This window comes from Camarhynchus parvulus, chromosome 4 (genome assembly GCF_901933205.1).
Source record: "Camarhynchus parvulus chromosome 4, STF_HiC, whole genome shotgun sequence".
NCBI classification, from domain to species: Eukaryota; Metazoa; Chordata; class Aves; order Passeriformes; family Thraupidae; genus Camarhynchus; species Camarhynchus parvulus.
Window position 1 is genome coordinate 466,384 of NC_044574.1, and position 140,653 is coordinate 607,036.

The window sequence follows — 140,653 nt, forward strand, 5'->3', positions numbered from 1 at the left end:
GCAGAGGGTCCGTGGCCATCCCCGGCCATCCGCTGCCATCTGCTGCCATCTGCTGCCATCTAGTGCCACCGGGCACCCAAACCCTCCCGGACCCAAACCCGAGCCCTGCCGGGGCCTCGGACGCGTCCCACAGTGGGTGTGGCGGGATGGACACACCCAGCTGCACACCTGGGCACACCTGGGCACACCTGGGCACAGCTGGGAACACCTGGGCACACCTGGGCACAGCTGGGCACACCTGGGCACAGCTGGGAACACCTGGGCACACCTGGGCACAGCTGGGCACACCTGGGCACAACTGGGAACACCTGGGCACACCTGGGCACAGCTGGGCACACCTGGGCACAGCTGGGCACACCTGGGCACAGCTGGGAACACCTGGGCACAGCTGGGAACAGCTGGGCACAGCTGGGAACACCTGGGCACAGCTGGGCCGGCAGGGAGCATCGAGCTGCAGCCCTGAACAGATTCCACAGCCCTGCCTGGGATGGGATAATGGGATGGGATAATGGGATAGGGTGGGATGGGGTGGGATGGGGTGGGATGGGGTGGGATGGGATGGGATAATGGGATGGGGTGGGATGGGATGCCATGGGATGCCATGGGATGGGATAATGGGATGGGATGGGATGCCATGGGATGGGATAATGGGATGGGGTGGGATAATGGGATGGGATAATGGGATGGGGTGGGATGGGATGGGCCCTGGGGGGCAGCAGCCCTGAGGCACAAGGGGGCTCTGCCAACCCCTCCCCAGCCTGAAGAGCTCAGCCTGAGGCCCCAGACCCTGTGTGACAGTGTGACCCAGTGTGACCCAGTGTGACCCAGTGTGACAGAGTGTGACCCTGTGTGACAGTGTGACAGAGTGTGACCCCGTGTGACCCAGTGTGACAGAGTGTGACCCTGTGTGACAGTGTGACAGAGTGTGACCGAGTGTGACCCCATGTGACAGTGTGACCCCGTGTGACCCAGTGTGACAGAGTGTGACCCCATGTGACAGTGTGACCCAGTGTGACCCAGTGTGACCCTGTGTGACAGTGTGACAGAGTGTGACCCAGTGTGACCCCATGTGACAGTGTGACCCCGTGTGACCCTGTGTGACAGTGTGACCCAGTGTGACCCCGTGTGACCCAGTGTGACAGAGTGTGACCCCATGTGACAGTGTGACCCAGTGTGACCCTGTGTGACAGTGTGACAGAGTGTGACCCAGTGTGACCCCATGTGACAGTGTGACCCCGTGTGACCCAGTGTGACAGAGTGTGACCCCATGTGACAGTGTGACCCTGTGTGACAGTGTGACAGTGTGACCCAGTGTGACCCCATGTGACAGTGTGACCCTGTGTGACAGTGTGACAGTGTGACCCAGTGTGACCCCATGTGACAGTGTGACCCAGTCCTGCCCTGCTGGGGCAGCGTGGAGGGGCACTGAGCAGGGCCAGAGGAAGGGCCCGTGGTGGCAGGAAGGTGCCACTGGTGGGCCAGAGTCCAAGCCCAGGGCCACTGATCTCGAGATCAGCCCCAACCAACCCCCCTCCCTTCCAATCTCAATGACACTGGTTTTCTGATTTTGTTACCAGACTAAGAGGAGATGTTGGATCCTTGATTCCAGCCACATATCCATGAACCATGAAACATATGGAGGTACCAGGGATCACAGAACCCTGTGAACACAGGATCACTGAGGCTGGAAAATCCCTCCAAGGTCACTGAGTCTGAGCTGTGCTTGATCCCCACCTTGTCCCCAGCCCAGAGCTCTGAGTGCCATGTCCAGGCCTTTCTTGGGCACCTCCAGAGATGGGGGCTCCAAAGCTCCCTGGGCAGCCCCTGCCAATGCCTGACCAGCCTTTCCATGGAGAAATTCCTCCTGAGGATGCTTCAGGGAACACCCAGGTGTGAATCCAACAACTTCAGAACACAGCCTGAGGTAAGGACAGCTTGGGTTGAGGCAGCCTCCCCCACAAGCTGGGGACAATGGGGACCCTGGGGACAATGGAAGCCCAGAGCAGCTGCCTGAGGGCTCTCCCTGAACCTACATCATCCCAAAAGGACACATTTTCCCCAGGTCACAGACGGGATCTGAGAGGTCACACCCAGCTGGATCCCAGGTTTACGGGACCCTGGGATCTGCTGGCCATGGTGCCTGAAGGCTCAGGGGACAGGGAGCAAGAAAAGAGCCAGAGGAGCCAGGGGACTTTTCCAAGTCTTTGTTGTCATCTCAGACCCTGATCGAGCCGCAGGTCAAGTCACAGGAAAGTGGCACCAACTGTGCAGGTCAACAGCACCTTGGACGGAGGGGTGGGAGCCCCCAGGAACCCCTTTGTCACACCTCACAACAGCCCTGTGAGGTAGAAAACACCCCCAGAGGGGCACTGAGGCACAGAGAGATGCAGAGGCTTGGCCAGGGCAGGGACAAGCCGCTGGCACGGGCAGGAGTTTCCTGCTCTGGTTCCCGCCTGTGGCTCCTTCCCTCGGAGCGTGAGCAGCTCCCGGAGCCTGTGCTGGGCCTGGCAGGAACAGGCAGCGTTGTGGGGGCTCCCGAGCCCCTCAGGAGCCCCCTGGAAGCAGCTGCCACCGGCACTTGGGGTGTTCAGGCGTTCCCAGACAGTTTCTCCTTCCAGGTGAGCCCGGGATCGTCACCTGGACCTGCCTTTCCTTGTGCAGTGGGACACGAGGTCAGGGGAGCCTGAGAACTTGGATCCTTCATGGAAATGTCCCAGCACTGCGTGGCCCAGCCCCAGCTGGGCACCAGGATTCTGTCATGGCAAACGTGCCCCGAGAGGTGCCCGGCGTGGAGCTGCAGGCTGGGGGCTCCAGGCCTGGAGGAGGAGGAGGAGGAGGAGGAGGTAGCTGCAAGGACATCATGCTGTCACCAGCATCTTCCATTGGTGGGGAAGGTCACTGCCCCAGCCACCCCCTCCCAGCCTGTGTGCAATGTCCAGAGAAGTACAGCTGGGAGGGAGATTGGCCAGGAAGCAGCGCCAAGAGCCATGGTGGGATCTCCATCATAGACACCCCACCTCAACTAGCCCCCAGCCGTGGTGGGATCTCCATCATGGACACCCCACCCCAACCAGCCCTGGTCCAGCCGTGGTGGGATCTCCATCATGGACACCCCACCCCAACCAGCCCCGGTCCAGCCATGTACCAATGTCCCCTCTCACCCCACACTACAGTTTGTTGTGCTGAATGCAAATTCTGTCTTACAAAAATAGTCCTCTGGTATCAAAAGGGTTACTAAAACAAGAGCCCTGTGGCCACAGCAGTGCAAATCAGGAGAGCCAGCTCAGGAAGGGGGGTCAGGGATTGTCCCAGGTGTCCTGGGACTGTCACTTCTTTGAGGAGAAGGAGGTGGACTGGACTTTGATGGCTGGGACTGGCCTGGAGCAAGAGGAAAGAGAAAGGAGACAACAGGTTTGAGTGCAGGCACCAGACTCCCCCCAGCCCCAGCACCCCCTCCCCAGCTCAGGAATTCTCCAGGGACACAAGCCTGGCTGTCAGGAGTGGGTCCCCTGCCCCACACCCAGAGCAGTCAGCAGTGCAGGAGAGCTGGGAGCACCAGTGGCACTGTCAAGGACGTGGGCTTTACCCCCAACTCTAAACAAACCCCACATCCTCCTTCCCTGGGACACAGGTGCCCCGTTGGAGTACCCACAGGGACCATGGCCCATCCAGGAGCCCCTGGGAAGGTGGGTTGGTCCCCATTTCCCAGCCCAGCACAGGGGTCTGTAAATGTCCTCACTCACCTTTGAGGTGGCATCGGTCTGCAGGGGGAAAGATGAGAGAGCATCAGTGTCCATCCCTGCACCCCCTGATCCCCAGTGTCCATCCCTGCATTCCCTGATCCCCGGTGTTTATCCCTGCACTCCCTCACTCCTGCACTCCCTCATTCCTAGTGTCCATCCCTGCACCCCCTGATCCCCGGTGTCCATGCCTGCACTCTCCGATCCCCAGTGTCCATCCCTGCACTCCCTGATCCCTGCACTCCCTGATCCCTGGTGTCCATCCCTGCACTCCCTGATCCCCGCACTCCCTGATCCCCAGTGTCCATCCCTGCACTCCCTGATCCCTGCACTCCCTGATCCCCAGTGTCCATCCCTGCACTCCCTGATCCCCAGTGTCCATCCCTGCACTCCCTGATCTCCAGTGTCCATCCCTGCACTCCCTCATCCCTGCACTCCCTGATCCCCAGTGTCCATCCCTGCACTCCCTGATCCCCAGTGTCCATCCCTGCACTCCCTCATCCCTGCACTCCCTGATCCCCAGTGTCCATCCCTGCACTCCCTGATCCCCAGTGTCCATCCCTGCACTCCCTGATCCCCGGTGTCCATCCCTGCACTCCCTGATCTCCAGTGTCCATCCCTGCACTCCCTGATCCCCAGTGTCCATCCCTGCACTCCCTGATCCCCGGTGTCCATCCCTGCACTCCCTGATCCCTGGTGTCCATCCCTGCACTCCCTGATCCCTGCACTCCCTGATCCCTGGTGTCCATCCCTGCACTCCCTGATCTCCAGTGTCCATCCCTGCACTCCCTGATCCCCGGTGTCCATCCCTGCACTCCCTCCTCCCCGGTGTCCATCCCTGCACTCCCTGATCCCTGCACTCCCTCCTCCCTGCACTCCCCGATCCCCAGCAGTCCCAGAGCTCCCCCCAGGTCTGGGCACTCCTAGGGGTGGCACTCCCTCCCTCCCTGGCACCTCCCAGCCCCCCTGGTCACCCCTTGGCCGCCCCACGGAGCAGTGCAGCCCTTTGGGGTGTCCCTCCCTCAGGCCCCCCATGCCCACAGCCCGGCTCGGGGGGCGCCCCAGCTCCCCCCACTCACTTTGGCGGCCTCGTGGCGGGGCTGGAGGCTCTGGTGCCCGGCAGCCTGGGGCTGCTGGGGGGGACCATGACCAGCAGGGTCTGTCCGGGGCCAGGGGGCAGCGCCTTGGCCAGGAGGGGGCTGCCGGGCAGCGGCCGGCGCGGGGCTCCGTGCTTGGGGGGCACCTGGCATGGCAGAGGGCACAGACAGAGCCCTCAGGGGGCAGCCGGGGAGCCCCACAGACCTCCCTGCAGAGCCCCACAGACCTCCCTCCCCCTGCAGAGCCCCACAGACCTCCCTGCACAGCTTGGGGGGCACCTGGCATGGCAGAGGGCACAGACAGAGCCCTCAGGGCACAGCCAGGGAGCTCCACAGACCTCCCTCCCCCTGCAGAGCCCCACAGACCTCCCTCCCTGCAGAGCTGAGATCCTTCAAAGCACAGAGCACCACCCAAAAAACCCTAAAGCGCCCTCAGGTGTGATGGGCCTCCTGCAATGTCAGCCCAGGCGCAGCCTCAGGGGGCTGGGACAGATCCTGAACAGAGCCCAGCCCAACCCAGACAGGGCCAGGAGTTCACCCGGGTCTGGGGGGGACTGAGCTCACCTGTGGGGTCACCAAACAGAGTTCACGTGGGCCTGGGGGGACTGAGCTCACCTGTGGGGTCACCTGTGGGGTCCCCCAGCACAGCTCACCTGTGTCTCCCTGAGCAGGGCTCACCTGTGGGGTCACCTGTGTCCCTAGCAGAGCTCACCTGCGGGCTCCTGACGGGGCTGCAGGGCAGAGGTTTCCTGGGCGGCGGCAGCCTGGCCTGGGCGGCGCCGCGGGCCTTGGCGGGGCCCGGGGGGGATCTGCAGGCCGGGGGCGGGGGCCGGGCGGGGCGGGGGTCCCTGGGCCGGGGGGCGATGCACAGCGGGGCCGGGCGCAGCGGGTGCACCACGTTGATGGGCTGGGAGCCGGGCTGGGCAGCGCCGGGCCGGGGCACGAACGCGCTCCGAGGGCCCTGCGAGAGGGAGAGGAGGAGAAAGGGAGAGAAGCACAGCTGGGGGAGCGTCCTTGGGGTGCCTGCTCCCGGGGCTCAGCAGCAGCTGTGCCCCCGTGTCGGAACTCAGCGCATCCCTCCGGGTGTCCAGAGCTGCTGGGACCCCGCCGGGGGGCTCGGAGACCCTGGCACAGCCCAGAGCACCTGGGGGTTTGATTGTGACCCCTGGAGCAAGTGACCAGCTTTGTATGAGGGCCTGAAAGTCACACAGGTTTGAATGGTGTAATAACAAAATGATCACAGGGTGAAAATGCAGATTTTAGGATTTTTGGTATGGGGGTTTTGGGGACAAGATGGAGGAACTTGGGCGTGTCCAGCCTTTCTTCTTCTTCTTCTTGTTCTCTGTTTTCTGCTGTGATGTTGGCACTTTGGGATTGGTTTAGAGTAGAAGTGCACTGTCTAACACAGGTGATAGGTATTGGGAATTCAGTGTAAATATGTTATATGTAGTTTGTAGTATAAAAGGACAACCCCGCCTCGGGGGCGGTCACAGTGCCTGTGGCTGCCCTGCTGAGCACATCTCGGCTGGACAGAAAGGAAATTTTATAGATAAGAATTAATAAACAACCTCAAGAGCGAAAGGTGAAGAGTCCAGACTCGTTCTTCAGCTGCTCAGGCCAAAGCAGAGACACCCTGCACATCTCGGGGCAGCAATTATCAACAGCAACCCAAGAGCCCCGAGGCCTGGGCTCCAGGGAGCTGCAGGAGGAGCTCCAGCACTGGGACCAGCCCATGGCAGAGCACGTTCAGTACTGAACCTGGCAGCACTGATGGATGGCTGTGATGGGCTTGGAGATGGACATTGGAGGGCATTTCCAGCCTTCCTGAGCCTGTGATTCTGGGTTTGCTCCTCACCAACCCCACGGGGAACACACAGGCATGAGAAAGATGGAGACCCAGAGCGGGGTCAGCTCTGCTGAATCCAGGTTTCCAGCACATGCGAGACATCCAAAAAACCTGAATTCTTCCTAAATTCAGCCCTGGTGCCCAAAAAGCACCAATGCAGGTTCAAAGTTAAAAATTCACTGAAGTGTGGTACAGGATAAATAGAAGAACTTCTGGAACATGAGGGAATAACCAAATGATGGAATAACCAAACCTGCAGGAGCCAAGAGCAGTGACCCGAGAAGGAAGAACAGGACACCACAAATCAAACCACAAAGCCAAAGACCAACTTTGTGTGAATTTTGGGCTCATTAACATCAGAAAATACCCCCCTGCCCCCAACACAGGCTGTGATCATCCCTCACTCCCATCTATCCCTTTTCCATATGGGAAATTTCCCAGTGGAGGCTTCTGCTGATCACCAGGGAACTTTGAGCTCAACAAACTCAGTTTTAGGAGAGATGGGCTCAGCGCAGACATGGGGCAGGACCAGCACAGGGCACCAGGGCTTGCCCAGTTCCTGGGAGCAGATGTGATATCCACAGGCTTCACATCCCAGCAGGGAATCAAACCTGGCAGCTGAGTTATCCCTGACCTTACTGATTTATCATTCACTTTAGGGAGCTATCCCTGACCCCAGTGAGTTATCCCTGACCCAAGTGAGTTATCCCTGACCTTACTGATTTATCATTCACTTTAGGGAGCTATCCCTGACCCCAGTGAGTTATCCCTGACCCCAGTGAGTTATCCCTGACCCCAGTGAGTTATCCCTGCCTTTAGCGAGTTATCCCAGGCCCAAGTGAGTTATCACTGACCTTAGAGGGGTGGCTGGAGGCTGAAATGTTCCTCAGGGTGAAAGCAGCCTTGGCATTGGCACTGCTCGATTTCCGACCCACAGGCTTGTTCCTGCTGGGAATGGGGAAATGGCAAAATGACGTAACCAGGGGAGCACCACCTGCCCCAAAACACTGCCCATCTGCTCCTGGCTCAATTAACACCTCATTAACAGCCAGCCCTCACTGCTGGGGAACCGGGATGGCCAGTCTGTAATGGGCACAGGGATGGTCAGTGTGTGACAGGGATGGTCAGTGTGTGTGACAGGAATGGTCAGTGTGTGACAGGGATGGTCAGCCTGTGATGGGCACCCTGCAAGCAATGAGAATTCTCCTCGATTCCAGGCCACCTCCTCCCCTCCCTGGGGCTGTCCTGCCCAGAGGACCATCCGTGTCCTGGGCTCAGGGAATTGCTGAGAGCCCTGGGCTTCCCATCACAGTCTGTCCAGCCCCAGAGCAGGTCTCACACTGGAGCAGGGGCTCCGGGTCCCAGCACAGTCTGTCCAGCCCCAGAGCAGTCTCACACTGCAGCAGGAATTGCTGAGAGCGCTGGGTTTCCCAGGGGGGCTGTGCACCCCCAGCTCCCCCAGCCCCTGGCAGGCAGGGTGACACCAGCCCGGGCTGCCCTGGCTGCAGGGAGGGAAGGGGTGTTTGCCCACCCACCTGCAGGCGCCGTGGGCCCGCAGCCTGCTCTCCTGCATCCACCTGGCCAGCAGGGAGTTCTCCTGGCGGTACCAGTAGCAGATGCTGAGCGTCAGGGCGGGCAGCAGGAACAGCGAGATGACCACCAGGGCGATCAGGATGGACTCGTGGGCTGCCAGGGGAGCACAGGGGCCAGTCAGGGGCTGGGACAGCCAGCAGCCCCGGCCCTGCTCGGGGTGACCCCATTGCCCATTGCTGGGACATCCCTGCTGGTGCCACCCCGGGAAGGGAACTGCCCTGGGTGGCCTCTGGTGGCAGTGGGTGCCACCAACAGCCAGAGCTGGGCACACACTTGGGGCTGCCTGCATGTCACAGACATCTTTTATGAAAAATCCTTTCCTTGGGATTTTTCCTCCTGAGAAGCTGAGAGGCCTCAGGAACAAAATGTAAACAATGGTTATCTGCTGCTGTGGAATGCAACAGGTGCATCTGTGATTGGCCCATGTTGGATGTTTGTCATCAATGGCCAATCACAGTCAGCTGGCTCAGGCTCTCTCTCTGAGCCACAAACCTTTGTTATCATTCGTTGCTATTCAATCCTTAGCTTAGCCTTCTGATGAAATCCTTTTCTTCTATTTTTTAGTATAGTTTTAATATAATATATATAATATATTACATTATATATGTAATATATATAATGTAATATATGATATTACATTATATATATTATAATATATAATATTATAATATATATAATGTAATATCATACGGTGTGATTGACAGGGACAGTGTGACTGACCCTGGCTCAGGGCACGGGGACAATTGTGACTCACGTGACTCACCGTGGCTCTGCATGGGACAGTGTGACTGACCCTGGCTGTGCATGGGACAGTGTGACTGACCCTGGCTCAGGGCACGGGGACAGTGTGACTGACCCTGGCTGTGCACAGGGACAGTGTGACTGACCCTGGCTCAGGGCACAGGGACAGTGTGACTGACCCTGGCTGTGCACAGGGACAGTGTGACTGACCCTGGCTCAGGGCACAGGGACAGTGTGACTGACCCTGGCTGTGCACAGGGACAGTGTGACTGACCCTGGCTCAGGGCACAGGGACAGTGTGACTGACCCTGGCTGTGCATGGGACAGTGTGACTGACCCTGGCTCTGCACGGGGACAGTGTGACTGACCCTGGCTCAGGGCACAGGGACAGTGTGACTGACCCTGGCTGTGCACAGGGACAGTGTGACTGACCCTGGCTCAGGGCACAGGGACAGTGTGACTGACCCTGGCTGTGCATGGGACAGTGTGACTGACCCTGGCTCTGCACAGGGACAGTGTGACTGACCCTGGCTGTGCACAGGGACAGTGTGACTGACCCTGGCTGTGCACAGGGACAGTGTGACTGACCCTGGCTCTGCACGGGGACAGTGTGACTGACCCTGGCTGTGCATGGGACAGTGCGACTGACCCTGGCTCTGCACGGGGACAGTGTGACTGACCCTGGCTCAGGGCACAGGGACAGTGTGACTGACCCTGGCTGTGCATGGGACAGTGTGACTGACCCTGGCTCTGCACGGGACAGTGTGACTGACCCTGGCTCAGGGCACAGGGACAGTGTGACTGACCCTGGCTGTGCACGGGGACAGTGTGACTGACCCTGGCTGTGCATGGGACAGTGTGACTGACCCTGGCTGTGCACGGGGACAGTGTGACTGACCCTGGCTGTGCATGGGACAGTGTGACTGACCCTGACTCAGGGCACAGGGACAGTGTGACTGACCCTGGCTCAGGGCACAGGGACAGTGTGACTGACCCTGGCTCTGCACAGGGACAGTGTGACTGACCCTGGCTGTGCACGGGACAGTGTGACTGACCCTGGCTGTGCACAGGGACAGTGTGACTGACCCTGGCTGTGCATGGGACAGTGTGACTGACCCTGGCTGTGCACAGGGACAGTGTGACTGACCCTGGCTGTGCACGGGGACAGTGTGACTGACCCTGGCTCAGGCACAGGGACAGTGTGACTGACCCTGGCTGTGCACAGGGACAGTGTGACTGACCCTGGCTCAGGGCACGGGGACAGTGTGACTGACCCTGGCTCTGCACGGGGACAGTGTGACTGACCCTGGCTGTGCACGGGACAGTGTGACTGACCCTGGCTCAGGGCACGGGGACAGTGTGACTGACCCTGGCTCAGGGCACGGGGACAGTGTGACTGACCCTGGCTGTGCACGGGGACAGTGTGACTGACCCTGGCTCAGGGCACAGGGACAGTGTGACTGACCCTGGCTGTGCACGGGACAGTGTGACTGACCCTGGCTCAGGGCACAGGGACAGTGTGACTGACCCTGGCTGTGCACAGGGACAGTGTGACTGACCCTGGCTGTGCACGGGGACAGTGTGACTGACCCTGGCTCGGGGCACAGGGACAGTGTGACTGCCCTTTCGGGACAGTGTGACTGACCCTGGCTGTGCATGGGACAGTGTGACTGACCCTGGCTGTGCACAGGGACAGTGTGACTGACCCTGGCTGTGCATGGGACAGTGTGACTGACCCTGGCTGTGCACAGGGACAGTGTGACTGACCCTGGCTCTGCACAGGGACAGTGTGACTGACCCTGGCTGTGCATGGGACAGTGTGACTGACCCTGGCTCAGGGCACAGGGACAGTGTGACTGACCCTGGCTCTGCACAGGGACAGTGTGACTGACCCTGGCTCAGGGCACAGGGACAGTGTGACTGACCCTGGCTGTGCACAGGGACAGTGTGACTGACCCTGGCTGTGCATGGGACAGTGTGACTGACCCTGGCTGTGCATGGGACAGTGTGACTGACCCTGGCTGTGCACAGGGACAGTGTGACTGACCCTGGCTGTGCATGGGACAGTGTGACTGACCCTGGCTGTGCACAGGGACAGTGTGACTGACCCTGGCTGTGCATGGGACAGTGTGACTGACCCTGGCTCAGGGCACAGGGACAGTGTGACTGACCCTGGCTCTGCACAGGGACAATTGTGACTCACGTGACTCACCGTGGCTCTGCACGGGGCCGCTGTCCACGCTGCCCCCCAGCCCTGGTTTCTCGCAGAACGGGGGGCCCAGCCGGGCTCACAGTGACAGTTCTTGTTGCTGTTGCACACCTGGGGACAGAGCGCAGGGCTGGCATGTGTGCAGTGGGGGTCCACAGGGCAGGAATGACAGATGGTGACACAAGTCTGCGCTGAAGAGGCTTCACCCCTAACAATGCTCCCCCTTGGACATCGCAGAATCCTGGAATGGTCTGGGTGGGAAGGCACCTTAAAGCTCCTCCAGTGCCACCCTGCCATGGCAGGGACACCTCCCACTGTCCCAGCCCCAATGTCCAGCCTGGCCTGGGACACTGCCAGGGATCCAGGGGCAGCCCCAGCTGCTCTGGGAATTCCAGCCCAGCCCCTGCCCATCCTGCCAGGGAACAATTCCTGCCCCATATCCCATCTCCATCTCTTCTTTCAGCTTGAAGCCATTCCCCCTGCTCCTGTCACTGTCTGCCCATGTAAAAAGTCACCCTCCCTCTTCTTTATAAGCCCCTTTAGTGCTGGAAGGTGCCAGAAGGTGCCCCAGAACCTGCTCATGTCCAGGCTGACCAACTGCAGCTATGGAGCCTGAGCCATGCTGGGCAGAACAAAGGGCAGCTGTGGATGTTTTAGCTGTCACAAGAGGGTCAATCAGATGTTTTAGCTGTCACATCCAGAACCCAGCAGTGTCTGTGGCCTCACCTGACAAAGCCCTGCACTCACAGAGCTCAGACCTCTGTAACTTCCAGCTCTGCAGAGCAGTGTCTCCTCCCCTCCCAGAGCCACTGCCCTGCCTTTCTGCTGTCCCACCTCTCCTTCCAGCTCTTGTTCTGCTCTCCGGGGGACCCCGCACCTGCTCTGAGCTCCAAACACTCTCCAGCTCAAACCAGACCCTGAGCCAAGCTTTGCAGAGGGCCCAGACACCACAAACAATCCTCTTCCTCTCGCTGGGACACAGCTGGGCAAAGGTGCCAGCCCCACCTGGGACAGGTCTGAGGGCACAGATCCACTGGGTCCCAGGTCCCATTCCCATGGCAGACCCTGGGGCTGGCTCCCTGCCCTGTCCTGACACCAGGGGCTCCCAGCAGAGCTCACCCCGTGGCCGTGGCAGCGGGACACACACTTGTCCAGCTCAAACAGGGACGCGTTCTGGCACCGCCGGTCCTTGCACACCTGGGGGGACACACGAGGGGCTGGGGTCACACAGGGACCTGGACAGGGGACAGCTGGGGGGTCTCCAAAGGATTGGACTGCTGGAAAATGCAGGTGATGAAATCACATGGTTCCAGCCAAGGGATCCCATTCCCATTCCCTGTGCAGAGCCCAGCCAGCAGCAGCACCACCCCCTCCACACAGCCCCCTGCCAGCTCCTGGAGAAACCATTCCCCATTTGGCCCCAAAACCCAGGGAAACCATTTCCCATTTGGCCCCAAAACCAAGAGAAACCATTTCCCATTTGGCCCCAAAACCAAGAGAAACCATTTCCCATTTGGCCCCAAAACCAAGAGAAACCGTTTCCCATTTGGCCCCAAATCCCAGGCACTGGCCAAAATAAACAATGCTGCGTTTCAAAACTGGCCATATTTCCTCATGGAAATGTCACTGCTTTGGCCTTCCCAATGAAGATTTCACTGTTAAAATGCCAAGCAGGGGAGGCTGTGTCTCCACAGCCAGCTCTCTCTGGAACACGTCCCTCCTGCCCTGTCCTCCAGCAGCCTCTGCCCTCTCTCAGCTCAACTGGCCCCTCCAAAGCCCTTGGAGATGCAGAGAGCAATGCCCAGCTAGCACTGGATTTGTCAGGTTGGTTCCTGGCAGAGGTTTCCTGTTTCCTCTGGGAAACCACAGGAGGAATCCTCATCCCTGAAATCCTGGGGCAATTCCCGCTGGGGTTGCTCTGCTCTGAACCGATTTGGTGAAGAAGTTTGCAGAGCAGAGAGAACGACTTGGTGGCCTAAACATGACTGAGCATCTGGTGATGTCCACAAATGCCCCGGGTGAGAAGAACCTGGTGGCCCACAAACACCCGGTGGCAGCCAGAGGTGACACTGAGAGAACGTCTACAGGTGTGGAGGGAACCACTGCAGGGCCTGGCTGTGACACAGGGAAGGGCCATGGGCAGCCTGGGGCTGGGTCAGAGCCCAGGGCAGGTGCCTGGAGCTGGGTCAGAGCCCTGGGGCTGGGTCAGAGCCCAGAGCAGGTGTCTGGAGCTGGGTAAGAGCCCACAGGAGGTGCCTGGAGCTGGGTCAGAGCCCACAGGAGGTGCCTGGAGCCAGGTCAGAGCCCAGGGCAGGGGTCCCTGAGCAGAGCCCGGGGCAGGAGGGGCACTCACCATGCCATCCCCGCACTTGGTGCCCGTCAGCACCAGCCCTGGGTCGGACAGGTCCTCCTGGTCGTCCTTGGCGCTGTAGACGAAGGTGCCCCTGCACTTGACCTCGCGGCCCTTGAGGCGGATGGTGGTGTCGATGGACACCGTGTTGGTGCCCTGCGGCTTCTTGGCAGAGCTCTGGCACTGGATCTTCCCACACATGGCATCCCTGCAGCGGGCACGGCCGGGCAGAGCTGGCACAGGGGGCACCGGTGGCCCCCTCAGCCCCCCAGCCCCAGCATCCCACACCTGGGGTCATTGCCATGGGGTTATGGCCATGCTGGAGAGGGTCAGCAGTAAATCATGGACAGCACAGAAATGTGGAGGGAAACAGCCAGGGCAGGGGAGGGGAGGCTCTGACATCCCTGGAGTCACTGGGAACACAGAGAGCACAACTCCCTAAATGTGGGACTGGGACATCAGAGAGCACAACTCCCTAAATCTGGGACTGGGAACACAGAGACCACAACTCCCTAAATGTGGCACTGGGACACCAGAGAGCACAACTCCCTAAATGTGGCACTGGGACACCAGAGAGCACAACTCCCTAAATGTGGGACTGGGAACACAGAGAGCACAACTCCCTAAATGTGGGACTGGGACATCAGAGAGCACAACTCCCTAAATGTGGGACTGGGACACAGAGAGCACAACTCCCTAAATCTGACACTGGGACACCAGAGAGCACAACTCCCTAAATGTGGCACTGGGAACACAGAGAGCCCAACTCCCTAAATGTGGCACTGGGACACAGAGAGCACAACTCCCTAAATGTGGCACTGGGACACAGAGAGCACAACTCCCTAAATCTGACACTGGGACACCAGAGAGCACAACTCCCTAAATGTGGCACTGGGACACCAGAGAGCACAACTCCCTAAATGTGGCACTGGGAACACAGAGAGCACAACTCCCTAAATGTGGCACTGGGACACCAGAGAGCACAACTCCCTAAATGTGGCACTGGGAACACAGAGAGCACAACTCCCTAAATGTGGCACTGGGACATCAGAGAGCACAACTCCCTAAATCTGACACTGGGACACCAGAGAGCACAACTCCCTAAATCTGGGACTGGCGCAGATTTCCTAGCAGGCTGGGCTGGGAGCTGCTCGTGGTGGGGCAGCAGAATCACAGGATTGAGGCTGGAAAAGACCTCGAGATCTCCAGGTCCCAGCTCCCAGCAGCGATGGGGATAGAGCCCAGGAGGGGCTGGTGCCTTCCTGGGGTACAAAACAGGGCTGATTCCCGGGGGTAGGGCTGGGGCAGGGCTCTCCCAGTGGCGTGGCAGGGGTGGCAGGGGTGGCAGGGGCAGCTGTGGGTGCAGGAGGGACACAGAGCACCCAATGCCAGCGCTGTGCCCACCTCTTGTCGCACTTGACGTAGCGGCCCTGGCTGTCCTTGCCGCAGTTGCCGTAGGTGTTCCCTGCCATGTTCACGTCCTGGAAGCAGGCATCAGGGGCTGGCCATGCTCCTGCACACAGGGAGGGAGCTCTGGGAACCCGGGCACAGGCAGGGACCCGCAGCAGGAGCAGCACGCGGGGCTCAGGGAGAGCACACCAGGGAAAGCTCTCCCAGGGGCTGCTGTGGGTGCCAGGCCAGGGACAGGAGGGATGAACTTCCCCTTTCTCTGGAGCCTTGGGGAGGATTTTGGTCACAGAATGGGTTGGGTTGGAAGAGACCTTAAACCCACCCAGTTCCACCCAGGGCAGGGACAGCTCCCACTGTCCCAGGCTGCTCCCAGCCCCAGTGTCCAGCCTGGCCTGGGACATTCCAGGGATGCAGGGGCGGCCACAGCTGCTCTGGGCACCCTCCATCCCTGGCCTGGGACATTCCAGGGATGCAGGGGCGGCCACAGCTGCTCTGCCTGCCCCCCACCCCATTCCCAAGGATCTGGGGTTCAGAACTGTCCCCTGGCTGTTGGTGTGGCTGTGCCTGTGCCAGGGCCCCCGTGCAGCCCCCGCAGCCCCCGGGCACCCCCAGGCTGGTGGGTCATGGACACACCATTGCTGCAGTGAGGGACTGACCTGGCCCCCAGAGCTGCACGCACTGCTGCTGGTGGGTCATGCACATGAGGGGTGGCACTGACCTGGCCCCCAGAGCTGCACGCACTGCTGCTGGTGGGTCATGCACATGAGGGGTGGCACTGACCTGGCCCCCAGAGCTGCACGCACTGCTGCTGGTGGGTCATGCACATGCCGTTGCTGCAGTAGGCCTGGCCCTGGGCGCACGAGGAGCCGTCCAGCAGGTACACGTTGGGAGGGCAGTACGGGGACGCTCCCGTGCAGAACTCGGGCAGGTCACAGGAGCCAGCGGCCTCTCGGCACGGTGTCCCGGCCACCTTCAGCTGGGGACAAACGGGGCCATGGTGGGGACAGGGGGCAGTGACACGGGGACAGAGTGGGGACAGACTGGGGCAGACAGGGGGACAAGCAGAGTGTGACAGACTGGGACGGGGGCAGTGACCGACAGAGTGACAGGGGCAGTACACAGGGACAGAGGGGGACAGAGTGGGGACAGACTGGGGACAGGGGGACAGAGGGGGACAGAGTGGTGACAGACTGGGGACAGGTGGCACTGACATGGGGACACACACTGGGCACAGGTGCCACTGACAGTGCCTCCTGGCACAGCTGGCACAGCTGGCGGCTCTAACATCACACAGGTGCCCCGTGGGGCTCCTGGGGCTGTCAGGGCATGGGGACACTTCCTCAGCCCCAAAGCTGCCAGAGGGAATTCTGCTGGAGAGGGACTGGGACAAGGCCTGGAGAGACAGGGCACAGGGAATGGCTCCCACTGCCAGAGGGCAGGGATGGATGGGATATGGGGAATTAGGAATTGTTCCCTGGCAGGGTGGGAGGCCCTGGCACAGGGTGCCCAGAGCAGCTGTGGCTGCCCCTGGATCCCTGGCAGTGCCCAAGGCCAGGCTGGACACTGGGGCTGGGAGCACCCTGGGACAGTGGGAGGTGTCCCCTGCCATGGCAGGGGTGGCACTGGGTGGGCTCTGAGCTCCCTCCCAGCCCAGCCCATGCCATGATCCCCGTGCAGACACAAGGTGTCACATGAGACCCTGCCCATGGGGCACAGGGAGCGTGTCCCTATGGACAAACAGCACAGGAGTCCCCAGGGAACGGCAGGGCTGGGTCTGCACCTCACCCCACGGGCACAGGGTGGGCAGGGGGCGGCAGGGGGTGCACAGGCTGAGTCTCACCTTGCAGCTGTGGCAGCAGTCCCCGTGGGCACACTGGGCCCCCTCCTTGAGCGTGCAGTTGTGAGCGTTGCAGCAGGGGTTGGTGCATTCCTGTGGGGAGCACAGCTCCATGGGCTGGGGCTCCATCCCTTCCCCAGCACGGCCCCAGCCCCTGCCACACCCATCCCAGCAGCGCCCTGCTCATCCTGCAACGGGGGAAACTGAGGCACAGAGGGCAGGGGGGAGAACCGGGCACTCAGGGGAAAGTCAAGGGAAAGTCAGGACTGGGATAAGTGGGTTCAGGAAGGTGGGACTGGGAAAAGCCCTTGGGATGGAGTCCCTGTGGTGACAGCAAACCCTTCCCTTGGAAATGCCCTGTGCAGGAATTCCCTCAGCTGAGGAGGACTGCCACAGACATCTCTTATGGAAAATCCTTTCTTTAGGATGTTTCCTCCTGAGAAGCTGAGAGGCCTCAGGAACAAAATGTAAACAATGATTATCTGCTGCTGTGGAATGCAACAGGTGCATCTGTGATTGGTCTCACGTGGTTGTTTTTGATTAATGGCCAATCACAGTCAGCTGGCTTGGACTCTCTGAGAGACACAAGCCTTTGTTATCATTCTTTCCTTTTCTATTCTTAGCTTAGCTAGCCTTCTGATGAAATCCTTTCTTCTATTATTTTAGTATAGTTTTAATGTAATAGATATCATAAAATAATCAATCAGCCTTCTGAAACATGGAGTCAGATCCTCGTCTCTTCCCTCACCCTGAGACCCCTCTGAACACTGTCACAGAGGACCCCTCTGTCCTTCCACCTCCCACAAGGGTCACTCTGTCCCTCCACGTCCCAGCAGGTCCCCCTGTCCCCCCATGTCCCACGAGGACCCCCTGTCCCTCTGTCCCCCATGAGGACCCCCTGCCCCCCATGGAGGACCCCCTGTCCCTCTGTACCCCATGAGGAGCCCCTGCCCCCCATGGAGGACCCCCTGTACCTCCACCTCCCCGCAGTCGCAGTCCTCTCCCTCCTCGCGGAAGCCGTTGCCACATTTCCGTGCCACCACCAGGTCCTTGGTGTCGGGCAGGTTGAAGAGGCACATTCCCCCTCCCTTCTGGAAGTAGCTGTCCAGCTGCCTCCTGCTGCAGGAGCTGAACACCCGGGGGAAGGGGTGCCTGGGGGACACAGGGGAGCAGGGCCGGGACGAGGTGGGGAATGGCGAGAGACGGGAATTCAGGACATGGACAAATGCACAGACTGGCACAGACCCTCCCCACAGCAGACTCCCCATTGCCCAGTGACCCAGGTGACACAGAGCAGAAATTCTCCAGAGTAGAAATGCATTTGGATTTAGGTGAAATGTACATCTTTGAGTCTGTGCTTAGAAAACATAGCCATGTAGCCTGACTGCAAAGCCTGGGCTCAGCGAAACTGCTTCAGTGAAAGACAGAGAGAAGAAGAGAAGAGGCAGACAGTGATAAAAAAAGACAGAGAGATTGCTGTGAGAGCAGGTCAACCTGACCTAGGAATTCTTTCTGATAAAGAAGAACTAGCAGCAAATGTCACAGGAAATTCATAAAAATGAATATGTATGAACCTCTTGTGAAATTGTATGCATATGGATTTGAGAGGGGGATAAAAAGGGACCTGAAGTTCCCAGAGGTACCCATGTCATTTTAGGGGAACAATTCCCACATGCCTCCAGCACATACCGGCTTTACAATTTTCACAAAAGTTGTGGAGTTTTGATAATCTCCACAAAACAGTGTCACCTCTGCCCTGGGACACCAGAGACACCCTGAGCCACAGCAAAGCCCTTCCTGTGCTCACTGCTGCAGGTGTCACCTCTGTGCCCTGGGACACCAGAGATACCCTGAGCCACAGCAAAGCCTTCCTGTGCTCCCTGATGCCAGCCCAGGGCTGCTGCAGGTGTCACCTCTGCCCTGGGACACCAGAGACACCCTGAGCCACAGCAAACCCTGTGCTCACTGCTGCGGTGTCACCTCTGGCCCTGGACACAGACACACCGAGCAAGCAAAGCCCACCTGGGCCCCTGAGCAAACCCAGCAGCTGCAGGTACTCTGCCCTGGGACAGCTGACACACCCTGAGCACTTAAACTACCTTAAAGCAAACACCTACCTGGGAAAAAAATACAAGCTGAGATGGGTGAACATCACTTAAAATTAAAGACATACGGAAAAAATACCAAAAAGGACCCAGAGAGCAGCAAAAAACAAAACAGTCAGAGCCTGCAGTGTGTAAGGAACTGAGGAACAGGAGAAACACTCATTTTCTACAGAACCTCTGAGCAAGGTTCTTCTCTAATTTCACCGTTTGTGGGGGTTTCAGTGGTTTATGAAGAAGGAAGCACTTCCTTCTTAGAACCAGTTTCATTTCCCCTTAAAGCTGAAAAATATTTTCATACCAGGACATCTCGTTCTCAAAATGACTCAGAGGACATTTTTTAAAAAAGGTTTTGAAATCTCTTGGACTGGAGGGAAACCTGTAAGAGCCTGCAGGTTATGGAGGCTGAGCAAACCAGTGCACCCTACATGTATTTATATACATTCCTACACATGGCTGTACAAGCACAGCCAGAACTGTGCTTTTCCCCACCACAACCTGCCCAGGCAGAGGTTAAACCCTGTGGGATCAACACCAGGCTCTGGCAGCGCTGAAAGCACAACTGGGGTCCCACTGTTCCTTCCTGACTGGGAGGGCAGGCGGGTTCAAACACAGGGAATGAACAGAATAAAGCTGCCTTTGCTCAGGGCAGGGGCATCTGGGATGAGATATCCTCGGGAGGGGGAGAAGGGCTGCAAAGGAAACTGGCACCAACCACATGGACTGTGAAACCCACCCAGGGCCACCCTGCCATGGCAGGGACACCTCCCACTGTCCCAGGTGCTCCCAGTGTCCAACCTGGTCTGGGACACTGCCAGGGATCCAGGGATTCTCTGGGAATTCCAGCCCAGCCAGGAATTCCTTGCCAAGATGCCAGCCCAATCTCCCCTTTCCCAGTGGGAGCCATTCCCTGGGTCCTGTCCCTGCAGGCCTTGTCCCCAGTCCCTCTCCAGCTCTCCTGCAGCCCCTGCAGGCCCTGCCAGGGGCTCTGAGCTCTGCCTGGAGCCTTCCCTTCTCCAGGGGAGCATTCCCAGCTCTGCCAGCCTGGCTCCAGAGCAGAGGTGACAGCATTCCCTGCCCACACCCAGCACTGCAGCCTGCTGGGGCACTGAGGACACAGCCAGGGCTCTGGGGACACATCCCAGGTCTCTGGGGACACATCCCAGGACACATCCAGAGCACATGGGACACATCCAGGGCTCTGGGGACACCTCCCAGGGCACACCCAGGGCATTGGGGACACATCCCAGGACACACCCAGAGCACTGGGGACACATCCAAGGCACTGGGGACACGTCCCAGGGCTCTGGGACACATCCAGGGCTCTGGGGACACACCCAGGGCACTGGGGACATGTCCCAGGACACACCCAGGGCTATGGGGACACACCCAGGGCACTGGGCACATGTCCCAGGACACATCCAGGGCTCTGGGGACACGTCCCAGGGCTCTGGGGACACTCCCGGGGCTCTGGGGACATGTCCCAGGGCCAGCAGCACTTACCCGGTGGCCGCGGCCATGACGCAGCCGCCCTGCTCGGGGGTGGCCTCGGTGCAGCAGCCCGCGCTGTCGTGCACCATGCCGAGGTTGTGGCCGATCTCGTGCGCCATGGTGGCGGCAGCGCCGATGGGCTGCTCCGCGTGGTCCTGCCGGGAGGGCACGTGTCACCAGGGCCACCAGCACCAAGGGACAGGGCCACCCACAGCTGGGAGGGCACGTGTCACCAGGGCCACCAGCAGGGCCACCAGCGGACAGGGTCACCCACAGCGGGGAGCGGGGCTGGGCACGGGAGGGAACACACAACCCCACAGGAGGAGGGGCTGGAGGAAGGTTCCTGGCACAAGTGGGCTTTGGTCTCCTGATATTCCCCGGTGGGACTGGTGGGAAGCTCTTGGCTGGGCACACTGCTCAAAACCTGGGGCACATCCCCAAACCCAGAAACCTGGGTGCCCCCCACCACCCTGCCCAGGGACCATCACAGGTCACCAGGGCCACCGTGACCACCCCATCGTGCCCAGGGCCACCATCAGGAGGAGCACAAGTGATGTGGGCAGCAGAGATGGGGGCAGAAATCCAGAGAGCAGACGCAGGGACAGGCAGGGGCTCTCCAGCCCGAGGGACAGGAGCAGCACGGGAGATGCCAGTGCTGCTGCCAGCTGGGAGCTGGGGCACCTTCAGCAGCCCCTTCTCACCCCCTGTGCCCCTGGCCAGCACCTGAGGGGGTCAGGAGCTAAAACATCACCCCTCAACACCTTCAGGCTGCACCGCAGGTCAGGAGCTACAACATCATCCCTCACCTTCAGGGTGCACCCCAACCGCACACCCAGCCTCAGGGGCTGCTCCTGCAAGCCCAGGGAGATCCCCCCGGGCAGGGGTGGCTCAGGGACCCCCAGCCCCCCTTACCACGCTGACCCCTCCGGAGTTGTCGGCGCTGCACATCCCCTCCAGCGGGGCCATCCCGATGGTGGTGCCCCCGAAGGTCTTCCCTCTGCCGGGCAGGAGAAGGGGGCTCAGGGCTGGGGGTCAGGGGTGCCCAGCCCCAGCCCGGGCAGGAGAACAGGGCCGGCTCAGCGCTGGGGGTCAGGGGTGCCCAGCCCCAGCCCGGGCAGGAGAACAGGGCCGGCTCAGCACTGGGGGGTCAGGGGTGCCCAGCCCCAGCCCGGGCAGGAGAACAGGGCCGGCTCAGCACTGGGGGTCAGGGGTGCCCAGCCCCAGCCCGGGCAGGAGAACAGGGCCAGCTCAGCGCTGGGGGTCAGGGGTGCCCAGCCCCAGCCCGGGCAGGAGAAGGGGGCTCAGCGCTGAGGGTCAGGGGTGCCCAGCCCCAGCCCGGGCAGGAGAACAGGGCCAGCTCAGCGCTGGGGGTCAGGGGTGCCCAGCCCCAGCCCGGGCAGGAGAACAGGGCCAGCTCAGCGCTGGGGGTCAGGGGTGCCCAGCCCCAGCCCGGGCAGGAGAACAGGCCAGCTCAGCGCTGGGGGTCAGGGGTGCCCAGCCCCAGCCCGGGCAGGAGAAGGGGCTCAGCGCTGGGGGTCAGGGGTGCCCAGCCCCAGCCCGGGCAGGAGAACAGGGCCGGCTCAGCGCTGGGGGTCAGGGGTGCCCAGCCCCAGCCCGGGCAGGAGAAGGGGGCTCAGCGCTGGGGGTCAGGGGTGCCCAGCCCCAGCCCGGGCAGGAGAACAGGGCCGGCTCAGCGCTGGGGGTCAGGGGTGCCCAGCCCCAGCCCGGGCAGGAGAAGGGGGCTCAGGGCTGGGGGTCAGGGGTGCCCAGCCCCAGCCGGCAGGAGAACAGGGCCGCTCAGCGCTTGGGGGTCAGGGGTGCCCAGCCCCAGCCCGGGCAGGAGAACAGGGCCAGCTCAGCGCTGGGGGGCCAGGGGTGCCCAGCCCCAGCCGGGAGCCCACCCAGCGCCCCCAGGCAGGCACCCACGTCAGCAGCTGGGCGTTGTCGTGCCTCCGGCGCGCCCTCAGGGATTTCTTCCACTGCAGGAAGGCCCAGAGCGTGGCGTTGGCGTCGCTGCTCACCGCGCACTGGTCCCGCTCCGTCCACACCTCCAGCCCGATCAGGGCCACCTTGATGTTCAGCAGCCTGTAAAACTGCAGCAGGGCACAGGCAGAGGGGTGGTGTGGGAATTTACAAAATTAGAGGGAAAATCAGAGGGTCTTGGGAAAGCTGCAAAAGGCAGGCCTCAGACACAGCAGAACTGTGAGTAGAGCTAAAGCAACAGCCATGAGATTGGTCAGCAGAAAAATTATTTAAACTGTAGAAAAAGCAAGGGCAAATAGAACAATGGTCTGTGTATTAACACTTGTCTGAATAGCTGTCTAAGCTGCAGAAAGTTTATCTAGCGAGATATTAGGAAGGTTGAAGCTTAATAATGGAGCTCTGTGCGTTGTGTTTTAAGGCTCACAAGCAGGTATTGTATTCGAAATAAGCAAGCATTGTTTTAACCAAAGGTATGTGTGCTTATGGTGATTGGATAGAACGACTGTCAATGTGCTTTTGCTTTGTGTGATTGGTCAAGAAGCTTATAAACTATGTTGTAACATTAAGTTTTCTGGCTTGCTGCTTAGATTGTGAGCTGGTGGCATCTTCCCATTGTCATAATCATGTAATGAGGCTGATGCTGAAAAGTAAACAGCTCGAGGCGCGTACCACAGCAGCCCTGTCTCGTTCACGTCTGTAAATCGCCCCAGCTGGCGTCAGGGCTGGAATTCCCTGCACCCTCCCTCCCTGCTGTGGGGTCCCCGTGTTTCCCCGCGGCTGTGGGACCCCAGAACACACCTGTCCCACACCCACCTGCAAGCATGGGCTCCACAGGCACAGGTGTGGGCACAGGAGCCAGTCAGGGTGGCACGATGACATTCAGTGACAACACCTCAGTGTGTCCCTTCTTTGCCAGAAATGATCCCGGGCAGGGGGCAGTGAACACTTCCCTGCTGAGCTCAGCCCACAGGTGACAAAGCCCTTCCCACCATGAGCTCAGAGAGCTCCTGAACTCTTCCATGGGTGGGCAAGCCCTGGCACAGCTGCCCAGGAGAAGGGTGCAGTCCCCATCCCTGAAGGGATTTACAGTCATGTGCATGTGGCCCTTGGGGACATGGTCAGTGGTGGCCTTGGCAGTGCTGGGGAACGACTGGACTCAAAGGACTTAAAGACCCTTCCTGACCTTAACTGTTCCATAATTCTGTGATTCCTGGCCCTGGTGACACGAGGACAGTCCCTGAGGGCCACACAAGGGCCTGGCAGGTCCCTCACCTTGTCCACGTAGTTTGCGATCTCCACGATGCGCTGCTTGGTGTGGCCCAGGTTGAGGTTCTGGTTCCTGTACTGGAGACAGGTGAGGATGGGGAGGCCCACAGGGTCAATCCAGGGCAGAGACAGAGAGGGGCCCTGGTTTTCTGCCCCCCAGCACTCACCAGGGTGTGATCAGCAACGATGAAGAGTTCCATGTACTTCATGGTCCTCCAGGCATCCCTCCTGGCCTGCAGGCAGACACGGGGCTCAGCAAAGAGGGGCAGCCCTTGGCTCTGGGCACCCTCCAGACACCACAGAGCTGCTCAGGAGGGATAGCTGAGAGGGGAAACTGAGGCACAGGGTGACAGAGAACGTTTGGATGGCTCCAAATGACCTCATGTCATATCCCACATGGTAGGATGCAGCACCAAGACCCAATCCAAGCATCCTCTGGGGTCTCCTGCCTAAATTCAACCACACAAGCCACCCACACAGACCCTCTCACCCCACCTGCCTGCACAGCCTGCCCAGCTGCCAGGGACATGGGGGCTGTGAGCAGTGCCGAGAGCCCCTCCCAGCCCTCTGCCTGTCCCCAGACAGATCCTGAGTGGATTTACCCATGTGGATTTATCTGTGAGCATTTACCCAAGTGGATTTACCCAAGTGGATTTACCTGAGTGGATTTATCCATGAGGATTTACCCTTGAGGATTTACCTGCGAGGATTCACCTGAGTGAATTTACCCATGAGGATTCACCTGAGTGGATTTCCCAAGTGGATTTACCCATGAGGATTCATGGTAAATTCACCCATGAGGATTCACCCATGAGGATTTACCCAAGTGGATTTACCCATGAGGATTTACCTAAATGGATTTACCCAAGTGGATTTACCTGTGAGGATTCATGGTAAATTCACCCATGAGGATTTACCCAAGTGGATTTACCCATGAGGATTTACCTAAATGGATTTACCCAAGTGGATTTACCTGTGAGGATTCATGGTAAATTCACCCAAGTGGATTTACATGTGAGGATTCACCCAAGTGGATTTACTCATGAGGATTCACCCATGAGGATTTACCCGAGTGGATTCACCCATGAGGATTTACCCGTGAGGATTCATGGTAAATTCACCCATGAGGATTTACCCAAGTAGATTTACCCATGAGGATTCATGGTAAATTCACCCAAATGGATTTACATGTGAGGATTCACCCAAGTGGATTTACTCATGAGGATTCACCCAACTGGATTCACCAGTGAGGATTCACCCAGCTGGATTCACCCATGAGGATTTACCCGAGTGGATTTACCCATGAGGATTCATGGTAACTTCACCCAAGTGGATTTACTCATGAGGATTCACCCAACTGGATTTACCCGAGTGGATTTACCTATGAGGATTTACCTGTGAGGATTCACAGTAAATTCACCCATGAGGATTTACCCATGATGATTCACCCAACTGGATTCACCAGTGAGGGTTCACCCATGAGGATTCACCCAGCTGGACTCACCCATGAGGATTTACCCGAGTGGATTTATGCATGAGGATTCACCCATGAGGACTCACGGTAAATTCACCCTGAGGATTTACCCGAGTAGATTCACCCGTGAGGATTCACCCATAAGGACTCACAGTAAATTCACCCTGAGGATTTACCCGAGTGGATTTACCCATGAGGATTCACAGTAAATTCACCCATGAGGATTCACCCATGAGGATTCACCCAGCTGGACTCACCCATGAGGATTTACCCGAGTGGATTTACCCATGAGGATTCACACATAAGGACTCACAGTAAATTCACCCTGAGGATTTACCCGAGTGGATTTACCCATGAGGATTCACAGTAAATTCACCCATGAGGATTCACCCATGAGATTCACCCAGACTGACTCACCCATGAGGATTTACCTGAGTGGATTTACCCATGAGGATTCACACATAAGGACTCACAGTAAATTCACCCTGAGGATTTACCCGAGTAGATTCACCCGTGAGGATTCACCCAGCTGGATTCACCCAGGAGGATTTACCCGAGTAGATTCACCCGTGAGGATTTACCCGCGTGTGCCGTGGCCGGAAGAGCCGCGCCATGCCAGCCACGGTGCTCCCCAGGTGCTGGCCATGCCCGCAGGTGCCCCCTGGCACGGGCAGGTGCTCTGCTCGCTGGATCAGGTGGAGGCCGGGCTCGGGGGGCCCCAGGGGGCTCAGGTAGTAGCTGGTGTTGCTGCTCAGCACTATGAGGCCCCTGGAGATGGGAACAGCCCCAATGGCTCCTGTGGTGCTTCCCCCTGTGCTCCCCCAGCCCCTGAGGCCCCACAAACTCGTGGCACATCAGCCTGGTCTGTACCCAAGCTGGGAGCAGGGACAAGAATTGGGGATCTCTGCCCAAACAGCCCCAGGACAAATAAGCCCTGGGCACCAAAACCTCCCCCCTTCAGAGCACAGGGCAAAGCTCAGTCTGGGACAGCTGCTCTGGGGTGCAGGGACCTGTCCCTCCAGGGGTAAAATTCCTGGGAAAAAGCTCGTACTGCCAGAAATATGGTCCCTGCCCAGCCTGCCCAGTCCTGGGGCTGGGTGAAGGGTGGGAGAAGGAGGAAGGACAAGATGGGAGCCATGGGAAATCAGCCCATGAAGCATTTGGAGCTGGGCTTGCAGGAGCATTGGTGCTGCTTGGGTGGTCCCAGAGGGGATCCCTGCAGAGAGGGAGCAGTGGATCCATCCCACCTTTGTTAGCTCCAAAACCCACTGACCCTGCCTTCCTCCAATCCTGATTCCACCATACCCTACTCCTTCCTCCATTCCTTATTCCTTCCCCCATTCCCTGTTCCTTCCTCCATTCCCTATGCCCCCATTCCCCATTCCCCCATACTGTATTCTCTGTTCTCCATTCCCATTCCCATTCCCCATTCCCCCATACCATATTCCCCCATTCCCTGTTCATTCCCTATTCATTCCCCATTCCCCATTCCCCCATACCATATTCTCCATTCCCATTGCCATTCCCCATTCCCATTCCCCCATACCGTATTCTCCATTGCCCATTCCCATTCCCCATTCCCCACTCCTCCATTCCCCATTCCCATTCCCCATTCCCTGTTTCCCCATACTGTGTTCTCCATTCCCGTTCCCATTCCCCCATACCATATTCCCCCCATTCCCTGTTCATTCCCTATTCATTCCCCATTCCCCATTCCCCCATACCGTATTCTCCATTCTCCATTCCCATTCCCATTCCCCATACCATATTCTCCATTTCCATTCCCCTATACCGTATTCTTCATTGCCCATTCCCATTCCCCATTCCCCATTCCCCATTCCCATTCCCCATTCCCCATTCCCTGTTTCCCCATACCGTATTCTCCGTTCCCCATTCCCATTCCCCCATACCGTATTCCCGAGCAGGTGCTGAGCACGACCCATGAGCGGCGGTGGCCGCGGACGTGCCCGTGGTAGTGGCAGTGCTCCTGGGGAGAGACAGGGGGACCTTCCTCAGCGGGCTGCTCCCAGAAAAGCACCCCATCCATTTCCCCATTTCCATTTCCCCTATTCCATGTCCCCTTTTCCATTTTCCCCTTTCCATTTCCCCTATTCTATCTCCTCTATTCCATCTCCCCATTTCCATTTCCCTTCTCGTTTCCCAGCCAGGCGAGCTCTGTTCCCCGCCCCGGGAACGGGAACGGGGTCAGCCCGGCACGGAGCCGGCACGGAGCCCGGCACGGAGTCCGGGACAGAGCCCAGTGCCCGGTGCCCGGTGCCCGGCGCGGCGCTGGAAGGGTGACAGAGGCCGGTGGGGCCATGGGGAGGGAGGGCCCGGTGCTGCTGTGTTTTTCCCGAGGCGCTGTCCCGGGGCCCGGAGCCGAGCGCTGCCGCGTTCCCTCTGCTGTCGGGAATCTCGGCTCCGTCCGAACCCCGAAACCCAGAGGGGAGCGCCCCTGCACCCACCGTGTGGTTGGGGGTCACCGTCACGGGCTGGCCCTGCTCGCTGTAGTGCGTCTCCGTGTAGCCCGGAGCCAGCAGCCTGCGGGGACACAGCGGGGACACAGCGGGGACAGTGGCCGGCCCAGGGCCCCCGCGCTGCACGCCACTGAGCCCCTGAAGCCTCGGGTCGGCCATGCACACACCCCGAACCCCTGAACCCCCGAGCCATCCCCACATCCCCTGAGCCCCTGAACCCCCTGAGCCATGCACACATCCCCTGAGCCCCCTGAACCCCCTGAGCCATCCCCACATCCCCTGAGCCCCCCTGAGCCCCCTAAGCCATGCACACATCCCCTGAGCCCCCCTGAGCCCCCTGAGCCATCCCCACATCCCCTGGGCCCCCTGAACCCCCCGAGCCATCCCCACATCCCCTGGGCCTGGGCCCGCCCGAGCCATCCCCACATCCCCTGAGCCCCCTGAGCCCCCTGAGCCATCCCCACATGCCCTGAGCCTCCTGAACCCCCTGAGCCATGCACACATCCCCTGAGCCCCCCTGAGCCCCCTGAGCCATCCCCACATGCCCTGAGCCTCCTGAACCCCCTGAGCCATGCACACATCCCCTGAGCCCCCCTGAGCCCCCTGAGCCATCCCCACATGCCCTGAGCCTCCTGAACCCCCTGAGCCATGCACACATCCCTGAGCCCCTGAGCCCCTGAGCCATCCCCACATCCCTGAGCCCCCTGAGCCATGCACACATCCCCTGAGCCCCCTGAACCCCCGAGCCATCCACACATCCCCTGAGCCCCCCTGAACCCCCGAGCCATCCCCACATGCCCTGAGCCCCTGAGCCATGCACACATCCCCTGAGCCCCCTGAGCCCCTAGCCACCCCACATGCCCTGAGCCTCCTGAACCCCTGAGCCATGCACACATCCCCTGAGTCCCCCCTGAGCCCCCTGAGCCATCCCCACATCCCCTGAGCCCCCCTGAGCCCCCTGAGCCATCCCCACATGCCCTGAGCCTCCTGAACCCCCTGGGCCATCCACACATCCCCTGAGCCCCCTGAGCCATCCCCACATGCCCTGAACCATCCCCAAATCTCCTGAGCCATCCCCACATGCCCTGAGCCCCTGTCACTGCTGTGACCCCAAGCAGAGGCTGCCCATGGCCAGCAGGGACAGGGATGGCAGCAGGGACAGTCCAGGGTTCCCTCTTTGTGCCTCAGCAAGGACAGGGCTGCCCAAACCGGGGTGCCCAAACTGCCCCGATCCAGGCATGACGCCATGCCATGCCTTCCAGCTGCAGGGAAGAGCCAGAGCTGAGCTCACAGCTGGACAGCACGTGGGATGGGAGCTGGGGGGACAGGCTGGAGTGACCCACGGGTGACAGGAGAGAGAAGAGAAGGACATGAAGAAGAAGATGATGAAGACAATGGGGGTGGAAAAGATGAAAAAGACAAAAAAGTCTAAAAAGATGAAAAAGACAAAGACGAAGGTGACGAAGATGAAGAAGAAGAAGAAGAAGAAGAAGAAAAGAAGAAGAAAAGAAGAAGAAGAAGAAGAAAAGAAGAAGAAAAGAAGAAGAAAAGAAGAAGAAGAAAAGAAGAAGAAAAGAAGAAGAAGATGGCAGGTCCCAGAGGGGATGGCAGGTCCCAGGGGGGATGGCACATCCCTGTGGGGATGGCAGGGACCCGTGGGAGGGCAGCAGCCCTGCAGGGGCTCAGCCACCCAGAGAAGGACAAATGGGGCCAGGTTTTCCCTGCTCTCAGTTTAGACTCAGTTAGGGAGTTTGGCCCCGTCCCAAAGGTTAAATTCTGCACAGAAAGGAAAGCAGCGCTCCCAGAATAGCCCTCCCGCCTCTCCCTTTCTGCTTTCAGCCAGCCTGGCCCCAGAAATGTCACTATGGGCACGGCTGTGGCTCCCCACAGCCGGTCTGTGCGTGCTGGCACCAGGGACCGCAGCCACAGCCCAGAGAGCAGCCACAGCTCAGCCTGGCTCCTGGCCAGCCTGGGGACACGGGGACACGGGGACAGGGACTGGACAGCTGGGCTGAGGGCACAGGAATGGCAAATCCTCCGGCCACGGCCAGGGAAAGCACTGGCATGGCTGAGCCAGCCACACCCCGGGCTGCCCCACAGCAGGGATGAGGGCAGGGAGGGCAGGACGAGCCTGCTCCACCAAGCAGGGCGAGGGAAACACCCCAGGATGCTCCTGGGGACCGAGCAGAGCTCCCAGCGCCAGGAGGAAGATCTGAGGTCAAACCTCACTGGGCCAGGGGCTCACTCACAGGGCTGAGGCAGCAGTTTGGATGTCCCCACGCTGTGTCCCCACATTGCCCCCACAGCCACTCTGGGGTGCCTTGGGTGCTGTGGGCTGCTCTGGGTGCTCAGGTCCCCTTTGTGCCACTGTCCCCCAGCTCACCAGAGTGCTTTTCCCTCTCCTCCTGCCCCTTTCGTGCCCCAGCTGCCCACTGTCCCCCAGCTCCAGAGCCCCAGAGCCCTGTCCCCCTGCCCCTCCAGCCCCCCGCCCTGTCCCTCCCCTGCCCCTCTCCAGCTCGCTGCCCCTGTCCCTCCTGCCCCTCTCCAGAGCCCCAGCGCTGCCCCTGTCCCTCCTGCCCCTCTCCAGAGGGCAGAGTGGCACAGGGAGGGGCAGAGGGGACACCCCAAGGTGGCCAGGCCTGGAGCACCAGCCAGACACGGGGCCAAGTTCTGCCCATCCCCTTTCAACCCCCACCACCAACCCCAGTGCCCAGAGCCCTCAGATGGGCAGAGGGACCCCCAGTTCCCCTTCTTGCACACCAGGAGCTGTCACTGGGGGCCCTGGGGACACTGTGGGGCTGGGCTTGTACCCCACCAGCAGCAGGAGGGTGAGCTCTGCCCTGCTCACCACGGGACACAAACCCACCAAGGGACAGAGAACTGGGCTGTCCCAGCCCTGGCAGTGTCCCCAGCCCTGAACAGGGGCAGGTGTCCCTGCCATGGCAGGGGGGGCACTGCATCTCCAAGGTCCCTTCCAGCCCAAACCACTCTGGGCTTCTGGGGTTCTCTAAAATGCCACGAGGTCTCAGGCAGAGGGACAAGGAGGGCAGGGCAGATGGACACAAGTCCTGTCCGTGTCCCAGGGGACAGGAGCGTCCTTGTCCCAGGCTGGGTGAGTGGCACAGGGCACAGGGGACAGGAGCTGCTGCCACCTGCATCCAAACCGACCCAGAGAAGGAGCCCAGAGGAGGTGACCAAGGTGGCAGAAGGAGCATTCCAGCCCAAACAGAGCCACACTGACCCAAAGAGCCCAGAGGAGGTGACCAAGGAGGCAGAAGGAGCATTCCAGCCCAAACGGAGCCACACGGGGCTGTCCCCTCCCCTGCCGGCCACAACCCCGCCAGCCCAGGCGGGTCCCTGGCAGGGTGCCCCGTGTCCCCTCCCCAGCCCAGCCCGCACTCACTGGTTCCTCTCCAGCACCAGCACCAGCTCTCTGCCCTCAGCTGTCACAGCCACCTCTGCCCGGGCAGGGGCCACCGCCTGCAGGGAAAGGAGGGATGGGCTCAGCCAAGGTCCCCGTGCCCAGAACCTTCCTCTGCTCCCAGCTCCAGGGGCACCCCGGCCTCTCCACCCTGCCATGGGAAGGTGACCTCCCTGAACTCCCAGCCAGCAGGATAATGGGGAGTCACAGGACGGTAACAGGGGAGTCACAGCAGGATAATGGGGAGTCACAGCAGGGATAACAGGGGAGTCACAGCAGGATAATGGGGGAATCACAGCAGGATAATGGGGAGTCACAGCAGGATAATGGGGGAGTCACAGCAGGGATAACAGGGGAGTCACAGGGGGATAATGGGGAATCACAGCAGGATAATGGGGAGTCACAGCAGGATAATGGGGGATTCACAGCAGGGATAACAGGGGAGTCACAGGAGGGTGACAGGGGAGTCACAGCAGGGATAACGGGGAGTCACAGGAGGATAATGGGGAGTCACAGGAGGGTGACAGGGGAGTCACAGGGGGATAACGGGGAGTCACAGGAGGGTGACAGGGGAGTCACAGCAGGGAATAACAGGGGAGTCACAGCAGGATAATGGGGGAATCACAGCAGGATAATGGGGAGTCACAGCAGGATAATGGGGGAGTCACAGGGGATAACGGGGGAGTCACAGCAGGATAATGGGGGATTCACAGGACGGTAACAGGGGAGTCACAGGAGGGTGACAGGGGATTCACAGCAGGGATAACAGGGGAGTCACAGGAGGGTGACAGGGGATTCACAGCAGGGATAAAAGGGGAGTCATTTGATGGTAACAGGGGAGTCACAGGAGGGATAACGGGATTCCCAGGAGATTCAGGGGTGAGGCAGCAGACCCCAGCTCTGCTGGCAGCTCCCCCAGGCAAAGGCAGAACAGGATGGCCCCAGGATGAGGAGCAGCACCAGGAGCACCCTGAGCAGGGTCTCTGTGCTCCATCCCAGCTCGGCTCTGCCCCACGGCAGAGGCTGATCCAGGGAAGGGCCCTCAGCCCTGGCAGGGATATTGGCACCCTGGGGGGATGGAAATCACCACCAAGGGCCCCCCGGGCATTGGATGAGGCCCGGTAAAAATACATCAGGCCAGCAGGCACAGAAAGGAAACAGTGACTCAGCTTCCCCAGGATGCCGGTGCCTTTACTCATTCTTTACTCATTCCCTCTCTTCGGAGGGTGTTGAATGGGAACCTGGCTCTGGAGCCAGCCCAGCTGTGTGTGACAGGATGGGCCAGAGCCCCAGTACTGCCCTTCCCTGTGTCCCCACACTGTCCCCAGCGCTGGGGACACTGAAAGCATGGCCCTGCCTGCTGTCCATGGGCTCTGAGGTCCCCCTCAGTCTGTCCCTGAGCTCTGAGGTCCCCCTCAGTCTGTCACCATGCATGGAGCACACAGGACTGCCACCCATGGAGGCACAGAGCTGCCAGCCCCCAGAACCCCATCACTGCCATGGCCGCGGGCCGGGCCAGCTCTTCCCTGCTCTGCCGGGAAAGGGGACAGAGGAAGGGGCTGTTCCAGCTCTGGAAGGAAAGGGCACAGAGGAAGGGGCTGTCCCTGGCTCTGCAGGGAATGGGGACAGAGGAAGGGGACTGTCCCTGGTTCTGCAGGGAAAGGGCACAGAGGAAGGGGCTGTTCCAGCTCTGGAAGGAAAGGGCACAGAGGAAGGGGCTGTCCCTGGCTCTGCAGGGAATGGGGACAGAGGAAGGGGCTGTCCCCACAAGGTCCCAGCTCTGGCTGCCCTTGGCATCCCATCCCTGCAGCTGGAGCACAAGGACTGCAGCAGGGAGGGGCAGAGCTGGGTGATTCACGGCCGGGATGAGCAGAGGTTAAACCCTGCTTCCCCAATTCCTGTGGAGCTGCCTGTGCCGCTGCTCCTGCAGCCCAGCGCCCCTGCCCTGGCTGTGGGGAACACCAGGGGAGCTCGGGACAGAGGGACAGAGGGACAGAGGGACAAAACATTTGGGGTGCAGAGCAGCGGGGGCCGCCACTGCTGCCCCCGGGCTGGGGGTCTGTAATGCCGGGGGGGCTGTTCCTGCACCCCCACCCCAAGGACAGCCCAGACTGCCCCGGCAGTACAGACCCTCCCCGGCAGTACAGACCCTCCCCGGCAGCCCATCCTGCTCAGGCTGCCCGCGGGGTGGCTGCGGCTCCGAGGAGACCCCGGGGCGGGCTCCGGGTCCAGAGGGCAGCGAGGGGCTGCTCCTGCCGGGCGGGATGCGGGGATGGAGCTGGGAACGGGGATGGAGCCGGGAACGGGGCTGGAGCCGGGAGCGGGGATGGAGCCGGGAATGGGGATGGAGCGGGATGGGGATGGAGCCGGGAGCGGAAATGGAGCGGGGATGGAGCCAGGATGCAGGGCTGGAGCCGGGATGGGGCGATGGAGCCAGGAACGGGGCTGGAGCCGGGAGCGGGGCTGGAGCTGCAGCCGGGCTGGCTGAGCCCCCCTCCGCCTCCGCCTCCGGCTCCGTGTGCCCAGCTCCAAAAAAGGCGAGCAGCCCCGGCGCTGTCAGAACGCAAGGCCACAGCACAGGGAGGCGAGGCCCGGCCCGGCACCTCCCGGCGGCTCCCCCGGCCCGGCCCGGCCCCGGTGCCGAACCGAGCGGGCCCCGGTGCCGAACCGAGCGGGCCCCGGTGCCGAACCGAGCGGGCCGGGCCGGGCAGCGGCTCCATCCCCGCTCGGCGGCGCTGGGAACGGGCGGTATTTTTGGAACACGATCTTGTACAAACATCGCTCTCTGGCCAAACATGGTCTGTACATTTTTCTCGCCGTTTGCCTCCTTTCCCCCGCCTCTTGCCCTCCCTTTTTCTCTCCCCGTCTCTGATGTCCCCAGCGCCAGCTCCCTGCAGCCCTCTCCTCCTCCTCCTCCCCCCCAGGTCCCGGCCGGCTCATTCCCGGTTTAGAATTCCCCAGCAATTACTCCCTGCCTCGCCTCCAGAGCCGTTACTGGCAGAACGTTCTTTCCCAGCTGCCGCCTTAAAGGGAACGTCCAGGGTTATCCCGGCCCCGGCAGCTCCCATCCCATCCCATCCCATCCCACCCCATCCCATCCCATCCCATCCCATCCCATCCCATCCCATCCCATCCCATCCCATCCCACCCCACCCCATCCCATCCCATCCCACCCCACCCCACCCCACCCCATCCTGCCAGGGGCTGGAGAACGAACAGCTGCTGTGGGACGTGTGTCCCCTCCCCGGCAGGCATGCACCACAAGCTTTCCTCCTCCCGTGCCTCAGTTTCCTCTGGGAGCTCCTGGAGGGGCAGTGGGGAGCAGGGATGGATCCTGGTTGCAGCTGGGATGGGCCCAGCTCCGCTCCCGGAGGGATCAGCACAGTGAAACCAGGCAATGTGGGCAGGTGGTGCCCGGCAGGAGCCCAGCAGCAGCTCCGGGGGCAGGCAGGGTGACTGCACTGATTGAGCACTGCTCCTTGTGCCTGGGGCTGCCCCAGGCTCCTGCCAGGATCTGCACACTGCGAATGGTCCAGGAGCAGCTTCCTCCTGGCTCCAGCTTCCTCCTGGCTCCAGCTTCCTCCTGGCTCCAGCCTCCTCCTGGCTCCAGCATCTTCCAGGTTCCGGTATCATCCTGGATTCCAGCATCATTCCAAGGCCCAGCATCATCCTGGATTCCAGAACATTCCCAACACCATCCCAGGTTCCAGTATCATCCTGGCTCCAGCATCATTCCAAGGCCCAGCATCCTCCAGGGCTCCAGCATCATGCCAGGTTCCAATATCAGCCTGGGTTGCAACAATTTATCAGGCTTCAGCATCATCCCAAGGTCCAGCATCACCCTGGATTCCAGAACATTCCAGCATCATCCCAGGATCCAATACCATCCCAGGCTCCAGCATCACCCCAAACTCCAGCATAATCCTGTGCTCCAGCACATTCCAAGCTCCAGCAACATCCCAAACTTCAGTATCATCCCAGGGTCCATTATCCTGGGCTCCAGCATCATCCCAGGCTCCAATATAATCCCATGTTTCAGCATTGCCCCCAGGCTCCAGCACATTCCAAGCTCCAGCATCATTTGAGGCTCCAGCATCTCCCCAGGCTCCAGCACTGCCCTGGGCTCCAGCACATTCCAAGCTCCAGCACCATCATCCTGGGCTCCAGCGCTGTCTGGGCTCCAGCACATTCCAAGTTCCAGTATCATCCTGGGCTCCAGCACATCCTCAGTTCCAGTATCATCCTGGGCTCCAGCACATCCTCCTGGATCCCAGCATCCTCACAGGCTCCAGCATCCTCCTGGATCCCAGCATCCTCACAGGCTCCAGCACCATCCTCCTGGATCCCAGCATCCTCACAGGCTCCAGCACCATCCCAGGCTCCAGCACCATCCCAGGCTCCAGCATCCTCACAGGCTCCAGCATCCTCCTGGGTCCCAGCACCCTCACAGGCTCCAGCACCATCCCAGGCTCCTCCTGCTCCCTGATCTCCTTTCTCCAGCCCCCATGAAGTGCCCAGTCCCCGCCAGGGCTGCAGGAAGCGCCTCCTCTCAGCCCTGGCTGCCGGTGCAGGTGCTGGGCCCTCTCCAGGCCATCCCAGCACAGCCAGTCCCCCAGGGGCTGGAATGATGGAATTGCAGCTGGGATGACTCTGCCTGGCCAGGCCCCAGCCCGTGACCAGCCCAGGGACCCTGCAGGCCCAGCTGGAGGCTGGTTTCACTGCACTGATGAGAGAAACGCCAGTGCTCTTTGCAGAGGGCCAGGGCTTGAGCTGCTCTTTGCAGAGGGCCAGGGCTTGAGCTGCTCTTCCCCATTTCCCCACAGCTCCCATCCCGACCATCCTCCCCAAGCAGGCTGCCTTCATCCCTGCTGGGAAGCTCGTGCTCCAGGAGCAGGCTCAGGGAGCACCGAGTTCCCTGGAAATCTCCCAGGCCAGGTCCCAGAGCTCAGCTCCCAGCCCAGCCATCTGCTCAGGCTGCTCCCCCAGGCCCTGAGCTCCCAGGGAAGCTCCAGAGCCCGGATGTGACGGGGAGCACAGGGATGGAGGCTACCAGGGGTGCTCCGGGAGGATTTGCTGATGGGATCTGCAGCTGCTGGAGCAGCTGGGCTGCACCAGGGCCTCCCCAGGCAGCCAGGGCCAGCTCTGAGGCTTGAGGAGCACAGCTCGGGATTGCATCACTTGGCCAACACCAGCAGGACCCAGGGACCAGCCTCTCACACCCACTGCTCTCTGGAAAAGCATCCCTGGGAGCCAGGAAGCATCCCTGGGAGTCATGAGCATCCCTGGGAGCCAGGAACACCCCTGGGAGCCAGAACACCCTGGGAGCCAGAACACCCCTGGGAGCCAAGAAGCAGGGCAGTCAGGCCCAGGGGGCAGGGCAGGGTTTGGGCTGGTTCAGAACAGAACTCGCCGGGTTTGCTCAGTGCAGCCACATCTGGCACAGGGAGAAGGGGGAAAGAAGGGGGAAAGAAGGGGAAAAGGCTTCCCTGCAGGGAGCAGGGCAGGGAGCTCAGCACCTGCAGCACATCCCAACCACCTCAGGCAGCCTGATCCTCCCCTCCTGCTCCACACCTGGGGGAAAGCAATTCCAAAGGGAAAGGAAAGAGGCAGGGGGAGCCCCAGGGCTGAGCAGGCTCCAGGGTGGGACAGGGCATGTCCAGCCCTTCCCCAGGGCTGGATACCGGTGGGATGCCCAGGGCAGAGTGCTGGATACAGCCCCATTCCCATCTCTGGATATGACCCCATTCCCATCTCTGGGTACAGCCCCATTCCTCTCTGGGTATGACCCCATTCCCATCTCTGGGTATGATGCCATTCCCATCTCTGGGTACAGCCCCATTTCCATCTCTGGGTACAGCCCCATTTCCATCTCTGGGTACAGCCCCATTCCCATCTCTGGGTATGACCCCATTCCCATCTCTGGGTCCAATCCCCATTCCCATCTCTGGGTATGACCCCATTCCCATCTCTGGGTCCAATCCCCATTCCCATCTCTGGGTCCAATCCCCATTCCCATCTCTGGGTATGATCCCATTCCCATCTCTGGGTCCAATCCCCATTTCCATCTCTGGGTACAGCCCCATTCCCATCTCTGGGTCCAATCCCCATTCCCATCTCTGGGTACAGCCCCATTCCCATCTCTGGGTCCAATCCCCATTCCCATCTCTGGGTACAGCCCCATTCCCATCTCTGGGTCCAATCCCCATTCCCATCTCTGGGTACAGCCCCATTCCCATCTCTGGGTCCAATCCCCATTCCCATCTCTGGGTACAGCCCCATTCCCATCTCTGGGTCCAATCCCCATTCCCATCTCTGGGTCCAGCCCCATTTCCATCTCTGGGTCCAATCCCCATTCCCATCTCTGGGTCCAATCCCCATTTCCATCTCTGGGTCCAGCCCCATTCCCATCTCTGGGGGGCTGGAAACGCCCCTGGCAGCCCGGGCAGCCCTTGCCCCATCCCGGGCAGGGTTGGAGGATTCCGGGGGTGCCGGGCTGGAAGCCACCGCCCCGCGGGCTGGGCTGCTGCCTCCTGGCACAGCTGCCTCCCCTCAGACGCGGTTATTTCCAGGATCTCTGCTGGAGGGCAGCAGGAGACGGGGCGGGGACAGAACGGACTAAATTGATCCTAAAAATGAGCGGCAGCAGTACGGGGGCTGTGTCTGTCCCTGCCTGGCTGTCCGATCCCTCCCCCGAAGCCTGCCCGCCCCAGTTCCCCCCGGCCCTGCTCCCTCCCTCCCTTCCTGCCCGCGAACAGGAGCTCCTTGGCTCCTTGTTCAGCTCCTTGTTCAGCCCGGCGGGGCTGCGCTGCAGAGGATGGCAGGAAACACGGGGACCCGACAGGCACCCCAGCCCTGAGCCCCGGAACCCCTGAACCCCCCCAAAACCCCCGAAACCCCGCGGGTGCCGTTTGCACCCCCGGCACCACCGGGGCACCCAGAAATAAAGGAGCAGAAATAATCCTGCCCAATAATCCTGCCCTGCCCCGCCTGGAGCGGCTTCAGCTTCAATAGAGATGGAGCCGGGGCTGCCCGCGGGAAGGGAAGGGGACATTTCTGCAGGCTGGGGACATCTCTCCAGGGAGGGGACATCTCTGCAGCCCGAGCACAGCCCCCACACGGGCTGTTGCAGCTCCGGCAGGAGCAGCCAGCCCAGGTTCCCCTGGGAGAGCCAGGGCAGCCCAAACCCCGCTCCCGAGCCCGGCCGGCTCCGCCTTTGGCAAGGAGCGCTCGCTGGGACCATCTCAGGTGAGATGTCCCCGGAGGCCGCTCCCGGCAGCGCTCCCAGCCCTGCCCCAGCCCCGCTCCAGCCCCGCTCTCAGCCCCTCGGAGCCATCAGAACCAGAGCTGGGAGGGGCTGCACCTGCCCAAGGAGCCCCCGGCCCCTCCGGGCCGCTGCAGCCCAGGGCAAGGGGCCAAGCCCCGGCCAGGGTGGCCACAGGCGCCTCATCCAGGGACGCGGGGACAGCAGGGGCGGCTGGCAGGGGGTGACAGCCCTGGCAGGGGATGTCCCCTGCTCCCTGCAGGGCACTGCTCCCAAACCTGCAGCGCTTTCCCTTGGCTGCTCCTCCCATCCCAAACCAGGACAGATCACCTGAGCTCCTCCCATCCCAAACCAGGACAGATCACCTGAGCTCCTCCCATCCCAAACCAGGACAGATCACCTGAGCTCCTCCTATCCCAAACCAGGACAGATCATCTGAGCTTCTCCTAAACCAAACCAGGACAGATCACCTGAGCTCCTCCTAAACCAAACCAGGACAGATCACCTGACCTCCTCCCATCCCAGCCAAACCAGGACAGATCACCTGAGCTTCTCCTAAACCAAACCAGGACAGATCACCTGAGCTCCTCCCATCCCAAACCAGGACAGATCACCTGAGCTCCTCCCTCCGAGCTCTCCAGCTCCCTTCCACTCACCCTGTGGCTCCTGGCCATCCTCCTGCCCAGCACTCATTAACATCATGTTTAATTAACTCACTGCTGCATTCTCTGCTTTTCCTGTTCATCACCTGAGGGTGGTGATGGATCCTGACACTCCCCAACCTGCCCATGGATCCAGAAATCCACACCCTGCCCATGGATCTGAAATCCACACCCTGCCCATGAATCCTGAATTCCACACCCTGCCCATGGATCCTGCAATCCACACCCTGCCCATGAATCCTGAATTCCACACCCTGCCCATGGATCCTGCAATCCACAACCTGCCCATGAATCCTGAATTCCACACCCTGCCCATGGATCTGAATTCCACACCCTGCCCATGGATCCTGCAATCCACACCCTGCCCATGGATCCTGCAGCCCAAGGGCTCCACGGTGTCCCACCAGGAAGGCTCCAGGCAAAGGAGGGAAGGAGGAAGGAGGAGGAGGAAGGTGGAAGCAGGAGGAAGGAGGGGTTTGGGAGCGCCCTTACCTGCTCCTGCAGGCTGACGGCTCTGCGGGCACGGCCCCCCAGCAGCCATTGTGGGGTGACCCTCTCTCCGTGGGACAGTGGCCCTGGGGACAGGACAGCAGAGAGCAGAGAGCTGCTGGACAGAGCCCGCGGGAGCTGCAGCTCCTGCACAGCCCCAGCACAGGGACAGAGCTGAGCACCAACACCCAGAGCCTCCTCACGGGTGTTTCAGGGGATGGAGCCAGCCCCGAGCAGTGCCACCCCCTGAACAGCGCAGCCCCGGGCAGTGCCACCCCCAGTGCCACCCCCTCCCCAGCCCAGCCCCAGGCCAGTGCCACCCCCAGTGCCACCCCCTGAGCAGCGCAGCCCCAGGCCAGTGCCACCCCCAGTGCCACCCCCAGTGCCACCCCCTCCCCAGCCCAGCCCCAGGCCAGTGCCACCCCCAGTGCCACCCCCAGTGCCACCCCCTCCCCAGCCCAGCCCCAGGCCAGTGCCACCCCCAGTGCCACCCCCAGTGCCACCCCCTGAGCAGCGCAGCCCCAGGCCAGTGCCACCCCCAGTGCCACCCCCAGTGCCACCCCCTGAGCAGCGCAGCCCCAGGCCAGTGCCACCCCCAGTGCCACCCCCCAGTGCCACCCTCCCAGCCCAGCCCCAGGCCAGTGCCACCCCCAGTGTCACCCCCAGTGCCACCCCCTCCGCAGCGCAGCCCCAGGCCAGTGTCACCCCCAGTGTCACCCCCAGTGCCACCCCCAGTGCCACCCCCTCCGCAGCCCAGCCCCTCACTGCTGGCTCAGCCTTAGTCCGGGAAGCTCCCAGGAGCATTGCTCCCACCCAGGCCCCACAACAGGAGCCCAAACCCCCAAATCTGCCCCGGAGAAGCAGCTGGCCCGTGGGAGCTGCGGCTGCCCCTGGATCCCGGCAGTGCCCCAGGCCAGGCTGGGCACTGGAGCAGCCGGGGCAGTGCGAGGTGTCCCTGCATGGCAGGGTGGCACTGGCTGCGCTCTGGGGTCCCTCCCCACCCAAAGAGCTCCGTGGCTCTGTGGTCAGCGGGCACTGCGGTCCCATCACCCCCAGTGCAGCTCTGTGCAGGGCTGGGCTGCAGCCGGGGCTGGCGGGGCTGTGGCTGGCAGGGTTTGTCTGAGCCATCCCAGCCCCCCCGCGCAGGCAGCACAAGCCATTCCTTGGCTCCATCCAAGGCAGACAGACTTTCTAAGATTATTTTTTCCTAAACAATGTGGCTGGACTTGACTGCAGCACAGGGAGCAGCCACTGATGACTTAAGCCCGGATGACAACAGAACAAAAAACTAAAATCTGCTGCAGAGAGGGGACGGGACGAGGCTGAACAAAAATGTCAAGGGTTGGGCCACCTTGCCAAGCCAAATGTTGTCAGGGAGAGCTTGGGTGGAATTATCTTCCCCAGCGAGGTTATTTACTCGGAGAGTGGAATAACAGGGCTCGGGGCTCTCTGGTTTTATAGCTTGTTTTGGTTCCCCGTGCAGAGCTCCGGGGCTCTGGCTCGAGGGAAGATGGAGTTATTGGAAAGACAAAGGAAAAACAGAGGTGGAGTTGTGGGCTGGGAATTGCTGCTGGGGCTGGATGGGATCGGGGCACCCCGCCCGCCACCTCTGCCCCCCGGGAGCGCCCGGCGCTATCGCCCGAGGCATTTAATCAGTGCCATTAAATATAGCCTGGGATCAGATTCCAGGAATAACTGCAGATAAGGGGTGGCACCATCCCAGCTTCCTTCTCCTCACCTCCTCCCGAAGCGGGAGCCAGGCCCGCCACCCCGGCCTTGCCCGAGCTCGTTTTCCGTGGGGAAACTGAGGCACGGGAGCAGCCCCGGCGGGGTCTGGTGCTCTCCCATTTCAGAGCCAAGCAATAAATCCCTCTATCTTTAATTCCCACCGGGAGCAGGGCAGGGAGCTGAGCCTGCCCGGCCCCAGCTCTCTCCCACGCCGGCTGGGGAGAGGATGGGGCGCCAGGGGCTGGGCCTGGCTTCGGCCACGTCCCAAAAATCCCTCAGCGGGGAGATTTCAGAGATGAGATTTCAGTTACGATATTTTAAATTTCCCACTGTTTCGTTTGTAGTTTTTGCTGGGAATCTGAGAGACTCGGAGCACGAGACGGGGCCTCCGAAATGTAACTCAAATAAACCCAAAGGCAGCGCAGAAAGGGCTTCCCACACCCCCCTTGTCTGGGTTTCCTGGAAAACACTCGTTCCCAGCCCTTTTAGGGAGCGGCGTGGGGAACAGCGCTGCTCCGGGGTTTGGGGTGTTGGCGCCCCGAGCTGCGGGGCTGGGGGAGCCCCGGGGAGCCCGGATCCCCCCGGCGCAGGCAGCTTTCCCTTCTCCCCTTATCCAAACAGAGCTCCGGCCCCGCCGCCTCCCCGCTCCCCTCCCAGCTGCTCTCCTCTCTTGCAGTTGCTGGAAAACTTCTCAGCAGCAGCCGAGAGCCCGGCAAAGCTCGGAAGTGAAAAATGCAATAACAAAAAATGTGCTCTGGGTAGAGGAACATCAGCCCTTGGAATGGCTGGGGAAGGAAATAGGGATGAGGAAGAGGCTACAGGGGGCCGAAGAGAAACCGGCAGCCCCTCTCCTCCTCCGGCTCCCATTGAAAAAGCGATGGGAGCCCCTGGGGGAAAGTCTGGATTTCCTCACGGACGGAACGAGCCACGTTTCACGGCGAGACCCGCAGGGCAGCGCAGATCCCGAGCTCCTGCTCAGAGCCGGGGCTGGCTCGGGACGGGGGCTCTGAGATCGCCCGCAGCTCCGCGGCTGAGAGCGGCCCCGTGCCCGGTGCCCGGACCTTCCCCGTGTTCCGGGGCTGAGAACGGCGCCGTGCCCGGTGCCCCGGACCTTCCCCGTGTTCCGGGGCTGAGAACGGCGCCGTGCCCGGTGCCCGGACCTTCCCCGTGTTCCGGGGCTGAGAGCGGGCCCGTGCCCGGTGCCCGGTGCCCGGACCCTCCCCGTGATCCGGGGCTGAGAACGGCGCCGTGCCCGGTGCCCGGACCTTCCCCGTGTTCCGGGGCTGAGTGCCCGGTCCCGGTCCCGGTCCCGGTCCCAGCCCGGTCCCTCCGCGGCCAGCGGGACCCGCGGGGCCGGGCCGGGAGCGCCGGGAGCGGAGCGGAGCCGCAGCGCGGGCTCTGGGGGCTCCCCGGGGGCAGCCCAGATCCCCCATCCCTATCCCATCCCTATCCCATCCCCATCCCGCCCCATCCCGCCGGCCCCCAGCCCCGTTACCTGCCGGCCCCGCCCGACCCCGCGGGGGCAGCCCCAGCAGGACCCCCAGGAGGGCGAGGCGCAGCCCCCAGCCCTTGGCCGAGCCGCGGCGGGGCCCGGGGGGGCCCGGCCCGGCCATGCCGCCGCTCCCCGGCTGTCACCGCCCAGACTCGGCGCCTCCCGCCCGACCTCCTCTTTATGCCGCCTTGTCCCGCCCCCGCCGCGGAGCCCCGAGCGCGGCCGGCCCGGCCGGGGGGCGGCGGGGAGGGGGCGGCTTTGTTCGCCCTTATTTATTGCTGTGTTTCTTGGCCCGGCCTGGCCGCTTAATGAGAACCAGACCCGCGGCTCGGCGGCTCCCAGGCTTCCCCCGCCTGCCGCGGCTCCATCCATCATTCATCAGTTATCAGTTATCAGCCGTCCGTGCATCCATCCATCTGTCCATCATCCCTCCCTCATCCCTCCCTCCCCTCCCTCCCCCCTCTCCCCCTATCCATCCATCCATCCATCCATCCATCCATCCATCCATCCATCCATCCATCCATCCATCCATTATCCATCCATCCCCTCCATCCATCCATCCATCCATCCATCCATCCATCCATCCATCCATCCATCCATCCATCCATCCATCCATCCATCCATCCATCCATCCATCCATCCATCCATCCATCCATCCATCCATCCCTCCATCCATCCATCCATCCATCCATCCATCCATCCATCCATCCATCCATCCATCCATCCATCCATCCATCCATCCATCCATCCATCCATCCATCCATCCATCCATCCATCCATCCATCCATCCATCATCCATCCATCCATCCATCCATCCATCCATCATCCATCCATCCATCATCCATCCATCCATCCATCATCCATCCATCCATCATCCATCATTCATCCATCCATCCATCCATCCATCCATCCATCCATCCATCCATCCATCCATCCATCCATCCATCCATCCATCCATCATCATCCATCCATCCATCCATCCATCCATCCATCCATCCATCCATCCATCCATCCACATCCATCCATCCATCCATCCATCCATCCATCCATCCATCCATCCATCCATCCATCCATCCATCCTCCATCATCATCCATCCATCCATCATCCATCCATCCCTCCATCCATCCATCCATCCATCATCCATCCATCCATCATCATCATCCATCATCATCCATCCATCATCCATCATCCATCCATCCATCATCCATCATCCATCCATCCATCATCCATCCATCCATCCATCCATCCATCCATCCATCATCCATCCATCCATCCATCATCCATCCATCCATCATCCATCCATCCATCCATCCATCCATCATCCATCCATCCATCCATCCATCCATCATCCATCCATCCCATCCATCCATCCATCCCATCCATCCATCCTCCATCCATCCATCCATCCATCCATCCATCCATCCATCCATCATCCATCCATCCATCCATCCATCCATCCATCCATCCCCTCCATCCATCATCCATCCATCCATCATCCATCCATCCATCCATCCATCCATCCATCATCCATCCATCCATCCATCCATCCATCCATCCATCCATCCATCCATCCATCCATCCATCATCCATCCATCCATCCATCCATCCATCCATCCATCCATCCATCCATCATCCATCCATCCATCCATCCATCATCCATCCATCCACCATCATCCATCATCCATCCATCATCCATCCATCACATCCATCCATCCATCCATCCATCATCCATCCATCCATCCATCCATCCATCCATCCATCCATCCATCCATCCATCCATCATCCATCCATCCATCCATCCATCCATCCATCCATCCATCCATCCATCCATCCATCCATCCATCCATCCATCATCCATCCATCCATCCATCCATCCATCCATCCATCCATCCATCCATCCATCCATCCATCCATCCATCCATCCATCATCCATCCATCCATCCATCCATCCATCCATCATCCATCCATCCCTCCATCCATCCATCCATCCATCATCCATCCATCCATCATCCATCCATCCATCCATCATCCATCCATCCATCATCCATCCATCCATCCATCCATCCATCATCCATCCATCCATCCATCCATCCATCATCCATCCATCCCTCCATCCATCCATCCATCCATCCATCCATCATCCATCCATCCATCCATCCATCCATCCATCCATCCATCCATCCATCCATCCATCCATCCATCCATCATCCATCCATCCCCTCCATCCATCATCCATCCATCCATCATCCATCCATCCATCCATCCATCATCCATCCATCCATCCATCCATCCCCTCCATCCATCATCCATCCATCCCCTCCATCATCCATCCATCCATCCATCCATCCATCCATCCATCCATCCATCCATCCATCCATCCATCATCCATCCATCCATCCATCCATCCATCCATCCATCCATCCATCCATCCATCCATCCATCCATCCATCATCCATCCATCCATCCATCCATCCCTCCATCCCCACCACCACCTCCCCCCTCTCTCCTGCCCAAGGAAAGCCTGGGGTGTTCCCTCAGCTGCCTGCACAAGGAGATGGGGGAAAAGTGATTAAAGCAATTCAATAACTCCACATACCCCACCCCAGAGACAGCTCTGTGACCCTCAATCTGCTCCACAGTTGTTATTGTTAATATTAATTATATTGATTATTAACTTCAGTATTTTATATTAATTAATATAAATGCTATGAATAAAAATTTTAATGCTATTAATACAAATGCTATTAATTGTAGAATCACAGAGTGGTCTGAGTGGGAGGGACCTCAATGCCCAGCCAGTGGCACCCCTGCCATGGGCAGGGACAGCTCCCACTGTCCCAGGTGCTCCAGCCTGGCCCTGCACACTTCCAGGGCTGGGTTTTATTGACACCATCAACCCAAAACCATCGGAGGAGGAGCAGGGCGTGCGGGGATGAGGGGATGCTCACTGCACACACTCCCAGCCCCTTGGGGTGCCCCCCTGGGGCCAGCCAGCTCTCCCTGCCACATTCAGGGCAAGGATTCATCAATCGTGTTTAAAATCCCAATAGCAATATTGATTAACAGTAGTAATTAAAGCTTTGCAAATGATTTACCCTGAAAACGGGGGCAGCTGCCAGGCCCCTACCCAGAGCGCTCCAGGGACCTGTGGCCCAAGGGGACATCTGGGCACAGGGGACCTTCCTGGGGTTTCCTGGCACAAGGGACAAACAGAGCAGAGCTGTGCAAGCAGTCGGAGCCCTGGGGTGCTGGGAGGGGGCCCTGGGGTGCACCCTGCAGCTGCAAACATCTGCATGGAGGGAGGGAGGGCTTCCCCAGCACCGTGAGCCCCAGCGGCCCCCAGCCCTCCCCAGGAGGGTCAGTGGCGCTGAGCTGCCCCTCCTGCCACCACGAGCCCTCCCCAAGCACCTCAGGGAGCCTCTGGGGAGAAATTCCTCCCTGAGAGAGGCTGAGGGCTGGCACAGGTGCCCAGAGCAGCTGGGGCTGCCCCTGCATGCCTGGCAGTGCCCAGGGCCAGGCTGGACACTGGGACACCCTGGGACAGTGGGAGGTGTCCCTGCCACGGCAGGGGTGGCACTGGGTGGGATTCCATGGAGTTCTGCCTTTCCTGGGCCCCTCTGCACAGCCCAGGTCCCCCTGAAGCTTCATCCCACCCTGCAGGTCCTGCCAGCTCCAGGAGAGGACACACGAGAGGAGAAACGCTCCAAAACCCATCCCTGGCCAGAGGGAATGTGGGAGCGTGGTGGGAACCAGGGGTATGGCTGGGCATCAGCAGCCTGGCACAGACAGGGACAGACAGGGACACAAACGAGGACAAACAGGGACAAACAGGGACACAGACAGGGACAGACAGGGACACAGACAGGGCACAGACAGGGACAGACAGGGACACAGACAGGACACAAACAGGGCACAGACAGGGCACAGACAGGGACAGACAGGGGCAGACAGGGACAGATCCCAGGGCACAGACAGGGACAAAAAGGGACAAACAGGGACACAAACAGGGACAAAAAGGGACAGATGCCAGGGCACAGACAGGGACAGACAGGGACATAAACAGGAACAAAAAGGGACAAACAGGGACACAAACAGGGCACAAATAGGGACAGACCCCAGAGCACAGACAGGGACAGATGCCAGGGCACAAACAGGGACACAAACAGGACACAGACAGGGACAGACAGGGACACAAACAGGGACAAAAAGGGACAGATCCCAGGGCACAGACAGGGACAAACAGGGACAGATCCCAGGACAGGACAGGACAGATCCCAGGGCACAGACAGGGACAGATCCCAGGGCACAGACAGGGACAGATCTCAGGGCACAAACAGGGACAGATCCCAGGGCACAGACAGGGCACAGACAGAAGTCTCTGCTTCCCCCAGCAATGTCCCAGGCTGTGGGACAGCCCTGCCTGGGCTGGCAGCAGCAGCTGGGGCTGCTGCAGTTATAAATGCCTTTGTGTGGGCAGGAGCGGGCGCTGGCCCTGTCCCCTGTCACCAGCATGGCCAGCAGCTGCACCCAGCCCGGGGCTGCAGAGAGAGGCCGGGGCAGCACGTGGGGAGTGCTGGGGTCACCTGAGCCCAGGGTCACCCAGAGCTGGGGTCACAGACAGGGGAGGCCCCGGGCTGTGGCTGCAGGCTGCTCCCCCTCCCAGGCACTCCCTGTCCCCAGCCACGGACACGGGCGCTCCATCACCCCTAACCTGGCCCAGGTCCCTCTGCAAGGGACCCTCAGGTGTGACAGTCTCAGAATCAGGGGATTGTTGGGGTGGGAAAAGACGTCCAGGATCACCAAGTCCCAGCTGTGCCCAATCCCCACCTTGTCCCCAGAGCTCTGAGTGCCACCTCCTGGACACCTCCAGGGATGGGGACTCACCTGGGCAGCCCCTGCCAAGCACCTTTTCTATGAGGAAATTTCCCCAATATCCAACCAACGTCCAATGGCCCAGCCTGAGGCCGTTCCCTCTGCTCCTGTCCCTGTTCCCCGGGATAAGATCCCAAATCCCCCCGGCTGTGCCCTCCTGGCAGGAGCTGTGCAGAGCCACAAGGGCCCCTGAGCCTCCTTTGCTCCAGGCTGAGCCCCTTCCCAGCTCCTCAGGGATTCTGCAGCCCCTTCCCAGCTCCTCAGGGATTCTGCAGCCCCTTCCCAGCTCCTCAGGGATTCTCCAGCCCCTTCCCAGCTCCTCAGGGATTCTGCAGCCCCTTCCCAGCTCCTCAGGGATTCTCCAGCCCTTCCCAGCTCCTCAGGGATTCTCCAGCCCTTCCCAGCTCCTCAGGGATTCTCCAGCCCTTCCCAGCTCTGTTCCTGCCCTGGCCCCATTCCCTTCTCCAGTCAGACCCCTCTGTGCTGCTCACACAAACCGGGCAGAGCCAGGTGGTCTCCCCAGAGCGGATGTGCCAGCAGTGCCACCCCAGGGACAGCTCACAGTGGTGTCACAGGACTCCTCAGCTGTGTCCCCTCCTGGGTCAGTCGCAGGGGCTCCTCCCTGGCCGGAGGAAGGTCAGGGCTGGCTGCTCAGCAGATGAGTCAGGAGGGCTGGCAGGAGGCAGCCAGGACAGTTCATGGGATGCTCTGAACCCATCTCAGGTGGGGAGAGCACGGCCTGGGGGAACACCTTGCAATCTCTCCGGCTTTGGGAAGGAGCCTCTGGTGAAGCAACAGGGCAGCAGCACGTGGGCACGGGAATAAAATGAGAGTGGTCTGAAAAGCCCCTGCTCCCCAGGAAGGCAGGCAGGCTCTCCCCAGTGCCTCATCCCCCTGGAATCTGAGCTCCTTCCAGCAGCATTAATCAGCCTGGCTCCCATTTGTCACGCCGAGGTCGCTCACCCTCCCGCAGGGTCCCATTTGGCAGCAGAATTCACTTTATCTGCTGATGTAGGGAGAAAAATATTACTAAAAGCTTGACTTGCAAACCTTGCTCGTGTGAGAGTCGGGCCTTTCCCATTTCCAGCCAGATTCCTGCCCCAGGCTGAATTCCTGCCCCGGCCCAGCCCTGACTCCAGCTGGCCCCAGGAGCAGCCAGGGGCTCACAGAGGCAGCACAAAGGAAACAATATTTTAAAATCTGCTCCACTGGATTCAAGTGGGATCTGCACTAAGGAACAGCCACTCAGGAAGTCATGTCTTCCTCAGGGAATTGTTTCAGGAAAAGTGAATTATAGCCCAGGATGCACTCATGGAAAAAATGAGATGGACTTTGGGGAGGGCTGATATAAAGCCCATAATAATCCATAACCCATCTAATTTCAGGTGCCGGTGCAGGGGTGGGCCTGCATGGTCTTTAAGGTCCCTGGCAATCCCAACCATCCTGGAATTGTGGAAGAGGTTTCCTCACCTGCTTTGGCACAAATCCTTCATCTTCTCCTCTCCAAAGCCTTCCCGTGGGGCTCTCGGTGACAAAACAAATGGGCCAGGAGAAACCCTGGGAGGAGCCCCCAGCAGGCAGCCAGGCTGGACAGGGACAGCAACAGGGACTGCAGAGCTGGCAACTTCCCTTGCCAAGGAAATGGGGCACTCGAGCTGTGTTTCACACCAGCACTGCAAGGCATTTCCATGGAAACCCTTCCAGGTCCCAGCAATGCCAGAACGTGTCCCACACACCCAGCCAAGCCCTCAGCCCCTGATGGGACAGGGGTCTCCATGGGAGGGGTTCCAGAAACACCCAAACCTGCTGGAGAGGGGCTCCAAAAACACCCAGACCTGCTGGAAAGGGGTTCCAGAAATACCCAAACCTGCTGGAGAGGGGTTCTCCATAGCAGGGGTTCCAGAAACACCCAAACCAGCTGGACAGGGGTTCTCCATGGGAGAGATCCCAAAAACACCCAAACCTGCTAGAGATGGGTTCTCCATAGGGGGAATTCCCAAAACACCCAAACCAGCTGGAGATGGGTTCTCCATGGGAGAGATTCCAAAAACACCCAAACCTGCTGGAGAGGGGTTCCAGAAACACCCAAAGCAGCTGGAGATGGGTTCTCCATGGGAAGGACCCCAAGAGCCCCCACAGGGCTGCCCCCATGGAGGAGGGTCAGGACTGATTCCCTGCGGATGGAATTTACAGCACAAAGGAAGGACGAGTGGAAATGGCCACAAAGGAAGACACGGAAGGTGCTTCTGAAGGGAGAAAAGCCTCTCATTTTGAAATAAAGCACATTTCAAAGCAAAAAGTGGATTTTTGCACCTCTTTTCCATTTCCTCCTTCTCCGTCTGATCCAGGAGGTTTCCCAGCTGCAGGTCAGGCTGTGGACACACATCTGTCCTACACAGCAATCCCTGGGGGTGCTGCTGATCAAAGGGCAATTCTGAATAACTGAAACACAAATCTGCTCCAAGAGTGTTGACAAAAGCCAGTCCTGCCCCAGTTCCCCTCCCAGAGCTCTGCAGGATTCACCCCAGAAGTCTGTGTGCAGTGCATTTGGAGGGGATGACTCCACTCTGGAACCAGCACAAGACAAGCACAGTTTCCTGAGCGTTTGGAGAGCAGTTTGGTGTGCTGGAAGCAGTGGCTGCAAATGTCAACAGCTCCTTGCCAGAGCTGCAAACACGGAAAGGGAGCTCTGCATGCACAGGAGCTGCACCCACCTGAGGGCAGGGACAGCCCTGGAACAGCCCAGGAGCATCCCCAGGGACACATCAGTCAGGGCAGGAGGGATGGGAACACCCCCACCAGCAGCTCGGGGGGAAATTCCATCCCCCACAGGTCTGGAGTCCCCATCCCTGGAGGGACTGCACAGCCCTGTGGATGTGGCACCTGGGGACACGGCTCGGGGGGCCCTGGCAGTGCTGGGGGAACACTGGGCTGGATCTCAGAGGGATTCTGGAGCACAAGGCCTCCAGCTCCCTTCACCTCCTCACTGAAAGCTGAAAGGCACAAATAAGGAGCTGAGTGGCCTTGAATGAGCTCCAAGGGAGGCAGGAGCTCGCTGGGGCTCCAGCAGCCCCCAGTCTCCTCTCGCAGGGAACAAATCTGTGCTGTGTGTCTCAGAACCCAACTGATCTCACAACACTCAGCACCTTCTGCTTCACACAGAGCTCATTTCCAGCCCCAGAACAGAATTCCAGAGGCAAGGCAGCAATTCCATCCCTCCTGATGCCAAGGCAGTGGAAGGAGCAAACTGCAGCTCCAGGCCAGGTGGGACAGGGCAGGGGGTGGCACTGGATCCCTCCATCCCAAAGCAGGCTGATGCTGTGATAAACAGGTAAAACTGGGTCCTGGGAGGTGGGAAGGCCTGAGAAGAGGAGCCACAGCATGAGCTGATTTATCCCAGCCATGGGATGGTGTTATCTGTAATCTGCACTTCCACTTCTGAGACCAGACCAGATCAGGGAATCCTGGAATGGTTTGGGTGGGGAGGGACCCCAAACCCACCCAGTGCCACCCCTGCCATGGCAGGGACACCTCCCACTGTCCCAGGTGGATCCAGCCTGGCCTTGGGCACTGCCAGGGATCCAGGGGCAGCCCCAGCAAATCTGGGAATTCCAGCCCAGGCAGGAATTCCTTGCCAAGATGCCAGCCCAATCTCCCCTTTCCCAGTGGGAGCCATTCCCTGGCTCCTGTCCCTGCAGGCCTTGTCCCCAGTCCCTCTCCAGCTCTCCTGGAGCCCCTCCAGGCCCTGCAGGGTCTCTCCAGAACCTTCCACCTCCAGGGGTGCCCAGCCCTCCCAGCAGTGGGTGTTCCCTCCCAGCTGTTTTGGGCTGAATTGCCACAAACATCTGAGGCAGAGAGAGCATAGGAAGCCACAGCTCACACCCACTCTGTTTTCCTCAGATGTCTTTTCCTGTTTATCCATCCTATGAACTGAGACTTGAGCATTTCATAAACCTCCTCTCTGCCCTGCATCCTTTCAGTGATGCAGGCCCAGGGCACAGCCAGGGACAAAGCATCAAATAAAAAAGGGATTCTCCCAGGAATGCCCTAAAAGCTCCCACCAGCACCACCAGAAGTGTCTCTGCTCAGCCCCTCCTGGGCCCTACACAAACACAGCTGCAGCAGTTATTACAACTCAGCTGTTTTATTGAAGTACAAAACATAACAAGTGAATTTTCTACATTAAGATGTGAATTTTAAAAAGTTTAAAAATCCTTGTTAAAACCTATTGAAAATAAATATATAAAACTGCTATTCCAATCAGGGAGTTATAAATATGTTATCAACCAAGTTTTTCCACACTGTGTTTCCTCTGGAAGTGCCTACCACCACTACAAAACCCCAGCTATTTATTTAAACCCCTGACACTCCCCCCAATCCCTGATTCTCACGTAGGGCAGGACCGGTGAGCACAGAAGGGAGCCAAGAGCACAAAGTGGGGCTGCAGAAGCATTTAGTGCCTTCTCCCTGTGCCAGGGCTGTGTGTGCTCAGCCCAGGCTGGCTGAGGTCAGCTCCAGGACACCTTCTTCCCCAGGACACGGCTGGTGATCTTCTGAGGGAAAAACAGAGGGACAGGGGTGAGTTCAGTGCTCTGAACACTGCAAATGCCGAGCACAGTTCTCTGTGCTCTGAGGGAAAAACAGAGGGACAGGGGTGAGTTCAGCGCTCTGAACACTGCAAATGCCGAGCACAGGTTCTCTGTGCTCCGAGGGAAAAACAGAGGGACAGGGGTGAGTTCAGTGCTCTGAACACTGCAAATGCCGAGCACAGGTTCTCTGTGCTCCAAGGGAAAAACAGAGGGACACGGGTGAGTTCAGTGTTCTGAACACTGCAAATGCCGAGCACAGTTCTCTGCACAGACGGCTATGGAATCCCACAGGGGGAATGCCCATGAGCTGCTGCTCCTTCCAGGAGCTCTCTCCCATTCACGGGGATCACAGACTCGCTCCCCCTCGTGGAAGAGCCTCAGCATTGGAACAAACCTGGATCTGATGAGCTCAGAAAATTCACTTCTGCTTCAGTGGGGCTGAAAGTTCTGACTGCTGCTGCCACCAGATCAGTCTGTCCCCACTAGAGAGTGCGAAATTCCAGGGCACTCCCTGTCCCCTGATCTGACTGGGAGGATTTTCTGCTCTATTTGAAATTGAAAGCACAGAAGCAAAGGGCTGCTGGGACAGAGCATCAGCCCCGATCCACGTGCACCCTGTGATAAAAATAACTTTGCTATCCTAACAAAGAGAAGTATTGAACAATTTCACAGGTTAAGAATGCCCGTGCACTCCAGCCCAGGGATTTTTATGGCTCCAGTTCTGGGTGGGCCCAGTGTGTTTCCCCCTCACTCACTGCCAAGAAAACTTCTCATTATTCTCTTTTCCCCTCAGTGAGCTGCCCCAAACTGCCACAGAAATGCCTTGGGACCAGATCTCATTTTTGGAGCCATTCCACAAGATCCGTGGTTGGTTTTTCAGGCACAATGAGCCTCACTCAGAAGCTGGTGCTCTCAGCCCATCCTCACCAACCCATTCCCTGATTTACAGCAGCTCTTGCACCAGCAGGGAGAACTAAAGCACTGCAGTTATTTACTGCCATGAATCATCACCTCCCTTCCAATCAAACCCGTGTTTATGTGCAAAAGTTCTGATCCTATTTCCTCCCTGCTTCCAGCCCACTCTGCCACTCCAAGTCAGTGACTGCCAGAACTCATGAATTCCTCAAACTTTACTGTACCAGCATCTGGAATTCTCAGACCAGAGAAAAAAAATGTCCTGAAAATACCCTGCCCAAGTATAGCAACAAATTAAAGTCTTTCCAGTGGTAAATTCCCCAAATTAGAGTAGGAAGATGTTTTACAGAACACATTACAAGTGCTGACTTCCAAAATCCAATGACTGCTGTTCCCAACAAACAGCCAAGCCTGTTACTCCAGCTCTGGAATACTCCAGGAGTTTAACACTAAAACTGGAGTGCAAGTTTAAGAGCCAGAGTTTAAAGAAAAGGCCAGTTTCAGTTTCAGTGCCTGTCCATGCTCAGGGACTGGTTTATCCCACAGCTTCCCAGCCAGGGGTCCCGGCTGAGCAGGGCCAGGGCTGGGCAAACAGAAACTGCTGGAACCCTCACAGGTAACCCTCCACCAGGACTGCAACTCCAGCCTGGATAAACTAAAGGTGACTCCAGGCTTTGCTAGGCTTGGCTGGGAATTCCCTGAGCCAAACCCACCCACAGCCAGGGCACAGGAGAGCAAACCCAGCAGCCTCAAGGACTCTTGTCCTTCCTGGGATGTGCTCCAAGACCCCTCTGTTCCACCCCAGGCCCTGCACAAGCCCTTGTTTGTATCATTTCACCACCTTCTGAGCCATTTTTCCATGGAATGGCAGGATTTTGGGAAAGGAAAGGAGTAGCAGAGCTTGGCTGATGAATGGAACACACCTGGGCAGCCCCAGCAGCTGGACTGCAGTGCCCTGGGTTGTGAGGTGTGCCTGGGGGTGTGCATCCCACCTGCCAGAGCTGGGGCACGTGGGCGGGTTTAGGGCCAGCCCCTCCATGGATGTGCACATGGAAGAACCACTTACACCCTGACAAAATGGCTCCAAAATCTGATTTTTGCTTCTGGCCTGTTCTGCCTCTTCCTTGCCATGGCACAGGAAGGTGTGGGGTGGAAAGGGGAGCCCAGATTTGTTTCCAGCCCCTTGCAGGCCTTTCCCTGAAGGGATCCAGGCACAGCCTGTCCCTAAAGCACGGCCAGGAGGGACAGCCACAGCTGCAGTCTGTCCTCTGGGCAAAGCCCAGCTCTTCCCTCCTGTCCTGGGCTGCAAGATCAGTGTGTATTCCATTGCCACCTGTCAGAGCTGGGGCAGGGATCTGCTGTTCATGGGGCAGTTTTTGTTATCTCTTCCACAGCCAATCCTCCCTGCAGGAGATCTCTGCTGTCCATGGGCCATTAATCATTAATGATCTGCTGTTCATGGGCCATTAATCATTAATTATCTGCTGTCCATGGCCACTGAGTGTCCCTGCAGGGCTGATCCAATTCCAGCATCCCATGGGGAGATGCTCCGCCCAGGGGAGGAGCCAAGCATTCCTACCTGGATCCACCTGAGCCTGGAGCAGCACAGCAGCCTTTGCCCCTGCATTGCCAGAGGAGCAGCTTTCTGCTGCCCTGCATTGCCAGAGGGAGCCCAGGCCCATCTGCAGCAGCCCTGGAGCTGCAGAGGAAAACTCCCCCCTTGTGCAGGATCCCTGCTCCAGCAGCAGCACAGCTGGCACTGCAGGAGGGCTGAGCCCCCATGGGATGGGGCTGTGCCACCCCTGACACACAGGGGGCAGGGCATGGTCTGGCTCTGGCAGGGTTGTTTTGTACTACTGCATTTGTATTTTTAATATTCCTAGTAAAGAACTGTTATTCCTGCTCCCATATCTTTGCCTGAGAGCCCCTTAATTTCAAAATTACAATAATTCAGAGGAAGGGGGTTTTGCATTTTCCATTTCAGGGGAGGCTCCTGCCTTCCTCAGCACACACCTGGCTTTTCAAACAGACAGCCCTCAGCAGATCCCTGTGTCTGGCACCCCCTGAGGAACTTGGTGCTCCAGAGGGGAGGGGTGTCACATATAGGTAAAACCTTATCAAAAACCCTTATAAAAGCAGGCCTGGTTACTGTGAGATAGGAATTGTAATAGTGACAATCAGTTAACAAAATAATCTATTCTTGTGAGAAGACAGTTCACACTTGTGAGGAGGCAAGTTCCACCCCTGTGAACCGTTCCCTCCCCAGGAGACAAGAATGTGAACACAGCTGGAAAGAGAAAGGTTGGATGGACACCTACACCAGCCATTGCCAGCCAGTGAGCTGAGTTTCACTGAACTGCTGACCCGTTAGATTCACGCATGGTGCCCTCTGATAACCATATAAATATGAATATAATTCTATGATAGAATACATAATATGTATTATATTATTATATAAAATAATATATAATTATATAAGAAATATATATAATAGAAATATAACACATACTTTAAATATTATATTTATATTATATATATTTATATTTATAAAAATATATTAAAATATATACTTTATATCAAAATCTATATTTACTATATAAAATATATATGTTATATAAATATATAAAATGTATATATTTTATTATATAAAATATATCTAGTATATATATGTAATATATATTCTATTATATATATGAATATAATAAAATATGAGCCATGTGAAGAGAGGTTTGGCTATTCTGCATGAAGAACAGGTGTCTTTGTCCATCCCCACTGAGCCCAGGGGGTGCTGCACTCACAGTTTTGTAGAGCTGAGCCCGCAGGCGGTAGGAGCTGTACTCCTGCCTCCTCTGCTCCTCCTCCCTCTTCCTCCTCACCTCGGGGAGCTGCTCGTACATCCTAACGGGACAGCAAAGGCAAAACCACAGATTTGAACCTGCCTGACACTAAAAGCCACAGCTGCTGCACACGTACACAAGGTGAAATATAAAAGAAAAGCCCCTAGTAGCCAGCTTGTAAGTTCTTATGTGAAAAAAATGTATAATGAGAATCAAGTTTGCATAGTAACTTATTCTTGTAAAGAAAAAAGTAGTAACAAAAAATCTGTCCTATGAGAATCTACAAAGAAAAAACACCTGAAGAAAAAAAGCATTAACACATACACACACACAAGCACCTTCTGACCAATAGGCTGAGTGTTAAGAAGGTTACTAACCAATTAAGAGTCTAACACAATGTTTTTTAAAACTGTGTAAATATGAGCTTTATTTATGTATATTTATTTCTATATTTATACTATTTATCATTTTTATATTTTTATATTTGCTTATTTATTTTTTTATTTTAATATGAGCTTTATTCTGCCTGCATGAAGAAACTGAGTCCTGTCTGCTTTATTGCCACACACATCCTCTGCTTTCTCCCCACATCCCTAAGGGCTGCTGGCCAAGCACATCTCTGACAAATGTGTTTGCAGTTTGCTGCTGTCCCACTGTGCAGTCCCCAGCAGCACTGAGCCTGGCAATTCCTGCCCCTGGGATGGCTCTGCTTCCCCTGGGATGGCTCTGCTACCCCTGGAATGGCTCTGCTATCCCTGGGATGGCTCTGCTACCCCTGGGAGAACTGCCCCTCTCCTGCCCCTGGGATGGCTCTGCTACCCCTGGAATGGCTCTGCTATCCCTGGGATGGCTCTGCTACCCCTGGGATGGCTCTGCTTCCCCTGGGATGGCTCTGCTACCCCTGGAATGGCTCTGCTATCCCTGGGATGGCTCTGCTACCCCTGGGATGGCTCTGCTACCCCTGGGATGGCTCTGCTACCCCTGGGATGGCTGTGCTACCCCTGGGATGGCTCTGCTTCCCCTGGGATGGCTCTGCTTCCCCTGGGATGGCTCTGCTTCCCCTGGGATGGCTCTGCTATCCCTGGGATGGCTCTGCTATCCCTGCAATGCCTCTCCTGCCCCTGGAACCCCTCTCCTGTCCCTGCAATGCCTCTCCTGCCCCTGGGATGCCTCTCCTGCCCCTGGAACCCTCTCCTGCCCCTGGAACCCCCTCCTGTCCCGAACCCTCTCCTGCCCCTACGATGCCTCTCCTGCCCCTGGGATGCCTCTCCTGCCCCTGGGATGCCCCTCCTGCCCCTAGAACCCCTCTCCTGCCCCTGGAACCCCTCTCCTGCCCCTGCAATGCCTCTCCTGCCCCTGGAACCCCTCTCCTGCCCCTGGACCCCCTCTCCTGCCCCTGAACCCCTCTCCTGCCCCTGGAACCCCTCTCCTGCCCCTGAACCCCTCTCCTGCCCCTGGAACACCTCTCCTGCCCCTGCAATGCCTCTCCTGCCCCTGCAATCCCTCTCCTGCCCCTGGGATGCCTCTCCTGCCCCTGGAACCCCTCTCCTGCCCCTGGAACCCCTCTCCTGCCCCTAGAACTGCCCCTCTCCCGCCCCAGCTCCTCCCCTGAGCAGCACCTGTAGCTCTGCCCTGCCCTGGTGCCCCAGCTGGAGCTCAGTGTCCCCCCCACGTCCCTCCAGCCATGGCAGGAGTTCAGCACAGCAGTCACCTCACTGAAGCTTTCCAGGCATTTCCAGAATTCCAGTGCTTTCAGTAGTGTTGCCCTGCTTTGTCTTCTCCTGTGCTGATGCTTCCCCAAGTTTTCCTTCAATCCTGGAATGGTTTGGGTTGGAAGGAACCTCCAAGCCCACCCAGTGCCACCCCTGCCATGGGCAGGGACACCTTCCCCAGACACCCTAAGAATACTCCTAAATGCTAAAAATCATTAAAATGGATCATGAAAAATCACTGAAGTCATTACAAATGACCAAGGGGTTTATTTCATACATTGTGTATTGCAGCAGGGGTTTGGTGGAATCACAGGGAAACCGAGGCTGGCAGAAACCTCTGGAGGCCACCAAGCTCCTGCTCAAAGCAGGGTTAATTCCAAGGCTGGACCAGGCTGCTCAGGCCTCATCCCACCAACCTGGGACTATTTCAGGCTCTGCCTCCTCTGCTGGTCCTGGCCCAGCGCCTCCCATCCCATTCACAGCAAAACTGAGCAGCAGTGAACTCCCATTTTTCACCATCCCTTCCCACGGCCCCTCTGCAGCACAGCTGTTCAAGGGTAAGTCCATGGAGTGTGCTGGGCACTGCAGAGATGAATTACTGCAGTCAGAAATAACACAAACCCTACCCTGAGGTGCTTTCTCCAAGGGTAAAAGTCTCTGCGTTCCCTTGGGGTGATTATTTCTATGGAAAGCCTCTTCCTTTGGGGCAATGCTGCCTCGCTGCTGGCCCAATTACCCACTTTGGTAATTTGTGAGCTTCCTCAGATGCTCCAGTGTCCCCCAGCCCATTCCCTCTCCAAGTGGGACCCAGTCTGCTGTGGATGGCTGACACTGAAGCAGAATCCTAGGTCTAGCTACAGAAATTATTTTCCAAAATGATTTTGTTTCTTGCAACTTCCAAGTAGGACATTTCTCCCTCTGATAAGGCACCTGCATTTTTCACTGAAAAAGCTGAATTATTTGTACACTCAGTTCTTTGACTGCAGACAGGATTCAGAGCTCTTCCCTACCCAGGGCACTGATCCACCTGAAGTCAAATTCCCTGAACTTTACCTTTTGGATCTTTGAACCATTTCATGCTTGGGAATTGCTCTTCTTTTTTCTCTCATCAGGAAACCTGAACAGAAAATTTTGAGAGAAGGGAACGATGAATGAGTTTGTTACAGCAACAATCTGAGTCCTTTGTCAGTTTTATAGAAGTACTTACAAAAAACTCTTTACAAGATCTTACAGACAAGAGGCTAAAATAACTGTAATGGCTTTAGGAGAAATACAAAGTAAATAAATACACCCTGAAGCATAACGTGGGGTTCATGAAACCAAAGAATTCAAAGCAGAGCCCTGACGTACCTCGGTTGGACACCAGGTGATTTGCAGTCCTGCAGTCTTTTCTCCTCCTTGCAGGCTGCAACAGCTGCTGGGCTGGCAGCAGCTGCTCCCCCTGGGCTGGCAGCAGGGTTTCCCCCTGGGCTGGCAGCAGCTGCTCCCTCGGGCACCTGTGCAGCCTCCTCTCCTCGCGCAGCAGCCGCAGGTGCCGCAGGCGCTGCCCCGAGCGCGAGATGAAGTCGGGGCGGTGCAGGGCCAGCGCCTCCTGAGGGGACACAAACACACCCTGCTGGCCACACTGGGGCTGGCAGCTGCGGGGGAGACCCAGAACACCCACCAGCAACCCCAGAGCATGGAAAAAATCCCCTCACAATATTGGGTGTAATATAAAACTCCTGTGCTTCAGGCTGGGTAGGTGCTCGGAGGCCAGCAGCCTCTGAGCCTCTGCTTTAACAACGTGGAAATAAACTGGCCAGAAAGGAAAAAAAACCCCAAAATAATAAGAAAAAATAATAAAAACTCATTTTGATCTCACACTATGTACGCCTCAGTACTGTTTCTGTGTGGAAACAAGTGTGGTGGGGCGTTCTGTCAGCTACATCCCCCTGGCTCCTGAAGCCAAGGGGTTTAACCCCTGTAACACCAGACCAAGTCAAATAGTGGGGAAATAAGCTGGGGCAGGATCCTGGGGAAAGCCAGAGCAGTCCAGGATGTGTCCCAGCAGGGCCTGGGTCAGGGTGCCTCACCTGCAGCGTGAGCTTGCCCAGGGGCTGCCCCAGCGCCCTGCCAGCCCCCGGGGCTGTCACTGCCCCCTGGCCCCGCCTGGGCTGCTCCTCCCAGTTCTTCTCCCTCAGGGGCTCTCTCCAGGGCTTTGTGCTGCTCCAGGGCTCAAACCAGGCCGGCCCAGGGCCAGGGCAGGCACTGCGCTGGTTTTCTTTCCTTGATTCACATTCCAAGTCCTCTGCTGGGACGAGCCACGGCGTCCCTGTTAAAAGAGCACGGGAGAGAAAGAAGAATTGAGGCAATTCCTGTGCCTGTTGTCCATCCAATCCATGGTCCTTTATTCCTGCAGGAATGAGGGGACACAGCCAGGAGAGGTGATGCCAGCTGACCCAAGGGGCATCCCAGATCACAGTCAGGAGACAGAGCTGAGTGAAGAGGAAGGGGAACACTTGGAACGATGGTGCTTTGACCTCCCAGGTCACAGCAGGCACAATGGAGCTCTCCTGGGGAGGGGAAAGTGGGCAGGGGCCCTCCAGGGTCCCTCCAGTGCCTACAGGGGGTTCCAAGGAGGCTGCAGAGGGACCTGGGACAAGGAGAAAGAGTCTGAAGCTGAAGGAGGGCAGGTTTACACCAGATATGGGGAATTAGGAATTGTTCCCTGGCAGGGTGGGCAGGGGCTGGGCTGGAATTCCCAGAGCAGCTGGGGCTGTCCCTGGATCCCTGGCAGTGCCCAGGCCAGGCTGGACACTGGGAGCACCTGGGACAGTGGGAGGTGTCCCTGCCATGGCAGGGGTGGCACTGGGGGGATTTAAGGTCCCTCCCAACCCCACCCACTCCAGCATTCTGCAAGTGGAGAATGAATTCCCTGTCTGTGTGTGCTCATGTGGCTTTTCCTTTCCCTGCTATCCTGTCTCTATCCCAATCCAGTGGTTTCCCCACTCTCAGCCTCCCATCCTGTCCCACACCCCTCAGGAGGGAAGGACCAGGGGTTCAGGTGCACCTGGGGTTAAACCAGGTGCAGGTTTGCAGCTAAACCCAGCCAGTGCCAGCACTGCAGCAACTCCCCACTGCAGCTGAATTCCAGGGGAATTTCTGTAGGAAACACCTTGGGCAGGTTCAAGAGAATTCCTTGCCCAGCAAGTCTTTACCAAACACCACTTTTCAAAGGCCCAGGTTTCATTTTCCACGTTTCCCTCCATGGAAAGAGCAGTCATTTACCAGCAATCACACACTTCTAAGGAGCCTTTCTGCTGGCCTAAGCCCTGTGGCTCTTCATCCATGTTTTGGAAGATCAAATGCTTTCCATCTCCCAAATGCTCAACGTGTCTCCAGGAATTCAGTTACTCACAGTTTACACACACAGTGATGTGAATACATCAGCTGGGATTCTGAGCAGATATTCTGAATTTTCTAAATTAAACCCTTATGAGAGAGAATGATCAGTCCCCACAACAACAACAGTGATGAGTAAGGGAAATATTTTTAAACATTTAATTGTGATGTTGTGAAGAATTTAAGAGACAAAAAAAATAAATGAAAACGTCAGGAGACTCCACCAGCAGCCTAAAAATGCAACTCTCAAAACCAGTCGAGTTCTTCCCAGTTTTCACCCAAGTGCTCTGGAAAAATCTCCTGGGAAGCCTCAGGGCAGGAGACATTAAGGACAAGTTGGTGACCGGCACTGAGAGTTTAACAGCACCTTTTGTGTCTCAGAAGTTCATGTTAAGCACCTACAGGATTGCCACCTCTCCACCTTGTTTATTCCTCCCTAATGAGTGCATTTCCTGCTGTAACAGCTGGTTCATGGCTGAAAATGCCAGCAGAAGCCAGCACTGCAATCCCCCGGCAGGGTTGGGCTGAACTCCCATGAAATCCCAGTAGGAGGAGGCTGTGGCAGGGTCAGCTCTGTGGAGACCCATGAGCCCACCAGGGAGCGGGCAGTGGCAATGCCCTGGAGAGATGCACCCCAGGCTCTGGGCACTCCTCACAGCTCAGGGAGAGCAAGGAGGCTTCCCCCACGGTGCTCTGCAGCTCTGCGTCAGTTTATCCGGTTCTGATCTGCCCACTGGCCTGCTGGCCTTCCCTACCCCTTTTTCCCTATATGTTCATGTTCCAGAGAGTTCTCCCTTCCCTGTGTTCCCATTGGTTTGTGTAACCCTGCCCATCCACCCCGTTCATGTTCTAGAGAGTTCTCCCTTCCCCATTACCCCATTGGTTTGTGTAACCCTGCCCACCCACCCTGTTCATGTTCTAGAGAGTTCTCCCTTCCCTGTGTTCCCACTGGTTTGTGTAACCCTGCCCATCCACCCCGTTCATGTTCTAGAGAGTTCTCCCTTCCCCATTACCCCATTGGTTTGTGTAACCCTGCCCACCCACCCTGTTCATGTTCTAGAGAGTTCTCCCTTCCCTGTGTTCCCACTGGTTTGTGTAACCCTGCCCATCCACCCCGTTCATGTTCTAGAGAGTTCTCCCTTCCCCATTACCCCACTGGTTTGTGTAACCCTGCCCACCCACCCTGTTCATGTTCTAGAGAGTTCTCCCTTTCCCCATTACCCCACTGGTTTGTGTAACCCTGCCCATCCACCCCGTTCATGTTCTAGAGAGTTCTCCCTTCCCCATTACTCCATTGGTTTGTGTAACCCTGCCCACCCACCCTGGCATCCCCTGTTGTGTGGGTCCCTCTGAATCCTCCCCCCAGGGAAATCCCCAGGGATTGCCCTGCCTTGGAAGAATCTACCACAGAGCTTTCCCCGCCTGGGCTGATAGAGCCATGGTGCTCTGAGCACTCCTGCCAGTCCACATCAGATTGCCTCCCCCACGGGCCAGCTGACCCTGCCCACCCCATGTACTCACCCCCCTACAGGCTGCTGCCCTTTGCCCACCCCTGTGCCCTCAGGTCACTAACCCCATACCCGAACCTGTGCACACCCCATGGTTTTGTCTTTGTTCCTGATCCCTTGGCATGCTTTGAAATAAGCCTTCTCTGGAATACACCATGCAAAGACCCTTCCTGTGCTTCCTCTGCCCAGCTATCTGTGGTGGGTGTGTGCATGGACCTGAAATGGCTGTTCTGGTGGCCTTACTCTGAGCTGCTATTGGAGACACCTCAAGAAAGGCTGCAGCATTTCTACCAGCCTGCAACACTGTCAGTCCCTTCCCTGAGTACCACCCCTGAGCCCTCAGACCACTGGATCCCTGATTCCCTCCTCCTGTATTTACACCCTCCTTTGTGTTTGTCTCTGGCCCCTGGAGCCCTTCAGCGTTGTCTGAAATAAAGGATGTTGGAGCTCCATGCCTGGACCCTCCCGCGCTCTGTGTGTGTTGAGACATGAGGTTAGGAATTAACTGAGGTCAGAAGCCCATTTCAGATTTAGGTGAAGTGTGCTGCTTTGAATTTTTTAGTCTGTACAGTCTGTCCATTTGCTGTGCTCGTAAAAAACCTGTGCTTGCAACAGCCTGCAGCTCACAAAGCTGCTTCAAACAAGGTGAAGAGAGTGTGAACTTCCAAGCTAGAAGAAAATATGAGGGGCCTCAGACCTTAAAACAAGAAGCAAACCAAAACTAAAGCTACAGGAGATGGATGGACAACCAGAGAGCTCTCTGCACAAGAACTGATCAGAACTAATTGAAATAAATAAATATGCATAAACCTATTGCAAAGCTTAATGCATGTGCAACAGGTTAAGGGACAAAAGGAAGTTTAGCCTCTCAAGAGCACACATACCTTTAGAAATTATCCCCCTTGTACCCAGTGCTGTAATAAACACAGCACTTTTCAACTGTAATTACTTGAAGCGTTGTCTGTCCATAGATCAGTGTGTGTGCTGTGCTCTCGTGGCTCCTGCCCCCTGGCACAGGATGCTCTTGGGGCAGGGTGTGTGCACCACCACCAAGGACTGGGACACAGCCCTGGCTGTCCCTGGCCCTGCCCCAGGTGGCCCCAGCCCTGCCCCAGGTGGCCCCAGCCCTGTCCCAGGTGTCCCCAGCCCTGTCCCGGGTGTCCCAGCCCTGTCCCAGGTGTCCCTGGCCCTGTCCCAGGTGTCCCCAGCCCTGCCCCAGGTGTCCCCAGCCCTGTCCCAGGTGTCCCCAGCCCTGCCCAGGTGTCCCCAGCCCTGCCCCAGGTGTCCCAGACCTGCCCCAGGTGTCCCCAGCCCTGCCCTGCCTGTCCCCAGCCCTGTCCCAGGTGTCCCCAGCCCTGCCCGGGTGTCCCCAGCCCTGCCCAGGTGTCCCCAGCCCTGCCCCAGGTGTCCCCAGCCCTGCCCTGGCTGTCCCCAGTCCTGCCCCAGGTGTCCCCAGTCCTGCCCCAGGTGTCCCCAGCCCTGCCCAGGTGTCCCCAGCCCTGCCCCAGGTGTCCCCAGCCCTGCCCTGGCTGTCCCCAGCCCTGTCCCGGGTGTCCCAGACCTGCCCCAGGTGTCCCCAGCCCTGCCCCAGGTGTCCCCAGCCCTGCCCAGGTGTCCCCAGCCCCTGCCCCAGGTGTCCCCAGCCTTGCCCAGGTGTCCCCAGCCCTGCCCCAGGTGTCCCCAGCCCTGCCCTGGCTGTCCCCAGCCCTGCCCCGGGTGTCCCCAGCCCTGCCCCAGGTGTCCCCAGCCCTGCCCTGCCTGTCCCCAGCCCTGTCCCAGCTGTCCCCAGCCCTGCCCCAGGTGTCCCCAGCCCTGCCCAGGTGTCCCCAGCCCTGCCCTGGCTGTTCCCAGCCCTGCCCAGGTGTCCCCAGCCCTGCCCAGGTGTCCCCAGCCCTGCCCAGGTGTCCCCAGCCCTGCCCCGGGTGTCCCCAGCCCTGCCCCGGGTGTCCCCAGCCCTGCCCAGGTGTCCCCAGCCCTGCCCGGGTGTCCCCGCCCTGCCCTGCCTGTCCCCCTGCCCAGTTCCCTGCCCAGGGCCCGGTGCCCGCCGCCCTGTCCCAGGTGTCCCCGGCCCTGCCCCGGTGGCCCCGGCCCTGTCCCAGGTGTCCCCAGCCCTGTCCCAGGTGTCCCCAGCCCTGTCCCAGCTGTCCCCAGCCCTGTCCCAGCTGTCCCTGGCCCTGTCCCAGGTGTCCCCAGCCCTGTCCCAGCTGTCCCCGGCCCTGCCCAGGTGTCCCCGGCCCTGTCCCAGGTGTCCCCGGCCCTGCCCTGCCTGTCCCCAGCCCTGCCCCGGGTGTCCCCGGCCCTGTCCCAGGTGTCCCCGGCCCTGCCCTGCCTGTCCCCAGCCCTGCCCTGCCTGTCCCCAGCCCTGCCCAGGTGTCCCCAGCCCTGCCTGTCCCCAGCCCTGCCCCGGCACTGACCTTGCTGGAAGTGCAGCCTGCCCCTCCTGGTCCGTGTGTCTGTCAGGCGCCTGCCCGGCGGTGCCCGGGGCTGCTGCCAGGCTGTGCCCTGGCCCTGCCCCGGGGGCTCCCACAGCTGCTGGCTGCTCCTGGGCGTGGGGAAGGTCACCCCAACGTCCCGGGTGTTCCTCTTGGTGGCACTGCTGACGATCTCCAGGTCCCCTGGAATGCAAACCAAGCAGGGACACCTGAGTCCCGTGTGCCAGGGCGGGCAACGACCCCACCCCAGCCAGGAGTGAAGAATCACATCCTTCACCCACCTCCAACAGTCCAAACCTCTCACATTTCTGTTTTACACTTCCCCAAAGCAAGGGGAGTTTCCAGTGGCTCGGGATTATTACTGCTTCATTATCTGAAGGAAATTAAAATCAAGTACCCCAAGCAAAATATACATTTATCTGGGGGTGGGAATTCAACTGGAATTAACTCTGCCCTATGAAAATCCTTCCCTGATTCAATCTGCTTGCACACAAGCAGGAATAAATAAATAATTGCTGTATCTGATGAATAAACCAGGGCCATTACTCAATGTGATGATGGGGAGTTGGCGTGGAAATGAAAGCAATGAAGAAACTGCTAATTGCCACCAGAAAAAACCCAACTGCAGAACTGCACCAGGCCAGGAGCAGCTCGGGACTGAAATAGAATTTAACACCCAAAATATTCCCAGGAAGAACACTGCAGTTGCCTTCTGAAATAGCATATGCCTACAAAACCCATTCTGGGAGGAACAGATGTCTTGGGGAAAAACAATAGATAAAAAAAGGCAGCTCACCTTTGCCATTGAAATGGAGCAGAAGCTGAGGTTAATAAACTTACAAGTGAGAAAACTGGTTTTTAAAGCAGCCCAAGAATGGCAAATAAACAGCTCCCGTTCACTGAACACATCACCCTTCCCTGGCAGCACCTGGAGTGAATTTGGAGTGCTGCCTGTACAGACCCATCCCCAGAACACCCAGGCTGTGGAGGACAGGTTCCAAGGGCAGGAGGAGCCCAGGGAGGTGTGGGATTCAGGGCCTCACCTGCCTGGATGCCTTTGTTCAGCATCCGTGCCCGTCTCTTGTGGCTCAGGGCACAGCTGGGGCCCCAGGAGCTGCTGCTGGCACAGGTGGAGTCTGAGAAGGGCATGCCGCTCTACAAAACAGGCAAGGCAACAGGAATTCCTGAAATTCCAACCAAAACCAGCAGCAAACAGCATCTAAACAGAAAGCAGCCATTGCTTTCCCCCCGTTGTACCTTGGTTCTGTTGTTGTTAGTGCTGAGCCCAGGCTGAGCTGGGCCCTGCTCTCACAAAACCCAGCCCTGGCTCCACCCCGTGCATTTCCAGCAGCCTGCTTTGGTACATCGTTGAAAAGCACATAGTTACATTACAAAAGCACATGATTTCTGTGGCAAGAGCTTGCTGGCATCAGTCAGGACAGCACTGGGCATCCTCTAGCCCACGTGGGGCTGGTCAGCTGAAGGGAGAGCTCAGAGGGGGCTCCAGGAGAGCTGCAGAGGGACTGGGGACAGGGATGGAGGGACAGGACACAGGGAATGGCTCCCACTGCCAGAGGGCACGGATGGGTGGGACACTGGGAATTGTTCCCTGGCAGGGTGGGCAGGCAAAACCCTTTCAAAGCAGGGCAAGCTCCCTCACCCTGTGATCCTCACCACAGAGTCCTCCAGCTGGGAGAAATTCAACTCCATAAATCCAAGAAACAGGAGGGACATGGAAGGAGCGGGGCTGAGGGGACTGTCACACCTTCATTCCCACCAAGCCAGGTGTGAAAGCTGCAGGGCTGGACACAGCTCGCAGATCACGCATTGATTTCAATTAACAAAGCCATTAAAAGCAGGAAGGCTGTCCCAGCCTTGGCTCTGGGGGCTCTATTAACACCAGGGACCTGGCAGCACCTCCGGGCTCCCAGCACACACCCTGACAGTGCCCACAGCCCCCTGAGCTCCAGCTCTAATTACAGAGCTGCAATCAGGAACCTGGAGGAAATTAACTGGTGTCCTGTGAGTCACCCCCAACACCAGCCCCTTTATTCCCGCTTATACTGCAGTAAAAATAAATACAGAGACCTCTTTATTCCCTTTTGCTGGAGCTGATCACCCCAAACAAAACTCAGTACTAGAAGGAGGCCATGGAAATGCAGAGACCTCTTTATTCCCCTTTACTGCAGCTCCATCACCCCAAACAAAACCCAATACTAGAAGGAGGCCATTCTGGCTCTCATAAACCTGCTTTTCTTTAATCTCCTGTAACTATCCCAGCTCCAGGAGAGGCACTGCACGGATGTATGGATATGGATTTCCTTTCAGATAACAGAGCATGTGAACATTTGAATTGTGAATGTGTGAATCTGAATTACATGCTTGGCAAAAACGTGTCAAACCAGGGAGAAAAACCCCAAAATTGCCCTTCCCTTGCACTGCAGCAGTGCCCAGCAGCAGCCACCCAGCCTGGGCAAAACAGCCCAGAAATGACCAAAATCTGAATTTTAAATAAAATTTGCTGTTCTGCCATCTATCTTCTCTCATTCCTTATTTGAGGGGGATCATGTGTGTCTTCAGATGGATTTTTTAAAAAGAATATTTCACCAGCAGATAAAAAATGTGAGTGTCTAATGCCATGGCCACTCAATGAGGCTTTAAAGGGTTTATTCCCCATAGCATTAATTCCATTTGTCATCTCACAGATGATTTAACAGGTTAAAAAATCAGATTTGGGTTTAAGATTCAATAGACCCTGAAAAATTCATCTTGTCAATGGAACATGGAATAAAATAATCTTGTCAATTCTACAACTGTGCCAGAAATGTTGGATCCTAATGCTGGTGGTTCTGGTTAATAGTCCTAACATTGCAAAGTTCAGGACAGTTTTATTTCACCTTCAAATAAATGTTATGAATAAAAAGATTAAATAAAATATTTTCTAACCATTCTTCACCTTCAAAAAGATTGTTTCTCCCCCAGATTAATTTAGTTATTGGCATTATTTTTAATTACTTCATCATTCACTGGCTAATTTGACAAACAGACTTGAAGCTGTTTCTATAAAATAAAATAGCTAATTTAAATTAAATCTGGCAGTAATGATGCCAGTTCCACTTTCATCTGGAAATACAAAAAAATGAAAGAAGTAATTCAATATTCCTCACTTGCTCTGTACTTTTCAGCATTCCTGTGGATTACAGAACCCCTGAACTCTGTAATTCCGAACTAAAATCACCAAATCCAGGCTGAGTCCCTCTTTAAGAACATTTCCATTTCTCCTGCCAAGGGCAACAACCGAATTCACCTGAAGGAATTATTCCCTCCCCTTTCAAACAGCTGCACTGCAGAGCTCTCACCTGGAATTCTCAGCTCCCTAAAGAAAAAACCTCACAACCAGCCAGACAAAACAATTTACAAATTTTTACAAGCCCAGCAGCAGGGAAACTCCAATAATTGTATGGATCCTTGCCCGGGGATGTCCTGGCTGGAATTTGCATCTGATTTACAACCTCACAATGGTTGGGCACCGCCCAAGGCAGAGCCTGCAGGTGTCTGTCCCCAAGGACTGGGACAGCAGGATCTGCTCCCAAGGGGATGGAGACAAGGAGGGCACATCCAGGTGGTGTGTGCCAGCCTGAGCTGCTGCCCTGGCTCACAGGGATCTGCTCCCAAGGGGATGGAGACAGGGAGGGCACATCCAGGTGGTGTGTGCCAGCCTGAGCTGCTGCCCTGGCTCACAGGGATCTTTTCCCAATGGAATGGAGACAAGGAGGGCACATCCAGGTGGTGTGTGCCAGCCTGAGCTGCTGCCCTGGCTCCTGCAGACTCAGACCTTGGATGGGGCTGCCCAATGGAAGGCAGAAGCCTCCCCTACAAACCAGAGATTCCCAGAGATTCCCAGTGACTCTCAGTGATTCTCAATGATTCCAAGTCATTCTCAGAGATTCCCAGTGATTCCTAGAGATTCACAGAGGTTCTCAGAGATTTCGAGAGATTCCCAGAGACTCTCAGTGACTCCCAGTGATTCCCAATGATTCACAGAGATTCCCAGTGATTCCTAGAGACTCTCAGTGACTCCCAGTGATTCCCAATGATTCCTAGAGATTCCCAGTGATTCCCAGTGACTCCCAGTGATTCCCAGAGACTCTCAGTGACTCCCAATGATTCCCAATGATTCACAGAGATTCCCAGTGGTTCCCAGTGACTCCCAGTGATTCACAGAGATTCCCAGTGACTCCCAGTGATTCCCAGTGACTCTCAGTGACTCCCAGTGGTTCCCAGTGATTCCCGATGATTCACAGAGATTCCCAGTGGTTCCCAGTGGTTCCCAGTGACTCTCAGTGAGTCCCAGTGATTCCCAGTGACTCTCAGTGACTCCCAGTGGTTCCCAGCTCACAGAGCTGGCAGCAGTGGGGATTCCTATGGGGATGGGGCAGGGCTGGGCTCAGGGAGCTCTTACCTGGCTCTGCTGGCCCTTCCCGAGGCTCTGACATCCTGCAGTCCCTGCTGCTCCGTTCTGCTCCTGCCACTTCTCAGAGCGCCTCTTCTGCTGGCTGATGGCACGGTACAGCCGGGCCAGCCTCGGGGACAGCTCTGGGGACAGCTCTGGGGCTGGGCTGGGGGTGTCGGTGCTTGGGGCCAGCCTGTGCTGCCCGAAGGCCCGGAGCAGCCTGGCTGTGTCAATGGTGGACAGGGACAGGGAGCTGCTGTCCCCGGAGGCAGGGGAGGTGTCCAGCCCTGTCCCCGTGTCCCACGCCGAGGTGCTGCACGTGCTGCAGCTGCTGGGCTCCCCGCTCAGCCTGGTCTCTGAGGAGCTGTCTCTCGGGATGCCCAGGTGCTGCTGCTCCTCCAGGACCCTGCCCAGGCGCTGCTGCTCCTCCAGGACCCTGCCCAGGTGCTGCTGCTCCTCCAGGACCCTGCCCAGGAGCTGCTGCTCCTCTAGGACCCTGCTCAGGTGCTGCTGCTCCTCCAGGACCCTGCCCAGGTGCTGCTGCTCCTCCAGGATCCTGCCCAGGTGCTGGATCACCTTCTGCCCCGGCCTGGCTGCCCTGAGCTCCCCTGGGCTGCTGCTGCCATGGCTCACACGTGGCCTCTGTGCCACTCGTGCTCCCTTTGGCTCCGTGCTGCTCCCAGACCTGGCTTTTCCTGCCAGCCCAGTTTCTGGCTGCTCCCTTCCCTGCATTTCCTGCCCAGGACCCTTGTCCCCAGCAGCTGTGGCTGCCAGGGTGTGCCTGATGGGGTTCTGCAGGAGCCTGGCCAGCCGATCCAGGCGCTGCACGAGGGTCAGCTCCCCGCTCCTCCTGAGCTGCTGCTGCTGCTGGGTGCCCTGGCGCTCCAGGAAGCTCAGCCACAGCTCGTCCAGGCCGCCCCTGGCGTGGCCCCTGTGCCGTGGTGCCTTCCCCACGCTGTCCTGCAGGTGAGCAGCCCGGCCCCGTGGGGCAGGCTCGGTGCCAGCAGCGCCCTGGGGCAGCCCCGTGCCAGCTGCCCCGTGCCCAGAGGATGGCCTGGCGCTCAGCTCCTCGCTCCTGCTGTCGTCAGCCTCTGCAGGGAGGGCAAAGAACTGCCCTGCTGTGCCCTGGGCAGCGTGCCCAGCTCCAGCCCTGGCCCTGCAGGGCTCCCTGGGCTGCTGGCTGCAGCTCTGCCTGGTGGGCATGGTGCGGGGCTCAGGGACACCACGGGAGGGTTCTGCACGCTGAGAACCAGCTGGGAGCCCTGCAAGACACAAAACACATGAATGTTTCGCTGCTCTGCTTGAAGTGCAGGATTTTCATCCTAAAACACCCAAAACACCACAAAGGATTGAAAGCAGGATCACCGAGCTCATTCCCAAACACAGTGAACCTGGAGATGAGGTTTGAGCATTATTAAAATCACACAAACAAATGTTTTCTACCTTTTGCTACATGGAATCCAAGAGGATATTCCATCCAAGTGAATCTGGGGAGGAATCTAGTTCCACCTCAGGGAGCTGCCCTGACCAACCCTGAACTGAGCCTTTACTAGAGCCATGGGAGGGACCCCAGAGCCCATCCAGTGCCACGGGCAGGGACACCCCCACTACACCAAGGTACCCCATTCCCACCCAGCCTGGCCCTGGACACTGCCAGGGATGGGCATGCCCTGGCCATCCAGGAAACACACCCAGCACAAGCCAGGAGCACTCTCCAAAACAGCTTTAAAGTGATCTTTAACATACTGTAAAAGCTATCCAGTTTGAGAATGTGCCCTGTGTCTTTTGTAGAAAGGACTGGGTGCTTGGACCTCCTCCCTTCCCAGCACAGGGGCTGTGCTGGAGCACAGAGATCACAGATGCTGCAGCCAGGCCCAGCCTCACTAACTCTGGAAGTGCAGGAATTTTTCTTCCCATACAAGGGCAATGTTTATAAACTTGTGTAAGAGGCTTCCTCCACATCCTCCTGACAAATGAGATCAGGCTCGGGAATGCCAGGCAGAACTTTGCTATTCCTGGCTTTTTAGAAAGTTACCAAGAAATGGAAGGAATGTAAACAGGCAAAAAATAAAAATAAGTTTGTATAGAGAAACTTTTTTTAAAGAAAATACATAACTTGCATAATTTTAAGCTCTAGACAAGCTCTGTGGGTAGAGGTAATCTTTTATTAGATCATCTAAAAATATGGTTGAAGAAGTCAGGGAAGATTTAAGACATGCAAGTCTTTCTTCTGAAAGCTTCTTTAAAGTTCCAGCCGCACTGGCTGCCTTCACAAAATATTCTTTCTCCTTACAGTTCTTTTCTTACCTGAGCCCTTAGACCATCACAGCAACAAAAATGTTAGGAGATAATTTTATGTTAACACTTTTGTTCCCCTTTCATTTTTATCCAGGTTATTGATGTTGCAGCCTTACATAAGCATTGAAATTTTCCTGTGCAAATAAAAATTGTCTTCTGGAAACATCAAAATCTCTCCATTCTGAGAGGAAAAGCTTCAAAGAAAAAAAAACCCAACCTCAAGTGAAAAATGAAAATCATCAGATGGAAACCCTATCAAACATCAGGACAGGAGCCATCAGGACAGAGAGATGCAGCCACCCAGGAGTGGTGTGGCTCCAGCCACCTGTGTGCAAAACGCAGCACCAGGCACTCCTGGCACAAAGTGTCCACGAGGATCACTCCAGCTGCTGCCACCAGAGCCAGGGAGGCACCCAGGGCTGGGCTCAGCCTGACCCCCCTGGGCAGCATCCTCAGCAAACAGAGCCTGGAGAGCAAACCCCGACCTTCCTCCAGCCAGGCAGGCAGGGACAGGGGACAGGGACAGGGACAGGGCAAACCCCGACCTTCCTCCAGCCAGGCAGGGACAGGGACAGGGACAGGGCAAACCCTGACCTTCCTCCAGCCAGGCAGGGACAGGGACAGGGACAGGGCAGGGACAGGGAGGGACAGGGCAGGGACAGGACACTGAGCACACTGAGCTGCAGCTCCAGGGCACAGAGGAACCTGATGTGACATCACAGGACAGCAGATTCCCTGGGCAGGGACAGCCCCAGCCCAGCTCACAGAATTGCCAGAATGACCAGGTTGGAAGAGACCTTCAAGGCCATCGAGTGCAGCCCAGCCTCACCCCCCAGCTGAACCCTGGCCCCCAGTGCCACATCCAGGCTTTGTTAAACACCCCCAGGGATGGGGACTGCACCACTCCCCGGGCAGAACATTCCAGAACTTTCTCACCTTTCTGTAAAAACCTTTTCCCTGCTGTCCAACCTGTATTTCCCTTGGCACAGCTGGAGGCTGTGTGCTCTGGTTGTGTCAGTTCCTGCAGACAGAGCCCAGCCCAGGTGAGCACAGGCACCTTTCAGGAGCTGTGCAGTGATGGGGGCAGCCCTGAGTCTCCTTTTCTGCAGGCTGAGCTCCCCCAGCTCCCTCAGGGGTTCCTCACAGGGTTTGTGTGCCCAGCCCCTCTCCAGCACCCTCTGGATGGGCTCAGTGTCCCAAGGCCCTTCCCAAGCTGAGGGGCCAGAGCTGGGCACAGCACTCGAGGTGTGACCCCAGCAGTGCCCAGTGCAGGGGCAGCAGGACCTCCCTGCTCAGGGAATCCCAGCTGGCTGCAGCCCCAGGGAATTCCTGACGATCCCTGGAGACACAGGAATGCCAGCAAATACTGAGGGCCAAGTTTTCCATGGAATCATGGAATGGTTTGGGTTGGAGAGACCTGAAATCCCACCCAGTGCCACCCCTGCCATAGCAGGGACACCTCCCACTGTCCCAGGCTGCTCCCAGCCCTGTGCAGCCTGGCCTGGGACACTCCAGGGATGCAGAGTCCAGAGCCTGCCAGGGAAACCTGGATTTTATCAGTCAGGGAGAAGCAGAAAGACAGGAAGAGAAAACAGAGTCAAATCCAGCATTTTCTGGCAGACCCAGCAATGTCACCGGAACCACGGATCCTGAAATGTCAAATAATTTGCTCTGACTTCCTCCACACACACAGAAGCAATTACAAAATTAAATCCACACTCCCATTACCTGAAGGCTGTCCCAGCGGTGTCCAGTGCTCCTCAGCCCAGGCCAGCTTAGGCCAGTGCCCACGGGCTGTCCCTGTGTGCTGGGCAGCTGCCCAGGCTGCATCCCCCAGAGCCAGCACCTGGGCCAGGATCCCTGCAGCAGGAGCATCCTCTGAGCCTGCACAGAGACAGCAGCGTGAGTGCAACAGCAGCCAGGGACAGCAGACACACAAATGCCACAAGGAAGCAGCCAGCAGGAGCCCTGGCAGTGCCCCAGGCCAGGCTGGATGGGCTTGGAGCAGCCTGGCACAGGGGCAGGTGTCCCTGCCACGGCGGGACAGACGGGATGGTCTGTGAGGTCCTTCCAACCCAACCATTCCATGGCTCCATGATCCTATCCCTGTGTCCAGGTTAGAAACCTGGAACTGTCCCCAGCAATTCCTCATCCCTGCCAACCCCACCTGGTTGCATCCCATGGATTTCCTGCACTCAGATCCCTCAGCTGCTCCCCCTGAGCTGAGCCCTGGGTGCAGCGGGGACTGGGGAAAACAAAATGTATTTTTCCATCCTGCTGTACGTTTTCCTAGAACCTTGTGCTGCTTCATTTGCATAGTGAATTTTTATATATGGCATCATCATTTCTGCAAAACAACAGATTTGCATCACATTTGTTTCTCTCATTTTGGACACGATTCCCCAGATAAACTTGAAAAAGGTCAGGAGCAGGGACACCTAAACCATGGCCAAGACAATTTGTGGCTGCAGTGACTGATCTGGGCACTTCTGGCACTCTTGGATCAGCCTGAGCCCTTGGTCAGCACTGCTGCAAGTCAGGAACTGGACATCTCTAACGGGAGTTTTGTCTACAGACCACACTCTGGATGTTAAAAAGCTCTGAGTGAAACCAACCTGCAAACAAAACCTGTGATAACCCGTAATAAAAACCTGTGATAACCTGTAATAACCCCAGTGGTCCATTCTTTCCAGGAGAAGTGGCAGAGATCTGCAAGGATCCCAAGTGAGCAGTAACTCCCACAGGAAAGCGAGGGATGCTCAGGCTGCAAACCCCGAGTTCTGCTCCTTTTCACTGCCAGAGTGGAGCACGAGCCCCCTCCCAGCCCAGAAAGGAGAGCAGAGCCTGCAGGCAGGAGCTGCCCTCGTGGCTCACAGAACAGAACTCAGCACAGAACATCCATCCAGCCTGGGCAGGGCTGCAGTACCTGAGTGGGAGCTGGCTGTGCTGGCCTCGGGCTCCACGCTGCCTCCTGCTGTCTGGAAAGGCACATAATACATGCCAGAGCTTCCCGAGGGCTTGTAGGGCAGCAGCAGGGGCTGGGCTGGGGGGACAAGGCAAACAGTGAGCAGGAGCCAGCCTGGAAACCCCTCATGCAGCAGGGCAGGGCCTGGGCAGGCTGCTCAGGGCGTTCCTGCTGCTAAAGCCTGAGGAATACCCTGTTCTTTAGCAACAGAGATTGCTTTTTCATTAGCTAAGTTAAATTAATTGGATTTTTTAATCCCCACCCAAAGGTAGAAGGTTACCATCCCTTACCTGGAAAAACAGCTTCTCCTATTCAATATTAAAAATGTGTTCAGGGTGGCAAACAGTGACTTACAGAAACATCTCTGTACCCACAGAGCTCCCAGCTGCTCCCAGCTTGAGGGAATCACTTGAAAGGAGCAGGGAAGCGTCCCCAAGTCAATGAAAGCAACAACAGAGCCCCAGTACCAAACACCCCTGGGGTGCGAAGCCCTGTGAACATCCACATCCTCCTGCTGACATGACAGATACCCCAACACCTGCAGCTTGCTGTTTTATTCTATTAAAAGCAGCAATGTGCAGATTTCCCTCTGATTTTTTGGTGCTATCTTGACTAGAGAGTAAATCAGTAATCAGACCCAGCTGTCACTGAACTGCAAGTGAACCAAATCAAAACATCTACACACAAACACCAGAAAATATTCTCCAACCACACGTGGTTGGAGGATTCAGTTCTGGAGAAACCTGAACTGAATCCCAACTGTTTCCACACAAACCCCTCCTGACAGGGCTGAAAAACCCAAGTTTAAGGGCTGGGTTTTTCCCCCCATATGAGCAACTTCAAATATCCCAATTATCTCAGGGATGATATTTCCACAACAGAGCTGGGTTTGGTTTTGGGCTTTCACATTTGTCAGTACCCTGCCCTTGTGCAGACTCAAGTGCACAGACACCTGTAAGACAGGGATTTGCTCACCAGGCTGCCTTGGGAAGGGAGGAATCTCCTTGTGGGGTGGAGCTGCAATCCCAGGAGCTGCAGGGGCGCTGGGGAGCGACGGCTGCAGGGCAGCACTTCCCCCCGGCTGGGGCTCAACACAGACTTCTGCTGAGAACGTGGCTTTGGTGGGACTTTCCGTGGTGATCTGGGTGGCAGCATCACAAGTCCTTCTGCCAGGTGCTGCAGGAGGGGCAGAGCTGCGCATGCCCTGTGTGAGCCGGGCTCTGGCCCTGCCCTGCAGCTCCTGCCGGGGGCACAGCCCCTGGCTGGGATCTGCTGGGGCCACTGGCTCAGCTGAGCTGGGAATGCCCTCAGCAGGAGGGGATTTAGGAACACCTTCCACTGAAGCTGCTGGAGCTGCTTGTAAAGTCACTGCCTGGGCCTTCCCTGGAGGTCTGTCCCACACCTTGATCCCGTTCCCAGCACTGCTGGCACCGGGGTGATGGACCCTGGAGGAGAGGGTGATGTGCACACAGCTCAGGAATCTCTTCACTGGTGATGAGGGAGCCTCGGGCATGGTGGACAAAGCCCCATCTGCAGGTGAAGGGTGAGCAGGACCCATGTGCTCCCTCACAGCCTCTCCTGGAAGGAGAGGTGGCTCCTCAGGGCTTCTCCTCCCCTCTGCCAACACCTCACTGGGGCCCTTGAGCAAACCCCTTTGTGCAGCTGCTCCTGGGCCCTCTGAGCTCTCCCGGAGCTGGGTGTGGCCAGGTGGGACCTCCCGGAGCTGGGTGTGGCCAGGTGGGATGTCCCGGAGCTGGGTGTGGCCAGGTGGGATGTCCTGGAGCTGGGTGTGGCCAGGTGGGATCTCCCGGAGCTGGGTGTGGCCAGGTGGGATGTGCTGGAGCTGGGTGCGGCCAGGTGGGATGTCCCGGAGCTGGGTGTGGCCAGGTGGGACCTCCTCCTGCTGGGTGTGGCCAGGTGGGATGTCCCGGAGCTGGGTGTGGCCAGGTGGGATCTCCTCCTGCTGGGTGTGGCCAGGTGGGATCTCCCGGAGCTGGGTGTGGCCAGGTGGGATGTCCTGGAGCTGGGTGCGGCCAGGTGGGATGTGCTGGAGCTGGGTGTGGCCAGGTGGGACCTCCTCCTGCTGGGATGGGCGCAGAGGGGAGGGTTCAGTGTGTGCCTTCAGCTCCTGGCTGAGCTCCCTGGCACCGTGTCTGTGCCCCACAGCCGCAGGCAGGAGCTGGCGCTGCTTGGCACTCGGGGTCTGTCTCCTCCCAGCCTGGATGCTCCCGGGCTGCTGGGCTGGTTCCTGAGCAGCTGCAGCCCTGGCAGCAGGGGCAGCAGGAGCCTCAGCAGCAGCACCCCCAGTGCCCTGGCTGCCCGCCCTGTGCCAGGGCTCTGTGCCCAGCCTCTGCCCCTCAGGCAGGACACTGGCCGGGCTGGGGCCGTGTGCCAGGCTCTGGGAGCACAGGCTGAGGGAGCTGCTCGCCTTGCCCAGCTCCCCGTGGGCAGGGGGCGCAGCTGCAGGGCTCCCTGCACGGGGGTCGTGTGCCAGAGGGGCACGGGGCTCTGCCACGGCACTGGGGCGCCCCACGGCTGCGTGCTGGGGGTGCACTTGCAGCTCAGCAGCACTGCAGGGCTTCAGCTGCACGTCCTGCAGCTCAGCAGCACTGCAGGGCTTCAGCTGCACATCCTGCGGCTCAGCAGCACTGCAGGGCTTCAGCTGCACGTCCTGCAGCTCAGCAGCACTGCAGGGCTTCAGCTGCATGTCCTGCAGCTCAGCAGTGTTCCAGGGCTTCAGCTGCATCTCCTGTGGCTCAGCAGCACTGCAGGGCTTCAGCTGCACGTTCTGCAGCTCAGCAGCACTGCAGGGCTTCAGCTGCACATCCTGCGGCTCAGCAGCACTGCAGGGCTTCAGCTGCACGTTCTGCAGCTCAGCAGCACTGCAGGGCTTCAGCTGCACGTCCTGCAGCTCAGCAGCACTGCAGGGCTTCAGCTGCATCTCCTGTGGCTCAGCAGCACTGCAGGGCTTCAGGTGCATCTCCTGCAGGTCATCAGGTTTCCAGGGCTTCAGGTGCACATCCTGCAGCTCAGCAGCACTGCAGGGCTTCAGATGCATCTCCTGCAGGTCAGCAGGTTTCCAGGGCTTCAGCTGCACATCCTGCAGGTCAGCAGTGTTCCAGGGCTTCAGCTGCACATCCTGCAGGTCAGCAGTGTTCCAGGACTTCAGCTGCATCTCCTGTGGCTCAGCAGTAATGCAGGGTTTCAGCTGCACATCCTGCAGCTCAGCAGCACCCCAAGGCTTCAGCTGCACATCCTGCAGCTCAGCAGCACCCCAAGGCTTCAGCTGCATATCCTTCAGCAGGGAGTAATGCCAGGGATCAGCTCTGGGGCATGGTGCTGCTGGTGGGGAGCTGGGCTGGAGGAGCTCCCAAGTCCTGGAGAGCTGTCCATGCCTGTCCCTGGGACACCTGGGAGCCTGCACACCCTCCAGCTCCTGCCCCTGCTTCCTCAGGTACTCAGAAGCTGCTTCCAAACCACAGAGCCAGGGGTCCTGAAAAACAGAGCACAGTTCACAGGGGTCATGTGGAGAACGTCCCAGCCTGGCCAAACCTGGGTGGGAAAAGCCAAAGATGAGAGCTGTGACCAAGCAAGAGTTTGTCACCAGGAAGGGAGGGAACTCAGCTGGTAAGGAACTAATTAAACTTCACCCTTTCTAAGTGTCAAGTCACTTAATTAATGGCAAAATTAATTTCTGATGTGTTTGCCCCATTAGTATTTGCAGGGAGTACGGCTCTTCCTTACAGGGTTCCTAAAGGGTCTCAATTATTCTTCCATCAATTTTGGAAAGTGTAAGTTAATGGATTAAATATCAGCACTGTTACTGGCTCACACCACACACAACCAATGGCCTCTACCATTTAAAAACAAACTTAACAGATTTATGAAAGAGGAATTTGTTTTGAAAACATTCCTTTATCAGCAGCATCATAAAATTAAATGTATAAAATTAATATTACTTAATTAAAAGCTGTGATGATGTGGTTCTTTTCAAAAATGTGCTGAATCCATTCTGCCCTTCAGTTCTTGTCCCAGCGTGGGGCAGGGCTGGGGATGCTGGCAAGGGACAGGACACAGACACAATTCCATGGGGATCCAACCCTGCCACCCCCTGTCCCCGCGTGTGTGGGGCTCAGGCCACCACCCTGCTGTGCACAGAGCCCCGAAGTGGCCTCAGGCTGCACCAGAGGACGTTGAAAAGGAAAAATCTCTGCTTGGGAAGGGTTAGCAGGCATTGGAACGGGGAGCTGGTGGTGTCACCACCCCTGGAATTGCACAGAAATGTGTGGGTGAGGCACGTGAGGATACTCTGGTGCTGAGCATGGTGGTGCTGGTTGATGGTTGGACTCAATGATCCTGGAGGGTTTTTCCAGCCTGAATGATTCCATTATTCCAACCACCAACATAAATTTATTCATTCAAGTGTAACCCAAAATTCCAGCACTTCCACTGAAGTGAGTAAATCTGAGATAAATGTGCTGCCATGGAGATGGGCCAGATAAGCTGAATTAGAGAAAAAAGACACAAAAATCTAGGTTACATTTACTTTGTCCTACTGATTGGGCCAACTGTGGAAGCAGCAGAGTGTATTCCAGTCATGAAGCAACCAGGGGTCCCTGGGTGATCATATCCCCATCCAGCACTGGGAATTTGGCAACAAAAAGCAGTGGGAAACATTTTTGGTGTAAACCAAACACGTAAACAAGTATTTCACAAGAGCTTTCCCAGCCTTTCTCCATCCCAGCTGTCCTGACAGCAGCAACTACTCCAGCAGGGCCTGGATCACTACCCCACTTTTCTATTCCTTTATGGGTTTTAAAGCAACAAATGGGATTATTTGGCATTTCCTGCAGCCAGGAGGGCCTGTGGAAGAGCCCAGGGACAGGGAGCAGAGCTGAGCCAGCACAGGGACGATCCCAAACCCTCTCCTCCCTGCACCACGTGCCAGTTCAACGGCCTGAGGTAATCCAGAGCAACTCCCACCCGCGAGAGCAGGCACAGAAGTTGTGATAAACTCATCTTCCCAAGCCTTTCACATGTTTTATTGTGCCTGTTATGTGTCATCCTTCCAAAAAAGCTCCCTGTGCCATATGATCCACAGAAGCCTGCAGAGCAAATTTAGAGCTACAACTCTGTGAACTTCCTGGAGAAGTGAGAAAGCTCAAGGAGTGGAAAAGTACAGCAGGGAGTGGAGGAAAACACTGCACCGAGGGGGAAGGAACTCTCAGGGCAGGGAACAGGGGGCACTGGCACCCGGAAATACAGGTGGGGGGATCAGCTCCTCAATTTAGGAGGAAAATCCTGAGGCTGAAGGTGCTGGAATTGTGTTTACATCCAACACAGCTCCAAACCTGCCATGGCAGGGACACCTCCCACTGTCCCAGGTGGATCCAAGCCCCAATGTCCAACCTGGCCTTGGGCACTGCCAGGGATCCAGGGGCAGCCCCAGCAAATCTGGGAATTCCAGCCCAGCCAGGAATTCCTTGCCAAGATGCCAGCCCAATCTCCCCTTTCCCAGTGGGAGCCATTCCCTGGCTCCTGTCCCTGCAGGCCTTGTCCCCAGTCCCTCTCCAGCTCTCCTGCAGCCCCTGCAGGCCCTGCCAGGGGCTCTGAGCTCTGCCTGGAGCCTTCCCTTCTCCAGGGGAGCATTCCCAGCTCTGCCAGCCTGTCCATGTTGAATATTCCAGGGGTTTTGAGCCCTCCAGAGCACCCCAGCTGTGTTTGCAGCCCCTCACTGTGCCCACTCCAGGCCCCTCCTGAACCCTCTGCTCAGCCAGACGTGGGAAACCCATAGGAAAGATGGAAAATCTTCCCAAGTAAAACATCCCAGAGAACCTCCCCAGTGTCCTGCTCCTTCCTCTGCCCACAGACTTCACACACTTCCATGGCAAACAAGGAAATACCAAGAAAATCCAGTGGCACCTGAATTCCTGCAGCTGTCACCTCTCAAAGCGAGAGGCAGAGCCTGAACATTCCCAAAGAACATCACCCCAGAGAATATCCCCCAAAGAACATCCCCCCAAAGAACATCCCCCCAAAGAACATCCCACCCAAAGAACATCCCCCCCAGAGAACATCCCCCAGAGAACCCCCCCAAAGAACACCCCCCCAAAGAACATCCCCCAAAGAACACCCCCCCAAAGAACACCCCCAAAGAACATCCCCCAAAGAACACCCCCCAAAGAACATCCCCCCAAAGAACATCCCCCCAAAGAACATCCCCCCCAGAGAACATCCCCCCAAAGAACATCCCCCCAAAGAACATCCCCCCAAAGAACATCCCCCCAAAGAACATCCCCCCAAAGAACATCCCCCCAAAGAACATCCCCCAGAGAACACCCCCCAAAGAACATCCCCCAAAGAACATCCCCCAAAGAACATCCCCCCAAAGAACATCCCCCCAAAGAACATCCCCCCAAAGAACATCCCCCAGAGAACATCCCCCCAAAGAACATCCCCCCCAAAGAACATCCCCCCAAAGAACATCCCCCAGAGAACATCCCCCAAAGAACATCCCCCCAAAGAACATCCCCCCAAAGAACATCCCCCCAAAGAACATCCCCCAAAGAACATCCCCCAAAGAACATCCCCCAAAGAACATCCCCAAAGAACATCCCCCAAAGAACATCCCCCCAAAGAACATCCCCCAGAGAACATCCCCCAGAGAACATCCCCCCAAAGAACATCCCCCCCAAAGAACATCCCCCAAAGAACATCCCCCAAAGAACATCCCCCAGAGAACATCCCCCAGAGAACATCCCCCAAAGAACATCCCCCCAAAGAACACCCCCAGAGAACATCCCCCAAAGAACATCCCCCAAAGAACATCCCCCAAAGAACATCCCCCAGAGAACATCCCCCCAAAGAACACCCCCCAAAGAACATCCCCCAAAGAACATCCCCCAGAGAACATCCCCCCAAAGAACATCCCCCCAAAGAACATCCCCCCAGAGAACATCCCCCCAAAGAACATCCCCCAGAGAACATCCCCCAAAGAACATCCCACCCAAAGAACATCCCCCAAAGAACATCCCCCCAGAGAACATCCCCCCAGAGAACATCCCCCAAAGAACATCCCCCAAAGAACATCCCCCCAGAGAACATCCCCCAGAGAACATCCCCCAAAGAACATCCCCCAAAGAACATCCCCAAAGAACATCCCCCAAAGAACATCCCACCCAAAGAACATCCCCCCAGAGAACATCCCCCAGAGAACATCCCCCAAAGAACATCCCCCCAGAGAACATCCCCAAAGAACATCCCCCCAAAGAACATCCCCAAAGAACATCCCCCAAAGAACATCCCCCAAAGAACATCCCCCCAGAGAACATCCCCCAAAGAACATCCCCCAAAGAACATCCCCCAAAGAACATCCCCCAGAGAACATCCCCCAAAGAACATCCCCCCAAAGAACATCCCCAAAGAACATCCCCCCAGAGAACATCCCCCAAAGAACATCCCCCAAAGAACATCCCCCAGAGAACATCCCCCCAGAGAACATCCCCCAAAGAACATCCCCCCAAAGAACATCCCCCAAAGAACATCCCCCCAAAGAACATCCCCCAAAGAACATCCCCCCAAAGAACATCCCCCCAGAGAACATCCCCCCAAAGAACATCCCCCAAAGAACATCCCCCAAAGAACATCCCCCAGAGAACATCCCCCCAGAGAACATCCCCCAAAGAACATCCCCCCCCAAAGAACATCCCCCAAAGAACACCCCCCAAAGAACATCCCCCCAAAGAACATCCCCCCAAGAACATCCCCCAAAGAACATCCCCCCAGAGAACATCCCCCAAAGAACATCCCCAAAGAACATCCCCCAAAGAACATCCCCCAGAGAACATCCCCCAGAGAACATCCCCAAAGAACATCCCCCCCAAAGAACATCCCCCCAGAGAACATCCCCCAAAGAACATCCCCCCAGAGAACATCCCCCCAAAGAACATCCCCCCAAAGAACATCCCCCCAAAGAACATCCCCCCAAAGAACATCCCCCAAAGAACATCCCCAAAGAACATCCCCCAAAGAACATCCCCCAAAGAACATCCCCAGAGAACATCCCCCAAAGAACATCCCCCCAAAGAACATCCCCCAGAGAACATCCCCCAAAGACCATCCCCCCAGAGAACATCCCCCCCAGAGAACATCCCCCCAAAGAACATCCCCCCAAAGAACATCCCCCCAGAGAACATCCCCCAAAGAACATCCCCCAAAGAACATCCCCCCAAAGAACATCCCCCCCCAAAGAACATCCCCCCAGAGAACATCCCCCCCCAGAGAACACCCCCAGACCTGCCCCACAGGCAGCACAGCAGACCCTGCTGCAGGAGCTGTTAGCTCCAGCTGCAGGAACAGTTTGTCTTTCTCAGTCTTAAAAGTTTAGGAGAAGGAAAATGTCTTTTCCTAATCTTTGTTCCATTCTTTTTAACTCCATGCAAGGCACTTTGGCTCTAAAACTTCCCCCTCATTGTACACAACAGTTCCCAATAAATTTACAGGAGCATATTTTGCCTGCCTGTGGTTTTTTTCAGTGCAATATTTAACAATCTGTATTTTTCAGCGACAGTGTTTGTCTTGGAGGGAAAAGTACATTTATCTTAAGCACAATAAAAAACCCAGTGACCTTCACTCTGCAAATTCAAACCTTTTTTATCTCAAATTAAAAACATTGCAGTGCAAAAGTACTTGCGAGATCAAAGCACGAGGTGCTGTGGTTGAACTAAAGCAATTTCTTGGAGCTTGGTTTGCAAAATTACGGTGAATTTCTTCTTACTCTAAATGGGGACAAAACAACCCCCAGCTGACACTGAGTCACAGAAAGGTAAAATCCTTGGCTCCACACTGCACAGAGCTCCTTCCAGGCACAAAGCTGTGACCAAACAAAATCTAAAAGCTGAAGGGGAAAAGCTTGGATGCCTCCAGTTTTGTGTTTGTGTTTTGTTTCTGCTTTTTAAAAAATCTGAATTTTAAGAAATTTGAATTTCTAAAATATTAAATAATATTTATAATACTACTATATATCAATATATTAATATATATTATATAATATTATATATTAATATTATATATTGTATATACTATTATATATTAATATATATTGATATTATATATTATATAATATATATTTATATATTGATATATAGAATATATATCAATATATATTATATAATATATACAATACATTATATAATATTATATATTTTTATATATAATATATAAATTTTATAAATAATTTTAAATATATTATACTATATTTATAATTTATTTATATAATAATTATTAATAAAATAGTCACTTTCTTTTTCCCCAGCTGCCCAGAGATTCCACCAGTCTGGGAACAGCTGGGAAGTTTGGCCTGATGGCTTTCTGGGACTGCTGTGTCCCCTCCCAGCACTGCTGATCCAGAGAAGCTCTGAACACAGAGTACTCCTAAAGCACTGACTGTCACTCCTGCTAATGCAGGGCTTTTAATTAAAACAAACAAACCAGCCCCTGCTGCTTCTCCTGGGAGGCAGGCAGGCTGCAGGAGAAAACAGGGAAAAAATCAAGGGAAAAATAACAAGGAAACTCAAGCTCAGGGCACTTGTCTGAACCACCAGACCCTAAAAACCTGGACCTAATCACCCTGGAGACCAGAGCAGTGCCAGAAATGGCATTTAGAGTGAAAACAGAGGTAACACACCTCTGCTCAGACCAATTCCAGCCCAGACAGGCATTTTATAATGAACTAGAAACACTCCAAAGGAGATGCAGGAACCATGGCAGCTCCAGGGCTCGTTCTCCCAGACAATCAGAGCTGCAGAGCCTGAACCTCCTCAGCCCTGAGCCATGATCCAGCACAGACACCCCCCGGCTCCTACAGACACTGCCCAGCTCTCTGGAGAGCATCCTGTGACCAGCACTCCCTGGTTTCCCCTGGCATGCTCACCTGCAGGAGCCTGGAACCCTTCCCTTCCCTTCCCTTTTCCCTTTTCCCTCTTCCCTTCCCTTTTCCCTTCCCTGGCTCCTCTCCTGCCCACAGACTCTCCCAGTGCTGAGGGTGCTCCCTGCACACCAGGAGGACTTTCCCAGGCACCATCAGCACCTCCACAAACATTCTGTGCAATGAATTCCTCCAGCCAGCCCAGGACCAGGAGCTTTGGGCACTCTCCCACAGCAACACCAACCGTCCCCCCACATCTCTGTCCTTCACACCTTCCTCAGGGACATCAGCAGCTGAGTGTCACCCCCATGGCCAAACCACCCCAAACTGCCCGGGAAAACCATAAAAACCCCAAAAACCCCCCAAGAGCAGGTGCAGCAGTGTTTCCCCAAGCTGAGCTGGTTTGTACCTTGGCTGGTGCAGGTTCCCTGGTCTTTGGGAGCAGCTCTGCCTTGATTCCCTCCATCCTGAGCTGGGGCTCTTCATCCCAGTCTGCCCCACACTCCTGGGACTGGCTGGCCAGTTTCATCTTCACCCAGGCTGCCAAAAACACAAACCAGGAGAGCTTTCCTTTCCCATTTCATGTATGAGAACAGTTTTTAACCTAAAGTCAAAGCTGTGCATTTCTGGTTAGCCCAGCTGACAGAACAGAGACCACACCAAATTCCTGAGCTCCTGGAATGAGCAGGAACACAATGGCAAACGGCTCCTTGGATCATTAATTTGGGGAGATAGATCCAAGACTCTTCCCTGGTTCTGTCATCCTCACAGTCTCAGACACAAGTCAGAGCTCACTCACACAATCCTTTCGTACATTGCTGATTTACTAACTGTGTGGACAAAATAACTCCTTACAGTGATGTCAGGAAAGAAGGTTTTCAAACTGGAAAAGCCCAATTCTACCCAGTTTGATCACAGCACAGAAGATTCCCCAGCGTCCTGCTCCTTCCTCTGCCCAGAGACTCCACACACTTCCATGGCAAACAAGGAAATGCCAAGAAAATCCAGTGGCACCTGAATGCCTGCAGCTGTCAGCTCTGAAAGCGAGAGGCAGAGCCTGAACATTGCCAAAGAACATCCCCAAACCTGTCCCACAGGCACTGCACCAGACCCTGCTGGAGTCAGGAGATCACTGAAGTGCCCCCCTCACCGAAGCCCTGTCCTGTTAAAGGGTCTCAGTGCACTGCACAATAATTTCCTTCTGTTGTAAATCAAAGGCCACTGACGAAGGGGACAGAGAATGATGCATCTGACTCCATCATCAGAAGGCTAATGAATTCACTTTACTATACTATACTATGTACATTGTATCTAAACTAAATCTGCCATGCACTCACCCTTGCTCACAACTGCTCACACTGCACCCATCTCTGATTCTCTCCTGACTGTCCCATGACAGTCCAACACACACACACCTGGCCTGACAGGCCAAGGGAACAAAACATCCTCACTGTGGGTAAACAGTCTCCATATTGCATTCTACTTTAGCACAACACAGGCACAGCAAGCGAGATAAGAATTGTGTTTTCCTTCTTTTCTCTGCTTGTCTCACAGCTTCTCTCCGTTCAGAGGGCATGTGAATACCAACCACATCCTTCAAGCAGGAGCAGCCTCACCCCGTCACTGCCACAGCCCCTGACACAAACCCACCCCAGGCCGCGCCAAACCCACCCGAGGTGTCCTCACCTCGGATCCTCCTCTCGTGCTCCTCGGCGCTCCTCAGGACGCGGCTGGCCGGGCTCCCGGGGCCGGCGGTGCCCAGGAGGCTGCGGACACGGGCGGCCAGCGAGTCCCCGCTGCTGCTGCTGCCCGCGGGGCTCAGGGCAGACCCGGCTCGGCTCTGCACAGCCTCGGGCAGGCTCCGGGCAGCCCCAGCCCCGGGCAGGCTGCCCTGCACCACCCCCGGGGCACTGCCCGGCTGCCGGGAGTGCCCAGCCCGCCCCAGGAGGCTCCTGATGCGGGCACTGAGGGAATCCCCGCTGCTGCTGTCCTCGCTGCCCCGTGTCCCTGCTGCCCTGCCAGCCTGGCCCCAGGAGCCCAGGGAGCCACCCAGGCCAGTGGGGGCACTGCCCAGGGGCTCCAGGGAGGGAGGATGGCCCGGCTGTGGGGCTGTGCCAGTGCTCTGTGCCAGCCCCACACGGGCAGCCTTCGGGGGCACTGCCAGGGGCTCCAGGGAGGGACGATGGCCCGGCTGTGGGGCTGTGCCAGTGCTCTGTGCCAGCCCCACACGGGCAGCCTTCGGGGGCACTGCCAGGGGCTCCAGGGAGGGACGATGGCCCGGCTGTGGGGCTGTGCCAGTGCTCTGTGCCAGCCCCACACGGGCAGCCTTCGGGGGCACTGCCAGGGGCTCCAGGGAGGGAGGATGGCCCGGCTGTGGGGCTGTGCCAGTGCCCAGGCAGCTGCTGGCAGTGCTCTGTGCCAGCCCCACACGGGCAGCCTGGCTCCTGCCCACACTGCTGCTCCCCTCTGGCTCCCACCTCCCCGCGGATTTCCCTGCCCTTGGCCGTTCCCTGTGCTGGGAGCTGACAGCCAGAGGGTGTCCCCATGCCAGCTGGCAGCTGGCAGAATGCAGAGGGTGCATGCCCAGCTCCTGTGCCCGCACACCCCTCGGGGTCACAGCCTCATCCCACGACAGTGTCTCCTGCAGCTCGGGGATCCAGTCCTGGCCTAACCTGGCACCCTTGGGACCCTCCTCCCTCTCACCCTGCTCCCTGCAGGAGGCTGTGGGGCCAGCAGGACGGCTCCAGCTGGCAGCCAGACCCTCTGCCTGTGCCAGCAGCTCCCGGAGCTCCTGCAGGGCCCCAGGGCCCATCAGGGGTTCCCTTTCCTGGCCTTGGCTGCTCTCACTTCCCACCCCGGAGCTCGAGGATGCCCTGTCCAATCCCATGTCATTCCCAAGCCCAGACAAAGCCCCCGGAGCCCATCCCTGCTGGCTGCTGTCTGAGCTCCTGCACTCAGGGTCAGCAAGGGCACCCTGAGCCCTTCTCCCCCCAGCCTGGGGACCCCTGCCCGAGGAGCAGCTGGGCAGGTCCTGCTCTGCCCCAGCACGTCCAGGGGACCCCTCTGTGCCACCCCCCTCCAGCTGGGGGCCTGGCACACTGCCCTGGCTGGCGGGGGAGTTCCCAGAGAGCGTGGGGGAGCTGGCACCGAGCTCCTGGGGGGACAGCAGGTCCTGGTCCTGCTCCGAGCCAGCTGCGGAGCCCACGGAGAGGGACACGCTCAGAGGGGACACGTCCGAGCCAAAGCTGGCCTGGGACATCTCAAAGGCTGGCAGCAGCGCACCTGCAAAGGAACAGGACACAAATGAGTGTCTGCAGGCTCCAGAACACAGCAAACATCCCTTCCTGTTTGTGCTACGGGGCGCACAAAGCAAGGGGAGGACTCAAATACTGGAACATATTTCAGGTGCTGTTCTCAGGATGAGACTTGAACCAAGATTTCTGTGAGAATTGACTCCTGAAAGGAACCTCAGGAGTACTTCAGATAAATATCAAAGAAAATACAAACTTATCAGAGAATTACAGAATATCCAGAGTTGGATGGGATCATCCATCCAGCCCCTGGCCCTGCACAATCCCACCCTGTGCACCTGGGAGCAGTGTCCAAACCCTCTGCAGCTCTGGCAGGGCTGGGTGTTACAAAACTACACTAATTTGGGTGATGATGATAATGGGTGGATGGATTTAGGAACAGATCTGGTCAGTTATAAAAATACTGACATTTCATCACACTGAACACACCAAGAAATGCCAGAATGCAAAAGAAACCAAGAATTATTCCTGTCCCAAGAAGGAAAGGTCTGCTCGCAGTCCTTCAGTCTCAAGATACAAACCATTTCCTCCTGCAGGACTCTTAGAAAAAGAGAAATAAAGGGAATAAAGGCCCTGTGTGCCTGGCAGCTGCCCCACAGCCACACTCCTTGGCAGAGGTTTGAACACTCCCCAGTGCCCAAATCTGCTGGCATGGCAGAAGATGCAGTGCCAGGAGCCCCCTGAGCCCAGGGCAATGGGGTCTGTGCCCTCCTGCTGGAACCCTGCGTACCGAGGGTTTCACACTTTCTGGGCTAAAAAGCACTGACCCCCAAGAAAACTCTACATTTGACCTGAGACCATAGAGAAAGCTTCCAAAATTGTGTGATAAACTCAGATCACGAGGGTATCGTTTAAATAAATGTATGTAATGTTACAAAGTAGGAAAGTCAGAATTTAAAGTTTTAGTAATATATAGTAATATATATAATAAAGTCTTATATAAAATATAAAAATATATAATAAAGCTTTAAAAATATATAGCAACTATAGTATTATGCAGTATTTACTATATATTATTATATAGTATTTAGTCAGATATAAAACAAGTTTTAAAACAATAACTAATCCTTCTGCTTCACCTTCTTCATAGGTTTAAGTAATATTATGTAATTAAATAAAAAAGTCCACATTACAAACCACGAATAATTGGTTATTAATAACAACCTAACCCAATAATTGTTAGTTATTACCTAATTATAATTAGTTATACTATATATAACAATTGTAATTAGTTATATAATAATATATATAGCGTATATTATTAATATTAGTTCTATGATAATACAATAGAATAAAATATAATTTAATGTAATACATTAATAATATTATATAATTATAATATATAACAAAATTGGTTATTGATAATAACTAATAATTAGTTATCATTATATAACTAATAATAACTAATAATTCATTATCTGCAGTTATTAGTAATAAGCTAACCCAATAATTATTAGTTAGTTATTAATAATTATAACTAATTATAACATATATAACAATTATAGTTATATAATAATAATTATATATAACATATTATTAATAATATATAATATAATGTAATGTAATAGATACCAATTATAATTAGCAATTAATAATAACCTAAGCCAAGCAAAGAAACCCCAAAGGCCGGTACCCTCCCGTCGCCCAAGCCCCCATACCCTGAGCCTGTGGGGGGACCCTGTCCAGAGGGGCCGTGTCCAGGGGGGGCTGCAGGCTCCTGAGCCCCCATGGGGAGAACTCCAGCTCCCGGAGGGGCCCGAGGGGCACGAAGGGGGCCAGGATGGTGCCAGGGGACTGCTCGATGCCCAGGTTGCGCAGGTACACCTGGGGGGGAACAGGGACAGTCAGCACTGAGGGCAGGGGGACATCCTGAGCTCTCCTGGCACTGCATTGCCCAGGTTGCACAGGTACACCTGGGGGGGAACAGGGACAGTCAGCACTGAGGGCAGGGTGGATCCTGAGCTCCCCTGGCACTGCATTGCCCAGGTTGCACAGGTACACCTGGGAGGGAACAGGGACAGTCAGCACTGAGGGCAGGGTGGATCCTGAGCTCTCCTGGCACTGCATTGCCCAGGTTGCACAGGTACACCTGGGAGGGAAACAGGGACAGTCAGCACTGAGGGCAGGGTGGATCCTGAGCTCCCCTGGCACTGCATTGCCCAGGTTGCACAGGTACACCTGGGGGGGAACAGGGACAGTCAGCACTGAGGGCAGGGATGGATCAGGAACAATCAGCACTGAGGGATCAGGAGCAATCAGCACTGAGGGATCAGGAACAATCAGCACTGAGGGCAGGGATGGATCAGGAACAATCAGCACTTGGGGCAGGGATAGATCAAGAACAATCAGCACTGAGGGCAGGGATAGATCAGGAACAATCAGCACTGAGGGCAGGGATAGATCAGGAACAATCAGCACTGAGGGCAGGGTGGATCCTGAGCTCTCCCAGCCCACTGGGCACTGCAGGAGCGGGCACTGCAGGAGTGGGCACTGCAGGAGTGGGCACTGCATTGCCCAGGGCAGCCTGAGTCCCAGCCTTGCCTGCTGGAAACTCCATCCCCACACACACACAAAGGTTTGGGCTAAAAACACAAAGGTTTGGGTTCAAAGCCTTCTCCCTCCCCACTCAGCTGCTGCTCAGGAAACACTGGCAGGCTCAGGAACTGCAGGCAGCAGCAGGGAAGCTCCTCATTTCTTAGGACAATTTTGGTCAAACCTTCCAGGCAAATAGTTGGGAGCACTTTTGTCAGAGCTGGTTTACGCACAGATGTTATATGCAGGAAAAAAAAACAGCCAGAATTTTCCTTGGCTTCATCACCTGTAGGGCAAATTAATTTCAACTCATCCACACTATGTCCTAAACTAGCCAGGAAAATGAAATAAATTACCTTACACATCACAGCCAGCTCCATTTCCTATGACTTTCTCATAAACTTCCACATTACCAGCCAGATAAGTGACCTGATCTCCTTTACCTTCAGGGATTTATGGGAGCAGCATTCCTCAGAACCAGGCTGGAGAGTGTGTAATTATAGCCAGGAACAGAAGTCATCTCTCTGTCTCATGAATTTCATTTCAAACACCCTCCCTCCAATATTTATATTTGTTTCACCACGGGTTTGCAGAGACAACAGAGTGAAAAGAGCTTCCAGAGCACATTCCCCAAGACCTGATGATTATGGAGTCATCTTGTGAGAGGAGCAGCCTCTTACTCAGAGGATAATTACATGTTTGTCATTACCATAAATCTGCATCTCATTTGCTCCACCACTCCCAGCTATCAGTGCCCTCAAGGTGCTGCACAGGGCTCTCCCCTGGCTCCAGCCCCATCAGGAGAAACCCGGGGCAGCCACACAGGACAGAAAGGAGGGAAGGCATCAAGAGGCTCTGAAGGTGAGGAACACACCAAGAGTTCAGAACTGAGGCCTCAGAAGCTGGAGCACAGTGAAAAAGCAGAGTGAGAAAAGCACAGGAAAAAAGGAATTTCATTTCCAAGGAGTCAGGTTGGGTTTGCTGCTCCTGCAGAGCTGGGGGGTCAGCTCTCCTCACTGAGCACCTGAGCCTGAACCTCACGTTTGGACACGGAGAGCCTGGTCTTTGAGAGAGCCACCAACCCTCCCTTCCCTCTCCTCCTGCTCCCCTGGGGGGGATTAAGCCTTTTCTGACCCAGAGATGGGGTAAATGGGAGGTGTTTTAAAACTTTTATTCCATTTTCAGTCTCATGTGAAGGGTGAGTCAATACAGACATTAGAATTCACACCACCACAATCGGAAGTTAACTATTTCCTAATTACCATACACTGTAAGTGTTTCTTGGTCTATCACCTTTAGCCACACCATGCTGTACATGTCTTAAGACAATAATTCAAAATTACCCCTCGTGGGTCCCACTACAATGCACCTTTCACAGTTCTATTTCTCCAAAGTATCCAGATCTATTTGCAAAGCCATCCTTTAAAACTTGTTTCTGGTTCCATTTCTCTCCCAGCAATGTCTGTCCATTCCATGGCATTTCTAAGTCAGCATTTCTTGTCTCAAAGTTTGCACATTTTGAAAATTCTCTACAAATCCATTTCCCACACCCTGACTCACTACCCCTGGGAAAGACAAGAGGCCTTTCCCATATCCAACCCTGTCTTTGCCCATGTTAAGTAGTACTAAAAGTTATTTTCCACCTCTATTTAAAATAAGCTGAACCAGTACCATGGATGAAATCCACTGTGGCACAACCCTGTGTAAAACCAGGGCTTGTAGTGATTGGATCCTCTCCTAAAAGAGCAGTGGGGGGGAATGGAAAAGTGAAAAACAAATGGAAAGCTCTGAAAAACAAATGGAAAAGTGAAAAACAAATGGAAAGCTCTGAAAAACAAATGCAGAACTCTGAAAAACAAATGGAAAAAAACATATAACTGAAAAAAATGGATAACTCTAGGAAAAGAAATGGTTAACCTGGGGGGAAAATTGATAATTCTGGAAGCAGAGTTTGAATTAGACCCAGACTTACCGGGATCCTTTCTTCAATATTCAGCTCTTCTTTCTTGGGAGTCTCCAGGGCTGCTCCAGAGGGGATGGGGCTGTTCCCTCCTGCACTGGGGCACGGCCTGGGCACCACCAGGGCCCCCTGAGGCTCCTCAGGGCCAACAGGGAAATTCAGACTCTCCAAGGAAATGGCTCCAAAGCTGTCCACGATGTCGTGGCCACTGGGAATACTGAGGCTGAGGGACTGATCTCCCTTCTCCCCACAGTCCTGGTGCTCCTCTGCTGGGGAGCTCCCATGCTTTGCAAGGAGCTGAGCAGCACTGGACACAAGCACATGTGGGGCTGAGCTTCGCCTCGCGGCGCTCTGCACATCTTCAGCAGGAGATGCAGGCAGCCCCTTCCGTGGGGTGGGGCTGCCAGAGCCCCCCAGGGCAGGACTCTGCTCGCCCTGTGCTGCAGGGCTCGCTGCAGGCAGGGCTCTGCTGCTGCTGGGCACGTTCACGGTGCTGTCAGACTGGGACCTGCTCAGAGGGAGGGCGGGCAGCAGCTCAGAGGCAGGGAAATGCACGCTTCCCAGGGAGCCTGTGCCCCTGCGGGCACGAGCAGCACCGCCCTTGGGGTCTCCCAGGCTTCTCTGGACTGCTGGAACACAGCCTGAAGGCCTGGGAGGTGCACTGGAGGCTTTCCTCGCAGGAGGAGATGCGCCTGGGACACAGGAGCTGGAGGCAGCAGGACCCTGCAGGTGCCAGGCTCCCACCTTCTCCAGGAACCCCAGCGAGGGGAAGGACTGCATCCTGCCAGGGCAGGGAGATTCCAGCTTCAGGGACTCCAAACGCCCACAGGCCTCTGCCACAGCGCTCTGGGGAGGGGCCTGCTCCCCAGGGGCAGGGGACATCCCTGGGGCTTCTTCACTGGGACAGCAAGGAGAGGCCTGAAGGTCTGAAAGCATCACCACAGCTCTGGGGAGGGGCTGCTCCCCAGGGTCAGGGGACATCCCTGGGGCTTCTTCACTGGGACAGCAAGGAGAGGTCCGAAGGTCTGAAAGCATCACCAGGCCTCCACCAGGTCCTTCTGCCTTCCCAGTTCTCTTGAGGAACAGCCCTGGAGTGGACTGGAAGTTGGGATGAGGCAGGAGCAGGGAGAAGGAGCCCTCAGCCCCCAGGCTGAAGGAAGGGGAGATCTCTGTGGCTTTGTGTCCCCTCTGTATGGAGCAGTCAGAGGCAGTGAGCTCATCCCTGCTCCCTGCAGGCTCTGGGGAATGCCCGGGGCAGGGGGCAGCGTCCTGGGGCTGGATCAGGCTGGGTGTGCCAGCAGGGAGCAGCCCCTCTGTCCCCAGCCTCCCTGCTGGCTGCTGCTGGCCCAGGCTCCCTGCAGCTCCTCAGGAGCAGCCATGGGCCCCAGCCCCTGGGAGCCCCTGAGCCCCTGGGAGCCCCTGGGCTGCACCCCAGGCTCCTGCAGCCTTCCTCTGCCCGCCCCACAAGCTGCTGCACAAAGAACATCTTGAGCACCCGAGTTCTCGGCACGGCCTTTCCTCAGGCCATCAGAGAAGTTATGTGACAAACCAAGCCCGGGCACCTTCCTTCCCTTCTCCAGCTTCTCCAGGGCTCCTGCTCCACTGCCAGCCACTTTCACCTTTGCCTGCTGCACACCCCTCTCACTTTTCTCAGAGAATTTGGTCAGCGCAGTTGTGTAGGAGGAGTTTCCTGAGGAGGAGGAGGATTCCTCCTGCCCTGGGGACTCCTTGTTCCCCTCTGAGAGCTCAGAGCCAGCAGCTGGGCCATCGCTGTCCTGGGAGGAGTGACCACAGGAGTGACCACAGGAGTGTCCATCCCTCCCAGCTGTGCTCCAGGGCTGCCCCAGCCCCTGCTCTGGAGCTGGCTGTGCTAGATCCCCCCTGCCCCGGGGTGGGGCTGGTGCCTCCTGCTCAGTGCCACTGTCCCCACTGTCCCCATTGCTCCCCTGGCCGCCCAGGGGCGCCCCAGGCTGGGGAGCAGCTCCAGGATGCTCCTGTGCCACGGGCTGGGAGTGCTGGGATGGACTGGGAAGGGCTGGGCTCCTCAGGGATGTGCTGCCATGGACGTGGGCAGGCTCTGAACGCTCCGGGGATGCTCCAGAAACATCCGGGACTCCTCTGCAAGAGAAGGGAATTCCTGAGCACTTCTTTTATTCCGACATCTCTGGTTTAAATCAGAGGCAAAAGAATTTCAGTGATAACTGGGGTTTAGCAATATTCACACAAATACCCATAAAGGCATCCCCTAAAGGGGCAAAACCTGAAGGAATGCAAAGAAATATCAAAAATCTCTTATAAAACAAAGGCTCAAAAATAATATAATAATAACACAAATTGTTACTTAGTATGGCAATATTGTTCCACCTGTTTAGGACTGAAACAGTTCTTACTGACAGGCTGTCATTAGTTACATAAATAAATAAAATTAGCTAAATAAAATATGCAACATGTACCAACACATATCTCAGCTTGCCTGTGATTTTTTAATATAAATCATCTACTTCAGTTAATGATATCAATTATTTCTTTAAAGGATATAAAAGCAGCCAGGTCTCAAATAAGCAACAAATTCCTATAAATTTCTAATTCTCATATTGGGGATTGCTTAATTAATAGTTCATTTATATTGAACATACCATCAGAGCCTAATAAATATTATTCCATGCAAGCAGAGCACCTCGGAATGAAGGTGACAAAGCCTTTTACTGAAACAGCTCTTTCTTTATGCATTTTAACCCCCAATTTGTATGCAAATTACACATTTGGCTCCAGTATATACAAACCACAACACTGTCCATGTATGTTTTACTCCTGTAAATACAGAAATCTGATCTTTGTCCCCAGAATTTCATGAATTTATTCCAGAGTCTAAGAAGGCTCCAGAGATGTTGAAGAGGGTGGAGTTCCTCATTTTCCCCTTTCCCCAGGAACTTCAGCGTGACAAGCTCAGAGGAGCCTGCTCCTGCTTTTCCCTTGCTCAAACTCTCCTGAAGCCAAAACCCAGAGGTGCCTCCTCTCCTCACACCCCCAAACCCCCATTTCTGAGCCCAGAACCTGCCATTGTCCATGACCCAGCGCAGAACCTCCCCCAGGAGCCCCATCCCACCTGAGGGGAAGGAAATCCATCTGGGATCCCTGCAGGAACGTCTCAGCCCGGGCTGGGCTCAGCAGCAGGGGCAGGCATGGGGAGAATCTGCTCTCCTGGATATCTGGGGGAGAGAAAACACCAACAGGGCACTGAGAGCTGGCAGCAAGCACCACAGTCCCAAAGATCCCGAAAGATCCCAGCTGCACATCCCCAAAGATCCCGAAAGATCCCAGCTGCACATCCCCAAAGATCCCAGCTGCACATCCCCAAAGATCCCAGCTGCACATCCCCAAAGATCCCGAAAGATCCCAGCTGCACATCCCCAAAGATCCCGAAAGATCCCAGCTGCACATCCCCAAAGATCCCAGCCTCACATCCCCAAAGATCCCAGCCTCACATCCCCAAAGATCCCAGCTGCACATCCCCAAAGATCCCGAAAGATCCCAGCTGCACATCCCCAAAGATCCCAGCTGCACATCCCCAAAGATCTCAGCTGCACATCCCCAAAGATCTCAGCTGCACATCCCCAAAGATCCCGAAAGATCCCAGCTGCACATCCCCAAAGATCCCAGCCTCACATCCCCAAAGATCCCCAAACATCCCAGCCCCACACCCCCAAAGATCTCAGCTGCACATTCCCAAAGATACCCAAAGATTCCAGCTGCACATTCCCAAAGATCCCCAAAGATCCCAGCCCCACAACCCCAAAGATCTCAGCTGCACATTCCCAAAGATACCCAAAGATTCCAGCTGCACATTCCCAAGGATCCCCAAAGATACCAGCCTCACAGTCCCAAAGATACCCAAAGATCCCAGCCCCACAACCCCAAAGACCCCAGCTTCATATGCCCAAAGATCCCCAAAGATCCCCAAAGATCCCAGTTCCACATCCCCAACGATCCCAGCCCCACATCCCCAAAGATATCCAAAGATCCCAGTCACACATCCCCAAAGACCTCAGCCCCACATCCTCAAGGACCCCAGCCCCACATCCCCAAAGATCCCCAAAGACCCTGGCCCCCCCATCCCCAGAGACCCCAGGTGCAGGGAAGGGGAGGGGATCCCACGCAGACCCCCAGAGCCTCCTCCCTCCAGGACCAAACTGATCCTGTACCAAACCCAGGTGTGCAGGCAGTCACCCTGGCACTGCCACCCCAAACCATGCCACAGCTCCTCCTGTGCCACCCCCACCGTGCCCAGCCCAGCCAGCACGCCCTGCTGATGGCCAGGTGGGCTCACACAGCGATTGGATCCCATCCCAGCACCTTCCACTTTACAGCCCCAGGATCCCACAGCTCCTTCCCCACCCTCTGTTTTTTCATAAACTCTGCTTCCAGCCCAGGCTGTGTGCCATTGTTTTCCTGAGGGATTCAAGTTCAAACCCAGCAGGCAGTGATGATTGCTGCAGCAATTTTAGTTTCTATCCTGCATCTCTTTGCTCTTTGGGGTACTTGGTGCTTTTTTTCCAGTTCATTGCTTACAAAAACAAATGGAAATTGCTCATACCACGAGAATAAAACAACTCTAATGTATATGGAATTATCTGTGGGGTTTAGATATAGCTGTATGTTTGGGGGAGTTTCTCCTTTTCTTAACTCTGAGCTGGTGTCTGAGAAGTGTAAATAACTACAGACAGGTCTGAGGAGTGCAAAGCAATACTCCCAGTATTCTAAACAGGGTTTGATTTTTAAAGGCAAAGAGCTATTTGTGGTCAAGGGAGTGACTTCCTAACCCAGAAATGCCATTTATTTCATTTAGGCTCATTAGTTTCCAACCACTCAGATGAGCCACAGTCTGCAGCACTTAGAGGAGCACAATCATACCAGAAAATGATTATTACACACCAAAAACTCCAGTTTTCATTCCATCAGCTCCAGCCCCAGGCTCCTCCACCCACACTGCATCACCTGACCAGGGGCAGCCAACCACAAGGCAACTTGCTCATTAATTTTTAATTTACTACTTCCAATTAACTTTTTTAATTACTTTAGAACTCTAGGTAGTGAGAGGATAATTAGCCACATAGAATAACTGAATTTGCAACACCAAGTATGATTAAAATGCTTTTTTGGAAGCTTAGAGAAAGGAAATGAGATGTAGCTTAAAAAGTAGGTGTAAATAGCTATTCCTGAGCAGTGTGACAGCAGGAGGAGTTCCAGGGGCTCAGTCCAGAGCTGGATGGCAAAATGAATTCTGACACATGTGCAGGTGTGAAAAGGGTGAGGAGCAAAGGGCAGCACAGAGGGAGCAGAGCCAAGGAAGGAATGCAGGATCAGAGCCCCAGAACTCATTTGGAACACAGCAGCTCCTCAGGGCCCTGCTCCACCAACAGCTCACCCCAAAGGGGGGGAGATGGGGCAGCCCCTGGGGGGAACAGTGGGACTGGGGCAGGGATGGGACTGGGGCAGGGAGGGGATTGGGGCTGGGGCAGGGATGGGATTGGGATTGGGGCAGGGATGGGATTGGGATTGGGGAGGGATTGGGATTGGGGCAGGGATGGGACTGGGATTGGGGCAGGGATGGGATTGGGATTGGGGAGGGGATTGGGATTGGGGCAGGGGCAGGGATGAGATTGGGGCAGGGAGGGGATTGGGGCAGGGATGGGATTGGGGCAGGGATGGGATGAGATTGGGGCAGGGAGGGGATTGGGGCAGGGAGGGGATTGGGGCAGGGAGGGGATTGGGGCTGGGACAGGGAGGGGATTGTGATTGGGGCAGGAGGGGATTGGGGCAGGGAAGGGATTGGGATTGGGGCAGGGAGGGGACTGGGATTGGGGCAGGGGCAGGGAGGGGATTGGGGCAGGGAGGGGATTGGGATTGGGGCAGGGGCAGGGATGAGATTGGGGCAGGGATGGGATTGGGGCAGGGATGGGATTGGGGCAGGGATGGGACTGGGATTGGGGCAGGGAAGGGATTGGGATTGGGGCAGGGAAGGGATTGGGATTGGGGCAGGGGCAGGGATGAGATTGGGGCAGGGAAGGGATGAGATTGGGGCAGGGAAGGGATTGGGATTGGGGCAGGGAGGGGATTGGGGCAGGGAAGGGATTGGAGCAGTGACAGGATCAAGAGACTGGAGCAGTGATGGGATTGAGACAGTGACAGGATTTAATCACTCAGAATCCTGATTTCAGATCAGGAACAGGACTGAGCTGAGTCCCTGGGATGTCCCTCGCGTTCCCCCCAGACACGCAGAGAACAGCTCAGGGCTGGCACTGACACAGCCTGCTGCACATTCCCAACTCCCAGCAATGAGCTGGGAGCACACAGCAGTTCCAGGGCACTTGGCCCACTCAGCACAGCTCACTCCAGGAATTTTTCACTGTTGCACTTGGGAATACTGAGCAGATTAATTTGCATACAGAATTGCATTAAGCATGCAAACCAGTGTTTTTTAAGAAACATTAAGCAAGTTGGAATCTGAACTCTCTCAGCTCTCTGTTAGATGGACTTTCCCCCCTCCCAAATCTTGTTTTCTATTTAACAAGGCATTAGTGAACAAATAATATTAATTGCAGTTACCAAATCAGACTTGTCAGCTCCCATCATGACACACTTCATGTGGCAGAACTGGCACCTTATTTTTAGTCATGCAAGAGAGGAGGAAAACAAGCTTTTCTGATTTCAGCTTAACTTCTCCACTTTGAATGAAAATGTATTCTCAAGCTAAATTCAAAAGCAGGACTGATTAAAGAAAAGGTTTTTCCACGCACAAAAAGACTGGGTGTGCTTTGGAAATGAAGAAACAAAGAGGACTAAGGGAGGGAGCAGAAAATAATTGGGAAACAAAGCTGTCAAATGCAGATGTTGCTAATCATTTATACACAGATTAATAAAGCAAATGTGCATATACAGACACATACACACCCCCCATAAATCACAACATTTGCTGATAAATGAGTGCTTTCAGGCTCTGTTATACCAACAAACACCTAAGTGCCACTCCACATCTGTTTTAGGAAGATCCAGGAGATGAGAAAGTGACTGAACATTCACAGGGAACTCCAGAAACCCCAAATCCCTCCAGAGCAGCTCGAGGACCAGGCAGGTGTTTGCCAAGCAACAAAAACCTCAGTGCACAGACCTTCAGCAGGGGGCAGCGGAGGGAGGGCACGTGTGGGATGCTCAGGGATCCTGGGGCACGTTTGGGATGCTCAGGAGGGATCCTGGGGCACGTTTGGGATGCTCAGGAGGGATCCTGGGGCACGTCTGGGATGCTCAGGAGGGATCCTGGGGCACGTTTGGGATGCTCAGGAGGGATCCTGGGGCACGTTTGGGATGCTCAGAGATCCTGGGGCACGTCTGGGATGCTCAGGAGGGATCCTGGGGCACGTTTGGGATGCCCAGGAGGGATCCTGGGGCCCATTTGGGATGCTCAGGGATCCTGGGGCCCATTTGGGATGCTCAGGGATCCTGGGGCACGTTTGGGATGCTCAGGGATCCTGGGGCACGTCTGGGATGCTCAGGGATCCTGGGGCACATTTGGGATGCTCAGGGATCCTGGGGCACGTTTGGGATGCTCAGGAGGGATCCTGGGGCACATTTGGGATGCTCAGGGATCCTGGGGCACGTTTGGGATGCTCAGGGATCCTGGGGCACGTCTGGGATGCTCAGGGATCCTGGGGCACATTTGGGATGCTCAGGGATCCTGGGGCACGTTTGGGATGCTCAGGGATCCTGGGGCACGTCTGGGATGCTCAGGGATCCTGGGGCACGTTTGGGATGCTCAGGAGGGATCCTGGGGCACGTTTGGGATGCTCAGGGATCCTGGGGCCCATTTGGGATGCTCAGGGATCCTGGGGCCCATTTGGGATGCTCAGGGATCCTGGGGCACGTTTGGGATGCTCAGGAGGGATCCTGGGGCACGTTTGGGATGCTCAGGGATCCTGGGGCACACTTGGGATGCTCAGGAGAGATCCTGGGGCACGTTTGGGATGCTCAGGAGGGATCCTGGGGCACGTTTGGGATGCTCAGGAGGGATCCTGGGGGCATGTTTGGGATGCTCAGGACAGTTCCTGGAGCACGTTTGGGATGCTCAGGAGGGATCCTGGGGCACACTTGGGATGCTCAGGAGGGATCCTGGGGCACACTTGGGATGCCCAGGAGGGATCCTGGGGCACACTTGGGATGCCCAGGAGGCTCAGGGGGCTGTGCTCAGCCAGGGCCAGGCCTGGGGCAGCAGCCTGGGCTGGAAGCAGGCAGTGACATCAGTGCTGCTCTCCCTGAGCTCCTGCTGTCCAAACTGGGATTTTTGCTGCTGCCACTCTGAAGGCCAAAAGGCTCCTGAGTGCAGCTCAGCGAGCAGGCAGAGCTGGGCCTGGGACTCGCTCTCCCAGCCTGCTGACAAGCCTGAATGCCACAGTCAAGCTGCCATTTGGGGGATAAAAAAGGAAGGCAAAACAAAAACAAAGCCTGGGCTCTGTCAAGCTGTTCCCCAGAGCAGCAGGAGCACTTCAGTACAACTGTCACTGCCACTCCTCCCCTCCTGACACGGAATCCAAGGCACTTTGTGAGGAGGATGAGAAGGAATAAGGGAGGATTGCAGCTGCCTTCCCTCCCAGCTCTCCCCTGTACCTGGGAATGCAGAGCACACCCAAAGCCCGCTGCCCATCTCTAGGGAGCAGCAGATCAAACAGCACAGAGAGGCTTCTCACAGCTCCCAGCACATTGCAGAGCCTTCTGCCTGCTCCTTAATCCCAGCTGCACTGCAAACATAAAGCTGCACAAATATCAAGAAGTTTTCCTTGCTTAAATGGCTTCCAGTTCTGCAAATAACAACACTGGGGAAAAGGGCTGTGAAACACAGGAAACACACCTGAAACACAGGAATCCTGCCCAGAGCATGGGCAGGGACAGGGCATGGCCAGCCCTCCATCTCCTCCCACTTTGAGCTCTGTCCTGAGCCTCATTTCCTACCAAAATGGGATTTATTCACTCTCCACCAACTCCCAGTGATGCACACACAGCCTGTAACCACCACACTGCCTGCAGACCCAGCTCTGAGGCAGCCCAGGATGGCTCTCATTCCATGAGGAGGAAAACCCTTCAAAAACCCTTCAAAATCTCCCACGTGGCCGCAAATGCTCAGCAGGCAGCAGCTCCCTGGTGCTGTGAGTGAACCCAGCCTGTGCTCTGCTCCCTGTCCCCTCACTACCTGCCTGGTTTGTGCAAAACAAACCTGTCCGGAGGTGCAAACAGGAACCTCCTGAACCAGAAGTCCCCAAAAGCCAATTAATCTTTGCATAAGTGTTACAGGAGACAGCAGGGACAGCCACCACGGTGACACCCACAGTGACACCCACAGTGGCAGGGACTGAGCCTCAGAGGGTTTGGGATGAACCAGAACCCACCCAAGATGTTCCTTCTCCCCCTCCTGCAGGCTCCTTCACCAAGGATGGAGCAAAATCATCTCAAAAACTGATGGAAACCACCAAGAGCTCTGCATTAAAAAAATAAAAGTCAAACTCATCAACCCCTCAGGAGCTGCTGTCAGGAAATCCCCAAGGCAGTTTTAACTCCATGCCCTTCAAGAGGGGTTTAACTCCCAAAGAAACCCCAAAACAGCTGCACACAGGCAGGCTGGCACAGGGAATGGCAAACTACACAGCTGCACAGCTCCAACTGCACAGCTCAAACTGCACAGCTGCACAGCTCAAACTGCACAGCTCAACCTGCACAGCTGCGCAGCTCAAACTGCACAGCTCAACCTGCACAGCTCAAACTGCACAGCTGCACAGCTCAACCTGCACAGCTCAAACTGCACAGCTCAACCTGCACAGCTGCACAGCTCAAACTGCACAGCTCAAACTGCACAGCTCAACTGCACAGCTGCACAGCTCAAACTGCACAGCTCAAACTGCACAGCTGCACAGCTCAACCTGCACAGCTCCAACTGCACAGCTCCAACTGCACAGCTCCAACTGCACAGCTGCACAGCTCAAACTGCACAGCTCCAACTGCACAGCTCCAAACTGCACAGCTACCGCAACTGCACAGCTGCACAGCTCAACCTGCACAGCTCCAACTGCACAGCTGCACAGCTCAACCTGCACAGCTGCACAGCTCAAACTGCACAGCTCAACCTGCACAGCTGCACAGCTCAAACTGCACAGCTCAACCTGCACAGCTGCACAGCTCAACCTGCACAGCTGCACAGCTCAACCTGCACAGCTCAAACTGCACAGCTCAACCTGCACAGCTGCACAGCTCAAACTGCACAGCTCAAACTGCACAGCTCAACCTGCACAGCTCAAACTGCACAGCTCAACCTGCACAGCTCCAACTGCACAGCTCAAACTGCACTCAACTGTAAGCACAGAAGGGTTATTTAAAATACCACAGTTATGTTTTCTGCCTCTCAGTAATTTTGTTTGTTTGTGAAGAAGCACCACTGGTGCAGGGACAGGCACCTCCATTCACCAACTCAGGCACACCCTGGCCAGGGCAGTCACAAAGGGAATGTCCTCATGGGCAAGGGAGCTCCTGGCTCTGCAAAAAGAACCCCTGGGCTGGGAAACTGCATTTTAGGCTGGGTTTGACCAGGATACTCTGGAAATGAATGGAAGCATGGAAGCACAAAGGTGAAATGTGAGATGCTGGAGCTTCTCAAGCCTTCTGTGAGTGACCTGCAGGGACGAGAAGGAGCAGAGGGCAGTGACCTTGGCTGGAGGGAGTGCCAGCACTGCAAATCTCAGCAGCAGCAACAGGAACTGCACCCAAAGCCAAGGGCAGCAATGAGGACTGGAACCATGCACTGGCTTGGGTGGAGGGGATTTTACAGATATCTCACAGATATTCCATTCCTGCCCCTGCCAGGGCAGGGACACCCTGCACTGGCCCTGGACACTGCCAGGGCTGGCAGCTGCACTCAGGCTCACTCTGAACTCCACAGGAAAACAAAGCAAAGCTTCAGCTGCCACAAAAGGAGCCTGTTCACGTTAGGAGATCCAGGGAAGGCACACAAACCCTGCCCCTCATCTTGAGGGGGGCTTTGGCAACAAAATCACCCCAAACACTTTGCAAACCTCATTTCCCACTGAAGGAAGGTCAAATGCAGGCTGGGACTGACTGAGCAGTAAAATACCCATTGTGCAGCAACCCCTTTGGACATACCCAGGGGTGAGGCAGGGGCTGCAGCTCCAGAAGCTTCTGCTGAGGGCAGCAGCCCTTCCTGCAGCGTGGGCAGCTCCGACAGGTCCCTCCTGGCACAGCTCTGGCCCAGCTTGGTGTCCCAGGAGCAGCTGCTGCCCAGCTCTGCTGCCAGCCAGAACCAGGGCTCCTGGGGGAGAAAATACTGCTCATCATCATCATCAAACACTGCTCATCATCATCATCATCCCTTGTGAGAGTGAGAGAAGCCAGCACTGATTCTGAAGGGTTTCTACACAAACCCTCAGCCTGGAGTGTGGCAGGACCAGGGGAGTCTCCCAGCACTGCCCTGAGGAGCTGCTCTGCCTTTGGGCACTCCCCCAGGGCTTACAGCTCCTTCCCACAGCCAGCTGTGCGAGCCAGAGCTTCTGCACAGCTGGAAACCCAGGTTTTGATTCAGATAAGGCTCAGCCTTTGGACACTGAGAGCTGAGGGAATTCTCAGAGCAATCCCACACTTGGCAGCACATCCCCTGGGACTGCAGCACAGTGCAAGGGCTGCACTCCACACACAGCACCTCCTGTTAATTGCAATCACCTAATCAACCCTCAGCCCAGGCCAGAGCAGCTCAGCACACACCCTGGCAGCAGCACTTCCCTGAGGGATGGCTGTTCCTAGGGACACCCCAGTGCTCCCAGGGACACCCCAGGGATGGCTGATCCAGGGACACCCCAGGAACCCCCCAGGGATGGCTGATCCCAGGGACACCCCAGGGACATCTGAGGGACCCCCCAGTGCTCCCAGGGACACCCCAGTGCTCCTGCACTCCTGGGTTCTGCTGCTGCAGCTCCTCCCTCCAAGCCGTGCAGGGGAAGTGCTGGCAGTGGGCTAAAAGGGATCATCTGCTGGTTAAAACCACAGATTATTGCTTTGCACTGCAGTGTGTGCTCAGCTGCCTCACGGACAATGAAAAACATGAAGTACATGAAATACATGAAATATATGAAGTACATGAAGTACTCAGGCCATCCCCAGCAGCAGAGGTTGGGCTCCAGCCCCTCACAGTTAGGCAGGGCCTAAGCTCCATGCAGAGTGCCAGAGTGCACTGGAGCAGGCAGGCTCCCTCCCCACTTCAGCCCCAAAACCTGAGCAGCACTGTGTGCACAGCAGCAGTCCCTCCTGGGGCACACAGCCCTCCCTTTCCCAAATCCATGTAAATCCATGTAAATCCTCTGAAGAGGATCAACACCCAACCACCCCTGAGCCACTGAATGAGAGCATCGTGGAACCCTGGGGTCCCTGAGGCTGGAGAAGCTCTCCTGTGCCCAATCCCCAGCCCAGAGCTCTGGGTGCCACCTCCAGCCCTTCCCTGGACACCTCCAGGGACGGGCACTCCACCAGAACCTCCAGCAAAGCCCATCCCCTCCCACCCAGAGGTGCTCCAGGCTCAGCTGTGCTTCCCCAAGCCCCAGGGCAGCTCCCTGGATGAAGCCCCAGGAATGGTCCCTCCTGTGCAGGGGAGCAGTGCAGGGGGACAGCAGCACACCGTGCTGTTATTCCAGTTTAATCCCTGCTCCAGAGAGCACCCCTGAGGAGATAACCTGGGTGGGACATTGCCCCACGCTGGCACTGGCTGTACCAGGGCACAGAACCAGGCAGCTGCAAGCAGGAGGAAGGATTTACTAAATGAGTGTAATCATCTCTGAGGGCTCCCACACCATTCAAATCAAATGAAGGAAATTTAACAACGTTTTTCTTCCTGAAATTCAATACATTGCTTCTGCTGCTAAATACATAAAGAGGGGTGAAGACAGAAATAAAGCTGAATTACAGCCACCCCCACAGCACACAGTGCCATGAATTGGAGAGCTGGAGAAGCAGCTCTGAACCCATGCTGCAGTTCAGACAGAAATATGAACATTACTGGGTTTTGAACCACCTTCAACATCCACGTTAGCTCTCCTTATGTTATTCTGCCCCACAGACCCTGAGAATACCCCACAACAGAACACAGAGAACAAAGTAAAAACCTTTTCTGCCCCACAGACCCTGAGAATACCCCACAACAGAACACAGAGAACAAAGTAAAAACCTATTCTGCCCCACAGACCCTGAGAATACCCCACAACAGAACACAGAGAACAAAGTAAGAACCCAGGGAGAGAAGGCGAAGAGATCTCCCCGATACCTGATGGCAGCCAGCTGATCTGCCAGGACACCACAAACACACTCTGGTTTCTGGCAACACCTGAGAGCAGCCCCAGCCCAGCCCTGCCAGCCCCACAGGAGCCTCCAACACTCCAGGGACTGAACCCAGCCCTGCCTGGGCAGCCCCACAACCCTTTCTGGGCAGGGATCTTCCCCAAACCTTCCCTTCCCCAAGGATCTTCCCTCAGGCACTGCCTGAGGCTGCTCCCTCCTGCCCTGGTGACTGTCACCCAGGAGGGACACAGGAGGGACACAGGAGGGACACCCCAACACTCTGCTCTGCACTGGGGCATTGCTCATGCTCAGACTGAACGTGGCAGCAATTTAATCTGGCCAAGCTGCTGGGCTGGGTCTCTCCTGTGGGCCTCGGGAAGCCCAAGGATTGTTGCACAATAAAAATCAGCTGAGAATGTACCAGATCTGCTGGTGGAGGTGCCTTGGTGGCAGGAGGGAATGGATGGGCTGGGTCTGCAGGGCACTGCTGACCCAGTCCTGGCTGAGAACGAGCCACAGCTCCAGTAGTCTGAGGAGCAGAGTTAATAATGGCACAGAGCAGGGCTGAACGGAGCTTCCCTGCCTGGCCTGGCTCTTCCCTGGCCCCCAGTGCAGTGAGGGCTCAGGGCCACTGGGAGTCAGCAGCCGCTGCTGCAGGGCAGGGACAGGGACAAACGGGAACTCAGCTGGAACAGCAGGGATGGATCCAGCTGGGAACCAGGGATTTATCCACCCGGAGCACCAGGGATGGATCCAGCTGGGAATCAGGGATTGATCCAGCTGGGAACCAGGGACTGATCCACCTGGAACACCAGGGACTGATCCACCTGGAACACCAGGGATTGGTCCAGCTGGGAACCAGGGATTGGTCCAGCTGGGAACCAGGGATCTGCCTGGAGTACCAGGGATTGATCCAGCTGGGAACCAGGGACTGATCCACCTGGAACACCAGGGACTGATCCACCTGGAACACCAGGGATCTGCCTGGAGTACCAGGGACTGATCCACCTGGGAAAGCAGGAATCCAGCTGGGAACCAGGGATTGATCCACCTGGAACACCAGGGATCTGCCTGGAGCACCAGGGATTGATCCACCTGGGAAAGCAGGAATTCAGCTGGGAACCAGGGATGGATCCACCTGGGAACCAGGGATCTGCCTGGAGCACCAGGGATTGATTCAGCTGGGAACCAGGGATGGATCCACCTGGGAACCAGGGATCTGCCTGGAGCACCAGGGATGGATCCACCTGGGAACCAGGGATCTGCCTGGAGCACCAGGGATTGATCCACCTGGGAACCAGGGATCTGCCTGGAGCACCAGGGATTGATCCACCTGGGAACCAGGGATGGATCCACCTGGAGCACCAGGGAAGCAGCTGCTCTGCCCCTGGGACTACAGACCTGCAGCCTGCAGGTCCCACCCCTGAGCACCTCCAGAACCCTCCTCTGCCTTCTCCAAGCCCTGCTGTGGCAGGGAAGCACCACTGCCTCCTCCTCCTCCTCCTCCTCCCAGCCCAGCCTCCTGCCCAGCCCTGCCTGCCCCAGGGCTCCCAGGCTCAGGCCACCCTGCTGGGTGTCCCTTGTCCTGGCAGCCCCAACAGGAGATGGTCCAGTTAGGGCCAAGGAGGGAACGGTTCCCTCAGAGCCCCAAACAGGAGAGGGTCCAGATGGGGCCAAGGAGGGAATGGTTCCCTCCAGAGAGCCCCAAAGAATAGGAAGCCTCATTCTGTGGGTTACAGAATTCCTCCCCCTGTTACACTCTGAAGCCCAGAACACCTTTAAATTACCATAAACTGGGACATCACTCCCAGCCCCTCCCCAGTGAGCAAGAACTTCAAGAAGTGTTGAGCAGAAGTTTTTAAAGCCAATTTGAACCCCAGTCCACTGCAGATCTGGGCTGGCTTGTGCCACAAGGTGTGGCAAAACAGCCCAGAGGCCAGGACAGGTGAGCAGGGCACAGCAGCACAGGTGACTCCTGGTTTGGATACCCCTGGGAAACTGCAGCCTGAAGCTGCCAAATCCCAGAGTGATTCTCTGCAGTGAGCTGAACCCATCCCAGAAGGAACAGAGGGACACAGCAGAGGTGTCAGGGCAGCAGAGGCTGCTCTGGCTGCACTGCAGCCCCTGGGCTCAGCTCCAGCTGGGACTGCCAGGGCTCACTGGGGTTGTCAGAGCAGCACTCGCAGCCAGGGCAACACAAACACACAGGGAGCAACGGCCCCCAGGGAACAGCAGCACCCAAAATGCACCAGACACACTGCCCTGGGCTCAGCAGAACCAGCTGACACCAGAAAAGGAGGGGAACTCACTGCTCTCCAACAGCACACCTGGAACCCAGCTGGCTGGGAACTGCCTGGAACCGCACTCCCAGGAATGGCACTGCTGTTTAAATGCACAGGAGAACAAAGGGCAGCATCCAGCCCTGCTGTCCCTCCTGAGAGCACCCAGGGGAGCTCCTGCTGCTGCTGCAGGCCTGATGGAAACTGCACTAACCTCTGCTGAGTGCCATGTCCATCACTGGCCTTTAGCATGTCCCAGGGACTCCCACAGCTGTTCCCATCCTTTGTTCCACCTTTGTCATTTCTCCTGGCCTTCAGCATGTCCCAGTGACTCCCATGGCTGCTCCCATCCTTTGCTCCAGGTTTTGTTACTTCTCCTGGTGAGACTGAACCTGCACCAGCCTGTCCTTCCTCCAGGGAATGTTTCCAGAAGTTGCCAAGGCATCTGCCTCAGGTTTCCACGTGGCTGCTGCACCTCCCTCTGAGCCCCTTCCTGGCTCTGGAGCTGTCACACCTCGGGATTTTCCCTCTGAGAACAGGGGACAGTCACCACCAAGGGCCAGAACCACACAAGGACCTGCCCAACGTTCCCACAGAGTGCCAGCTCTGCAGGACACTGGTTCCTGCATGGCCCTGATGGGACACCACTGCCATGGATCCCCTCCCAGCCTGCAGCAGGGATGTGAGCACAGCTGAGTGTGAGCTCTGATGGGACACCACTGCCATGGATCCCCTCCCAGCCTGCAGCAGGGATGTGAGCACAGCTGAGTGTGAGCTCTGATGGGACACCACTGCCATGGATCCCCTCCCAGCCTGCAGCAGGGATGTGAGCACAGCTGAGTGTGAGCTCTGATGGGACACCACTGCCATGGATCCCCTCCCATCCTGCAGCAGGATCTGAGCACAGCTGAGTGTGAGCTCTGATGGGACACCACACCACTGCCATGGATCCCTCCCAGCCTGCAGCAGGATCTGAGCACAGCTGAGTGTGAGCTCTGATGGGACACCACTGCCATGGATCCCTCCCAGCCTGCAGCAGGGATGTGAGCACAGCTGAGTGTGAGCTCTGATGGGACACCACACCACTGCCATGGATCCCTCCCAGCCTGCAGCAGGGATGTGAGCACAGCTGAGTGTGAGCTCTGATGGGACACCACACCACTGCCATGGATCCCTCCCAGCCTGCAGCAGGGATCTGAGCACAGCTGAGGGCACAGAGCTGTGTGAGCCCTCCATGGAGAAAAGGAGGCTCCAGGGAGACCTCCAGCACCTCCCTGTACTTAAAGGTGGCTTTTAAAAAAGAGGAACAACTTTTTATACTGGCAGATACTGGAAGGACAAGAGGGAAGTGCTTTAAATTAAAAGCTGGGAGATTTAGATGAGATTTTGGGAATAAATCCTTCGCCATCAGGTGGGGAGGCCCTGGCACAGCTGTGGCTGCCCTGCACCCCTGGCAGTGCCCCAGGCCAGGTCGGAGGGGACCTGGAGCAGCCCGGGGCAGTGGGAGCTGTCCCTGCCATGGCAGGGTGGCACTGGCTGGGTTCGAAGGTCTCTCCAAACCCAAACCGTGCTGTGATTCCTGAGTGCGGCCCCTGTCCCTGAGTGCCCTGCAGGGCATGGCTCAGCAGCTGCACTCACCTGTCCCCGGGGCAGAACCAGCCCCCAAGGGAACAACTCATCATTATCAGCCTGTAATTAGCGCAATGACAGAGCACACAGCCTTCTGCCGGGAGAGCAGGGGCAGTCCGGAGCCGGTGCGACCCTTCTCCCGGGAGAGAGCGGGGCACCGAGGGACACCGGGGCACCGAGGGACACCGGGGACAGAGAGGGACCGGGGGCAGAGATGGACCGGGGACACCGAGGGGCAGAGAGGGACCGGGGGGCCACAGAGGGACCAGGCCGGGCTCGGGCCCTGCTGGGAGCCGGGAAGGGGCTCGGGCCAGCCGGGTCCCCCTTTCCGGGGGGCTGGCCCCTTAAGAGCCCTTTCACAGGGCAGGAGGTGACACCGGCCGGCTGCCCCAGCAAGATAAGGACCCAGCGTGGCGCACGGACACACAGGGACGGACACGGGGACACACGGACACGCACACAGAGGGACACACACGGATACAGGGACACACACAGACACGGGGACACACGGACACGCACACAGAGGGACACACACGGATACAGGGACACACACGGATACAGGGACACACACAGACACGGGGACACACGGACACGCACACAGAGGGACACACACAGATACAGGGACACACACAGACACGGGGACACACGGACACGCACACAGAGGGACACACACGGATACAGGGACACACACAGACACGGGGAACACGGACACGCACACAGAGGGACACACACGGATACAGGGAACACACGGATACAGGGAACACACAGACACGGGGAACACGGACACGCACACAGAGGGACACACACGGATACAGGGACACACACAGACACGGGGACACACGGACACGCACACAGAGGGACACACACGGATACAGGGACACACACAGACACGGGGACACACGGACACGCACACAGAGGGACACACACGGATACAGGGACACACACAGACACGGGGACACGCACACACGCACACAACCGCTCCGGTCGGTGAGCGGCTGCTCCCGCCCGCCCGACCCCGTGCTCACCTGAGCCTGCTGCTCCTCCTCCTGCTCCTCGTCCTTCTGCTGCTGCGGGCCGTGCTCCATGGCGGCGGCCCGTGTCCGTGTGTCCCCGGGGTCCGTGTGTCCGGCCGGCCCCGTGTCCCGCCCGGTCGTCAGGGACTCGCGCCCGCCCCGCGCGCGCACGCGCCGGGACCGCCCCCTCCCCGCGCCGCCATTGGTCAGCGAGGGGGGCGGGGCCGGAGCGCGAGCTCCGCCTCCCGCGCGGTGATTGGCGGGCGGGGAGCGGCGGGGCGGGGCTGTGGGAGCGCGCGCGCGCGGGGGTTTTGGCGGGCAGCGGAAGTGCCCGGATGGAGGCGGGGGCGGGGCCGCCCGGGGTCGTGAGGGGTCGTGAAGGATCGTGAGGGACCGGAGCGGACCGGACCTGCCAGCGGCACCGACACCTTCCGCTGCCCGGGGAGCTCCGCCCAGCCCGGCCGGGTCACTGCCAGGGATCCGGAGGCAGCCGCCGCCGGTACCGTGTGCCAGGAAAGCTCCCCCGTAATGTCCGGTCCAACACGGTCACAGCATCGCTGGGGCTGGAAAGGCCCCTCCGCGCCATCCGGTCCCAGCTGTGCCCGACCCCCTGGTCACCAGCCCAGAGCTCTGAGTGCCACCTTCAGCCCTTCCCCGGACACCTCCCGGGATGGGCGCTCCAGGCTTCCCTGGGCAGCCCTGCCAATATCCAGTCACCCCTCCTGTGAATAAAACCTTCCTGATGCCCCTCCTGTGAATAAAACCTTCCTGATGCCCCTCCTGTGAATAAAACCTTCCTGGTGTTTGTCCCCGTGTCCGAACTCTGCCCTCTAACAGTGGAAGCCATTCCCTGTGTCCTGTACCTTGCCCCAGTCCCTCTCCAGCTCTCCCGGAGCTGGTGGTGGATGGACACTGAAATCCCACTGAAATCCGGCATTCTGAGACACTCCTGTGTGGGCAGGAAATGAGTGGCATTGTCCTACCTGGGAATTCCATTCAACTCGCTCCCAAGCTCTCCAGCAAGGGTGGGGGTCTCTGGTGGTCTGTCAGCAACCATTCCCCAGCCAGGTTTAAAGGACAGACTCAAAGTCTGGGCAGGTGGAGAACATGAGATGGACCTGTCCATGGACACCTTTAGATCTGCATGTCAGTCCTGCATGGCTTCTTGATTCCTGACAACCTCCATGGCTCCTTGATCCCTGAAATCCTCCATCCTTCCTGATCCCTGACAACCTCCATGGCTCCCTGATCCCTGAAATCCTCCATGGCTCCCTGATCCCTGAAATCCTCCATGGCTCCCTGATCCCTGACAACCTCCATGGCTCCCTGATCCCTGAAATCCTCCATGGCTCCCTGATCCCTGAAATCCTCCATCCTTCCTGATCCCTGAAATCCTCCATGGCTCCCTGATCCCTGAAATCCTCCATCCTTCCTGATCCCTGGCAACCTCCATGGCTCCCTGATCCCTGAAATCCTCCATGGCTCCCTGATCCCTGACAACCTCCATGGCTCCCTGATCCCTGACAACCTCCATGGCTCCCTGATCCCTGAAATCCTCCATGGCTCCCTGATCCCTGAAATCCTCCATAATTCCTCATCCCTGAAATCCTCCATGGCTCCCTGATCCCTGAAATCCTCCATAATTCCTCATCCCTGAAATCCTCCATGGATTCCTGATCCCTGAAATCCTCCATCCTTCCTGATCCCTGCCATTCTGCATTGCTCCCTGATGCCTGAAATCCTCCATGGATTCCTGATCCATTAAATCCTCCCTGGCTTCCCATTCCCTGCCATCCTCCCTGGTTTCCCTCCAGGTGCCCTGAGGGAGGGAGGAGCTCTGCCTGCCCCTGACACAGGCACACCCTGATCCAGTGGGAGGTGTCCCTGCCCATGACAAGGGGGTTGGGCTGGCTGGTTTTTAGGGTCCCTTCCACCCCTGCCCATGACAAGGGGTTGGGGCTGGCTGGTTTTCAGGGTCCCTTCCATCCCTGCCCATGACAAAGGGGTTGGGGTGGCTGGTTTTTAGGGTCCCTTCCATCCCTGCCCATGACAAAGGGGTTGGGGTGGCTGGTTTTTAGGGTCCCTTCCACCCCTGCCCATGACAAGGGGGTTGGGGCTGGCTGGTTTTTAGGGTCCCTTCCACCCCTGCCCATGACAAAGGGGTTGGGGTGGCTGGTTTTTAGGGTCCCTTCCACCCCTGCCCATGACAAGGGGTTGGGCTGGCTGGTTTTTAGGGTCCCTTCCACCCCTGCCCATGACAAGGGGGTTGGGGCTGGCTGGTTTTTAGGGTCCCTTCCATCCCTGCCCATGACAAAGGGGTTGGGGCTGGCTAGTTTTCAGGGTCACTTCCACCCCTGCCCATGACAAGGGGGTTGGGGCTGGCTGGTTTTTAGGGTCCCTTCCATCCCTGCCCATGACAAGGGGGTTGGGCTGGCTGGTTTTCAGGGTCCCTTCCACCCGTGCCCATGACAAAGGGGTTGGGCTGGCTGATTTTCATGGTCCCTTCCACCCGTGCCCATGCCATGACTCCCTGACTCTGTGATAAGCTCTCCCCGAGGCATTCAGGCACTGGTTAACACTCTGCATTTCAGCTGGGGCCAGCAAGGACACAGGAGGAATTTCCTGTTGAAAGCAGGATTCTGGGTTATTTCCTATGGCTTTTGGCTCCGCTGGAGCTGCAGAGCAGGGACAGGAGCCCCAGGCCATGCAGGTTCCAGCGGCAGCCCCCCAGTCCCTCTGTCCCCATCCCAGCAGTTAAACTCTCCTGCTGAGGTGTCAGCAGTGGATCCAGCTGCGCACACTGAGCAGCTCTGTGCCCGGCCAATAAATAACTGCACCCTCCACGAGCAGGGAAGCTGCAGGAACTGGAAGATAAAGGTGCTTCCCGAGCATTTCCTTCTCCTGAGCTCTTTACTGTGCTCAGAGCAGCTCTCTGCCCGGTATCCAGCAGAACATCTCCCAAAAGGCAGCGTCTGCGCCGGCTCTGCAGTGACTGGGGGGTTGTTTTTCAGCGCCAGATAAATGTGAATGCTCAAATGCAGCTAGGCAAACATTCCTTAAAATAATTAAGATGCTGACAAGAAAATGCAGCTTGATATTCAGAGCCGTCTCCTGTTGCAAATGCAATTAAATGTGTTGGGCTCAGCCCGTCCCAGCGCTTGTTTGTGCACATCCCCAAGCCATCCCCTCGGAGCAGGGAGCAGCAGCCGTGGGGTGCCTGCCTGGGGGGAGCAGAGGCAGCAGCCGCACAGCAAATCCCGCTGGAAGAGGCAGCAATTCCTCCCTTCCTTTCCCTGGCAGCCCGAGCAGCCCGGCTCGGGTCCAGGGCCGGCTCCCCCTCGCTGCAGCGCAGCCGGGGCGAGCAGCCGAGCGCGGCGTGGTGCTGAGAACAGCTCCGAGAGGCACCTGCGAGGAGCCTGCCACTTCTGAAGCGCTCCTCTCGTCACACCAGCCCCAAATTCTGTCACTGCCTTTATTTTTAGCGGAGCGATTCACAGGCACGGAGGGGAGGAGGAAGGCTTGGCTGAGTGTTTATCGCTCGCACATCACACAGGAAGCTGTTCACATTTTTATTAATTGACTAACAATATCCAGAGACTTACTCAGGCTCAGATGGAATCTGCTCAAATCCCTTCCAGTGAAATGTCACTTGAAATGAAAATGGCAGGGGAATTTTTAGAAAGGCCATTGCTGGGGGAGATTCTTGGAGAGAGAAGAACCTGCCTTCCCCCAAAACTCTGTCAGCCTCAGGGGTTTTAAAGGTGACATGTAATATATTAAAATAGAGGGATTGATTAATGTGCTAATTGCAGGGGAGAATATAAAATATAATCGTGACTTCAGGTACCTTGGAGAAAAGGAATGTTTGAACATCAGGCCCTGGCTGGTGCCAGTGACACGTTAATTGCCAAGTTTTCAACGTGAGGATTTCTGTGCTCCAAGGTAGTTGGAAGCTCATCATTACTGGGATCTGATCAACAGGATTCCTCAGCTGCTCTGGAAAACAAATCTCAGCTGCTGTAGCGCCTGTGTATTTCAGTATCAGGTAACTTAGGAACACTGACACCTGACTGAGCTTTTCCCCTGGTTTGTGATTGCAAAAATGGATGTGGTTCCATGGCAGAGATCCAGGTAATCTCTACATCCAGCTCCCGTTAAAAATGGAGAGGAGGAGGCAAGGGAGGGAGGATCAGGTGTGTCAGAGGGTGGGCAGCAGGAGCCAGCTGGCACAGCACAGTGATGGGCAGGTGATTCAGTCCGCAAGGGGCAGGGGAGTTCCCAGCAGCAGGAGGAGCTGGGCTGGCTGTGATCAGTGCCAGGGAAGCAGCTCCGCCTGGGCCGGCAGGACATGGAACCAGGAATTAGGAGAGGAGGCTGATGACAGGCTGAGCTCCTGAGCACAGCGCAGGCTCGGGGAGAAAAAAGGAGAAAAAGGGAATGGAAGCATGAATGGGGAGCTGTGCTCTGTGCTGGGAGCAGTGGGACACAGGAACGGGGGACACAGGAATGGGGGACACAGGAATGGGGGGCTGTGCTCTGTGCTGGGACAAGTGGGACACAGGAATGGGGGACACAGGACTGGGGGGCTGTGGGCCACAGGCTGGGGACACAGATGGGATGCAGGAATGGGGGAGCTGTTCTCCGTGCTGGGAGCAGTGGGACGCAGGAATGGGGGGCTGTGCTCCATGCTGGGAGCAGTGGGACACAGGAATGGGGGACACAGGAATGGGGGACACAGGAATGGGGAGCTGTGCTCTGTGCTGGGAGCAGTGGGACACAGGAATGGGGGACACAGGAATGGGGGACACTGTGCCAATGGGGGCTGTGTCACATGATGGGAGCAGGTGGGGATACAGGAATGGGGGGGCTGTTCTCTATGCTGGGAGCAGTGGACAGGAATGGGGGATGCAGGAATGGGGGGCTGTGCTCTGTGCTGGGAGCAGTGGGACACAGGAATGGGGGTGTACACTGTGCTGGGAATGGGGGACACAGGAATGGGGGGCTGTGCTCTGTGCTGGGAATGGTGGGACACAGGAATGGGGGACACAGGAATGGGGGCTGTGCTCCACGCTGGGAGCAGTGGGATGCAGGAATGGGGGGCTGTGCTCCACGCTGGGAGCAGTGGGATGCAGGAATGGGGGGCTGTTCTCCATGCTGGGACAAGTGGGACACTGCAGCACAGGGCATCCCAGGCTGGGAGAGCATTCCAGCCAAGCTGGGAGCTGATCCTGCTCCTGGCTGCCTGCAGCAGCACCAGCAAAGTGCCCTGATCGCTGCAATCCAGAGCTGCAGGGTTTATTGGCTGATTTCAGCTCAATCAGATTGAGGGATAAATGGGATCTGGGCTTAGCTGAGCTTTCTGAGCCGAAAAGAGCAAATCAGGATTAAACCAGGAAAACAGATTAATGGGATAGACGGATCTGAGGGGCCTGGGCTCAGCAGCCCTCCAGCAAAGCTCACACTGGGGTCTTGAAGGGGCAATGGCAGCTGCCTCACAGTCCATAGCAGGGGACGGGGTCATGGAAAGGCTTGGGGTGGAAAACACCTTAAAAACCACCCAGTGCCACCCCTGCCATGGCAGGGACACCTCCCACTGTCCCAGGCTGCTCCAATGGACACCTCCCCAATGTCCAGCCGGGCCTTGGGCACTGCCAGGGATCCAGGGGCAGCCCCAGCTGCTCTGGGCACCTGTGCCAGGGCCTCTGTGTCATGGGAAAGTGACTCAGGAAGGTGCAGCCTGTGAGGGGATACAGCTCCTTCCAGTGAACCCAGAAGTGCCCAGGAAAATCCCCCACCTGCTTTAGGTACTCTGGTAAGATGCCCAAAATTAGGGTAACTACACCCAGCTCTTGGGAACCTGGATCTAGAGAAAGCGTGGGATTCCTTCCCGTGAATGGTGCCTGAGTTGTTTAAAATTCTATTCCTTGTGCAGTGATGAGAGCCCTGCATTGGCAAGGGCTGGACCTGGGGGCAAAACACCCTACAGGAGGGGACTGGGGATGAGCAGGAGCCTAAGAGAGGGGGCAGGAGGACATGTCCCAAATGAAGCTTGCACCCAGAGGGCCAGCAGGCTCCAGGGGCAGTCTGGGCTGTGGAAGTGCCAGCTGGGATGGGAGAAGGAGCTCCAGAGCCCTCCGGGGTACTGCTGAGCCCCAATTCCAGACTAAAGGGGAGCACTGGAGCTCCTCCAGTGACCAGCGTGGGCTGGGAGCTGCTCTGAAACGTCCTGGCCTGCCATCCAGCCCTGCCAGTGCCACGGGCACAGCTTCAGGACGGGTGTCTTGACTCACATGTTATGCAACCGCTCTCCTCCCCAGGAAGTGAGAAGGAACCCATTAAATCTGCCCACACAGCGTCTCTAATGCCTGAGCTGGAAGTGGTGGGAATTATGATGGATATATGGAGCCCTTCCCCAGGTTTTCAGGCAAATCAGGGGAAAGTTCCTTCAAAAAATGTACAGCTAATTATGGATTTTCCAGCTGCGATAATGTTTGAAGGTCTAAGTCTTTAATTAAATCAGAGGTTTACGAGTGAACGTTCCTGGTAGGAGTCTGTAGGGAGTAGCCTTTGAATTGGTAAATCAGCTCCTGAATAAACCACTCGTCAAGCTGAAACTCTGCGTTCCCTGAGTTCTGTGCTAAGTTTAAACAAGAAAATAACTGAGTTTCATGGAGATGAAAAATGGCAGTGCTGGCAACTGGAGATTTGCACTCACCCTCAGGTGCAGCGTAGCTCCTGCAGAACATTTTCTGTCTGTGCCACCCCATCAGCTGCTGCTGCTGCTCCAGCAGGGGAATCATTTGTGCTGCATCAGCCCCTGCTCTCTGTGCTGCCCCAGCTGCCACGGACACATCCACAGCCCCTGGCAGGGTGGGCAGGCCTGGCACAGGGTGCCCAGAGCAGCTGGAGCTGCCCCTGCATCCTGGCAGTGCCCAGGGCCAGGCTGGATGGGGCTGGGAGCAGCCTGGGAGGTGTCCCTGCCATGGCAGGGGTGGCCCTGGATGGTGTTTGAAGTCTCTTCCAACCCAAACCATCCCATGGTTCTTTGGCTGTACTGGAGCATGTACTGCAGCATGTTAGGCACTTCAAATCCAGATGTGCCAGGAGTGCCCAGGTCCTCACTCTGACCTCCCTGATCCAGCCTGCAGCAGCATCAGGGCTCTGGGCTGGGCCTGGGCAAGCCATGGCATCTGTTTTCTATCTCTTTTATAGCTCTTCTATACCTATTTGATATCTTTTACATCTGGTTTATACCTGTTCTATAGCTCTTTTATACCTGTTTGCTATCTCTTTTCTATCTCTTGTATTGTTTAATGCCTGAAGCACTGCCAGGTGTTACATTTGCAGCGTGTGCTTCACTCCCAGCCTGGCAGGCTGCCCGTCACCCGTGTGCCCTGCCCTGGTGGCACTCAGGGGACATGGCTGCAGGGCACACCTTGGGCTGTGCTCCCTGAGCTCTGGAGCTGCTCCCTGCCCTCCCTGCCCTCCCTGCCCCATGGCCAGCGTGGCTCTGTGCTCAGCCATGTCCCCTCTCCCTGTGACTGCCTGTCCTTCTCCAGTGGCCCAGCCCAGCCCACCCTGCAATTCTGCTCCATGTCCCGTGCAGAGGCCAGGCTGGACTGGAGCACGGAGTTATGGAAAGTTCAGCTCCCTCAGCACAGAGTAATCTGAACCCAGCTGTGTGAGCTCTCTCTGTAATCTGTGGGGGAAAATCAGAGTCTTTTAGGGCATGAGTCAGCTAATCTGTTTTAGTCTCTATTTTGGGAGGAGATGAAGCATGTCCTCAAATTTGCTGTTCTTCTCTGTTGACTTCAAAGGGAGCCCAACGTGACTTGCTGGAATGGAGGTGTCTGTGCAAGGCAAGTCTATCTTTGGGCAGATGGATCTCAATGAAGGGGAAGGGTGACTTCATCCATCATCCATGCATTCTTTTGAGGGATCCACTCAGTTCCAAGCTCTGCTACCTGGCTGAGGCACTGCTCACTCCTCGGGGTCCCTTTCTTTGCTCTGCCTCTTGCCGAGGACAGGATCTCACCTACAACTCCCAAGGATTTGTGGACAATGTGTGTGGTGACCCTTCCCTGCCTCTGGAGCTCTCCTCTCCTCTCCTCTCCTCTCCTCTCCTCTCCTCTCCTCTCCTCTCCTCTCCTCTCCTCTCCTCTCCTCTCCTCTCCTCTCCTCTCCTCTCCTCTCCTCTCCTCTCCCTCTCCTCTCCTCTCCTCTCCTCTCCTCCTCTCCTCTCCTCTCCTCTCTCTCCTCTCCTCTCCTCTCCTCTCCTCTCCTCTCCTCTCCTCTCCTCTCCTCTCCTCTCCTCTCCTCTCCTCTCCTCTCCTCTCCTCCTGATGCAGTTTCCTGATGCTCCCACCCTTCCCTCAGGCACCTCACACTGTCTCCTTGGCTCTCCCTTCACCTCTGCCCTGCCCACACGCCATCAATGACTGAGAAATTCTGCTCACAGTCACACTTGGGTTCCCTCATGGCCAAATCCATCCACCCTGACCCCCACCTGGCACCCCCATCCCTGCCCCATGCCCTGCAGGGTCCCTGAGCACACAGAACCACTGCTGCCCCACACTGAGGAGTGCCAGGCCTTGGCAGATCCACCTGCACCAGGCTGCTCAGGACTGTGTCCATGAAGGTCTGGATACCTCCAAGCATGGACAGGCCAAGCCTGTCCAGGGTTCTTCCAGTGCCCTTCCCTTCCAAGAGCTAAGGAATGCTCATTCCAGAGTCCCTTGTGAAAGTTAAATGGATAAAAGGTTAAAAAGTTAAATCTCAGAAAGAGTGCTTCATCCTCACCTTCCCTGGGTCAATTCCAGAGCTTACACTGACCTTGAAGTCTTGTCCTTCTCTGGAATCTTCCTTTTTCTCAAGTGCCTCCTTAGGGCAGATGCCTTCAGTGTGGGCTTTGGAGGATTTCCTCTCCCCTCCATGAGCTGGAAGAGAACTGGACCTGCCCTGGCTGTGTGTGCTGGGACCCAGAGCCTGCTCAGCCCTGGCTGATGGCAAAGGCAAGGTGGGAATTGTGTCGCTGTGCCCCTGGCTCAGGTGAGAGCCCACCTGCAGAGCTGCCCCAGCCCTGGGGCCAACAGCAGGAGCACGTGGAGCTGCCGCAGAGAGCCCAGAGGAGGCCCCGGAGCTGCTGCAGGGCTGGAGCCCCTCTGCTCTGGAGCCAGGCTGGCAGAGCTGGGAATGCTCCCCTGGAGAAGGGAAGGCTCCAGGCAGAGCTCAGAGCCCCTGGCGGGGCCTGCAGGGGCTCCAGGAGAGCTGGACAGGGACTGGGGACAAGGCCTGCAGGGACAGGAGCCAGGGAATGGCTCCCACTGGGAAAGGGGAGATTGGGCTGGCATCTTGGCAAGGAATTCCTGGCTGGGCTGGAATTCCCAGGTTTGCTGGGGCTGCCCCTGGATCCCTGGCAGTGCCCAGGCCAGGTTGGACACTGGGCTGGAGCAGCCTGGCGTGGTGGCAGGCTGGCAGAGGGCTGGAAGGGCCCATGGGGTCCCTTCCACCAGCCCTTCCCCGGTTCCCCAGCAGCCCCAGCTCTGCTCTGCTCCCCCCATCCCCTCGGAGCTGCTCCAGCCCCTCCTGCCCTGCCCTGTCCCTGCAGTGCTGCCGCTCCTGCAGGAGCCCCGGCGAGCAGAGCTGCTGCCCTCGCTGGCCCCTCCTGCTCCATCTGTGCAGCCCCATCTGCTCTGCTCCTGGTCCTCAGACACAAACTGTGCTTTTGGTTCTGCTCCTGGACCTCAGACACAAACTGTGCTTTTTGCTCTGCTCCTCAGACCTGCTTCAGACACAAACTGTGCTTTTGGTTCTGCTCCTGGACCTGCCTCAGACACAAACTGCTTTTTGCTCTGCTCCCCAGACCTCTCTCACACAAACTCTGCTTTTGGTTCTGGCTCAGAGCAGCCAGAGCTGCAGCCTGGCCTGGCCAGGAGCTAACAGGCACCTTCATGAGGAAATCCAGGAAATAAACGTTTATTTTATAGCATTGCTACAGAAACAAGAGTTCCTTTCTTTGAACCCGCACCACTGGGGGCCTGCATGAGAAAAGAGAAGCCCTGAATTTGTCCAGGACCTGAGCTCCCCAAATCCTCCCCAGGGCACCGAGTGACTGCCTCAGCTTTAACCATCTGATCATGCTGAAATTGCTGAAGTTATAATTATAAACCTCCAAAGTAAGAGCAATAACGTGCAACTGAAGCTCATTTTCAGACTTGGCTGAGAAAAGGCTGTAACCAGACTGAGCAATTTTAATTTAGGTAAATTAAGGGTTTAAATTTAGCCTGGTAACTCAAGTCCCACAAATCACCAGCCATCGCCCTGTGTTAATTGCATGAGCATCCTCTCATTATTCCTTGCTTTCTGACCAGTCAGAAAATCCTCATCCCAGTATTAGTCATGCCCTGGCTGTCTGGGAACTTGTAATATTTTACATTGTGTTTCTTCCTTTCTTTCTTCATGGGAAGGTTTTTTATTGCTTTACTATTAAAGTACAGTACAGGGCTATTTTGGGACAGAAACCTTTAAAATTAACTGAGTTTTTATACTTTGTAAAAATGAGATCTGCCTGAGGAACTATTCAATGCTCATTCTTCAATTTAGTACTGAGTACCTGAAGCACTGAAAGATTTTGCTCCTAATCATATTAATGAAGTTGATTATTTTAGGAGCCCAGGCTGCCAAGCAGGTTATCTATTTCAGTCTGTGCCTGCATCATGAATTAACAGAGCAATTAAAGCAAACGTGGAGCCAATAACAAATGTGTGAAGGTTTCACAGCTGGGGTGCCTGGGCAGGGTGGAATTCTATGAGGGCAGCAGGGTTCCAGAAGGGATTCAGAGGATCCGCTTGTCCCAGGCATGGGAAGATTTTTGTGGAGTCTCTTCATGAGAGCCCTGGGAGGTACCAGGGGACCCAGCTGAGAGCTGCAGCTCTGCAGGACCTCGGAGCTCCCTGGTCTCCCCAGCAGTGCCCCTGCTCCCTCCCCTGCCCGTCCCCACCTGCCTGGGCTGGCACCCTCCCCTCGCCCAGACAATCCTTGCTGTGAGGAGCTGCCCTTTGCACCCCCATCTCCTCCTCAGCCCCTCTTTGCCCCCGCTGCCCTTTCCCTGTGGGCTCCCATTCCCCGAGGTGCCCAGGATGTGCCAGCCCCACTGAGATCCCTGGCAGTGACTGCAGGGCCAGCTCTGAGTCACTGCTCTGGCTCAGCACAGCTCCAGCACCACGTCACTCCTGGGCTCAGTTACAGCAGAACTGCAGGAGCTGTGTCCCCCCAGGTGCCTTTGCCATTTTTGGCCATGGGATCCCCCAGGATGTGCCTGTGGGAATAACTCTGGGTGCTGTGGGTGTGTGGGACCTTCCAGCAATTCTGTCAGCAGGTTTCTGTGCCTTCCCGTGGCTGAGCTGCTTGTCACCCACTCTGCTGGGGTTTGAGAAGCTCCTTTGAAAATCCCCGTGACCCGAATTTGGGGTTTTCTGTAGCAGAACAAAGCCCAGGGGTGGAAGGGCCTGGGATCCCTGAATTGCCTGGGAAGGAGAAGTCCCAGCCTTTCTGCCTTTGGGTCCTTCCCTGCTGCACTGGGGCTGAGCAAAGGGTCACAATGTCCAAGGGACAGGGCAGGGAGCAGGGCAGCTGGGCAGAGCACGCAGGGGATGTGCCCTTCAGAGAGCCTCAGGAGGGACCTAAATGCCACCCAGTGCCACCCTGCCATGGCAGGGACACCTCCCACTGGCCCAGTGTCCAGCCTGGCCTGGGCACTGCCAGGGATCCAGGGACAGCCCCAGCAAATCTGGGAATTCCAGCCCAGCCAGGAATTCCTTGCCAAGATGCCAGCCCAATCTCCCCTTTCCCAGTGGGAGCCATTCCCTGGCTCCTGTCCCTGCAGGCCTTGTCCCCAGTCCCTCTCCAGCTCTCCTGCAGCCCCTGCAGGCCCTGAAAAGTCCCAGTCCTGCTGGTGCAGAAGGGAAATGTTTCCAGTGGTGTTTCCTGGATGTGAGGCTGATTGTTGTGCCCTGCATGGACAGCTGCTGCCGCTCATTAAGGCATCCTGGCTTTTCCCTTGTCCAACACTTTTTCCTTCCACCTGCTCAGAACTTTTGTCAAACTGGAATTCTTTGGACAAGTATTTTCTGGGACAGATGTTCCTCTTCACCTGAGATTTTGTGTCGAGTTTCTGATAAAACAGTTCTGTGGTTTTTCAGGAACGAAAGGAGGAAATAAACGTCGTTTTGCCAAATTAAAAAATGTTTTGGAATGCTCTCAAATGTGGAGACACCTATCCCAGGAAAATCCACCTGAACAGCTTTGGAAAATCTGTTTTTTCTCCTCTTCAGCTGGTCCAGTGGTAGGAGTCCCTGGCCACGCAGGGATGAGGATGAGGTGGGCTCTAAGGTCCCTTCAGCCCAAGCCGGCCTGTTTCTCTCCAGGACTGAGTGTGAAGATTCTGTGACAATGCACAGCACACACAGAGGTTCTGCCCTGAGCACAAAGGCTCTGAACAGCTCTGGGCACTCACAGCCCAGCCTGGATCCCCAGGGATGGTAACTGAGCCCAGCTCTGGGCACTCACAGCCCAGCCTGGCTGCCCAGGGATGGTAACTGAGCCCAGCTCTGGGCACTCACAGCCCAGCCTGGCTGCCCAGGGCAGGGTAACCCAGCCCAGCTCTGGGCACTCACAGCCCCAGCCTGGCTGCCCAGGGCAGGATAACCCAGCCCAGCTCCATGAGTCAGCTCCTCGCTGTCAGAGGGCTCCAGGACCTGCCTTGGCCCCAGGATTCCATGGAAATGGGAATGCATTTCCTGTTTTCCGTGAACTGAACCATGACAACGGGGAAGTGAAACCTGGCAGGCAGGAGCCTGACACTTGGAAAGCAGCCCAGCACCTCATGGAGCACACAGAGAGGCAGCAAACATCACCCATCGCCTCATTCCCGAGTGCAGGGAGGGCTGCAATCACCTGGAGAAATGATGACTGCCCTCAATGTCACTGCTTCAGAGCCTGCCCCGCGGGAAGGTCGCAGCAGTGCCAGAAAATGTGACCTCATTTCATCTCCTGCACATCAGGCACGTGTCTTCCCTGGAAATCCTCGAGCTTCCAGTGCTGCCTGGGCTTTACAGCTGCTACTGCCAGTGTTTGAAGGTGAGGTCTAAAAACAGGGGGAAAAAGGAAGAAAATGCCATGTGGAGGTTAAAATAGAAAATATTTAAATGTTCTGTACCAGAAGGGGTTGTTTCAGAGCTAGGAGTAAATAGTCATGAGCACATTCAGACCCTGAGGACACAGGGATTATGCCCTGACAAAGCAGGAAATTCAGGAAATGGGTATTTCCTGAGAAATCAGCTTTATTTCTTCCACTGGGAAAAGGGGAAAGGAGCATTTGCACCAGTCAGTCACTGAGGAGACAGAGCTGCGCACAGCACCGAATGTCTGTGAGGGAGGTCAGAGGCAGGGCAGGATCATCCCAGGTGGTCAGGGCTGGATGAGTGTGGGACATCATCCAGCCCAGCTCCAGCCAAGTCCCTTTCACCCCACAGTCCCTGTGAAACACTTCTCCACACCACGGAATTAAATCTCCCTGTTCCTCTGCACCAGGGCATCAGAAAACCCTCCTGGGTTCAGCCCAGGGCAGCTGGGGCTGCCTCTGGATCCCTGGAATGTCCCAGGCCAGGCTGGACACTGGGGCTGGAGCACCTGGGACAGTGGGAGGTGTCCCTGCCATGGCAGGGGTGGCACTGGGTGACATTTAAGGTCCCTCCAACCCACTCCAGGATTCCCTCCCAAAGCTCTCATGGGAGGTGTCTGGAGCCTCAGCCAGCGGGGCTGGACAACCCAGGGCTCTGGAGCACTCGGCTGATTCCATCTCCAGGGGTGGCCAGGTGGGGTGAGGATGTCCAGCCAGGTCCTTTCCCTTTGGAGTGAGGATGTCCAACCAGGTCCTTTCCTGGAGTGAGGATGTCCAACCAGGTCCTTTCCTGGAGTGAGGATGTCCAGCCAGGTCCTTTCCCTTCTCCTGGAGTGAGGATGTCCAGCCAGGTCCTTTCCCTTTCCTGGAGTGAGGATGTCCAACCAGGTCCTTTCCTGGAGTGAGGATGTCCAACCAGGTCCTTTCCCTTTGGAGTGAGGATGTCCAACCAGGTCCTTTCCCTTTCCTGGAGTGAGGATGTCCAGCCAGGTCCTTTCCGTTCTCCTGGAGTGAGGATGTCCAACCAGGTCCTTTCCTGGAGTGAGGATGTCCAGCCAGGTCCTTTCATGGAGTGAGGATGTCCAACCAGGTCCTTTCCCTTTGGAGTGAGGATGTCCAGCCAGGTCCTTTCCTGGAGTGAGGATGTCCAACCAGGTCCTTTCCCTTTCCTGGAGTGAGGATGTCCAGCCAGGTCCTTTCCCTTCTCCTGGAGTGAGGATGTCCAGCCAGGTCCTTTCATGGAGTGAGGATGTCCAGCCAGGTCCTTTCCCTTTCCTGGAGTGAGGATGTCCAGCCAGGTCCTTTCCCTTTCCTGGAGTGAGGATGTCCAACCAGGTCCTTTCCCTTCTCCTGGAGTGACGATGTCCAGCCAGGTCCTTTCATGGAGTGAGGATGTCCAGCCAGGTCCTTTCCTGGAGTGAGGATGTCCAGCCAGGTCCTTTCCCTTTGGAGTGAGGATGTCCAACCAGGTCCCTTCCCCCAGGGGCCAAGGCAGGATCCAGGTGTGAGACAATCCTGATTTCAGCAGCAGAGCCCTGGGCTGGGTCCTGCCCTGCTGGGGAGGGGGACCCCAGGAGCCTGGGCAGTCAGCCATGGCGCTGGAGCTGCAATTCCTGCAGAAAAAGCTGCAGGAGAAGCTGCAATCCCTGCAGGAGAAGCTGCAGAAGCTGCTATCCCTGCAGGAGAAGCTGCAATCCCTGCAGGAGAAGCTGCAATCCCTGCAGGAGAAGCTGCAGAAGCTGCTATCCCTGCAGGAGAAGCTGCAGCCCCTGCAGGAGAAGCTGCAGGAGAAGCTGCAGCCCCTGCAGGAGAAGCTGCAGGAGAAGCTGCAGGAGAAGCTGCTATCCCTGCAGGAGAAGCTGCAGGAGAAGCTGCAGGAGAAGCTGCTATCCCTGCAGGAGAAGCTGCCATCCCTGCAGGAGAAGCTGCAGGAGAAGCTGCAGCCCCTGCAGGAGAAGCTGCTATCCCTGCAGGAGAAGCTGCAGGAGAAGCTGCCATCCCTGCAGGAGAAGCTGCAGGAGAAGCTGCAGGAGAAGCTGCTATCCCTGCAGGAGAAGCTGCAGGAGAAGCTGCCATCCCTGCAGGAGAAGCTGCAGGAGAAGCTGCAGGAGAAGCTGCAGCCCCTGCAGGAGAAGCTGCAGGAGAAGCTGCCATCCCTGCAGGAGAAGCTGCAGGAGAAGCTGCAGGAGAAGCTGCCATCCCTGCAGGAGAAGCTGCAGGAGAAGCTGCCATCCCTGCAGGAGAAGCTGCAGGAGAAGCTGCAGGAGAAGCTGCTATCCCTGCAGGAGAAGCTGCCATCCCTGCAGGAGAAGCTGCAGGAGAAGCTGCAGGAGAAGCTGCAGCCCCTGCAGGAGAAGCTGCAGGAGAAGCTGCCATCCCTGCAGGAGAAGCTGCAGGGGAAGCTGCCATCCCTGCAGGAGAAGCTGCCGGCCCAGGCCCATTCCCGCAGCAGTGGGACCCTCGCACACGGCCCTGAGCTGCTGGATGTGGCCCGGACGTGCCGCCCCAGCTCCCGGCCATGCGGCGCTCAGGGATGCAGGGCAGCGATGCAGGGGAGCGCAGCGATGGCAGCGCCCGGCCGGGACTCCCTGATTCGGGAGCGGCGATGGAGCCAGAGCGTGGCAGGGACAGCGCAGCGCTTCCAGAGGGTTTCCCAGGTAAAACGAACCTCTCATTGGCACAGAGGGACCGCCTAACCCAGATTCTGGGAATCACAGCAGCCAGGGCTGAGGGTGAGCGCTGCTCCCAGACCTGAGAGCAGAAAGCATCGCAAAAATGGGAAATAAAATTCTGTTCTTTGTGTGCAGCAATCTTGGAGTCACCTCAGTGTTACCTGAGCACTTTGGGTCCCCAGCTCTGACTGAACCCTCATTCCTGGGTATTTTCCTGTCTGTAAGGGAGGGAAATGGTTGTTTTGCACAGAGAATCATTGTTTTTCACAGAGAATCATTGATTTGGTGATTTTTCCCTGGGCAGAGTTGAAAGGACCAGCACTCAAAGAGGTGATCAAGCTTCAGAAGTGTCTCCCCTCAGGAACACCACCTTTTCTTTTTATTTATCTATTGCCCCAGAATTCCTTGAAGCAGAGCTCCTTCTCCTGTTTATTTTTAGTTGGGAACTGGAGCAGGGCAGGAGAAATCAGCGTGAGCCGAGCTGCATCTGCCATCCCTGGCTGCCCCATCAGCCCAGCCCGTGCCTGTGCCCTGCCTGCATCCAGCAGCACCAGGGACCACATCCTGCCTTCCTCAGGATGGCAGTGCCACAGGGGAGCTCAGGGAAGGAACTTCCCAGCATCAGCAGGCTCCAGAACAGCCCTGAAAGCAGCACCAGCTGCTCCTGCAGGGCTTTCTGCAGACACTCAGGGCTAACTCTGTTTATTTGTGTTTGGCAGGGGGCAGCGAGGCCAGGCCCTGCTCTGTCCCTGTGGGGTGACCCAGAGTCCCCTGAAATCCTTGTGACCCCAGAGTCCCCCTGGAGCCACCCAGCAGAGCCCTGGGCACAGGGAGGGCACAGGGAGGGGCACAGGAGCATTTCCTTCTCTTCTGGAGATAGGATCCGGCTTGGAGCTCCAGGTGTGCCAGGGAGGAGAGTCCTGGAGGGCACCTGGGGGCAAACCTGGTGCTGTGCCACGGTCTGGAGACCCAGCAGGGGCTGAGGGGGCTGGGAAGGGGCTGGAGAATCCCTGAGGAGCTGGGAAGGGGCTGCAGAATCCCTGAGGAGCTGGGAAGGGAATGGAGAATCAAACAATTCTGGGATTCTGTATTTGTGCACCCACTGAAGTGGCCTGGGGTGTTGCAGAGGTGCAGCTGATTAATGCCATGCAGCTGATTAATGCCATGCAGTTAATTAATCCCATGCAGTTGATTGATGCCATGCAGCTGATGCCATGCAGTTAATGAATTAACTCCATGCAGTTCATTAATCCCATGCAGATGATTAATGCCGTGCAGCTGAGCAGCTGATGCCATGCAGTTAATCCCATGCAGCTGATTCCATGCAGTTAATTAATGCCATGCAGTTGATTAATTAAGTCCATGCCGTTAATTCCAGCTCCCTGCAGCCCTGGGCGCTCTCCAAGCGCGGTTGCCCGTGGTGCCCGTGGCCCCCTCAGGAGGGCACACACACCTGGCCCAGCCCTGCCCTCAGATGGATTTATCCAACAGCTTTTCATTAGTGAGAGCCATTCGCTTCCCTGAGCAGCTCGTTGCTCCTTTTCGGGAAAGCTTCCAGGAATGTGGAGGGAGCTCTCCAGAATCATTGATCAGAGCAGCAGGGAGATTGATTAACTCTGCTCTCAGTGCAACCAGGCTCTGAGGGCAGCCCTGGGCCATGCATTGCTGCTCAGGCCCGAGGCTGCTGAGCCAGGCAGCTCCATGCATGCAGCCAGCCCTGGGTGATGCTGGCGGCTGCAGCGCTGTGCTCCTGAGCTCCAGGAGCCAGCAGGGAAGTGAGAGCAGTGCTGGATTTTAGCGCTAATTACATTAACAAAACTCCACGCTATTCATGCCAAAGGTTGGGAGTGCAGGGACACTCGTGGAACTCCTCAAATGAGCTGCTTTGGAGTGTAATTAGGAAACCTCTGAGCTAGTGTGGGATGTAAATGAACACAAATTAAATCTGTTCTGCCGTTCAGCCACGAGAGGAGCAGAATTTCCCCTCTCGCTCCTCTGGGCTGCCCAAGCCTGGGAATTCTGCAGCCCCTTCCCAGCTCCTCAGGGATTCTGCAGCCCCTTCCCAGCTCCTCAGGGATTCTCCAGCCCCTTCCCAGCTCCTCAGGGATTCTGCAGCCCCTTCCCAGCTCCTCAGGGATTCTGCAGCCCCTTCCCAGCTCTGTCCCTGCTCCAGCCCCTCCAGGGCTCTCCCCAGCACGGGAGGTGCCCCGGCAGTGCCAGCACAGGGGACAAGGGCACTGCCCTGGCACTGCCACCACCCCAGAGCTGGCACAGCCCAGGGCTCTCTTGCCCACCTGGGCACACCTGGGCCCACCTGGGCGCAGCTGGGCTGGTGTGCAGCCGCTGTCCCAGCAGCCCAGGGCCCTGCCCAGCCCCGGGAGCTGCAGGGAGGCTGTGCCAGCCTGCAGGAGCGGGCACACGCCCCGCTCGAGTCTCTGCAGAGCTCGGTTCCCAGTAATGCCCCTGGGTACTGGAGCCGGCTGTGGGACGGGCGGGCTGCCCGGGCAGGGAGGGCACAAAGCCAGCCCGGGCATTTTCCTGCCCCGGGGTGGGGAAGGGCTCCTCCCTGGCGGGCAGCTCAGCCTTGGTGCCCTGCTCCTGCCAGGGGCTGGCCCCATGGCTCCTGGAGGAATGCTGTGAGCTGACTGTGGGGCTGGGTTTGCACCTCATTGGTGGGGGCCCTGCACTCCTCAGTGTCCCCAAACCACCTCAGTGTTCCTAAAACACCTCATTGTCCCCAACACACCTCATTGTCCCCAACACACCTCATTGTCCCCAAACCACCTCTGCCATCCCTGCACACCTCAGTGTCCCCCAAAAGCATCTGCAATCCTGACACACCTGTGCCATCTTGACACACCTCTTCATCCCCAGCATGCCTGTGCCACCCCAACACACCTCATTGTCCCCAGAACACCTCTGCCATTCCCTCACATTTCATTATCACCACACACCTCAGTGTCCCCAGCACACCTGTGCCATCCTGACACACCTCACTGTCCCCAAAATGCCCCTGCCATCACGGCACACCTCATTGTCTCAGCACACCTGAGCCATCCCAGCACTTCCCACCTTCTCTCCTGGCAGCCCAAAGGGCCCACAAGCCCCTGTCTGCCCCAAAAGCCCAGCCCCAAAAGCCCTGCCCTAAAACCCTGCCCTAAAACCCTGCCCTAAACCCTGCCCTAAAACCTCCCCCTTGCCCCAAAACTCCCTAAAACCGTGAAAACCCTGACCATCCTCCCAAAATCCCTAAAACCAAAATGCCTAAAACAAAACTCAAAACCTCAAACCTCCACTCCCCAAAAGTTCGCCCTAAAGCCCTGCCTCTAATAGCTCTGCCCTAAAAGCCCTGCCCAGCCAGGTCCCTGCCCCAAAAGCCCTGCCCTAAAAGCCCTGTCCTAAAAGCCCTGCCCTAAAAGCCCTGTCCTAAAAGCCCTGCCCTAAAAGCTCTACTCCTAAAAGTTCTGCCCCTAAAAGCCCAGCCCCAAAAGCCCAGCCCCAAAAGCCCTGCCCCAAAAGCCCAGCCCCTAAAGCCCTGCCTGGCCCTCGTGGTTTGCACCCCCGTGGGCTTTGGGGTGCCTGCAGCTAATTAAGAGCCCAATGATGCCCAGGGCTCATTGGGGATCTTCAGCTGAAAACCAAAAATTAAAGTTCAGTGTTTTGCTCCGGGCCTTTTCTAAATAAAGCAGTCCAGTGATTTGGTTTAAAACCTGGTTTATTTAAAAATATGCACAATTTGTTTAGAGGTGATTAAAACCAGCGTGAGATAAATGAAGAAAAACCTATTTGGGGCTCAATGAATCATTTCATTCAATCTGAAAGACATGGAAATGTTTGCAGCTTCCCAGGCATTGTAGCAAGGCACACGAGCTCTTGGGATAAAAGGTGATTTCAGAGAGAGGTTGAGAAAATGGTCCCCTCCGATTTCTGGCTTTGCTGGAGCCAAATCCTGGTTCCTGCTCACCCTGGCCCGGCCCTGTGCTCACCCTGGGCCTGGTTAATGTGCAGAACCACACAGAACCACTGGGAATGGGCAGGAGGGAACAGGAACCGCACTGCTGCCCCTCCGCTGCTGCCAGAGCTGCCAGCAGCAGCTGTGCCCCCAGCCTGGGCGGCTATTGGGCTGTGCGGGCAGCAGGACCATTCCTGACTGCTGCCCCTTTCTAGGAGCTGTGCCAAGCTGCTCTGCCATTCCTGCACTCCGTGCCACCCCAGAACGCAGGCAGCTGCCACATTTGTGGGGTTTTACCCCAAAAGCAGCAGCTTGGGGTGGAAAAGAGGGACGCAGGAGAAGGAATCAGTGACTTGGAGGGGCAGGGAGGGCTCTGGTGGCCAGCAGAGCGCCCGGAGGATGTGGGGATGTGCAGCAGCCCAAAACCAGCAGGGAGATAACCATCCACCCTGGCCTGGGCTCTGAAATTCCAGCCTCTGGCCAGGAATTAAAAACAAAGAGCCCCTTTGGCAGGTGTTTCACAGAGCCTCACGTGCTGCTGGATCTGCTGAGGCTGCCCTGACACGGACACAGGCCTGAGGAAAACCCGCCCTGGAGAAGATCCACTTGGAAAATCCTCCCTGGAGAAGGATCCCCCTTAGAAAACCCTCCCTGGAGAAGATCCACTTGGAAAACCCTCCCTGGAGAAGGATCCCTGAAAACCCTCCCTGGAGAAGGATCCCCGAAAACCCTCCCTGGAGAAGGATCCCCCTTAGAAAACCCTCCCTGGAGAAGGATCCCTGAAAATCCTCCCTGGAGAAGGATCCCTGAAAACCCTCCCTGGAGAAGGATCCCCCTTAGAAAACCCTCCCTGGAGAAGGATCCCCTTAGAAAACCCTCCCTGGAGAAGGATCCCCCTTAGAAAACCCTCCCTGGAGAAGGATCCCTGAAAACCCTCCCTGGAGAAGGATCCCTGAAAATCCTCCCTGGAGAAGGATCCCTGAAAATCCTCCCTGGAGAAGGATCCCCCTTAGAAAACCCTCCCTGGAGAAGGATCCCCCTTAGAAAACCCTCCCTGGAGAAGGATCCCCCTTAGAAAACCCTCCCTGGAGAAGGATCCCCCTGGAGAAGGATCCCCCTTAGAAAACCCTCCCTGGAGAAGAGTTTGGAGCCGCCCTTGCCCTGCCCGGGGCTGGGGCAGCAGGAGGGGTTCGTGGGTCCCTGGGCAGCTCCCAGGCTGGTTCCTGAGCCCCTGGAGCCCCTGGAGCCTCCATCTGTGCAGCAGCAGTAGGAGCAGCACGGGCAGAGCTGGGCCCGGGCCCGTTTCCATGGCAATGCTGAGCTCTGCCTTCTTCTGGAAGTTTTCCTGCCAGGGGAGATGGATGGAGCAGGAGAGGGAGGCAGGGGGATGAGATCCACGCTCCAGAGGGGTGGATGGATCCTGGGGATAACGAGTTGTTCCCTGGGAGGTGGGCAGGGCTGGAATTCCCAGATTTGCTGGGGCTGCCCCTGGGTCCCTGGCAGTGCCCAGGGCCAGGCTGGGCACTGGGGCTGGGATCCACCTGGGACCATGGCAGGTGTCCCTGCCCCTCTGGATGGGGTTTCATGTCCTTCCAGCCCAAACCAGCCTGGGATTCCCTGCTGCAGTGTCCCTGAGCTCCCTGTGGCCATCCCAGCAGGAATCACTGCCGTCACCTTGTGCCCCCCAGCCCCTGGAATTCCATGGCCAGCTCCCAGAGCTTGGCATGCTCCTTCCCCTCTGCACCCCGAGCCCTGGCAGAGGGAGCTCTGGGCTCTGGGGCTGCCTTTGCTCTGCCTTTGCTGGGGGTGGCACAAAGGGGAGCTGGCAAGGGAGCTCCAGGCCTGGGTGCAGCCCACAAACAGCAGCTGCCGAGCCCTGGGCGCTGCAGGGCCCTCTGGGTGCCCTCCCCTGCCCTGCCCCTCGTGCCACGCGGGGAATCAGCAGCACTTCCCTCTAAAATACCTTCAAAATAAAATAAAAACCCTTTAAAATCCCAGGGGCTGCTCCACAGAGCACAGACTCCAAGGGAAGCTGTTCCACGAGGGATGGACGTGCTGGGGAGCTGGGCCCTGCTGGGGCTTGAGCCTTTCCCTCAGCTTGCAGGGCCAAAAACCACTCGGGAATTCCAGGAGCGCCTTCTGGAACATCGGGGACCCGCAGCTCAGAGCCTACAGGGCTTGTCCTGTCCGTGGGAGAGGCCTTGGAGGGGCTCAGGGTCCCAGCAGGGAATTGCCAGCCCTGCCCAGCAGCACAGGGGGCCCAGGAGGAGGGCACAGAGGGCACTGAGGGCACAGAGGGCACAGAGGGCACAGAGGGCACAGAGGGCACTGAGGGCACAGAGGGCACAGAGGGCACAGAGGGCACTGAGGGCACAGAGGGCACTGAGGGAACTGAGGGTGCAGAGGGCACAGAGGGCACAGAGGGCACAGAGGGCACTGAGGGCACTGAGGGCATAGAGGGCACTGAGGGCACAGAGGGCACAGAGGGCACTGAGGGCACTGAGGGCACAGAGGGCACTGAGGGCACTGAGGGCACAGAGGGCACTGAGGGCACTGAGGGCACTGAGGGCATAGAGGGCACAGAGGGCGCAGAGGGCACAGAGGGCACAGAGGGCACTGAGGGCACAGAGGGCACAGAGGGCACTGAGGGCACTGAGGGCATAGAGGGCACTGAGGGCACAGAGGGCACAGAGGGCACTGAGGGCACGAGGGCACAGCACTGGGCATTTCCCAGCCCTGCCCAGCAGCACAGGGCCGCGTGCCCAGGAGGAGGGCACAGAGGGTGCAGAGGGCATAGAGGGCACTGAGGGCACAGAGGGCACAGAGGGCACTGAGGGCACTGAGGGCACTGAGGGCACTGAGGGCACTGAGGGCACTGAGGGCGCAGAGGGCGCAGAGGGCACAGAGGGCACTGAGGGCACTGAGGGCACAGAGGGCACTGAGGGCACTGAGGGCTCAGAGGGCACAGAGGGCACAGAGGGCACTGGGCACCCAGCACTGGGCATTTCCCAGCCCTGCCCAGCAGCACAGCGTGCCCAGGAGGAGGGCACAGAGGGTGCAGAGGGCATAGAGGGCACTGAGGGCACTGGGCACCCAGCACTGGGCATTTCCCAGCCCTGCCCAGCAGCACAGCGTGCCCAGGAGGAGGGCACTGAGCACCCAGCACACAGGCAGGCTCTGAACCTGCAGGGGTGGAAGCGCTGGGAAGGCTCCAACGGCACAGAAACAGGGATTTCTTCACAGCCAGCGCTTGCATCATCCCCCAGCGCAGGAAATGGAGAGGGCTCCAGGAGGAATCAGTGGGAAAATGCCCTGGGCAGTGCTGGACGTGGGGCACGGCTGCTGCAGAGGTGCCTGAGCCGTGCACACTCAGAGCTGGGGCACACACCTGGCTTTGCACCCTTCCCCAGCTGCCAAGGGCTCTGGGCACCCAGCCCTGGTTTGGCTGCCAAGGCAGCGCTGCCACGAGCCAAGCCTCAGCCCATCCCTGTGGAAAAATGGATTCCAGCCTCACATCAGCGCTGCCCATCTCTGCCCTTGCCCCTCCCTGGGGCTCCTGCTCCGGAGGGAAGAGCCATTCCCAGAGCTCCCCCAGCTCCTCGCTACTGTGGCACGGCAGGGCAGGAGGAAGAGGATGGCTCTGCTCCCTGTGGTACGGCAGGGCAGGAGGAAGAGGATGGCTCTGCTCCTTTCCACGGCAGGGCAGGAGGAAGAGGATGGCTCTGCTCCCTGTGGCACGGCAGGGCAGGAGGAAGAGGATGGCTCTGCTCCTGTTCCACGGCAGGGCAGGAGGAAGAGGATGGCTCTGCTCCCTGTGGCACGGCAGGGCAGGAGGAAGAGGATGGCTCTCCTGCCAGTGATGGGGCAGGGCCAGGCCAGGCCTCCAGAGATGGGAACCAGGGGGGAAAGCAGCCAGAGCCAGGGCCTGAGCCTGGGTTCCTGTGCTCTAACCCCGGCTGGGGGCACGGATGGGAGCTGGCACTGGGAGGGAAGGAGGCTGCTGGGCCATTGCACTGGGCTGGTGGCAGCACAAAGGTGACCCAGCAGCGCCAGCAGGAGCCCAGGGCAGGAGCCCAGGGCCAGGAGCTGGGGATGGGCAGGAGCCCAGGGTGACCTGGCAGGAGCTGGAGGTGGCAGGGGCCCAGGGAGGAGCCCAGGGCAGGGGCCCAGGGTGAGGATCTGGCCAGGCAGGAACCCAAGGCAGGAGCCCAGGGCAGGAGCCCAGGGTGAGGAGCCCAGAGCCAGGAGCTGGGGGCAGCAGGAGCCCAGGGTGAGGAGCCCAGGGTGAGGAACTGGAGGTGGCAGGAGCCAAGGGCAGGAGCCCAGAGCAGGGGTCCAGGGTGAGGATCTGGCCAGGCAGGAACCCAGGGCAGGAACCCAGGGCTAGGAGCTAGGGATGGGCAGGAGCCCAGGGTGGCCTGGCAGGAGCTGGAGGTGGCAGGAGCCCAGGGTGAGGAGCCCAGGGTGAGGAGCTGGGGGCAGGCAGGTGCCCAGGGCAGGGAACTGGAGGTGGCAGGAGCCAAGGGCAGGGGCCCAGGGTGAGGAGCCCAGGGAGGAGCTGAAGGCAGGCAGTTCCAGCCGGGGGCAGTTCCAGCCGGGGCAGTTCCAGTTGGGGCAGTTCCAGTTGGGGCAGTTCCAGCCGGGGCAGTTCCAGTTGGGGCAGTTCCAGCCGGGGGCAGTTCCAGCCGGGGGCAGTTCCAGCCGGGGCAGTTCCAGCCGGGGCAGTTCCAGCCGGGGGCAGTTCCAGCGGGGCAGTTCCAGCCGGGGCAGTTCCAGCCGGGGCAGTTCCAGCCGGGGGCAGTTCCAGCCGGGACAGTTCCAGCCGGGGCAGTTCCAGCCGGGGGCAGTTCCAGCCGGGGCAGTTCCAGCCGGGGCAGTTCCAGCCGGGGGCAGTTCCAGCCGGGGCAGTTCCAGCCGGGGCAGTTCAGGTGGCCGGACCGGGGGAGCCCTCGGAGCATTCAGCGGGGCTGGAGCCGCCCGAGCCCCCCGAGGGCCCCGAGCCCCCCCGGTCCATGTGGGGCACTGCCAGCCCTGCTTTGGGGCCGTTCTGCTGCCCCGAGGATGCCCCCGGCTCATGGAAGGAGCCCAAATCCCTCTGTCCCGCTGGGCCTGGGCTGGGCGCTGCCCACGGACACCGCGGAGCCTCCAGACACACACACCTCATGGAAAGGCTCCTGCAGCATCTCCGGGGCCGGGGAAAGAGCCCAAAGAGAGCCCCCAGAGCGGGGCAGGACCGAGCCGGGAGCGGCGGGGGCGGCTGGGCACGGCACGGATCTCGGATTTCCTCCCGCTCCCGCTGACGACAGAATTCCCCCCAGGAAGGCAATCCCGCCCCCTCGGCAGCCAGGAGCCCCTTCTGGCCCGGGAGATGCGGTGCCAGCGCCTGCTCCCGCCGTGGCTGGGCCGCGGTCCCGCTGCCATTGCCTCGTGTGCGCTGTCCCCGGCACGGCTCCGGCCCGGCCGCTCCGCGCTGCTCCGCTCGGGCGCACAACAGCGGAACGGAGAGAGCTGTGGAACAGAAATCTCTGCTTCTGTCGGGGTTAAAGGATGAAGGCATTCACCATGGGGAGGGGGGCACGTTAGGCAGGACCTGCAGCCGCTCCTGCACAGGTTTAGAGCCCACACAATGATGGCTGATGTCACAGACATCTTTCATGGAAAATCCTTTCCTTTGCATTTTTCCTCCTGAGAAGCTGAGAGGCCTCAGGAACAAAATATAAACATTGATTATCTGCTGCTGTGGAATGCAACAGGTGCATCTGTGATTGGTCTCATGTGGTTGTTTCTAATTAATGGCCAATCACAGTCAGCTGGCTCAGACTGTCCGAGCCACAAACCTTTGTTCTCATTCTTTCCTATTCTATTCTTAGCTTAGCTAGCCTTCTGATGAAATCCTTCCTTCTATTCTTTCAGTGTCGTTTTAATGTAATATATATCATAAAATAATAAATCAGCATTCTGAAACCTGGAGTCAGATCCTCGTCTCTTCCCTCACCCAAGAAGCCCCTGTGAACACGGTCACAGGCTGATTTTCTCCCGGGGCAGCTGAACCATTGCCGCTATTTCAGGACCAGCCCTGAGGGTCAGGGGAGGTTTGTGGGACCATGGCTGCGGCAGGGAGGCTCCCGTGGCGCTGTCCCGAAGGAGGGACAGTGTTTTCCATGGCTGGGAGGGAAGGGGAGCTGCTGTGCTGGCAGCAGAGCTGTCCCAGGGTGTGCACGGCAGGGCCCAGCCTGGAGATCCTGCACATCCTCTGGCTGACCTCCCTGACAGCCAAATGGGCACAGCCAAGTGGCCCAGAGTGACCAAGGCCTGGTGGCCCCAGTGGTGCAGCCAGGGAGAGGAGGAGAGGAGATCCAGAACGCCCATCCCATCCCTGGTTGCATCCAGCACACCCCTCACAGCAGGCTGGGCTTGTCTTCAGTGCCACGGGGGAATATTTCCAGCCTGGTCACCATCCTGGTCCCCACAGTGCCCTGAAGCTCCAGATTCCAGGGTCACTGAGCACTGCAGGGTGAAGTTTTGCCTTTGATTTACTGAAACCCGGGGTCTGGCCATTGCCCTGGGCTCCCCTCATCTCCTGAGGGGACAAACTGGGAACAATGGGAGACAAACAGGGAATCAGGGATTAATGGGAGACAAGCGGGGAATAATGGGAGACAAGCGGGGAATAATGGAATACAAACAGGGAATAATGGGATGCCACAGAACATTTCCACACCCTGGGCACTGCCTGCACCTCTCCATCCCCTCTTTTACTTGCAGCCCAACCTCAGGGCTCATTCCCTGAGTGCCCAGGGGTTGTTGCCTCCTTGCCCCAGGGCTCTTGGTGCATTTGCAGAGGCAGCAGCTCCCAGTGAGGGGAGGTGCTGTGAGACACCAATCCCGGGGATCTGCCCAAGGTGAGGCTGTGACTCACCCTGGAGCCAGGAATAGCTCGGGATCGGGGCTATCACCTGCTGCTGCCAGCTGGGCACGGCCCTGGGCATGGGCACAGCACATCTGGGGCACATCTGGCCTGCCAGCAGGGCTGGAAGCTCTTGCAGGCAGGGAAACAGGAATTTTGGGAGGGGCCCCTCCTCTATTCCAGCCCCTTGCATGCACAGCCCCCCTCCTGCACAGCCAGCTCACCTGGGCTGCTGTGAGCTCTAGGAACAGGGGTTACACCTCTATGAACAGGGGTTACACCCCTCTGTGAGCTCTGTAAACAGGGGTTACACCTCTAGGAACAGGGGTTACACCCCTCTGTGAGCTCTGTGAACAGGGGTTTGTACCCTCTGTGAGCTCTGTGAACAGGGGTTTGTACCCTCTGTGTGCTCTATGAACAGGGGTTTGTACCCTCTGTGAGCTCCGTGAACAGGGGTTTGTACCCTCTGTGAGCTCTGTGAACAGGGGTTTGTACCCTCTGTGTGCTCTATGAACAGGGGTTTGTACCCTCTGTGAGCTCTAGGAACAGGGATTGACACCTCAATGAACAGGGGTTTCACCCCAAATGTTTATCTGAACATCCTTCACAGCAGGTTTGGGCCCAGCAGGCAAAATGCCCCGAGCAAACCTCCCCTACCCACCCCAACCGTGCTGGAAGCTGGTGCCAATCCCTGCCCAGAGCATCCCTGCCTGTTCAGGGTCAGCTGGAGATCCCTGCCTGTCCTGGATCAGCTGGAGATGATCCCTGCCTGTTCAGGGTCAGCTGGAGATCCCTCTGGCCAGGATCAGCTGGAGATGATCCCTCCCTGTTCAGGATCAGCTGGAGATCCCTCCCTGTTCGGTAGCTGGAGAACCTCCTTCCTGGACAGCTGGATCCCTGCCTCGCTGGAGACCCTCCCTGCACTGGAGATCCCTGCCTGCAAAGCTGGAAGATCCCTGCCTGTTCAGGATCAGCTGGAGATGATCCCTGCCTGTTCAGGATCAGCTGGAGATCCCTGCCTGGCCAGGATCAGCTCCAGATCAGTGCTGGAGCTCTGAGAGCAGCCGAGCAGGGCTGAGGATGTTTGGGGTGGAGGCGCTGCCAGGATCCCTCCAATCCCACTGAGCCCGCTCGGAAAGCTCCCCCTGGACACGGTGGGGTTTGCAGGAGGACGGATCTGTCTTCCCCAGCCCAGCTCCGAGCCAGGGGCTGCGATGGCTGAGCTCCGGCAGGCTGTGCCTGCTCCTCCTGTCCCTGCTCCTCCTGTCCCTGCTCCTCCTGTGCCTGCTCCTCCTGTGCCTGCTCCTCCTGTGCCTGCTCCTCTGTCCCTGCTCCTCTGTCCATGCTCCTCCTGTCCCTGCTCCTCCTGTGCCTGCTCCTCTGTACCTGCTCCTCCTGTCCCTGCTCCTCTGTCCCTGCCCCTCTGTCCCTGCTCCTCCTGTCCCTGCTCCTCCTGTCCCTGCTCCTCCTTGCTCCTCCTGTCCCTGCTCCTCCTGTGCCTGCTCCTCTGTCCCTGCCCCTGCCCCTCTGTCCCTGCCCCTCTGTCCCTGCTCCTCCTGTCCCTGCTCCTCTGTCCCTGCTCCTCCTGTCCCTGCTCCTCCTGTGCCTGCTCCTCTGTCCCTGCCCCTGCCCCTCTGTCCCTGCCCCTCGGTCCCTGCCCCTCTGTCCCTGCCCCTCTGTCCCTGCCCCTCTGTCCCTGCTCCTCCTGTGCCTGCTCCTCTGTCCCTGCCCCTGCCCCTCTGTCCCTGCCCCTCGGTCCCTGCCCCTCTGTCCCTGCTCCTCTGTCCCTGCTCCTCCTGTCCCTGCTCCTCCTGTCCCTGCTCCTCTGTCCCTGCTCCTCCTGTCCCTGCTCCTCCTGTGCCTGCTCCTCTGTCCCTGCCCCTGCCCCTCTGTCCCTGCCCCTCTGTCCCTGCCCCTCTGTCCCTGCCCCTCGGTCCCTGCCCCTCTGTCCCCGCTCCTCTGTCCCTGCTCCTCTGTCCCTGCCCCTCGGGGTCTCTCGGATGCAGCAGGAGGAGCGGGCATCCCCTCCCGCTCCCATCCAACGGCCGCCGCATGCCGGCAGAGCGCATCCAAAATCCGGCCAGGGAGGAGGGGAGGGCAGGGCAGGGGGAGGAAGAGCAAACCCGGCACCTTTGGCGCTTCTAGAAGGAGCAAGAGCAACAAAAGGCATTCACGGGGAAAAAATAGCGCGGGGAGAAGGAGAGCCTGGGGAGATGCAAATCCGGGAGAGCAGCAGCCAGCCCACGGTGGGCCGGGAGCCAAGGCTGCGGAGCAAGGGCCGGAGCCGCGGGGATGCCCCGCAGCCTCCCAGAGGCCGGGGGAGCGCAGGCTGCGAGCCTGGGCTCGTTCCGCACACCCGGGGCTTGCACACGCGTGTGCACACCCGCGGCTGCGGGAGGGGATGCTGGGCACACGCGCGCACGGAGCGGCAGAGATTTGTTAAAAATATCGCGATTATTAGTTAAAAGAGAGAAGGAAGGGGGGGGGGAAATGAAAAACAGAGCGAGAGAACAGGGGGGGGGAGGAGGGAGGGGGGAGGGAAGGGCATCGCGTCACGGGAGAGATTTCCTTATTGGGACTCCCTAGCCTACATCCTGAGTCCATGTATGGGCATTTACGTCACGGCAGCCTCACTGGGGACTCCAGAAATGGCTGCGGCGGAAGGTCGGAGCAGCCCCGCTCCCGCTATAAAGGGGGCGGCGGGGAGGGAGCGCCGGGTGTCCGCTCGGGCTGCGCCGCCGCCGGGCCCTGCCTGCCCGCCCCGCCCGGGCCCTGCCCCCGCAGCGCCCCCGCAGCGCCCGGGCCCCCCGCCCCAGCACCCCCCGCACCCCTCAGCGTCACCTGCAGGGTCCCCGGCACCTGCCCCGAGCATCCCTCGCACCGGCCCGGGCTCCCCGAGCGTGGCCCGCCTCATCCCCGAGCATCCCTGGCATCGGTGCGGGCACCCCGAGCGTTCCCAGCCCATCCCGGGCTCGCCCCGAGCATCTCCCGCCGGGCCCCTGAGCATCCAGCGGCTCTCCCCGGGCACTCCCCGGCTCATCCCGGGCTCCTCCCGGCTCTCCCCGAGCATCCCCGGCTCGTCCCAGCCCGGCCCCCCCGCTCCGGCCGCGTCTCCAGGGAAGATGCTCAACGTTATGGATTTCTCCTGCCCGGATCCGCTCTACTCCAAGTACGAGGAGAGCTGCGAGATGAAAACCGGAGACCTGCAGGGCTTGGGGCAGCCTGAGCAGCAACTTCTGGCAGAGGCCGATTTCCTTGGAGGTAAGGGCGGGCGGGAGCCGGCCAGG

At 57.4% G+C, this 140,653-nt stretch overlaps 4 protein-coding genes across 4 annotated transcripts in view; 1 reads left to right on the forward strand and 3 right to left on the reverse strand.

Moving 5' to 3' along the window:
* Positions 1-2,195: 2,195 nt before the first annotated feature.
* On the reverse strand, positions 2,196-42,832 carry ADAM33 (ADAM metallopeptidase domain 33). The gene is given in 25 exon segments (XM_030948192.1): positions 2,196-3,378; positions 3,744-3,761; positions 4,820-4,983; positions 5,550-5,798; positions 7,538-7,631; positions 8,219-8,369; positions 11,230-11,295; positions 11,298-11,337; positions 12,346-12,423; positions 13,580-13,784; positions 14,981-15,089; positions 15,767-15,962; positions 16,827-16,916; positions 17,798-17,975; positions 20,429-20,571; positions 21,329-21,413; positions 22,343-22,509; positions 23,672-23,743; positions 23,833-23,898; positions 25,721-25,907; positions 27,050-27,126; positions 27,605-27,680; positions 31,020-31,096; positions 39,453-39,535; positions 42,673-42,832. Coding segments are annotated over 25 exon segments (2,841 nt in total). The 5' UTR covers positions 42,791-42,832; the 3' UTR covers positions 2,196-3,326.
* An 8,854-nt stretch (positions 42,833-51,686) lies between these two features.
* Positions 51,687-93,242, reverse strand: ALMS1 (ALMS1 centrosome and basal body associated protein). Its single transcript, XM_030947374.1, has 19 exons — positions 93,105-93,242; positions 92,373-92,645; positions 91,442-91,508; positions 90,047-90,219; positions 89,527-89,869; positions 86,695-87,839; positions 86,244-86,475; positions 84,967-85,097; positions 75,608-76,712; positions 74,594-74,710; positions 73,396-73,551; positions 69,379-70,631; positions 65,960-66,071; positions 64,899-65,099; positions 59,668-59,906; positions 58,946-59,186; positions 58,649-58,712; positions 55,845-55,944; positions 51,687-52,095 (listed from the first exon to the last, which is right to left on the reverse strand). Exons 1-19 carry the CDS (start codon positions 93,240-93,242, stop codon positions 52,051-52,053), a joined length of 6,135 nt encoding a protein of 2,044 aa, XP_030803234.1. The 3' UTR covers positions 51,687-52,050.
* On the reverse strand, positions 93,100-111,241 carry LOC115903127 (skin secretory protein xP2-like). Its single transcript, XM_030947375.1, has 5 exons — positions 111,159-111,241; positions 110,668-111,064; positions 103,557-103,722; positions 95,467-95,569; positions 93,100-94,478 (listed from the first exon to the last, which is right to left on the reverse strand). Exons 1-5 carry the CDS (start codon positions 111,239-111,241, stop codon positions 93,641-93,643), a joined length of 1,587 nt encoding a protein of 528 aa, XP_030803235.1. The 3' UTR covers positions 93,100-93,640.
* A 29,247-nt stretch (positions 111,242-140,488) lies between these two features.
* EGR4 (early growth response 4) overlaps positions 140,489-140,653 on the forward strand; it is a 1,749-nt gene continuing 1,584 nt past the window's right edge. The window contains 1 exon segment of the mRNA XM_030948274.1: positions 140,489-140,627. Within this exon segment, the coding sequence (XP_030804134.1) occupies positions 140,489-140,627 (139 nt within the window).

Excerpts from the sequence above, each read along its gene's own strand:
- ALMS1 (XM_030947374.1), bottom strand. The coding sequence starts at position 93,242 with ATGTCCCCTGCCCCTGGGGAGCAGGCCCCTCCCCAGAGCGCTGTGGCA. Across the intron at positions 87,840-89,526 it reads GGTCCCCCCACAGGCTCAGG|GTGCGCTGCTGCCAGCCTTT; the intron begins GTATGGGGGCTT and ends GTTCCTTTGCAG. Across the intron at positions 86,476-86,694 it reads TGCCCCCGAAGGCTGCCCGT|CCGGGCAGTGCCCCGGGGGT; the intron begins GTGGGGCTGGCA and ends CACTCCCGGCAG.
- LOC115903127 (XM_030947375.1), bottom strand. The coding sequence starts at position 111,241 with ATGGCGCGGAGGGGCCTTTCCAGCCCCAGCGATGCTGTGACCGTGTTG. Across the intron at positions 111,065-111,158 it reads GGGAGCTTTCCTGGCACACG|GTCCGGTCCGCTCCGGTCCC; the intron begins GTACCGGCGGCG and ends TGCCGCTGGCAG. Across the intron at positions 103,723-110,667 it reads AGGAGGAGCAGCAGGCTCAG|GAGCCCTGGTTCTGGCTGGC; the intron begins GTGAGCACGGGG and ends TTTCTCCCCCAG.